Genomic DNA, 144,179 nt, shown 5'->3' with positions numbered 1-144,179 from the left:
GCATCAGGGATGCCCACTGGAAAGGATGCTGTAGTTCTGGGTCAGCTCTCAGAATAGACACTCACTCCTGTAGGATGCAGAGAGAGCAAGAAAAGCCACGAGACTAAGGCATGAATAGAAGGGAATCATTTTCAACACGGACCAATTTGAAGTAAGCTTTGTTTTTCATAGGAGGATTGTTAGTTCCTGAGAAACTGGAGTGTAACTGATATCAACTGAGTGGGCCTCCAGTTTGTATATAATTTCTCCTTTCCTGGTAACACAGTGAGCCTACAACACAGTGTCCAGATTTGTTCTTTTTAATTTTTTTGAAAACCAGTTATATATATATAGAGAGAGAGAGAGAAAGAGAGAGAGAGAGAGAGAGCGCTTTGTTAAAAATGTAGAACTAATGTAACTCACATACATTTGCAAAATTCAAGTACACAGTTAATTTGGTTAAGAAATACCATGAATAACAACAGGTGCAATGAGATCTAAGTATACATATATCACAAGTAAAGCTATTAATAAATTTAAGAGACATACATGTACTAATACCAGAGAACATCTGTTTTTTTTTCTACAATTACTGTGTAAATCTTGAAACCTGACATGTACAAATAAGCAATAGAGATGTAGAAACGTGCAATTAGCTAGAAAGAAGGTAGATAGGTGAGTCATCCATGTGGCATGGTTGACCAAGTTTTGTTTTTGTTCAGTCTCTTTAAGAAGAATGTACTACTGTTAATACTCTCTGAAAAAAAGTACAGTATAAGCAAAACACACAAGAAGAATAAAAATAAAGATGTAAAGAGAGAAAGCAGCTGTCACCTTTTTATCCTTTGTCACTGAAGTTTTTCAGCTAGATATGTTAAAGGAGAAAAGTCATTCTCTTATGTTTAATTACTAAAAAGAGGCAATAAATGACACATATTTTTACAAAAGACACATGTCTAAATTTTAGCTGACCTTGACATAATAACCACTGCCACCATGAATACGTACTTCTAATGACTATGTGCTGGGCAGTGTTTCAAATACCGTAACTATACTAACTTATTTAATTATCATAATAGCTGACTGTGATAGGTTTGATTATTCTCAATGGAAAAACTGAAATCCAGAGAGGTGAAAGTGACTTGTGAAGGTCACCTTGCCTATAGGTGATGGTGCTGGGATTTGAGTCTGGTCTCCAGAGTTTATGTTTCTAATCACTACACTATACTACATCTTTCAAACAAATACAATTTGAAAAATAGTGTGTACATTTTCTTTTTTTTTTAATTTTAAGTAGTTTTATTAAAGGAGGTGATTTATTAAATATGCTGGCTGCATATGACTAACACGGGGCATTTGCAGACCCAAATCGTGTGTAGTGTGTACATTTTCAATAATTTATATCAAGTACATTTTTAAAAAATTTACATATATTTATACTTCTGGAAAAAAGATTCAGTAAGTTGCCTTCTATTTAATCAGTTATTTTTCCTTTAGACATTAATAAGAATATAATAATATATCAGTTATTAATTGGTATACAAATATCTTCATAATAAATATTGAAAAAATTAATCATGTATTTAAAAAAAAAATACAATGCATAGTAGTACCTTGCACAAGACATGTGACTTTCATTCTTAAATAACTACTATAAAAATGTATATTACAATAAAATTTATGCATGCCTACAGAGCCATACTAATTTTTTTTTTTTAGTAAAGAAACTGTGGAGGCTTTCTTCTCTACATTGTATGTTTTTGACTTCTTTGTCAACACTTATTTGGCCATATACATTTGGGTTTCTTTCTGGGCTTTCAGTTCTGTCCCATTGGACTGTGTGTCTGCTTTTCTGCCAATACCATGCTGTTTTGATTATTGTCACTCTGTAGTATAATTTAAAGTAAGGGCATAGGATACCTTCAGCTTCATTTCCTTGCTCTCAAGATTGCTGTGGTTCATTTCCCTCAGTTCTGTCAAATCTCCACCACTATGGGAGAAGTTTCTGACTTACTATAATTATGTTTTATTTAAAATAACCATTGAACCATTATTTTAATAGCCGGAATTTTGGCCAATGTTTCACGAGAAAGTTCACCTGGAACTCAAAGCCTAGTTGTTTTTTTCTTCTAAAACCATCAGTTGATCAAAACTCCAACTTTGTTCCCCTGTAACTGTCTGGGTTCCACTTTGTCCTCCACCAACAATCCATGGTTTCCCAGGGTCAGGCTGAGGATGGAGCCTTCAGGCTAGCAGCTCTGAGAGCCAGGCTGCGTGCTGAGCTGGGAGCTGGGGTGGGGCAGGCTGCTGAGAAGGTCAGACTTGTTATTTCCCTGTGCCTTTGGTCATAGTTGACTTTAGGACCATCGTTCTCAAATTTGAGTGTGTATCTGAGTCTCCTTGTGAAAACACTGATGGCTGGGTCCCAACCTAGAGTTTCTGATCCAGCAGGTCTAAGGTGGGGCTTGAGAGTTTGTATTTCAGGAAGGTTCCTGGTGGTGCTGATGCTGCTGATCCAGGAGCACACATGGGGCAATGCCAATCTAGGTGTCAGCAACTGCACTATGTCAGTATTCTTCCTTCTGATTCACTCAGCTCCCCTCAACCTTTTTGTGTTTACTGGGTGTAATGAATAATGGAAGGGGCTTGTCTTTATCCAGAAAAAGAGAGGAACAATAGTGTAAGGGAGAAATTAAGGTATTCTCTAATATCTGAAGATCTGGTGTGTCAAAAAAAAAAAAGTGGGAGGTGAGTTGGATTTTACCAATTAGTCCATTTTGCCCCAAACTAAACAAGATATTTTTAACCATTTACATTACTTGAAAATGGGCAGCTTTTGGTTAAACATTTATCTGTGTTTTCTCCTACAATACCAAAAAGTGACAGTGACTGAACTTTTAGCTTCATGTGTGGCATAAACTCTCAAGGACAGAGCGACCAAAAGGGATAATAAGAATACTGAAAGCTGGAAAGCAGACGGGGAGTTGCTTTTAGCAGACCTCAGAAGCCAGATCCATGAGCTGACAGAAGCAGGGGAGCACAGAGACTTACTCCCTAGAGCCTCAGAAAGGTTGTGGATTCCGGAACTTCTGAACAGGGTGAGGTTGGACCAAAAGGAGGAGGACTGGTTTAAAATCTGTAAAAGCAAAGGGACCTCTTGATCACCCCAACCAACCACACCAGGTGACATCTTCCTCTACTTTCTGGCATGTAGCTGGAGGTTTGCTCTTCAGACAGTAAGTCAGAGGAGCTCTGGACTAATGGATGCCAGGTGCAGCTGGGAGAAGAGGTAACTCACAGAAAATGGGTAGGAGGAGTAAATGAAAGTCAACATAGAGAACTTTTATACCCCAGTCCTCTTTCTATATGAAGCTCCGGGAACCTTGACCTTCAAGTGTGTGCCTTCCAGACAGGAGCACAGTGTTGGGATTTAGAAGGTATTCAACTATGTGTAGCTATTACACACAAATATTGGGAGAGGATGACAGGGATTTGTGGTGCAGGGGTTCCAAACTGCAGAGGGGGTCCAAACTGAGTTTAAGCCAGCGATATTTACGGGACAGCTACTTGGCACCAAAGGGCAAGCTGTAAGCTCTGATGATTCAACAGTGAGTAAGATTTAGTGTACCCATCCCTCGGTGAACCAGACGAAAAGGTTAGGGGGAGGGACAGCACGTACAGAGGCAGACAGTAGTGAAACAGCATGCTGAGTTTGTGGAACTCTATGCAGTTCAGTATTTTTGGTGTGGAAAGTGTAGACGCACAGGGAGCGTGGGAGGAGGGGAGGCCAACGAGATGCTGTTATGTTTACTTGTACGAGTTCTCTCAAAATGCATTAGGATTTCACATGTATTTTGAATTTGCATAAAGTATCCATTCTGATTTTTCTTTCTTTTTTTCTATCAAAGGCAATGTTTTTAAGATCCTTCTATGTTGCTGTGACAATGAGCCATTCCTTTGCACTGCCTGGTATTTCATAGTATTGTATGGTTTGTACCCAACTATTTTTACCTACCCACTTTCTCAGGGATGGACACCAAGTTTTTTTCCATTCCCTCCTCCCACTTGCTCCAAAAAAGACATACAGCAATAAACATCCTCGGGCATGTCCTCTGATGAACCTGTGTGAGAATATCTTGTGCTTTATACTCTGGAGAGACTTGCTCTATGTGTATATGTAATGGGACTAAGTACTGATAGTTCACCCTTTAGGATGGCCCACCACTGGGACATGTTGACCACTATATTCCACTCTATATCCCTCCCCTAACCCCTGGCAATCAGCATTTTATTTCCTGTTTCAATAAGGTGACTATTTAGATACCTCATATAACTAGACTCATGCAATATTTGTCCTTCTGTGTGACTGGCTTATTGCACTTAGCATAATGTTCTTCAAGTTTATTCATGTTGTCACATATGTCAGCACTTCTTGCCTTTTTAAGGCTAAATATTTTGTTGTATGTACAAACTGCATTTTCTTTAAGCATTCATCCGATAACGGACACTTAAGTTGCTTCTTTGTGAATAATGCTGCATCAAACATTGAAGTCCAGCTATTTCTTCAGCATTCCGATACCCAGAAGTGGAATTGCTGTTTCAGTTGGTAGTTCTGTTTTCAATGCTTTGAGCAACTTCCATACTGTTTTCCACAGCAGTTGCACCATTTTACACCCCTACCAGCAGTATACAGAGGTTCTGAGATCTTAACATCCTTGCCAACAAAAGTGTTTTGATACAGGTTCATAGTCTGGCTAGTGCGAAATGCTTATCATTTTTTCAGAGTCCAACATCTCATTTGCATTTCTCTAATTGCAGATAATTTTGACCATCTCTACATAAGCTTCTGAGGGTTCCCCAGATTGACTGCTTATATCCTGTTGCTGTATTACTAAAGGGGCAGCTGTCTGTTTCTTATTTATTTATATGACGTTATATTTTACCTCTTAACTCCTTTTGGGTGCTTATCTTAGAGGTGAGGAATGCCCTTCAAATGCAGGTCCTGTCTCAAGATGCAACCATAAAGTCTCAGAAACAGAAAAATGACCTTGAGACTTGAGGTAGTGGTGGCGGTCCTGCATGTGACATATCGATGACCCTGAGGACCACTGGGATTATATTGTCTTTCCCCTTTGTCGCTTCATTTACCTGCCTAGTCTTCAGTTCTAGACACGGCATCTCACCATCATTCTCACTTTTCTTTCATTGTACATGGAAAATATTTTGCTGTTGAAACATTGGGAAATACTCAAACTGACAACAAAATTATTAAAAACTGCCCACATCTCTGCCACCTAGAGATGACTGCAGTGAATCTCTTAAGATGTATTCCACTCCCTGAAAACAAATGGCTAAGAAGATATAGGTATCATTATAGCATATGGGCCTCCCTTTATACCCCCATGCTCTATATTAATCCCTCTTGTAGAACTTTCTATATTTACTATAGTTATTTGTTCTATGACTATTTGTAAATAACTATTTACTGTGGTTATTTCTTTAAGAATGAGTAGAACAGGAGTCAATGGACTTACCTTGTAGTTGCTTCTTTGATTTGCCAAATTTTTTCTTTTTTTCTTTTTAAAGAAAAGACTTTGAAAATCTTGCAAAGTCATCCTGACTTTCTTCTATGAAAGACTGGGAGCCACTGAAGAATTTGGAGTGATTAAATCATCCAAAATAATTTTGGGAGAGGAAGCTTACTCTGGAAGCAATGATCTGTGAATGTAAATGAATGAAAATAACATTGTGCTAAAGGTATTATCTCTGATATTTCCATGGGTCTTTTTAGTATTCTAGCAGAGAGATACCCACCTTCAAGTTAGAACTAAGAAATTAAAAACCCATTGGGATTAAGTGATGTGGTCAAGGACGCACAGCTAGGAAGTGAAGTGTTGGAGTAGGGAGTTAGAGCCAGCATGTTCAGCTAACGAATTTCTTATTAGGCACAGAGAGAGGCTGGTTCGAAAGACATTTCAGCAGTCTAGATGGGATCAGTTCCTATTTAATGGTGAAAAGTTCAAGTGCTTAGCAAACTGCCTGACAGCAGCAGCTGGCTGCCCCCAGGGGTTTTTCCCTGTGAGTCATACACAGCAGGGGAATCCTGAGGAAAGCTCTGCTTTTATTTCTTGAATTTCAGAGTCCTGGTAGACTCTGTAGTGATGGCAGATAGAGATCTGCATCCTTGCTAACAGAGAGATTGAAGGAGGGACCTTGGGTAAGTCCCTTTCTCTCTGGACCTCGGCTTACTTAACCACAAAGGATTAAATGATCTCTGAAGTTTTCTTTCACTCTAATACTCAAGGGATCCCTCATCTGGCCTACTGTGATGTCAAGTGCTCAGTGGGACTTAATAATGGTATTAGGGATTTGTAAGAATTGAACCAACAGAATATCATTACACAAACATGGTTGAAAATAGCGTGTAGGTAGGCAAAGAACCTTAACACACACTTCTCCAAAGAGGGAACACATGACCAATAGACCTATGAAAAGATGCTCAATGTCACTAATCATCAGAGAAATGCAAATTAAAACCACAGTGAGATATCACCTCCCACCTGTCAGAATGGCTACCATCAATAAATCAACAAACAACAAGTGCTGGCGAGGATGTAGAGAAAAAAGAACCCTCATGCACTGTTGGTGGGAATGCAGATTGGTATAGCCACTGTGGAAAACAGTATGGAGGTTTCTCAAAAATTTAAGAATAGACTGCCTTATGACCAGTGATTCCATTTCTGGGAATATATCTGAAGAAACCCGAAACACTAACTTGAAAAACATGTTCCCTATATTCATTGCAGCATTATTTCCAATAGCCAAGATTTGGAAGCAGCTCAAATGCCTATCACTAGATGAGTAGATAAAAAAGTGTTGGTACATTTACACAATGGAATACTACTCAGCCATGAAAAAGAAAACTCTTACCTTTTGCAACGGTATGGATGAAACTGCAGAGTATTATGATAAGTTAAGTAAGCCAGTAAGAGAAAGAGAAATACCATCTGATTTCACTTATATGTGGAATCTAATGAGTAAAATAAAAAAACAAAGACAGGGCCCTGGCCGGTTGGCTCAGCGGTAGAGCGTCGGCCTGGCGTGCGGGGGACCCAGGTTCGATTCCTGGCCAGGGCACATAGGAGAAGCGCCCATTTGCTTCTCCACCCCCAACCCCTCCTTCCTCTCTGTCTCTTTCTTCCCCTCCCGCAGCCAAGGCTCCATTGGAGCAAAGATGGCCCGGGCGCTGGGGATGGCTCTGTGGCCTCTGCCCCAGGCGCTAGAGTGGCTCTGGTCGCGGCAGAGTGACGCCCCGGAGGGGCAGAGCATCGCCCCCTGGTGGGCAGAGCGTCGCCCCTGGTGGGCGTGCCGGGTGGATCCTGGTCGGGCGCATGCGGGAGTCTGTCTGACTGTCTCTCCCCGTTTCCAGCTTCAGAAAAATACAAAAAAAAAAAAAAAAAAAAAAAAAAAGACAATAGAAACAGAGTGATAGACACAGAGAACAGATTGACAGCTGTCAGAGGGAAGGAGTGGGGGGCTAGGTGAAAAGGTGAAAGAAGCAAAAAAACACAAAAAAACAAAACAAAAAACACTCATAACCAGAGACAGCAGATAGTGAGTAGCAGAGGAAAAGGAGAGTGAAGGAGGCTGAGGAGGGTAAAGGAAGAATAAGTGGTGATGGAAGGACACTTTCAGAATTATACACCTGAAACCCCTTTGATTTTATTAACCCATGTCACTCTAATAAATTCAATAAAAAAATTTTTTAAATGCCAAAAAGAAAAAGAAACTAGGCTGTAGGAAAGGTATAGGAGATATATATTCTTAGTTACTCAACTTTTATATTTTCACTAGAATGTAAGATTCACGTAGGAGAGACTATATGTTCATCCTGCTTCTTAGAGTCTATCACTAGTTCCTTATATAGAGGTGGCCAAACAGTTTTGTTGAAGGGAAGGATGAGCAATACCGAAAACCTACTTGTTCCCTAATATCTGTCTTCCCTCTCCCCTCAATAGTGCAGCACCTGAAAGTTACCTGGAAACCGTAGCCCAGCGCAAAACCTCATTCCCCAAACTTCCTTATAGGTGGTATGGCCATATAATTAAATTCAGACCAATGGAACATAATGAAATTTGAATATACATGTTTTTAGAAAATATTCTTTGTTTTTTATTTTTCCGAAGTGAGAAGTGGGGAGGCAGACAGACAGACTCCCGCATGCACCCAACCACCCGGCATGCCCACCAGGGGATGATGCTCTGCCCATCTGGGGCATTGCTCCATTGCAGCCGGAGTCATCATTCTAGCACCTGAGGTGGAGGCCATGGAGCCATCCTCAGTGCCCGGGCCAACTTTGCCCCAATGGAGCCTTGGCTGCAGGAGGGGAAGAGAGAGTCAGAGAGAAAGGAGAGGGGAAGGGTGAAGAAGCAGATGGGTGCTTCTAGGAAATATTCTTAAAAGAAGGGACATGATTTTCTCCTTATTTCTCATTTGAGTGGCTAAGATAAATAGATAAATGGGTAAGATGTTTGGAGCTTGGATCACATGTTGAGAAGAGCAGAACAGAAGAGGGATGGAGTCTGGGTATCTGATGATAGTCAAATCTCTTTATCATCCTTGAATACTATGTTATCATAAACTTGAGAGAGAAATAAATTTCTGTTTTGTTTAAAACATTATTGTTTTTAGTTTTCCGTTTGTTTTAGTTGAACTGAATACAGGAAACTTTTTTTTTTTTTTTACTGAGACAGAGAGAGAGTCAGAGAGAGGGATAGATAGGGACAGACAGACAGGAATGAAGAGAGATGAGAAGCATCAATTATTAGTTTTTTGTTGTGGCACCTTAGTTGTTCATTGATTGCTTTCTCATATGTGCTTTGACTGTGGGGCCACAGCAGACTGAGTAACCCCTTGCTCAAGCCAGCGACCTTGGGTCCAAGCTGGTGAGCTTTTTGCTCAAACCAGATGAGCCTGCACTCAAGCTGGCGAGCTCAGATTCTCGAACCTGGGTCCTCCACATCCCAGTCTGATGCTCTATCCACTGTGCCACTTCCTGGTCAGGCAGGAAACATTTTCACGATGTTCACAAACAGTAATTTTTAGCAAGACCAGTAATTTTAAAAAATTCATACAAGGTTTTCTAGGACAATTACTTGAATATTTTACACTAAGTTTCTAAATTAATCCTTTTATTTTCACTGAGATGTTTACATTTTTATTCTACGCATGAGGTTGTTAATATAAAAACAGTTTATTTTTGCTAATTGAGGTACAAAACAAAAATGACATGTTAACCAGTTACTCCACATAATTTATTTTAGAGGACATATTTATGCCACTAATTTAAAAAACACCTTTGTTATGTAGTAATCCCTATATATGCATAAACACTTGAAGAATAATGGCTAGAACTTTTAGGAATTTAAATCCTGAGATTCAAGATGCTTAAAAAGTGTGAAGCTGGAAACACACACACACACACACACACACACAAAAAAACAACAACAACAAACCAAATAAAATATTAATTTAATTGATAAAAATAAGAGAAAAATCTTAAAAGCAACTAGAAAGATTATGGCAGAGAAAAAACTATATAAATCCCATCTCTCTTCAGAAACTAGACATGCCAGAAGAATGGAGAAAGAGCTTTAAAATGCGGAGAGAAATAAAGAAACAGTAAACTTAGATTTTTATAACTGACAAAAATATCCTTCAAAACGGAGGCAAAATAAAGATGTTTTCCAAAAACTGAGAGAATTTTGGGCTAGTAGACATGAGTTACAAGAAATGTTAAAACAAATTCTTTAGATGGAAGGAAAATGACAATTGATGAAAATTAGGACTGACAGAAAGAGATAGAAATCTCCAGAAATGGTAAATATGAATAATAATATAATGGTAAATATAGGTGATGTAAAAACAAATAATTTTTATTTGCAAGCTTACTAAATTTCTGTAAAAATAATTAATTAATGAAAGCAAAAATTTTAATACATTGTGGATTTCAACCTTGGGTAAGAATAAATTGTATGATAAATAGTAGAAAGTACACAAGGGCATGAACGACTGTACACTATGGCAAGGCTTTAATTTCTGTGTGAAATGGTGTAAAATTCAAGGTAGATTGTGATAAGTTAGAGATGCATATTGTGAACCCTAGTGAACTAATAAACAAAGAAACAATAACATAGAGCTTATGAGCCACTAGTGGAATTAAAATAGAATAATATAGTCAGTCTAAAAGGAGACAGGGTAAGAGAAAAGGGGAACAGAACACATTTGGGAGAAATTCAAAACAGATTACAAGAAGGTAAATTTAAACCCAATCATATTATTAATTACGTTGAACATAAATGATAAGTGTTTCTATTCAATAGCAGAAATTTTCAGACTGGATAAAAATACAAGACCAACTATGTGCTGCCTGTGTGGAAACCACTTCAAACATCAAGACACGGGTTAAAATTAAAAGGATTGGAAAAAGATATAATGTGCATGTACCAAACATAAGAAAAAAAATCCTAGAGATATATTGATATCAGGCAAAGTAGAATTCAAAGCAAGGAACAATCCCAGGACTAAAAAGGGATGTTCTGTAACTAAGAAGTCGCAACGCGCAACGAGAAACTAATTATTGATGCTTCTCATCTATCTCCGTTCTTGTCTGTCTGTCCCTGTCTATCTCTGCCTCTGTAGAATTAAAAATAAATAAATAAAAAATAAATAAAAAGGGATGTTCTGTAAGAAAATTAGGGTAATTCATTAGGAAGACATAACAATCTTAAACTGTACCCACTTAACAGAGGTTTAAATTATATAACTCAAAAATGGACAGAGCCTGACCAGGCAGTGGTGCAGTGGATAGAATGTAGGCCTGGGATGCTGAGAACCCAGGTTTGAAACCCCGAGGCTGCCGGCTTGAGCGTGGGCTCACCAGCTTGAGTGCGGGGTCACTGGCTTGAGTATGAGATCATAGGCATGATCGCATGGTCGCTTGAGTAAGCCCAAAGGTCACTGACTTGAATCCCAAGGTCGCTGGCTTGAGCAAGGGGTCACTGGCTCTCCTGGAGCCCTCTGGTCAAAGCATGTATGAGAAAGAAATCAATGAACAACTAAGGTGCCACAACTATGAGTTGATGCTTCTCTTCTCTTTCCTTTCTTGTCTGTCTGTCCCTCACTCTCTCATTAAAATAAAAAAGGCTAGAACTAAAAGAATTAGACAAATTCACAATGATATTTGGAGAATTTAACTTTCCTCTTCTAGTAACTGACATTAAAGCACTAAAGATATAGAAGAATCAAATAACATCATTTAAATGGACCTAAATGGCATTTATAGAACACTTCCCATAAAGGCAGAATTGAGAGTCTTCTCAAGATCTCATAGACCCTTTACCAAGATAGACTGTATGCTGAGCCATTAAACAACTTTCAATACACTTAAAAAGGACTGAAACATGTAGAATATATTATTTGACAATTGGAAAACTAAATTAAAATTCAATAATACAGTGTTAATTCCTGAATATTTGAAAATTAAATGACACACTTATAGTTTTTGAAAAATACAAAGAGAACTCAAAAACATTTTAAACTGTAACTTAGAAGTGTGTATTACTTCCAAGTCAAGCACTATGGAAGAGAAGGCATGCCACCTCCATTTTTTTACTCCCTGGTAACCAGAATGCAGATGTGATAGTGGGAACTAAAGCAGCCATATTGGCTACGAGAGGAAAATTTGTTAAGAATGAAAGAGCAACAGGGTAGAATCTGAATCTACCTTGAAGATTATGGAGGTACCATGCCAGCCCTGGAAAGAGAAATAACATGTGACTTTGTTTGAACCATTACTAATTTGGATCTGTGTTACATCAGTCAAGCCTATAGTCTATCTACTGCAGTAATATGTGTAACAAGAATTGCTTATAGTAGACCAGGCTGTGAGGCTAGAGCTTTGCCACTGAGTGACGCTATGTCCAGAGAGTCATAACTTCTGTATTCCCAATTACATATCTCAGCAGATGCATTCCTGTGGCTCAGTGCTCATGTCCTGGATTTTGCCTGGTGCTTTGGCAGATATAACTCATTGTGGAGAAAAGGAAGAAAAAGAGCACGGAAATTTTTCTGTAGAGATTTCAGTTTGAAAACTATTAGGCTTCTTGTATGTGTGTGTATGTGTGTAAGTTTGATTGGTCTCTCAACCAATAAATTCAGATTTGAAAAGCATTGTGGGGGTGTGACTCACTCGAACATCTCACACCAGTAAATGCATCTTTGGAAATTTGGAGCTTTTATTATCCCTCTGGTGGATAGCAGGAAAATGGCAAGGCAATTAACAAGGAAATTGTAGGAGATGCCTCTGTCCTCACCTGTCTCCTTAGGGCTCTGGGTGAAGAGAAGGTCATTTTCTAAGTAAGTTACACTGATTCAGGCTCAGACTCTTCAGTTGTAAAGTAGAACACGTATACATACTTAGGTAGGGCAAGGATGATCCCTCCCAGCCCAAAGAATGGCTCAGCCTTCAGCTCTTGAGGGAGGTGCGTTTATGTATGTCTTTTTGTGAACGCAACTGCCTGGACGTTCTATTTATTTTTTGCTTTCTAACTTAGCTTTATTATTATCTTAATAGCTGGTACCAGAATTCATGTATAAAAAGATCCTTCTGGTTTGGAGAGATCGCATGTCAAGTCATTCTGAGTGGCAGATAAAACCAGGCTTTTTGAAGGAGCTCAAGGAAAAGAAGACATTGGAGGTTGCAGTTGTGGTCGAGCCTGTGACTCTCAGAGGCATTCAGGAATGTCTCTATCACTCTGTCAATAAGGAAGAGGAGAGGTCAGGTGAATACCAGGGAGTAGAGGGTGGGGAAGCACTAGGGCAATGGTCTGTGACTGCGGAGTACTCCTGATCAAGCCAGAGCCCGGTCTGCAGGCTCTGCAGGCTGTCCTTGCTCAAGCTGGCTGGCTGAGGGGGCAGGCTGGGGCTGCAAGCACACCGGGGCTCTGCTCTCCAGCGCATGCCCCAAGAAGGGAGTGCCTCTGTGGCCTGATGGGGACTCTGGGGAAATCATCCCGTGGGAAGTCCCTTGAAGCAGGGCGAACAAAGGAAAGTTTCACAAGGGAGAGACAGCTACCATTCAGTTTGAAGTTCCTATCTGCTGTGTAAATCTTCAAGTAAGTGTATGTATTATACTTACTAGTTTTTTGAGTGAGATGCCACACGTATGTATATGTATTTGTAGACATTCAGGAAGGGTTGGATTTCTTGTCTGGTTTGTAGCAATGTAGAATAAACAGCACCTGCAGATTCGGGTACCTAGGTTTGGCCCCCCACCCCCAAAATCTGCAGAAATCTTACAGACCATGCTTTTCTATAGAGCATGGAGTTAATGAATTGAGCCAACGGTATCTGGATTTTATAGGGCAGGGAGAAAGCAAGTAACACCAGGATTACATTTCACTGTTTTGGTGCCTTCAGCAATATGTCATCGATAAGTTTATTTTATGGCTGTGTCTTACTCAAGCTGCCGCTGTATCATGGGTAGTTTACACAAATCATTCAGGTTTTAAGAAAACAGTTTAAAATGCCAGTCATATGAGCAGTGGAGATTCTTATCTCTGGGCTACAAAGGAGAATAGTTCATTTACCCGCCTCCATGCTTTTGGAATGTATTTTTTTACACTCTGTAATTAAATGAGCTAGCTGAGTGAGATGCATGCTATGGAAGGGTAATAAACAGAAGCCCTGGGCTGAAGACCCAGCTCTCAGGCTAAGTTGCTGTGTGAATTTGGGTACTCTCTAGCCCTCTTTGATATATAATTGTCCTGTGATACAGGGGTGTTAAACAAAAATGATCTTTAGCCTTTGTGTTAAGACTAAATTAGTTGTATGAAACAGTGACTTAAATAGGACGTAAACAGTTTTCTTTCCTCATGTAGAGGTCTCAAGATGGGCTATAGGTATCTGTTGGTCAAATAAGTTTGTAAAGTATGATATGTATATTTGCTCTCTTATAGTTTGCATTGAATGTGGGGGACAGGCTGTAAGCAGGCAGGGTCGTTATAGCCTATGACTTAGTTTTAAGACTAAGCTTTTCCCCACACCCTTGACTGTTGCATGATAGGGGATGATGCACTCTTATGAGGAATCCCATTATGCCTCAGATAAGTGACTTTGTATCAGAGACTTCCTTGTTTGTATGTTGGATTAAAGGTTTTAATTTCTACACTATAAAATGGGGCAGACTGGGAGCTTGCTCTCTCTCAGTTCCTCAGATTAGCATTAGAGAGGAGAGCAGAGAAAGGCCATGTTGAGAGAAGAGGCAGCCAAGATGGCAGAGTGCTGGAGGAGAAGCCAGTTTGTGCAGAGTGTGTGCAGGGAGAAGGAAGGAGATGGGAACAGAGGTGAATAAGGCTGGTAAGGTAGAACCTTTGATTCTAGAAAACTCGGGTAATTCAGTGGCTTTGGGAGCCTTGAATGGAAAGGGAAGTGTTTTCCCACTGTGTGTATTTCTTGCCCACCGGGTACAAGCTAAGATTAAAGCTAATGGCCCACCAGTTCTTGGCTCCATTGTTTCATTACCTTCTGTCTGAATCAAATGCTAACCTGCATGGGCCAGGCAGCTGTGATGGTGGCCATGGCTACTGGTCCTTCAATATCACTACTCTAAGAAATTCTCAAAACCCAGAATCATTTTGTTTTGTCAGGAGGTATAAAGAACCAAACCCTGCCACCTCTAATGAGGAATCTATAACCTGGGAGCTGGATATAGCATTTCAACTCACATCCCATTGGCTACAACTTTATTATTTTATTTATTTTTTCTTCTTTTTTCAAGTGAGAGGAGGATAGATAGTGAGACAGACTACCACATGTGCCCCAACTGGTATCCATCTGGCAACCTCCATCTTGGGCTAATGCTCTGCCCATCTGGGGCCATGCTCACAACCAAACTATCTTTAGTGCCTGAGGCTGAGGCTCCATGGAGCCATCCTTAGCAGCCAAGGTCAATGTACTTGAATCAATTGAGCCATGTCTGCTGGATGACAAGAGCAAGCAAGAGACAGAGAGAGAGAGAGAGGCAGAGAGAGAGAGAGAGAGAGAGAGAGAAAGAGAAAGAAAGGGAGGAGGGGGGAGAAGCAGATGGTCACTTCTCCTATGTGCCTTGACCAGGAATCAAACCTGGGACATACACATGTTGGGCTGACATTCTACCACTGAGTCAACTGACCATGGCCTTCAACTTTGTCATATGACCTCACCTAGCTGCAAAGTGGACTGGGGAATATGGTTTTTATTATTAGCTTCAGCGTCAGCAAACAGCTGGAGTTCTGTCACTGGGAGGAGAGAATGAGTATCACAGAATGATCAGAAGTTTCTGCCAAGGGTTTCTTCCAGACCCAACCATCTAGGGTTCTAGATCTTATCTATAGTTTGGATGATCATCCTCCATTAATAGGGCCTATTCACTGTACGATAGTCAAGATGCCTTGATCACAGAATCAGCAAGTAGCAGTACAGACCAAACCTGTCCCATAGAAAAATAATGTGAGCCATATAGACATTTAAATATTTTTGGTAGCAACAGTAAAGAAAGCAAAAGAAACAGTGACATTAATTTTATTTAATAATATCTTTATTTTAATAATATATATATTTAATGGTATATTGCATTTAACACAATTATGCAATCAGTGTCCACAGATATTAATGAGATATTTTACATTTCTGTTTCAATACCAATTCTTCAAGATGCAGTTTGTAGTTTGCCCATATATCTCATCTCAGTCTGAACAAGCCACATTTCTAGCGTTCAGTAACCACCTGTGGGTACTGCCCATGACAATGCAGTTTTAGATGGTGTCTACTAGAACAATAGCATCATTGTATGTGTGCATAAATTGCATAAATTACTTTGTTATAAAGGGGCTCTGCTAATCAGTGAATACAGATTTAACTCAGTAGTATGGTCTACATGAATAAGAAAGAGAAAATTATCTTTCCCCTCAGCTTTTCCTACAGAGAAATGACCACTTGCTGGGTCATCAGCTGCTTATACCAACCAGCCAACTCAGGCAGAACTGGTTGGAATCCAGCCCCGCCACTTACCAGCTGTGTCACCAAGAATAAGATGCTTAATTCCTCTGAGCCCAAGTTCCTTAGCTGTAAAATAGTCACATGTTCGGGTACCATTAAAAATAATTATCTTTTGGAAGCGGAACTCAGCAGAAAAGGCATGGGGCCAAGAATACAGGATTTGGGTTGTATGTCTCCTGACTCTGTGAGACGAACAATCTTGTCTGCTCTCTGGATCCGTCTTCTCCCATTTTGAAAGCAGGAGGTGGGGGTGGTATAGTAAATGCTTACCAATGTGTCCTTTTTTCTTTTCTTTTCAGATGGAATCATTGGACATGCAAGTAAAACTAAAATATTTACATTTCTGGGATATGATTAGGAGGCAAGTACTTTCTCAACTTCCATCTACTTCCCATAATCTTATAAAAAGTAGAGTCAGGGCCACAAGTTTCACAAGCATAGAGAGAAAGAAGATAGACATGCACTCACACACTAATAAACATATTGGGTTGCAAAAAATAAAGACACAGCGAAGTCATGGGTTATTTCATTTTTATACATTTCTATATTTACATTTTTTTCTTAATGAAGATATCTTCCTATTTATCAAAATAATGACTGTTATAATTTTAGATGAAACAATATATTAACATGCTTCTCTTCAGTTTATACACGAGATCTGGGATACTAGCTTCAAGGAAGTGCTGAAGGAGGCAGAGGCTTAGTTAGACACTGGGCCCCTCCTTCTGCACAGTCCAGGCAGACTAGCATAACCTAGCATAGCGTAGGTGTGTGCCATTTGTACCAAGTATTAATCTGAAGTATGAATGAAAAGGATTGTGATTACATTTCCCCCCCTCACATTTCTTGAATAATCTTATGGCTACTAGTAATGCACTGGGTAGTGAGGTGGGATGGGTTGACTGTGGGGCATATGACAGGATGTAATGACTAGGCACTATAGTTATCCCCAGGGCCATGGGAACATGTCAAAGTGGAGTTGCCCTTGATCCAATAGGTCACTGTAAAGAACCCTCTGGATTTTGAGCAACCATGAGTAAAATGCTTTGCTTTTTTTTTTTTTAATTTCCATTGTTTTGAGAGAGAGACAGATTGGAAGGGGGAGAGAGAGAGAGAGAGAGAGAGAGAGAGAGAGAGAGAGAGAGAAAAGCATCAATTCATTGTTCCACTTACTTGTTCCATTTAGTTGTGCACTCACTGGTTGCTTCTCAGATGTGTCTTGTCCAGAGATCGAATCTGTGATCTCTGCATGCCGAGACCATGCCTGATCCACTGAGCCACCCAGCCAGGGCCACAAAGGGACTCGCTTTTGACCACAAAGGTGGTCAAAAGGTGAGATACTTGAATCTGCCTAATGAACCCCATGAGTTTCTTGTAAAGACCAAAGGCTATAATGGAAATATACATGTTTAAGAAAGAGATCAAATGCATAATATCAAGAGAATCCCTCTCAAGTTTTCAAGTGGCTCTTTGATACATATTAACACGGATGAAGATGATCAGCTCACACCCTATTTAAATGCTGTGATTATTTAGCTCTATGGGATTATTTGAGCCTGTATGTTGGAGCACCCAAGCCTGGCACAGCACAAGGGACCTGGCTGGAAGCCCCCAAATTGGGAGCTTGTGCCCCCAGGGCTGTGTGGGTGCTGGCTATGCCCAGCGAGAGCATTCCTAGGAGGGATGGTTAGGGAAGCTTGCCGCAGCTGCCCACTATCCCTCATTAACATTTCATGCTTAACATGCAAAACACAAGTTGAATTTTCCAGGGTGAGTCAGAGGAACGAGAGGAATGGGGAGCAGCAGATGGATAAGCACACATCTCATGCATTTGCTATTTATTTATTCTGTGCCCACCATGTTCTGGTAAGTGTGATCTCATATAATGCCCAGAGAGACACAGTATAGTATCCACACGATTGCACCCATTTACAAGCTCCAAGAGTTTAAAAAATTTGCTCCAGATCACGCAGTTCATCAACAGCGCTGCATAAATTCCATTGTACCCACTCTGTCTTAGTAAGGGAAGACATTTGGGATTTGGGGATTCACCACAGCAGGGCAGGGCAACATCTGTGCTAGATTTCCTGCCCTACATTTTTTATACCAAATGCAGGTGGTAAGAGGGAAGATGGTAGACAAGGCAAGAAGAAACGAGAAGACTTTATGCCTAACTCAAACACTTAACTATAGAAATCATTATAGACGTGAGTTACATTTAACATCAGATAGCTCCTAGGGCTAAACACTTTCCTTTTTCTCTCTCACATTTTGGTTTTAAGGATCAAATAATCCAGGAATGTCATAATCCGATGTTAACGGAGTGACACATGCATGATATGTCACAAAAACAGCCAAACATCCTTGTATCTTTTTTGAAAACTATTTTTGGATGGTGGGCAGGGATGACTTTAGGCAATGATGTCTCACTATTTTTGACATTTTGAAATACAAACTGAGGAAAGTATGTGAAAACAGAGTTGGACAGGGAGAGAAAAAGAGTTTTCTAAAATCCCCCTGACCTGCTCAGAATATGACTCAGGTCACACATTCTTGCTAGCGAACCCGCATGCCCCTTAGAAGGAAATGCCCTCTTTCCTTTTTTCAGACTCTTCTCATTTTTTCAGATTTCCCACAAGCCTTAGAGGCCTACTCGGTTCAGTGGGGGATCATCAGTCCTTTCCTAAAATTCAAGCCTGGAGAGAAAGCTAGCTTCTGAGCACCTGCTGCTCCGTGCTCCACGGTGGCACGCCTGCCATTCAGTCCTGCAGAGCCCTGCGGTGGTTCTCCCCACGTGCAGTGATATACTGGCTGCTCAGGTCCTTGTCTGGGCTGAAAAGCACACTTGGCCTCCGGAGTAATCGCTCTCTTCAATTACAGCCAAGAGCCTGGGCATTTCTGCCCACATGATTCCTGCAAATTTCTTTCTCTCAAGATGCCCCAGTTCTTTGATCTCTTTATCGTCTGGAAGAATTCACTGTAAGCCCTTTTATAAAGCCAGCAGGTGAGAGATGGGTTACGTTGTCCACCTGTTCTTTGACTCATGTCTTAGCGTAGAATTTCTATGCTTCGGACTACGGGGAATCCAATAGGGATTTCTGCACAAACTCTCAGGTCGTAAGAGAAGATGTTGGTAGCATCTGGTACACTTTGCTAAGGCTCCAAGGTTTCAGAATCAGGCCCCACTGCCATCCTCTTGGTATCTGGCTCTTCTGCACCCAGCCCTGTGCTGGCTACTCAGACACGAGCAAGGCCAGGCTCCCGGCTTCGGGGTTTTCAGAGCTGGTTGGCATGGCCTTCCTTGTCAGCTCTATGCAACTTTCCCCTCCAAACAGGCGAAGCCTCAGCCACGGGGTGACTCACCAGGATTACACCATGGACTTCCCCACCTCGAGACCTTCACTATGCTGCTGACCTTCCTCCCTCCAGTGCACGCACGCTCACCCCGAAGCCGGAAAACCTTTGCGGATTCACATCCTGACCCTCGGATCCTCCCTTGGGGCAGCGCTGACCCTTCTCCCGCCAGCCTGGGTTGGACTGAGCTGCCTCCCCTCCTTCCTGAGAGTCTCCCGAGTTCGGGAGGCCTGGGTTCTAGAAGGGGTCTCGGGGAATGGTGTCCGGATGTGTGGAAGAAGCCCTGGGCAGAACATCACGACACGTGGGGTTCTGTCCCTGCCCTCGTGGCTTCTTGGACACGGGCACTTTCTGGACCACTTTCCCTCCCTGGGCCTTGGTCTCTGCCTCTCTCATGGGGGCTGGTCCCTTACAGCTCTGACTGGGTAAGAATCTGTTGCTGTTTTCTCTGCCTCTTTTGGATCAAACCTCCCCTCTGTCTGTCTCAGTCTCTTTTTCCTTCCCCTCTGTCTTTCCTCTTAAGTGCGTAATAAACTGAGAGTTTACAGTAAAAGCACAGGAAGAGCTGAGTGATGTGTTCTCTTCAGGAAAGTACCTGTCCACCAGGGAGCCAGCAGCGGCCTCGGGAGCCCCGTGCCGCCCAGCTGCGGCTCCTGAGGACTTTCAGCATAGACCCGACAGCCCAGCTCGAGCTTTTGATGTGGCTTTGACACACACGGCACACAAGCGGCCCTGATTCAGGGCTGTGGGAAGGGACCAAACAGTGGTGCTGGGGGACAGTCAGACAGGCCGCTGGGGAAACGGCAGAGAACATGAACCTCTATAATCACACCACTCAGGAGGCCCAGACGTCAGGTGAGGCCAACCTGGTCTCTGCCGGAGCTCGGCTGAAGAGGAACCCAGACAGGCCCTAGAATCTGTGTGCATCCTGAGAAGTCAGGTGATGCTCAGAAGAAATCCCTGGAGTGACAACACACCGTCAGCCCCCAGATCTTCAGAGGTGTCTGCCCTCTTATCAAGTATTCAGGAACCCTCCATTTGTTTATTCACGTCTTGCTTTTCTCAGTAGAAATACGGGTGATGGAGAAACTTGAAGGTACCATCAACTAATGGCTTTCATTCAAGTCATCCATTTATGCACTCATGTATTCACTTACTTAGCAAAGATTTGAAAACCTATGTATACAAGGCACTGTACTGGATTTAGATAGATCAATAGATAGATAGATAGACAGACAGACAGACAGATAGATAGACAGATGATAGATAAATATGAGGATACAGCTATAAAGATATAAAGATATAGACACAGACACAGACATAGACATAAGGTCTATTGGACTCTTGAAAAGCTCAGAGTTGGGTAATGGACACAGGCATTATATACACAGGAATACAAACAACTGTGGTCACTGCCCAGAGGGAAAAGTCTGGTGAACCACAAATCTATCAAATGGGGAAATCCTGATTTAGTCGGGGAGTCAGGAGAGGCTTCCTGCATAGAGTCATTTGAGAGCTAAACTCCAATGCATGGACCTTCCTTCCCCAAACTCCTACCACAAATACTTGTTAAACTGATTGCCATGTGGGTTTGACTGTTGGAGTTTCAATCTGTATCCCTGTGAAGTAAAAGTCATTAGGACCCGGGTTCCTTCCTTCTACCCTCCTGTCTCCAGTCCTAGAAGGCTGCTTTCAGTTTCAGGTTGTAGAGAGGCTGCGGCTCCTGCAAGCATCACAACTATCATCAGGTGCAAAGAAAGAGGACCAACTGCCAAAGGGGCATTTCCTTTCACAGGGGTTACCCGGAGCTCCACCCATTGGCTCCTGCCGGCATCTCATTGGCCAGACCTGGGTCTTGGTCCAGGATCTACTTCTAGCTGCAATGATGGTTGGGTGGAGGAGGAAGAGGATTTTTAACTGGGCTCTCTCTTTGAACCAAAGCAGAGGAGACTGAGTGGTAAACTAGCTGTGTCTGCTCAAGCTATAGTCGATAACTCACTTCTTTCCGATAATCTATGTCGTTCTCCCAAGTTTGGAGACACGGACTGAGTTTTCTCTCTGGAGATGAACCTGTTCCTATGATGGAAGATTTCTGATCTTCCGCCGCCATGAAACAGAAGGATGGAAGGATGGGCCTTCAGACCTTGGAATCCTGAGCAGGTGAGGCAAAGCTGGAAAAAGAGTTGGAGTGCATTCATTCCAAGGCATGGACAAAACTATTGGTTATTTCCTATTACCTAGAACTCTGGAACCGCCCAGTTCTTTGCAGACTTGATTTTCTAGTCTTCACTCAGGATCAATGAGTCAGAGCCTCTGGGCTCTCTTCATGGATTCCTCTGGTTAGAAGTGCAGTCACCCCAACCCCCACCTCCAGCTCACCCCCAATCCCATCCAAACCCCCAACATCCAGCTCTTCACTTGAAGCTCAGCCTAGCACTCAGGTTGGTGGGCTTTTCTGCTGCAGGTCATTGCTTATATGACTGAGCCTCTCCTTGCCCCCACCTGGTGGACTATACACATTTTGAGGGCAGGATTGAGTCTAATACATTTTAGGGCCTCTAGCACATAGCATGATGTTTAGCACATGGGTTTTTTTGATACCTTTTGGTATTATTTTATAGACCCAGCAAGGTACCAGGATGATTAGAGAGTAGACAAGCAGAAGATAGAGTTTTGGCTCTGGAGCGATTCCTGACCATGTCTCCAGACCTCTTCTCCGAATCCGACTGGCTGGACAGGCTTAGTGACGCTTTATTCTCCAGTAAGTCCTGACTCATGAAGCCACTTCCATTTCCACATTGCCACAACTCCTCCTCCTCCTGCTTATTCCTCCTCCCCCTCCTCCTGCTTATCCCTCCTCCTCCTCCTCCTCCTCTACCTTCCCCTCCCCTCCCCATGGTCAATGTTGTCATCATTATCTTCCTCACCATCATCAGTAACTCACACTGAGCATTTCCTATGTGCCAGGCATGTTCTGAGTGAGTGTCATGTACGAAGATGAGCCTCTTGCCCAAGATCACAGCTAACTCACGGCAGGGTTAGGACACAAATTCAAGGCAGTGTGGTCCCAAACCTGTGTTCTTTACCCTTCCCTCCCTCGCTCCCTGAGACACGGAGACCCTGGGGAGCATGGGGAAGCTCTTTGGTCATGCCCCACCTTAAAATCTTTCCATGAACTTTGCAGCAGCCTCTGTGGTGCCTGCAGATCCTTCCACCTGATGAGCGGCTCTTCCGTCTGTCTGTACAAAGCTGTCCGTCCCCCTGACCTGTCTGTGTTCCCCTCGACGTGAGGTTCCCACTCAGCCACCGGCGTGGCGCACTGAGCATGCGCTGTACTTTCTTAGCTGGATGCCTTCGCTATAGATACGTCCTCCCCACTTGAACCACCCACTTCTATGCACCTGTGGGAATCGTGTTCTTCAATTTAAGACCATGTCAAGTGATAGAGGCACATGAATCCCACTGGATTTGTGCCCCCTTCAACGCTTGCACCTCTCTTCCTTAAACCTTATTTTCTTGGCGTACAAGGAAGCCCTTGGGGACTAAGGCGTTGGGGACAGATGGGCTCTGTTGAAACACTGCTTTAGCCCCTTCCTAGCTTTATGAATTTGGGCAAGTTACTTAGCCTTTCTGAGCGTCTCAGTATCTGTAGAAAGCAAATACTGGTTTCTGCACTTTGGGAATAGGAGACAGGGCTCACAAAATGTTTCATTCCCCCTCCATGCTCTGCCTACTGCTTCTTGTTAACATCTGCCACCCACACTCCCTGGGGCAGAGATGCTAACAGCCCGCAGGCCTATCATTTATCTTCCAGAGAATAGATCATCTTTAGTGATTATGGCATTAAGTAATGACACCATTAATAAAAAAAAAAAAAAAAAAAGATACCATTGGCTGTTATCACTTCTGTCTTATCTGCTAAGGGTATTGATTGCCTTCCTGGTAATTTTCTGACCTCTTAATGTCTCCCTGGGGTTGGTGGGTGAGCAGCAGCCCAGACACAAATATCAGCCCCTTCAAAGATGGAAACTCTCTTTCAGAGGCCTTGCCGCTGGTTTATGTATCGGTAAGTGAGGTAAAGGGCACTGCCCACCCTGCGGCAGGAGGGGAGGATGCATGCCCACGTGAAGGGAAGGCAGCCTGCGTCTAGGTACGGAACCACCTCTTACTCATCGTGGGGTTCCGTCTAGTTTCTGCCTGTCCGTGCCCTCAGTTGCCTCTCGGTACAATGGAATGGTGGGACTCAGTCCCTAGGCAACATCCACTCAGATACACTCTCAGGGTCTGTAAGCCTTGTTTCAGGGCAGTCGGCTTGGCTTTAGATGCGTTGTAGGGTTGGGGAATCTGTGGCTATCAGCGGTGGGCCATCCTAAACTAGAGTAGAGTAGTCTGAGGTGTGTATATAGATGGGAGAGGGACCAGGACCAATCTGGAGACTGCTAAGGGATGGGGGAAATCTATAGGGCAGTCCCTGGGAATTCAGTACCACTTGGAATTCTTGAAGATACGCTAGATATAGCCTTTGTAGATCACTCTAAAGGCAAGTATATAATTGATAGTCATTGAGTACTTACTGTATACCTATGTGACACTGATAGGAACTTTACATTTAGATTCATATTTTTTTAATAGCGGTAGTTGAGTTTCTCAAATACTTTATCTCAGGATATAGTATCATCATTGGTCCAAACACCCTCTATTGTTTTAGTTTTAGTTTATGCATATTATTTTTATGTGGTCCCTTCTCCCACTCTCCATCAATAGGTTATGTATCTATATTTGAAAATGTATAGTGTTTATGGTGACTGTGTATACTTTTAATTTACATATATGATGCTGTGGTAGAGATCTTATTGTTTCTTTTTCCTTCACTCAACATTTTATTTTAGACTCTATCCACATGAGCGGAGGTGCTTCTAGCTCAGGCGTGTCACAGCTACATAATATCTCAATGTGAAAGCAGTACACCGTACTCCTCCGGTTTCCTAGGAATGGCCAGTGAATCACCTCTGATCCCCAGAAGCAGGGATGCCGGGTTTGACTGCTGGGGTCATTGCTTTTCCACAGTGCTTTGTAAAGGCAGATATTGGCTGCTCATGGAGATAGTTTTAGGTGCTACACAGTGTGGCTGTTACTAACATGGAATGATATGCTATATTGCATCATGAAGATACGATCAGTTTGGTGCGAGGAAGTCATTGCTAACCCTCTTTGCTTGCTAAATTTCCCTTTTTTAATAGATTAGGAGCAGGCTTTAGACTAACATACTGGGAAGTGGCACAGTAACTGAAATTCAATTATGTTGGAAATATAAATCAAAATATGACTTTAATAAAATATGTGTATTTAAATGGTTTCTTCTATATTTGATAAGCAACCTCGATTTTCTTCTCAAAGAGGTGACATTCCATATGTAATAGAATCTGAAATGTTACTGATTATAAACCACTATTATTATATATTCTACTAAGACAGAAAAGTAATTTGCTAATCAATCCCTCATACATCACTGGTTGTAAGAGGCTTGCTGCTTTCAAAGATGTAACATGTAAGCAAATGTACATCTGCTTTTGTTTCCTTTAACAATTAAGCTTATTTGAGCAGAGAAGAGAGTTGATTTAATGAAAAAAATAGTAAATAAGTGACAATTTTGGTGTTAAGTGAATTTGGTAGAAATGAGGATGCTGATGTAGGAATGACTGGAGTCTGAGACACTGGATTCTCTCACGTGGGTGGTCCTCTCACGTGGGTGGTCCTCAGACTGGCTCTGTAAAGGAGCTATGCTTATCTCTGCTTAGCAGGCGGGAGAAGGGGCCCTCCCAGGGCCACAAGGTTAAGGGTAAAGTTATCATCAGGCAGGTAGGTCAAAAGTCCCCACTTCCAGGTACCAAAAGTTCATCAAACTTGTGACCTGATTCCAGCATGGCCTGTCCCATGCCCCTTGTGTCTGAGAGACTTTGAGGAGTGCCCAGGTCTTGTCCTGTTTCCTTCCAACCTTGGGCCTTTTAAAACTTTCCTGTCAGCAACCACTGACCGCTCCTGCCTGAGTAGGAATTAGTGTATTCTGGTACCTTCCTCACAGTGACTACACTAGCAGTGGAAAGATTATATTTTTGACATTGTGGCATCCACAGAGGGACGTAAACTAAGGGCAGAGACTGCACTATTAATCGCTGTAGTAGTAACAGTAATTGCTTTGTTACTTACAGGCACTTTCACTTTTCTTTTCATTTGACCCTTACTATGATCATGGGCATAGATATGATGCCCCTTTTACAGGTGGAGAGCTGACAATGTTAACTTGTCCCGAATCACACAATCAATTGAGCTATAGAGCTGTAAGTAGATCCCTAAAGGCACTGCCCTTTTTTAAATTAAGCTTTTATTTCAAGATAATTGTGGGTTCACTATTTTGAGAAATACTATAGGGAGATGCAAGAGAGCTGGTGTATTCTTCCACTGGTAACATCTTGCAAAAACGGTAGTGACAAACACAACGAGGATGCTGACATCGATGCAGTCCAGATACAGAATTTCTGTAGCTCCGTCCCTGGGGGTGCCATTTTATCATCATACCCATCTCCCTGTCCTGCGCCCCATCCTATCCCTGACTCCTGGAAACCACTAATCTGTTCTCCATTCCTATAATTTTGTCATTTTAAAATGATACATAAATGGAATCATACAGTGTTTTACTTTTTGATGTATATATATTTTTGTGTGTATGTTAACTCAGCTTAATTCTCTGGACTCTTGTGCAAGTTGTTCAGTATAGCAATAGTTTGTCCCCTTGTATTGCTGAGTAGGATTCCACGGTGTGGAGATGTGACCGTTTGTTTACTCATTCAGCTGGGTTGTTCCACTTTGGGGCTCTTACCAATAAGGCTTCTGAGAACAAGCAAGTACAGGCTTTTAAGTGAATGTAAGTCTTCATTTATCTGGGATCCATGACCCAAAGTGTAATTGCTGGACTGTGTGGTAGTTGTATGTTTATTTTTGTAAGAATCTGCCAGGCTGGTTTCCTGAGTAGCTGTACTATTTTACTACCCGCCCTGGGAATATTTGAGTGACCCTGTTTTTCCACCTCCTCACCATCTGGTTTTGTTAATAATTTCTGTTTTAGCCATTTTGATATGTGTGCAGTTATAGCTCATTGTGGTGTTAATTCGCTTTTCCTTAGTGGCCAATGTTATTGAACATCACACATGGTTAGTTGTCCTATGTACACCCTCTTTAATAAAATATTACTTGGTTTTCCTGAATTTTCCTTTAGTTTTCCCTAAAGTCATTATTTTTAAAGTTGAAATTTACACTGAGATCATTGTAGATTCATGTGCAATTGTAAGATGTAATATAGAGATCAATAATCAAATGGTGAATGACCCAATTAAAAAGTGGGTAAAGGATTTGAATGGGCATTTATTTCTCCAGAGAAAATATACCAACAGCCAGGGAACATATTAAAAGATGTTCAGCCTCAACAGCCATCATGGAAATGCAAGTTAAAACCACAGTGAAGTACCACTTGACATTCACTAGACTGGTTATAATTTAAAAACAGAGATAATAGTAAGTGTCAATGAGGATATGGAAAAATTGGAACCCTCAGACACTGCTGGTAGAAACATGATATACTTGCTTTGAAAATCAGTCTGGTAGTTTGTCAAAAACATAAATGTAGAGTTACCATATGGTTCAACAAGTTCATTCCTAGGTATACACTCAAGAGAGTTGAAAACGAATGTCCACACAAAAACTTGTAATTGAACATTCATAGTTGCATTATCCCTAATAGCCAAAAAATGGAAATAATGTGAATGTTCATCAAGTGACGAATAGATAATTAAAATGTGGTATATCCATACAATAGAATATTGTTCATCAATTGAAAGTAATGAAATATTGATCTATGATAGAATAAATGCCAAACGAAAGAAGCCAGTCACTAAAGACCAGCTATTGTATGATCTCATTTATATAAAATATCCAAAACAGGTAAATCTATAGAGACAGAAAGTAGATTAGTAATTACCTAGGGCTCGGGGGATGGGGAAAATTGGGAGTGATAGGTAAAAGATGTGGGGTTTCTTTTATGGGATAATTAATATATTCTAAAATCTTGGTGATGGATACACAATTCTGTAAATATACTAACCACCACTGAATTGCACACACAAGTGAATTATATTGTGTGTGAATCATGTCACAATCAGCTTGTATGTTTTTTTAAACAAGTAACACAAAGAGATTCAGCATACCCTTTACCCAGTTTCTCCCAATGGTACCATTTTGTAAAACTATAGCATCATAGACTATTGAGACCACACTTTTAAGATTGATAGAATGCACTGATATTTATTTTCTCAATTTTACTCATTCTCATTTGGCTGTGTGTATTTATGTATTTTGCTCTATAAGTTTTATCACATGTGCAGGTTTGTGTATTCACTACCATGGTAAAGATACTGAATGAAATATTGCCTCTTCTTCTTTTTTTTTTTTTTAAAGAGACAGAGAGAGAGTCAGAGAGAGGGATAGATAGGGACAGACAGACAGGAACGGAGAGAGATGAGCATCAATCATCAGTTTTTCGTTGCGACTCCTTAGTTGTTCATTGATTGCTTTCTCATATGTGCCTTGACCGTGGGCCTTCAGCAGATAGAGTAACCCCTTGCTCGAACCAGCGACCTTGGGCTCAAACTGGCAAGCCTTGCTCAAACCAGATGAGCCTGTGCTCAAGCTGGCGACCTCGGGGTCTCAAACCTGGGTCCTCAGCATCCCAGTCCGATGCTCTATCCACTGCGCCACCACCTGGTCAGGCAGAATATTGCCTCTTAAAGCTCTGCTCACCTTAGATTCTTTCTACGGCAGTGCTCCGGACAGTTCATCCTCACTGTCAATAACCAAAGGCAAGGCAGCTGCCCTCCTTGCCCTCTGAAGCTTCCCAATAGGTAGAGCATCTTACTCCTTGCTCTCAAGGGCAGAAGTCAAAGAGGGACACTAATTCCCACCCACACAGGATGCGTGGAAGGTCAGGATTGCGGGCCCCACTCATCTAGATTCTAGAATCACCCACACTTCAGAAAGAGTTGGAAATGATCTTACCCAGAGAAGGAAGGAACATGCATTCTGGAAAGGGGATACGCCCCCGCGTCTCCACTCCCTGCTTTCTCCTCCCACCACGTTCGGAAGCCATCTCTCTGACTCCCAGGCCCGGTGGGGTGACTTGTCAGCGTTTTCAGAGAGCTGGTACGCATCGGGTTGCCACTGGCCAGGGCTCTCAGGGAGAGGACCGACAATGATTCATCTGTACTGATCCCTGTGTTTTCATCAGCCGTGCTCTGTGCAGGGGGACAGCCCCACTGGCTCTTCCACAGCATCATCACTTTGGTTTCTCTCAAAATGTTTGCTCAGAAAAAGCCCAGAGTTTGGCCTCAGTTTGTTCTGGGCTTCCAGGGGAATTTCCCATCCTCTTCGGACGCTATGGGTGAAGCTGCTAGAACATTCGCTCCTCACCTGGCAGGGCAGAAGGTAAATCTGGTTTCAGCACAGCTGTTTGTTTTTTTTTTGTTGTTGTTGTTATTGTTTTTGGATCAAAGTCAAACTGACTAGGAGCACATCAATTGGGACAGGAGATATGGGAAGAAGTAGCTGTCATTATTCTCTGTCTTTCAACTGTCATCCCACTGCCCCCAAATCTCTGGTCTTGTCATAGCTGACCACACACACTAGTCCCAACTCTACCTTCAACGTGGGTCTGATAACCTAGCCAGGATTTGGTATCTCAAACTTGTCTGTGCACATCCACTTCATACAACGCCAGCTGTGGGCCCTGAACTCTGACTTGTCATCCAAACCCTACCTCCACAAAACCTCCGCCACTCACAGTCCCATTGAACTTTGTACTGTGACCACTGCATGGTAGAATTTCCTAAAATCAGTGCTACTATTAATAATAATGATGATATCTTGATTAGATGTGCAATTTTGTGAGGCAAATAGAAGCTCAGAGATGTGAAAAGACTTGTCCAAGATCACATAGTATAATGGTGATAAACGATTTTAATAACAGGCTTAAATGTCTCCCCTTTAGCCATGCTCTCTTTGAAGCCTCTTACCACCTTCAGGTTTGTCATCCCTGAGGACAGCTACTTGACTTCCTAAGTAAGACCATAAAAACTGTATAAGGCCTTGAAAACTGGGCCTTATAGAGAAGGAAAGGATGACCAGAAGGCTATAGGCCAAGGAAGAGGCAATGTAGCTTGAGCCTGAAGGCAGTCTTCTGGCAGTTTTCTCTTCTTTGAAGAGAGGCCAGTCTTTTCCATCAAGCATTCAACTGATTGGGTGAGGCCCACCCACATTATGTAGGGCAATCTGCTTTACTCAAAGTTTACTGATTTAAATGTTATTTTCATCTAAAAAAATAGCTTCATAGCAACACCCAGACAGACATGTTTGATCTAATATCTGGGTATGATGGCATAGCCAAATTGACACATAAATTTAACTCTTTCACCAGCCTAGGGTTTCATGGAAAGGAGAAGACTGGGAGAGAAGGAGGAGGAGGGGGATTTGACCTATTCTGTAGAACAGTTGACCAAGAAAAGGGAAGTGCTTTAGATAAATGAAAGAAACATCCAGAACAGAAGGTGGTATTGCTTTTACTCTCTGCTTAGAGAATGGACAGGCAAGAGCTACCTCACAGGATGTCACATTAATTTCAGGACAGCTATCTCAAAAGAATGTGGCAGTGTAGCATCTATGAGGCTGCAGGAGGCGTAGAGGGTTAGCCCTCTGAAGCTGCCCTCTGTTTCTGTGTGCTCGGACAGTTGGGGTGGGGTGCTGGTTAGAAGGTCCATCATAGAAGGTGGTTCTGCGGAGAAGGCTGCAGAAATAATAAATCATTTGGGCTTAGGCTGAGTGCATTCACAACAGACCTCAGAAAGATCTGGAGGTGGCATGGCTGAGGTAGCCAGAGAGCACCTGGACTTTGCCCAAGTAGAGCGAGAAAGAGAGAGAGAAACTCAGTAAATCTCAAGTTTCACCTGGTGCAGACTTTACTTGAAGGACTAGCCGGTCAGTCTGTATTTAGGTAGATTCAGGTGTTACTTCTGATACCAACATCCCCTGGCTTTGTGTCTCAGGGCCCCAGTGTTATAAGGTTGCCTAAACCACTCCCAGGCGCCATCTTGGATTACCAGGGTTGGGGAGGGCAGGCGGGAAACCATCTTTTCAGAGGTTGGACCTTTTCTCTTAGAGCGACTGAGATATTCCTAAAGGGTCTGTTTAAATGATTGGTTCACACTAAATATGGATCATATAGAATTTAAAGTCCACATTTTATCTACTAACTGGCATGGAGAACTGGATTCAGGAGAGAAAGCAATATGTTTCAGGGCTGATATATGATTACATTTGTGACTGTCCACTCCTACTAGTAAGTGGAGAACCCAGGAGGAGAAACTAAGTCTTCATTTCTTCAAACAAAGTCTCATGCTGACTCCCAGATAGTGTCAGTATGATTGATTGACATGTTTCATGATCCTCCAGCATCACGGGTTGGCTCCCACCAGCCTCGGTCCCACCCTCTGACTATGTGGCCTTTGAAACTTTTCTCCAAAGTCAACTCAGGCTGAGGGAAGGGCACTTTATTCATTCTTTGTACAACACATTGATATACTTTTATTTTGAGAACCTTAAAAATGCAGAAAGGGATTAAGAATAGCATCACATATAATACCACTATCCAAATTAATTTGTCACATTTTTTATAGTCTTTTTAAACATGAGTAAAATGTTACAGATGAAATTGTTGTCCCTTCTGCTCATTATCTCTAGGCTCATTTTCTTCCTATCTTCCTCAGAAGCCACCAAGTTCATGAGTTTGAGGTGGATTCTTCTAGTCCATTAAAAATAAAATACACTTCTATACACACAAATGCACACCTCCATGATAAATACAAATTATTTTGCATGTGTTATGAAATCTAATCAAATGTACCTAATTGTTTATATATCATTTGATAACTATATTTTCACTCAATTTAATGAGACTATATGTCAATCATTCTAGTTACTTATCTGCTCCCATTTATTTGCTCTGCTACTGATGGACATTTAATTGTTTTCCTAATTTTAACTGTATAACCAGAATATCGGTGGTCATTTCTGTACAGGTGTCTCTGGAAGAGGTAGTGCCGGCTTTCTTGTGCTTATAGTGGTCACAGGAGGGAATGTTTCCACCTAGATGCTGAAGTCCCGGAGGTCAGGGCTTGTGTTTTATTCGTTTCTATAATGTCAGTGTCTGACAGATAATGTTGAGATAAATGAATAATACATCAATGAATGTAATGTCTTCCTCCCTCCCCCTGCTTTCCCAAGCTAGCTCTCTCCATTAGCCTAGCATGACGAGAATCAAGGGAATTTCCTGACAAAACTTACCGTGTGTATTACCCACATTATCTTGTGTAATTACCACAGCTCTCTGAGATTTACCATTTCACAAGTGATAAAGTGAGGCTGAGGAAGGTGAAGTGAATTCTTGTCATCACTCAGTCAGTTAGGAGTGAAGGTGGGATTTGAACCCATGTCAGAGCCAATCCAGAGCCTGTGGCCATTCCACTTTCTTCTGTTACATCTCCAACAGTAGGATTTGCTAACATGGGAACAGCCCCATCTTTGCCTTCATAAACACGACATCAGCTTTGATAATTCTCTCCCCTTCCTTTTTTCCCCTTACAGTCTGGGGAAATCACCTTCATGAATTATCCCACAGCTTTGATTAACGGACATCTTTCTCTCTCTGGCCCGGAGTCTACATGTTAGAATCCCAAAGTGTTAGCAAGAGGCTTTGTATCAGTGAGGCTAGCCCCGCAATTCTAGAGACGGGAGAGCCAGACCATGGAGCCCCAGGCACGTGCTCAGGATGCCACAGTGGTGTAGCGGCCACGCTCAGCTCAGCACCGGGTCTCCAGGGACCACGTCTGGTGCCCTCCGATCTTGCTTTTGGATCATCTGACGAGGCTGGTTCTTCTCTAGCAGGGAGGGAAGCTGAGCGGTGGATGGGTTTGCCTCTCACTGACTTCAGGGATAATGAAGAAGGGCCCTGGCAAGAGTTGGACCAGGAGTGGACATCCCAGGACCCAAGTGCACTCAGTGAAGTCCAGTTTGGAAAGCACTGGAAGGAAGCTCCCAGAGAGGCCGACTGTGCTGGACGGAGGCTGGAGGACATAGCTGCCTTGACCTCAGAGGGACATTCGGACCAGTGCTGGCTGACTGCCGGAACAGACAGCTCCATGTGCTTGGGGCAACAGAACACTAGAAATGATCTGCCTGCCCGGAGCTACCAGTGGCTGGTCTCTGTTCTATGCTGTTGTTCAGGGAGACAGTTTCCTTTCATCTTCCACCTCTTCCCTCTCCAACATGTAGTCTGCAAAGGCGGTATCCAGGGAGGCTAGGGAGTCCATGAGAGTCGAGGTCAGCCAGGGAAGACCTTGGGCTAGACAGGGCATTCCTGGCTCCATGGCAGGTGGCTGGGATTACTACCACACTGTCCTCCATGCCTCTCATCATCTGTGTCCCTGTTGGCTCCTCTGTGAAAGGGGAGTCACACAGCCTGCTCTGCCTGTCCTCGGCATCGTGGCTTCAAACCCTGGAATATGTTTTGTAAGTGGGCGCGTGCCCTCCAGACCGGCCACCCCAACCTGAAATCAGTTCTTCCCCTTTGGGCCCTGAATGTAGATGACAAATCTGAGACACGTTCTTCAGGGATGGAAGGACAGCTGCAGTGTGACTGCACGGGACATGGTCACCGCTGCCGTGAGGCTGAGCGGCCGAGGCACAGGCAAGCATCTCCCTCAGATGATGCTGGTGAACTCGGGCTGCGGGCGCACTCTGACACCGAGGATCAGTTTCTGTCTCTCTCAGCCCCCCCCACAGCCAGCAAGCTACATCCGCAGGGTCAGTTGTTGACCTTGAATATGGGCTGCAGCACCACTGACCCTCGCAGGGCAGTATGCTGGCCAGAGCATGGAATTTGGAATCCAATCACTCTGGATTCCAGTCTAGGTCCTAAGTGCTTAGTGGGCTCACTTTCTTCCTCTGGAAAATGGGGAGAATGACTTACATGGTTGTTTTGACAACTAAATGAGCTCATTACAAAAACTGCTTAGCAGATTGAAAATAAGCAGCACTCAGGAAAGCTGCGGTTGTTTTCATGCCGTATCCAATGCGCTAGCGATGACTTCTGGGCACTTACATAAGGGTTGAGTCAGAACTTCCCCTGTGGCTTCCCTGGCGGCCCCATTTCAATGAGCAGTCTTTTGTCTCAGTGTCCCTTTTCTGCCCATTCCAATCCCTGCCCTGAATCTTACTAGGCCAGCTTAGCAGAGGTTCAAAGACCCTCCCTAGCTCCGGTGAGGCCAGACCCCCGACCGCCTCTGCCTCCGGAAGGTGTTAGCTGGACTCCCGGACTGCACTCTACCATCCCGGGCACCTCGGCAGTGCAGTCTGAAACCTAGAGCTTTTCCATGACCAGCCACCGTCTGGCTGGTATTGATCTCATGGACTTGATCTGATGCAGCAGTCCTGACTCTCACTGTAACCACAATGAGCTTCCTCCGCAGCTTATCAGGCCTAAAGCAGAGCCTGGGACCAGGGCTTGGGAGGTGACCCCAGGATGCAGGGGGGAGACAAGGAGGAAGGAACAGCCAGTATGTGCTATATGTGCCAGGCTCCCACGGGGCTCCTGGGACAAAGCATGGCCAATGCGCTTCAAGAGCATCCTGAGGATGGAGAGGAGCCTGGGACATTCACCCAGAGCTCCCGTCCCTGGGTTGGATCTCAGTGGGCTTCCCAGGCTCGGAAGAAAGCTCCGAGGCAGAGAAGCGGAGAGACTTAGAGGCACGTGCTTGAAGGACAGTGTGTCCACTGCAGCTGCACCAGCGTCAGGGGGGATGTGTGTCTGCTGAAGCCGTTTTACTTAGCAAGCTGGTTCCCACTATAGCTTGTGCCCCGGACACACTAAAAATCTAGGGTCAAATGTCACCATCTTAGAGAGGGCTTTCCCAGTGTCTTATCTGAAGGACCTGACCTGTGGTTATATCATTCCATGATATTTTTTCTCCCCGTGACCCTCCTCTGGCGGTCCGGCCAGAGTGGCTTAAGACCTACAAGTCCATGAGTGTTGGGATCTGTTCAGATTAGACCTTCACCGGACTTGGACTGGGGTCATCACAGAAAAAGAGGGTCTAATTCCAGTGCCAGCCCAGGACACGGGTGCCGAAGACGTGCCAAAGGTTTGGTTGGTTAGCAGGTGTTGGAGTGGAAGATACCAGAGTCGGGCACAGCAGGCAAGGTAAGGCACCAGCAGAAATCAACCGAGCGGCAAGAAGAGGGGACCTGGGAGGAGGAGACCAGAGGTCCCGTGTGATTTCCACAGACAGACAATGCTGGGCGGGCAGGAGCCTCTCTTGGGAATGGGCACGACGCACCTCCTGGTCCCGTCTTGGCATTTCAGGGCACTTCTCTGTATCCAGTTTCCATTCCCTCACCATGGCCATGCTGATGTCATTTAAGGTTGGGAGAGGACTTGGCTGGTTGGCTCAGCAGTAGAGTGTCGGCCCGGCGTGTGGAAGTCCTGGGTTCAATTCCCGGCCAGGGCACACAGGAGAAGGGCCCATCTGCTTCTCCACCGTTCCCCCTCTCCTTTCTCTCTCTCTCTCTTCCTTTCCCACAGCCAAGGCTCCATTGGAGCAAAGTTGGCCCGGGTGCTGAGAACGGCTCCATGGCCTCCACCTCAGGAGCTAGAATGGCTCCAGTTGCAATGAAACAGTGCCCCAGATGGGCAGAGCGTCACTCCCCAGAGGGCATGCCGGGTGGATCCTGGTTGGGCACACGCGGGAGTCTGTCTCTCTGCCTCCCTGTTTCTCACTTCAGAAAAATAAAAAAAAATACAAAAGAAAAGAAAAGAAAAAGGTTGGGAGAAGTGGCTATTTTAGCATATATCTCAATAAAGACACATTTTTTTCTGGCTGCAACTCATTCCAAAAGTGACAGCAAAGGGATGTTAGGACCCGAAAGAGCCTCTGTTTGAGTCTTGGTCTGCAGGGGAAGCAGCCTGCAGGGGTCCCAGCAGTTCTGGGGAGACTGCCATGAAGAACAGAGCTGGGCAGTACCGTCCAAGTACCCCCAGTTTCCAGGCGCCAGGTGAGAGCAGCTGCTTCTCCATCAGACCAGCTCAGCAGGACCGGCTTGCTGAGTGCACACAGCGTGAGCTACCTTGCAGGCTGTCGTCAGGAGTGGGGGGGCTGCAGGTTTTCCCTTCGCGATGAGCCCACAGTCCGTCTCACTTCTCCACCCTGAGGAAGGGCTTTAGGAGAGGCAGAGCTGGCGGAGCGGAGTATCCGCCTTGGAGTCAGAGAAAACGGTAGTGTGTGCGCCCCTCTGCCTTACGGAGCTCGTCTCCAGCAGCCTGGCTACAACAGTAAACAGGCTCCTGGCTGCCGTCGTTCCCAGCGTCAGGCTCTGTAGTTCCTGACAGGGGAACTTTAATGGTGGAAGCAAAACCAGAGGTGTTGCTTACCATCGTAATCAGCGTCTGTGCAGGGCGGGCTGGCTCCACTGTCATCATCTGCAGTGTCTTGATTATATTTACAGCTGTCTGTCTGTGTGGCTCCCATGCGACAGGGATCTAAATAAAGCATTTCATGTTAATCCTAATCGCATGAAATAAAGCACCTCCTTAATAGTGTGCTTTGAAGTCACCCAGTCTTCCTATGCTTCAGTCCCTCCTCCGTTTAATGGACATAAGATATTACTTATGACATCACGTTTTGGTGAAGCTTAAATGAGTTTCTACACGGGAACCACTTATCACCATGCCCGGCATCTATCTGGAGCTATTTTTTACAAGGGCTTCATGTCATTATCGGCATCATCACTCATTTAAAGATGGTGAGCCAGAGGGAGGGAAGTCAGGTGTTGCTTTCAAACCAGGGGAGTCCTCACTGGGAATCTGTGTGCGATGCTGTGTTTTTTGTGTTCTCTTCTCTTACCTTGCCGCAGAAAGGTTCGCAGTGGTTGATGGATTTAAACGCAAAGTAAAATCAGGCCAGTGGGTTGAAAAAGAGAGCAGAGAGCAGTGGAAGGAACCAGAAGGATTAGATTGCACCACAGACCTGAGCCGTGATGATTAGAGAAATGGGTGATAAATTGGTCCTTACGCTCCCTGCATTGAAGGCAGAGAGGGAACGTTCCGGTGACATATATTGCACTTCCGGATCACAGCACCAAGTACAGGTTCACTGGCCGCCATGGGTGCAGGGCGGGGCTCTGGACACCATAGGAATGCCACATGGGGCTCCTTGGGGGCACAAATCACTGGGAGTGCATTTTACTGTGTATGTATGTCCAGTTCTACTAATGAAAAGCTCTTAAACATGTGGCTTCTGTGACTATATTAGAGGATATTGGGACTTTGCTCTTTGGAGCTAAAATGCCAAAGTAGAAATCACAGGATGAAGCACAAGAGACAAATACACGAGGGTTAGCTGCCTCTCGCAGTGCGCAGAGATATATATACCTCAGTTTCAGCTTTCCTTTCCTCCCCGTGCCCCAGACTCTTCCACGGAGCGAGGCTCACCTGAACGCAAGGCTCAGGAGCTCACCTGTCCGTGCTTCTTCCTAAATTAACTGAGAACGTTCATTTTCCTGCCACCTTTGGGTCATCCAGGCAAATGTTCGCTGATCCCCTTCTTTGTGTGAAGTACGGACACACGTGGTCGCATTTATTGCGATCATACGAGGTAGGTCTGAGCATTTCTGACTTACAGGTGAAACCCGCTGAAGGGCAGAGAAGTTGTGGAAGGCGACCAAGGCGGTCCCACTGGTCCTGAAGCAGAGCCGGAGCGCGAACCCATCAAGTGAAGGACTCTGCCGCTGACTTAGCCCAGCGCCGCCTTCCTAGCCAGGCGCTGCCGTCGCAGGGTTGGCTAAGAAACGATTCCTGCTGACACACACAGTCTGTTCCGGGGGGCGATTTCCTGACTCCAGGTCTAGCGGTCTCGTTATAATTAACCTCAGACCGTAGCATTAAAACCTCTATTTCATGCGGTCCGTCAAGCTATTTAAATTTCATTTGAACGCTCATGGGACTTAGATGAAGTGGGAGAAAGAATGGAGTCGGGATTGCTATTGGAGCTGAATGATAACCGCTCATCTCCTTTGACACGAGAGAGACTCCTGCCACTTGACTTCCCAGGTGGAGGTTAGATGGTGAGAGCTGGTTCACGGAGCCCAGGGAGGCCGTGGGAGTCTCCGGCAGGAAGTCCCGGCCCGGGCTGCACATTTCCTTTTCTACAAGGAGCTCGCTTCGCTTCAGACCAACGGGTGAAGCCTGTAGTTGTTCGGAGGTGTAGGGTTTCGCCACCTCGGCAGCGTGGCTCCTTCCCAGCCTGGCCCCTGGAGGAAGGGCTCTGTCTGGGCGGAGGGACCGTCGGCACTTGCATTTCGTCCCGTCTCCTCCAGGGGCCACGTTCTTCTTAAGAAGAACGTCTGTGTTTCGTGGTGTCTTAACTTTTATCTACCATTTCCTTTCCTTTTGTTGCATCTGAGACTCAGGCTGGAGGCTGAAGAGCTGGAGCAGAAACATTTTGGACACCCCGTGGGAAATAACCAACTGAACCAGAGGGGCAGAGAAAGTCCATGTTAAGGTCGCAAGGGCCATTACAACGCCACTTTGAATTGCTGGGAACTGGGGTGCCTTTAATATCAGGTGCTCACTGCTTCTAGGCAACCTGCTTGTCCTTTGGATGGTTGTGGTCACTGGACATTCTTTTCTTACTTGAGTGCAATTTGTTCCCGGGTAGATTTCACCATTGAATCCCAGTTCTCTCTGTCACTCAATCTTCTCTCTCCCTTTCACGACAGACCTTCAGAGATTATGTCCCTGCTTATTATCTACTATCTAGAGAGGTGGTGTTTCTAGCCTTCTCACTGTCCTGATTATCTAAATATGTGCCATTCTCAGAGTGATAAATATATTAATGCCATCTATTAATTGACTGTAACTCTTTTTTTTTTCTTTTTTAAACCGGGCTTGGCTGTAACCTCAGAATCTTTCCCCAGAACTTGCAGGCAGTTATTATAAATTGCTTTATCCCTCCTCCCTTCTTTTCCAAGTGAAAGGAGGGAAGATAGAAGGACAGACTCACATATGCATTCTGACTGGGATTCACTCAGCAACCCCAATTTGGGGCCGATGGTCTGTCCATCTGAGGCCATGCTCGCAATGGAACTAATTTTAGTGCCTGAGGTGGAGGTTCCATGGAGCCATCCTCAGCATCTGGGGCCAATGTGGTTGAGCCATGGCTGCAGGGAGAGAGAGAGAGAGAGAGAGAGAGAGAGAGATGGTCAGTTTTCCTGTGTGCCTTGACTGGAAATCAAACCTGGGACTTCCATGTGCTGGGCCAACGCTCTACCACTGAGCCAAATGGTCAGGGGCAAATTGGTTTCTTAATAAAGGAATCCTAACTGTGCAGCTATTGTGTCCAAATGCTAGCTCCGTGGGTGCAGCCCTGGAGAAGCGGTGTGAACACATAGACCATCTGAATCTTTGTAGAATTGGCAGGCTGCTCTGGAGCTAGCCCCATGCTGCGCTGATTTAGAAGCTCTGTGCTACCTTGGAGCTGGGCTTTTGGGTGGAGACAGATGCCTTTCCAAACCTGACTCAGAGGCTTACCTGAAGGGTGTCCCGGTGGAGTGTGGTCCTCTGATACAGAGAGAAGCCTAATGCTTCTGGAGGCAATCCAGCCTCATTTTGCATTGGGAGGCGGAGGCACTCTTTGGAGAAGCCCTTGAACCCACAACTAGGTGAATCCAGCTTAGTCATGCTCCTACTGTATCTGGAAAATGCTCTCCGAGTCTCTCTCTCTCTCATCATCTCAGTAGCCCTTTTTTTAAAAAAAAGTTAGTGCCTGTAACTAAAAGGTCTGGGAGGTCAGCTGATTTCTCTCACTTCCCATCAATCCTTGATAAATGGCGGTTCTTGGTCTAGTGGGGTGGTAGGGCCTCTGTCCAAAATGAGGATGCTTATCTCCAAGGCGCCACGTGTGTGGAAAGTCCCCGGAGAAGTGATTTTGGTTGGACGTATACCACATTCTGTCTTTCCAATGACGTGTTTATGGTGTTTTATTCCTCTAAATGTCCTGCTGATTTCTCCCTCCTTGACTGTAAGACAGTCTCAGCCCATGCGCTATCCTAGCAGGGGCTGCTGCCTGGGGCTCCTGAGAGAGAGCCATTCCTTTGATGTTTCTTTAAATCACACTGTTAGGTTCTGGCCTGTTGTAACGTCTGGATGAAGGGGAGCTGAATTGGAATCCACACTGACTGCGTGGCAGCTTTGGGAAAACCACATCCTCTCTGTGTTTGTTTCTGCTTAAAAATGATGATCTGGGAACAGAGTCAACGCTCAACCAGTTACCGTATTGCCCCATGTATAAGATGCACCCTTTCCCAAAAAATTTGGGGTCTAAAAACTGGGTGCGTTTTATGCAGTGATTGTAGCTTTTTTAAAATTTGCATTCCTTGCTTTTTTGTGCTTGTTTTTGCACTCACAGTTGAAGAGAGTGATTCGTCATCAGACACAGGTGAGGATAAACTAATGGATGGGAGTTTTGACAGTGATGAGGAGTTGTAGGAATATTATGATGCATAAAACTTGAGTTCAATAACTTTATGTAATACATTTTTCCCCCAAATTTTGAGCCTCAAACTTTAGGTATGTCTTATATATGGGGTGTCTTATACACGGGGAAATACGGTATAATACAGGTGAGGCAAATAAGGACCGCTGGCCTCTCCTCCTGGTCTGCCCTGCAGTCAGTCAGTTACCATGGCATGGCTGAGAAACCACGGAACAGGCCCTGTTCTGGGTGCTGCAGAGATGGCAGGGAGAAAACGCGCAGGAAGTTCCTGTTCTCACAGAGCCTGAGCTCTAGAAAACGTGCACTTAAACAAGTAAACCAGTGCCGCACTTGGTGGAGATACATATGTGCCATGGAGAAAAATGGAGGCAAGTACTGGGCACAGGACCGTGTGCGTGCATGCGTGCGTGCGTGTGTGTGCACGTGTGTGTTTATGTAGGGAGGTGAGGGAATGTCTCCTTGAGGAGGTGACATTGGGAGGGTGCCGGAAGGAAGTGACAGGGAGCCACGCACGTGTTGGGGGAGGAGCATTCCTAGTGATGGGTCTGAAGAGCCCTTGACTTTGTCTTCAGTGCTGCCCACGCTGCTCAGGATAGTTGGAGGGCTAGCCATCTAAACCGGGCTTCCGAGGTGAAGTAAAAGTAGACTATACAGTGTGTCCGTAAAGTCATGGTGCACTTTTGACCGGTCACAGGAAAGCAACAAAAGACGATGGAAATGTGAAATCTGCACCAAATAAAAGGAAAACCCTCCCAGTTTCTGTAGGATGATGTGGCAGCATGTGCGCATGAGCGGATGATGACGTAACACCGTGTATACAGTGGAGCAGCCCACGGCCATGCAGTTGAGATGTGGACGGTACAGAGGAAAGTTCAGTGTGTTCTGTGGCTCGCTAAATTTGAATCCGTGACCAAAGTGCAACGTGAATATCGGCGCATTTATAACGAAGCACCACCACATAGGAATAACATTACTTGGTGGGATAAGCAGTTGAAGGAAACCGGCATTTTGGTGGAGAAACCCCGTTCTGGTAGGCCATCAGTCAGTGACGAGTCTGTAGAGGCTATACGGGATAGCTACCTAAGGAGCCCTAAAAAATCTGTGCGTGAGCCCATATCGAACTGCACTGAATAGGTGTGAAACTGGGAGAGTTTTCCTTTTATTTGGTGCAGATTTCACATTTCTATTGTCTTTTGTTCCTTTCCTGTGACCGGTCAAAAGTGCACCATGGCTTTACGGACACACTGTGTTAAGGGCAACAGGAACCCGCCCCCATCTCTAGGTGTGCCTCACTCTGCGCTGGACAGTTGAGCCGTAGGAAAGGAGACTGGAAGTCTCTTCTCTCAGCGGCCGGGACAAGCCACAGGAACAAGCACGGGATAGCAGGAAAGTGTGAGCTTGGCCTTCACAACCAACAGGTAGGGAGTAGAAAGCAAAAGTGAATCAGTGGTGGGACATGAATACAATGGAGCCCGTTAAACATAGCAGAGAAGGGTGGTTGATGGTCCTTGCCAGGAGTTCCTTGCAGAATCTGAGTGTCCCAGTCCCCACATCCCCTCCCCCACCCCAGTGTAGATTTGCAAGAGGTGACAAACCAGAGGGTTTGCAGTTTTTGACAGGAGGTTTTGTGCAACAGCAGGGGAGACAAGAACAGAGGAAGTGGCCTGGCATGCCCTGGGCAGAGTGTGAGCCCCTTATAGAGAGAGAGATGAAAGAGGAGGTGAAAGTGTTTTCTCAAAAGTGCCTGTGAGTTGGGGTACCCAATAGGCATCCCACATCCACATCAACACTTTCGCAAGGAGCGCGCATTTAAGAGCCCTCCTAAAGCCGGGGGAGACTGCCATCTGCTGGACACCTTCAGTATTGTACCCAAATGCTCCGCTTTGCATGAAGGTCTTTCAACTTTAGAAAGACACACCTGGGTTGGCCTTTTCTCCCGGCCTGGCATTTCTTCTGTTCTTTTAAATGGTCACGGATTCTCTTCAGGGTGGGTCCTCTTCTCCATTCTCCGTTTTAAGGATACTCAGGAAAGTTAAGTGAGGGGACCAAGTTCATTTGGCAATTGGAAAACTTGAGATTCAAGCTCAGGTCGGACTACAAAGAGGATTACTTTGCAGAAGTTGTTAGGATCACACCTGTTTTGCAAACTGTCGAGTGTTCTCTGTGTGCTGAGTGAGAGAATGGATGGCGGGATAAGCATGCAGACAGTGCTCCTCAAGGCTCTGTGGCCGACGGGCTCACAGACCAAGGTTTTGGTCCAAGCTCTGACACCTCAAAGCCCAGTGAACTTGGAAGTCATTTTACTGCTCTGAGATACATTTCTTAACCTATAACTACAAATATATGTGCCACTGTGGCAGCTACTTAGTTTCACTGTGTGTTTGTTTCCTATAATATATTTAAATCTATTTTCCATTCTTGGGATTGGAGCGATTGTCAAGGATAGATCCTTTTGCTGCTTCCTTTCTGCTGCTTCCTTTCTGCATTTTTAACTCATTCTGGAGGCTCAGGGAGGGAGGAGGGTGAGGCGAGTGCGCCCTCTGCTGGCCACTGATAAACCACACCTGCTCACATTCCCGCAGGGTACACACAGGAGGATCCCAGCACCCGCTGAGAACAGGGGACACAGGTAGGAGGGGTGGGTGGGGGTGGGGTAGGTTGCCTTTCTAGTGCTCTAGAGTGAGCTGTCTAAAAAGCAACGCTGATTATGTCACTTCTGCCCTAAATACCCTCAGCAGTTCGCAGCTGCCCTCAGAGGATATAAAGCCTTCAAGGCAAGGCCTGCAACGAACCTCTCATCCCCCCAGGCCTCGTCTTGACATCACCGCTGTCCTCATTCTAACCTCAGCAACCACACGGGATCCTCCCCTGAGTCCCCGTCCCACCTCACCCCGCTTCCGAGGAGTGAGGCCCCAGTGCTCCCGGGCCCTGCAGCCCTCCCCATTCCTGGACCCTTGACCTTGGCTCTCCACTTTCCTGAAGAGGCAGATCTAACTGCAGTGACCCCCATGTCTAGGAAAGAGGCCCTGTAGGAGCTCCCGGCAGCTCAGGAGTGGAGGCGTGGCTGTGGAGAAGCTCTCTGGGACCCCCAAGTCCTGTGGTTCTTACCTTCCGAACCTCTCTTGGAATCACATGCTCCGTCTCCAGGACAAACTCCACCACCTTCAGCCGGACTCCCTCACGGCCTCCCCATCGGCCTCTCCCATCTGGCTCCTCCTAGCCCAACCCAATCTGCCACAAAGAGAGGGTTGTAGCAAAGCAGACAGGATCATAATACTCTCCTTCTTAAGTCCTAAGTAGCTTCCCACTGACTTAAGGAAAAGATCAAAATCCTTATTTGGAACCAAGAGCAACGCAGGACCGGGCAGTGCCGTTCCTCCTGGACCCCTGGCTTGCTTTCTGCACAGCCTGGCAGCCTCCAGGCCCGCAGAGACACTGTCCTCCGCCTCTCTGGCCTCCTGCCCTGGGGAATTCTACTGACCGGGTCGGTCACAACTCAAATGTCCTCCTCAGGGCAGCCTCCCGGTCAGCCCCAGATAGACCTTCGTATTGTGTCTCGCACCTGCTTCCATAACACACCCCTGCTCCCCATTCGCCCACGGGCTTGCCTGCTGCTGAGGCTGCCGCCGGCCTGTCCCTGGTATGGAGGCCACGCGGGGATGGGGACCTGGTTATTTTGTTCCCTTTGTGCTAGGCGTCGTGGGGGAGCTCATTCCTGACCCTGACATGGGAAGGGAGATAAGAACCCCGGGAGGAGAGAGCCAGCCAGCCAGCCCAGCCCACTGGGAGCTCTGGGCACTCTGGGGCTGGCACGGCATGGTGCTGAGGACAGCGGCCGAGCGGTGGAGAAGCTGGGCTGCTCCTTGCTTTGCTTTCCTGCTCAAGGTGAAATAAAAGTCCCGCTGCGGGTATCTGCTGGGCAACGCCTAATTTATATGCCCGCGGCCTGTCTGCCGTGGGGAGGAGAAAAGAGTATTTTTCTTTATGGTTCCTGTGGAAATGCTTCAAAACCAGAAAGGGGTTTGGACGTCGGGAAGACATTAAGTGATCAATGTCCTCAACGGGGAGAGGGACGTCCGGAGGCATCGTGAGTAAGGCAGGTGGCAGCTCTGTGAGTGGCACTGAGTGTGAGGGACCTGCAGGCCTCGCTGTGTCTTGGGAAGAGTTTAAGTAAGGGGGGGAGGATATATTTCCAAGGTGTGCATTGTGGTGGCGGTGGGTGTGTGTGTGTGTGGAGAAGGACACAGCTCCCCAGGTCTAGCAGCCGCTGAGATCAGAGACCGCCCTGGGCCTAAAGGGACAAGTGCAGGAGCAGCTATCTGAAGCCTGAGAGACTGAGTCGGGATGGCCAGGTGACAGGCCCTGGGTCTCTGTTCTGAGGGGAACTGTCAGCCCACCACCATGCTACAGAACTGGAGCTAGAAGATAAGTACCCCACTCCCCTGCCCTCACACCAGGCATGGAAGTCCGCTGATGCAATTCACACAGGTGGCCTCGCAGGATACAGAGCAGGGAGAAGGGAGGGCGAGCTGATGGGGAGGGCCGAAGGGAAAGACCAGACACCCCAGAAACGAATCCTCAGTGCAGAACGACTGAGTGCTTCCTGAGGAGTGGATGTGGGCTTGACCTTCGAGGGTGGAGTGGAATTTCAGGAGACCTTTCAAGATGGCGGAGGTTGCTTGCACAACGCCACGGAGTCAGCGACTGGACTGAAATGCGTTTGAGAAATGGTGACCTCGCACTATTTGACCGGAATGTTTCAATCAGAGCTTGGCGTGTGTAGACAGTTTGAAACCCGCTCTGAAGCACTGAATGTCACGGCCTTGGGCTCTTCTGGAGCCTTCCCAAGGCCATGATCAAAGCCTCCTGTTTGATGCAACTTCTTCACCGAATTAGAATTTGATTCTATGTGACTTCTGGGGGGAACACCATACCAGCATAGCTATAGCTGTCTTTCTTGGTGGGAGAGGCTGGGACCAGAGCTCGGAGACCTCCAAGGCAGCAGCCGGCAGGGGGTTAACCCTTCCACTAAGGTCTGATTGTTGCAGGGCACCAGTTTGTTTGGGTTTATGGAGCAAGGCGGGTGTTGCTATGGCTGAGTTGCAGGCAGCAAGTCTTATGATCTGGAGCAGCAAATTGTGTATATAACATGACAGCGCTTACTAAAGCAGGATAAACTCAGCAGCAGAGGGTCTGGCCAGAGTCATCAATTTCTCTGATCCCCACTCCGGAGCCATCAGATTCCATTTGAATGAGGCCGATCAGCCCCAACATTTTCATTAAATAAGTCAATTTGCTGAAAGTTCTTAAGGGAACGAACCGGGAAATGCTTTCCCCAAACTCCCAACACCCTCGTTTTAAAAGAGCAATGGATAGTGGGTGGTTCTGACTCACATTCATGGAGTACAAACAGAGCTGCTGCCTGGGCAGGGAGCTGCCCCCTTTACCAGGGGCTGAGGCTGGGGACACTGGGCTCTCCTTCTTCTTAGGGGGCTTGGAGTAGGGGAGAAGGAGATATTCCTAGCAGACACTCTTTTCATTTCTAAGATTTGGGGATCACAGGATCCTGGTGAAGGATCCAGGTGGCCTTCCTCATTCTGCAATCTGTACGTTGTCAAGCACAGGCTTACCTGGGGAGGGAGAGATTTTCATTAGGGGACTGGGGGAGAGCAGAGACATTGGGACCAGAGAGCCAGAGTTTAAATCCTAGTTCTATTATTAATTGGGTAAGTAGCCACAGACAAGCCATTGCACTTCCAGGAACCACAATCCGTCATCTGCAGAATACTAGCGCTATTAGCACTTAATATACGCTGGGCACCATGCCGAGGGCCTCCTCTGCATGAGACATCATTTACTATACACCGAAGTGCTTTGGAAGAAAGAAGTGTGAGCATCCCCACTTCACTGATGAGGAGACTGAGGCACGGAGAGATTAGAGAACAGGGGAAGGGTCGAGCCAAGATTTGAGCTCAGGCAGCTCTGCCTCTGGGAATTTTAACTCTTGCATGATGACAATTCTCACCTCTTCTGGGTCATAATACTGTTAGGAGGTAACCTTAGACCATGGGTGTAAAATGACCTCTTAAGCCGTAAACTATTAGCCTTGGAAATATTGAGCAAGAAGTTGAATCTTAAGTTGTAAGCTTTTTCTGACCTTGTTCGATTTTGTCCAAAAAAAGTGTTTGCCCCACTCTGGCCTCTGTCTCCTGTTCCTTCTTTGCCCCCCGCCCCCCACTTGACCACACCCCTCCTCACCTTCCTTTCCACCTTTCCCCCTTTGTTCAAATGCATCATCTTTGGTGGCATTCAAGTTCGACAAGGAAAGGCAAAACAGCACCCCAAGTTCAAAGTACTTGTGCTTTTATTAAAAAAAAATACAATCAGGTACTGTCCACGTTTTGAAAAGGAAGATCTTTTTAAAAATCCTTAGTTCTCATCACCATCATTATTATATTAATAATATTAATTATGTCCTTAAAGTTGGAACAGGATCGCTTTTCGGGGTTGTGTTGTATGAAACGCACAAAAACGGGGACGGCTCCCATCGACACACACTGGATCATTGCGAACACAAAGGATGCTAATTAATTATACAGCGTTGTGTAAAATACAGCTGGTTCTATAACAAACTACCACTGTACAGCCTACCCCTCTCCCATTCCCAGAGTCCCCCACGAGAAGGAAAACAGTTGCGACACTGTCTCTGGAAGTGTTTTTGCCGATTCGTACAACAAAGCAGAAACCTGATGGAGACTGGTCTTTGGTGCGAAGGAAGGACTCGCAGAGCGGGGAGGCCAGTGCTCCCCGGCCATCGGCCCCGATGCTGCATGGTCAATGTGAGCTCCGGCCAAGTGCCCAGGTGTGGCCTGACGGTTGGATGGGTTGTGCTGATACTTTGGTAAAATTCTTTTCTTCCTCCGGGCCTTATGCCTCTCTCACCCAGTTGTCCCCGAACTTACGCCCGTTTGCGCCTGCCTTCGAGATTTCGGAAGCTGCTGGGTCTCACCTTCATCTCAGCAAACTGGATTGAGTATTCGTGGCCCTTCCAGTGGAACCAGTTAACACCCTGTGGGAGAGAGAAGACCTCCAGATTGGTTTCCACTAGGCAAGGCTTTCGTTGACCACTGCTATTTCGTTGCCGGAGCGCATTCTGTTTTGCCGTGACTAGTTGGTAGTTCACGGCTGTCTCTTGCCTATCTGCCTGCTGATCTGCGCAGTGAAAAGCGTCAGAGGGGCCGGTAGAATCTGACTCAATTGTTTGACTTTAGTCACAAGCCAGACTTCCTGAGAATTAGATGCTTTCACCTCGCTTCACTTGGGTGGCCTCTCTCCTTTTGGAGTTCAGAGAAAGGTTTTGTCTGAGGAAAGCTTTGGGATCTATTTGACCAGCGGTTTCCCTTGGGATCTGCAAGAGCTAAAGTGCCATTTCTATGATTTTTTTGTGACCTGCAGTTGTCACTGGGAAAAAAACATGTCATCTCTCTGAGGTCCCTCCCTCTAGTCTCACCCTCAACAGGCTTCCCAAGCCCAGTCCTGGGCCCTCAGGGTCCGCTCACCTGACTGTGGTTATTGTCCCCATATCTGCCCATCAGGTTGACACGGTGACAGTTCTTGTACCAGAAGGCCCCCTTGTAGGACAGAGCACAGTTGGTGATGGCCGAGTCCGTGTCCTTGTCGAAGGTGGAGAAGGACCTGCCATTGTGGTAGGCCATGGAGTCACCTGGGAGAGAGAAGGGATATATGTGAGATATCCCAGCTGGAGTGTCCTGTGTGCTATGAAGGGCAGAACTGGGGTGACAATGGAGAGGTCCTGGGGTGGGCTGGCCTTCAACACTGGACCCAGATTGAGGATCACACACAGGACTGGTGGGAAATGAAATGAATGTCACCCAAGGACGTATTTCTGGTAGGAGCAGCATAGTGGTAGAAAGTGGGCTGCAGGTGGCTTTGGGGGGTTTAGCTTCAAGTCCCATCTCTTTTACTCCCTGGCCGTGACCTTGCAAAAGTCAAGCCTCCTGCTGAACTAACCCGTTGATTCTAATTACCTCCGAGTGCTGTTGGGATCATATATGAAGGTGTATGCTTAAAAGGTAGAGTGTTGAGCAAATAGTTAGGATTGTTGTTATTTTTATGATTTTTTTGTATTCCCTTTCCATAAAAGGAGCTCACTGAGTAATGTGAGAAATCTCTACGTTTAAGAATGCTTTCCTCCAAATACAAATATTTAGAGCCATCCTTAGAATCAAACCCTTCAGCTGTTAGATGCCACCAAATCTTCTGTGTCATAGAGGTATTTTTTTCAAAGTGTTTTTGGGACCACAGTTCCCTGATTCTTAGGCAAGAAGCCCCTTGATAGACAGTGGCTTTTTGGACTCTAGTTTGTAACCTGACACTTTGAATTTTAGGAACATTTAAGTACCCTTTCTTTCTGTGGACCTCACTCCCCACCCGGCTAATGCCGCGCGTGAAAATATCAGGATGTCACGGAGTTCTACCCTGACACTTTGGAGCCCGTTGTCAGATGGGTCAGATGCCTTTTTTAAGCTGCCAGGAGCATGCACATGGCAGGGAGACGTCCTGTCAGGCTTGTCTTTGTGAGGGGACGTCACGGCTCGTCTCTGTTGGAACCCAGAGAGCGGGAGCAGGCGCACTCCTTCCTGCTGCCCAGTCAGTCTTTGGTTGCCATGGAACTATATCCTCCTTGCCTGAAGCCATCTCAGCCAAAGAAGTATTTATTGCCAGGTAATGAAGTGTCAGAGTTTTTTGGGGAGGATGAAAGAACAACAACAATTTTTGCCTCTGGGTCTCTCTCTTCTCTAAAGAGCTCCGTCTCTCTTTTGACTGAACCTGGCTTTTGGTAAAGCTTTCTCTGGAGACTTGTTTTTTTCCATTACAGATGTGTTCTGTCAGGGCTCAGGGAGGCAGGAAATACACTCAGCATCTCTCCCTTCTGCTTGATACTCACAACTGAGAGCCACCAAAGTGGGCACGGGCGGCATGGAGTGGTCACACTCTCAGACCTGATCCCCCAGGAACACCTTCTGCAGCCTGAGGGGGTCCCATGTACTTATTAAATTAAATTGAGAAGCAGGGCATTACCTGAGTATTAAGGCCCCGAGAGACTGTTTGGCTACCCATCTGAAACCGATATCTAAAAATGGATACGTTGACATATTTTTAAGTGATGGCAGCTACAGATTGGTCCTGACTGTCCTGCTTCCCAACCTACTCTGTGTCAGTGACCAAAATCTCTGCCCAGGTCTGTTCCGTATTGGCACCTGTAGGGACTCAGATATCTGTTGAACCAATAACTGGATGGATTAGTGAAGGAAGGGCTGGTGAGCGGAGGAACCAGCTGCAAACACCAGAAGGCTCCGTGGTCCGCGGGCCCCGCGCGGCCGCCCATACCTGCTGTCCCGCTGTAGCCCTCCACCTTCAGCTTGTAGCGCGTCTTGGCATCCCCCACGCTGAACCTGTCGTAGACGGCGTAGGCTGTCTTCCCGTGGTCCTGCAGGTCCACCCGGAGCTCGTACTGCCCCTGGGACGTGATTTTGCTCAGGCTGTCCAGCCCTGTGGATGACAGGCAGGGGCTGATGCGGAAGCACAAGGGGCCGAGGCTGTCACTGCTGCTCCACCGTGTCAGAGCATCGGATGGCGCATGCTAAGGAGGGTTGTGCACACAGACCCGGGCTTGCAGCTTGGTCTGCCCCTTGCGGGTGTCGCACCAGGCAACACAGAAGGTGTTTCTGAGCCTCAAACAAAATCGGGTTGACAGCTTTGTCCCACCAACCTCCCAGGGTATTTTGAAGATCAAAGGAGACAAGGAAAAGATGGCCCCTTTTAAACTCTAATGTTCCTTACAAGTGAAAGGCAGCGGGTGGTGGCCAGACAAACACTGCCCTACCAGGCTCCTGAGCACAGCACAGCCCTGTGCAGGCAGGTTGTTGCAAAGTGTGCATCGTGTGGATGGACGGATGGATGGATGATAGCATTGTAGTGTTGGCCTGGGAGATTTCAAATTACAGCTCAAATGTATAGAGGATTGGCTACATTCCTCTCTGATGCTCTGGTTTCTCATGTGCAAGATGGGAATTTTGCACCTTGCCGGGGTGCTTAGAGGTTAGGGCTATAACGAACCCGCCTCAGCACCGGGAGCCCAAGGCAGAAGCTAATGGTATCAGAGAAAACGAATCTGTAAATGGTCCAGTGAATGACCTAAGGCTGGGCTCACTGGCTGTTGGCTCTCCCTTGACCAGACTTTTATTTTTAACGACCCAGAGAATGTAAAGTATTTTCCACTGGGAAGCTGACATTCTGTGTCTACTACCAGAGCTGTTTCCTCCTCATCCATTTCTCTCCCATAGGTCCCTATGGGGAGGGACAAGTGGCCAGGAGGGCAGAAGTGGACACTGGGCACACACACAAACATGCAGGGCTGCGTTACCAAGCCAGAATTCTTCTCTGCGGTCCCCAAACCCAGCGGCGTAGGCTTTCCAGTTTCGATAGAAATCTTCACGTCCATTTTTGCGTCTTAGGAACACCTATGAACAGAACCAGTGAATCTGGGTCTACTTAAGCGAATGGAAGGAAAGAGAAGGCAGCTTTCTGAGAGGAGTAACATCAGACTGTGGGAAAAGCACCAGTCCCAGGCTCTGTCCATCACTACTTTGCCAGGTAACTCTGGGCAGGTCACCAGTCACCTCCCTTCTCTGAGCCTGAAGAACAGGGACTAAGCACACCAGCTCGGAGCCACAATGATGCGTCAACGTGGGCTCATTGGCTGGAACAAGTGCGCCGTCCTGGGGCAGGATGGTGACGGTGGGAGAGGCTGTGCGCATGGGAACGAGGGTCCATGGGCACTCACCGTACCCTACGCTCGGTTTTGTGGCACACCTAAAACTGCTCTAAAAATAAAGCTTATTAATTAGAAAATACTGCCTAGATCATAGGGTAGAAGATGAAATAATCCACATGAAACTCTTAGCACAGTGCCTAATAGATAGCAAATGCTAATCTACAGAGTGGGTTTATGACCACTCTCATTTTTTATGCATTTCAAACTAAGGATCAGATGAGATAAATTATGAGAAAGATTATTTTCTTCTTCTTCTTTTTTTCAACCCCAGCTTCGATTCTTTTGTTTAGGAGGTAATTCCCGAATGTCTCCATGTAATGGACACTATCTTGCAATACCTCGTGCACCTTGTGGTCAGAGTGCAGAGAGAGGACCTCCCGCCACCTGCCTCCATGTGCCCGCTACCCCCGTCCCCAGTGCCTGAGGTTTTGGTGATACTCACGATCCATCCACCCCCGTCAGAAGTCATGTCACAGAAGACTTCCAGAGCCTGGGCCTTGTCGCCATTCAGATAGATGGTGTAGAGGCCAGAGGTTGTGTCTCCGTTCAGCATTGCCTGGGAGCAGTCCCTGGGGAATGGGTACAGGAGTCCAACTGGGGGATAAGGAGACAGAGGGACTGTCAGAGCAGGAAGACTGGGGCAGAAGCTTGCACGTTTCAACCCTGCAGTGTATTGACTAGATGACGATCGTCTCTGAGACTCTGTTCCCTCATAGGCCAGATGGGGACAAAACCTCTTTTATGGGGATGCAAGAAGGCTTGGAGGTGATGGATAAAAGGGATCATCCATCTCAGTTCCTTTTACTGATGGAAGCCCTCAACAATATCAGTGGGAGGAGGACCAGCTCACTGTGATGGGCACGGGTGAGGTTGGCCTTGATCTGCCCAGAGCAGCCAGGCAGTGCCTGATGAACACCCAGGTACTACTGGCCAGGATGGCTAGGTCCCTAGCACCCTGTGGGTGGCTCACTGTGGATCAGGGTGCTCTATAAGGCTGGAAGCATCTCAGTGTCATCAGACAATTCAGAAGCCAAAGACAAGGGTTCCAGTCCCGAACTTGCCACTTCCTGGCCTTGCGATGCTGGAGAAGACATTTAACTACCCTGAGCCTGAGAATCTTAGACGGGGGAAAGCAAGAATGCCGGGGAACTTCCGAGTGCAATCGTGTGATGCAAAGCACTACAAACATGACAGAGACAGACCGCCTTGTGTCTGTGCTTAGCAGTCGGCGTGGAGTGCTGGTGGCCATAGCAGTTCTTGTTTTCTGATCTGCTTCCTCACTCCCCTTTACCTGCACCCGAGGTGGCATCATTGGCTGTTTTCTGATCTGTTTCATAGCCCCCATCTGAGATCATTAGTGCACACCCCTAGTTTTGTGTTCCCAGCACCTGGCATAGGTTCTGGCAAAGAGGCCTGTTTGTCTGTGTACCTCCCTCGGCAGGTGTGCTGAGGGACGGGAGGGAAGTGTGCAGGGAAGGAAGGAGAGGCTCGAGATGTGTATCTCTTGGTCACCAGTGGAACACCTGCACGTTTACCATCTGCAGAAGATGCCAATGGCAGGGTGCAGGGTGGTTCCCTGGTCCTGGAGTGTGTGAGCCCAGATCTGACTCTAATTGATGGTGTAGCCTTGAGCCGATCATTGAGTCTCTCTGGGAGCCTCTGTTTTCCCACCAAAAACTGGGTACGGTATTCCTGGCCCACCACACCAGGTTGATGGGAGGACTGTGTGTGATTTTGAATATGGACAGGCTTTGTGAATGCTGATATGCTGAGGGAGAGAGGAACCCTAAGCTTAAATGGGCCCTGAGAATGGACCACATAATGGGCTAGGAGTTCAATACAATATGATGCAATGCAGTACAATACAATACAATACAATACAATACAATACAATACAATGACCCTCACAAAGTTCTTCTATTAGTCCCATTGCATAGATGAAAAAACTGAGGCTTGTAGGATGGCAGTGATGTTCCTTAGTCACAGAGAGCAAGTGGTGGAGATGAGGACTGAGTCTAGATGTTCTCACTACTGACCTTCCTTCCCTTTCACCTGTTCTCTCTTGTACCCACATTCCTGAGCCTTCAGATAGGGGCAGAGAATTGATCCTTTTCAGAGATTTGATGGAAAAATTTCATGAAACAGTCAGAGGAGGAGGGTTGGCTCAGCCTCACAAAGTCGGACCCCTGAGCTCCTTACTTGTGGTAAAGATAGTCTGGATCAACTTGCTTCTCAGGGGCCCGTTCAATGCCTGGATCTTTGCTGTGTAGTGAGTAGACGGGCTCAGCTCTGCCAGGCTGTAGGAGGTGGTGTCTGGACCCACAATAACTTCCTAAGGGAAGAAGAAAGAGTATAATAGCTTTCAGCCACATACCTCCTTAGGATACAGATGATGCATTTATTCATTCACCCATCCATTTATTTATTTTTCACTTATTACTTTATTCAATGAGAATCTACTGAGTCTCACTCTATGCTAGGCTCTATGCTCACTCCTGAGATGTCAGAGAGGGGGAGAATGCAGCATGAGCAAAGGTCCTGGGGCCAGAAGAGGTAGAACTAATTAAAATAATATGAAAAAGCAGTGACCTACCTCAGCCATACATGGGTTTTGGTGAAGGGGTGATGGAAGAGGCGGGCAAAGACCAGATGACAAAGGGCCTTAACTGCCACACTATGAAATTTAAAGTTTGTCATAATAAGAAATGAAGATTCCTGAAAGGTTTTGAATAGGTGAATGGCAGTAATGAGTCAGTGTGGAAGCCCCTGGAAGGTTCTCTTCCATTCTCACAACCAGGCAGGTGACGTGATCCTGAGTTTTTCAATGGGGGTAGAGTTTCAGAGAGGCTAAGAGACTGACTCCCACTCCATAATTTATTGGTGGCAGACGGTGGTCTTGCACCTGGTCTCCCAATATTCTGTCTGGGACTCTTTCTTCTTATACGAGGCAGATTTTTTTCTTTTTTGTGTGAAACATATAAGCTGGGGTTGGACGTGCAGGAAAGTAAACTAGGGTAAGTGTTCATTTGACACCAGTGACCCAGTGACCTTTGTGTGGCCCCAGGTCTGGTCCTTGGCAGAGGATCAGGTACAAAGCTGGGGTTATTGAATTACTCAGGGATACAATTACCTATCAGCTCTCTAGATTGCCATGCAAAGTCATTTTCTAGGCAATTAGGGTAGATTGAGATGAGACTCATGAACTCTAGAACGCCTGACCAGGAAGGGACCGTAGAGATTGGTGGGTCCAAGACTCTCATTTTATAGGTGTGAACACAGCCACCCAGAGACAGTCATGGACTTGCCTCTGTTCACACAGGGAGTTAATTCATTGGTTTTTTTGTTTGTTTTTTTGTATTTTTCCAAAGCTGGAAATGAGGAGGCAGTCAGAAAGACTCCTGCATCCACCCGACTGGGATCCACCCGGCATGCCCACCAGGGGGCGATGCTCTGCCCATCTGGGGTGTCGCTCTACCGCAATCAAAGCCATTCTAGCGCCTGAGGCAGAGGCCACAGAGCCATCCTCAGCGCCCGGGCAAACTTTGCTCCAATGGAGCCTTGGCTGCGGGAGGGGAAGAGAGAGACAGAGAGGAAGGAGGGGGGGGTGGAGAAGCAGATGGATGCTTCTCCTGTGTGCCCCGGCCAGGAATCGAACCCGGGACCCCTGCATGCCAGGCTGATGCTCTACCACTGAGCCAACCAGCCAGGGCCTAATTCATTGTTATAGCAACCCCAAGAGAGGCCACGAGAGTCTGTAGAAATGTGTGTCCACTCCTGATCAAGACTGGCAGACTAGACTCGCTGGTGTATCTCTACCTGCTTCTGATGCCCATGAGAACGAGGGTAAAGGGATAGAGAGCGTCAACCCACACAGGGAGGGAGATGGCGGAGGAGAGAGCCGCAGGCATGCGGTGGATGGAAATCGTGATGGATGGAAAGTGTGCGGTGCAGTGACAGCTGAGGGACAGAGGGAGAGAGCTGGGGGCTGAGGGAGTGGACAGAGCCAGCCGGAGGCTCGATAATGAGTGCCCCAGAGCCCAGCCAGTGCGGCAACGGAATGTATACACAGCGAAGATGCCTTTGAAGGTCAGTGTGGGGCGTGGCTGAATGAAGGTTTGTTTAAGAGCTGTGTATGAGAAACAGATTCCCAGCTCAAACCGTCCACATGACTGTCCTTTCCAGTCCAGATGGAAGGCTGAGGTTTAATTTCTGGAAAGGCTGAGGCAGAGAAGAGACTCTGGAATTAACTGCAACAGGACCAGCTGTAGGGGAGGCCAAGGCATCAGACTGCAAATAGAAGGTTTGTGCCCTGTGGGAACCCATGCTCTTCCTCCAGCTGGGCTCCCGGCAGCCTGGTTGGAGGATCCTCTGGGGGACCGAGTAGCTCAGGAGAAAAAACCTACAGTACTGATACTTGGGGTCCCCCATAAAAATGGCTACGGTGAGCCCCGGAGTTGACAAGCCCTGCCTGTGCAATTGCAACTGAATTCCCAACAGCTGTCCCATCCTTGGTTCCCATTCTTGGTTCCCAGTGCAAAAGGACCAACAGATATTGGATAGAATTCTCCAGCATAAAAGATAGAGATCTAAACCCAACCAACAGCAATGAAACAGAAGAAAGAACTTGGAAGAAACACCGTGCACTTTGTAGAATAAACAACAATATGTATCCATAGACAGAGAGAAGATGGCGCACTCCCCACAAACACTATGCTAGAGACAGGCGCATGTGCAGAGAATAAGGGAAAGACCCTGGAAAGAGAAAGTACAATGACTAAAATTAAAATTCAATAACAAGTTGAGAAGATTACATTCGGAAAAATCTCACTTGGATGAAGGTCTAAAGTTATTTCAAATTAAAAAGTAAAAGAAAAAAACGTTTGCGGAGATAGAAAATAAATCATATGAACCATTTCCGCAAACAGTATTAACAGAACGTGGCGATCTATATTTCAACACATTCTGGAGTGATGCCCGCTGGCAGATAACATATGTATAGATGGCAAGCACGCAGGAAGAGCCTTGGGCCTTGGCTCAACAGAACATTAAAGGACCAGGAATCCAGCTCCTAAAATGTCCTCAAGTCTTACGAGCAGCGTTCCTGACCTTGGCTGGCCACCCAGACTGGAGTCGGGTAAAAATGAGGGAGGCTGGAGCACATGATTCAGAAGGTCTGGCATAGCATCCACTCCCTGTGAATTTCACTTTATTTTATTTTTCGGTTTCCCAGTTGCCCTGGGGTAGAGAAACACACCCAGATCATTCTTCCCTACTTTGAGGACAACGTAAAAAAGTTTCAACGAGTGGTGGGGAGTTGTTTATATGCTTCAAAATACCTTGATGGTACCATCCACGGATTCATACACCAGTAGGTAGCCGGTGACAGACGCCCGGGGGGCTCGCCAGGTGAGGAGGGCAGTTTCCGACTGAACCTCAGTGGCAGTTAAGTCTCTAGGAGAATCCAGGTCTGGAGGAGACAGGCACGCAGTAGCGGATAGGTCAGCAAGTGTAGACTAAAGTCCTGGCGGGGTATCGGGAGGTCTAGGTCCCAGTTCTTTCCTGACCATTGCCCTATGTGGCCTTGGATGGAACCTTCCCCATCTGTCAATGCGGAGGTTGAGCTGTAGAATCTCCAAAGACAGACACTCTCTGAGGTCATCCCATCCCAGGGGCCACGCTTTCCTGAGCCCAACATGGCCTTGATTGGCCGTGGCTGCACTGGGGGAGAAGGTCACAGCTGCGAATATATTTACCGATGTCCCTTGTTCCTAAACAAGAGGACAGATGGATGCTGATATCGGTGCTCACCCCCGCTGAGAGGACGCTTCCTCCACTTCCCTGCCGGCTACAGTTTGTAAAAAGATCTCAATGTGTAAAAACCCAATGGGACATCTAGAAAAACCTGCCTGAAAAAAAATCTTTCTCTTGCAATATTTGCCTGCCTAGAACATGGACCATTAAATACTGGATTTAGGGCCAGTGGGAACTGGCTTTCCATTTAAAAACTTTTCTTTCAAAACTGTTTTCTAGTCCGTGGGGAGAACATTGATCATTTCCGTGCAAAAGGAAACGGGGTGTTTCTTCAGGTCCTGACTGAGTGGGCACTGGGGGATTTCACTGATGCTGACATCATCACATTGCAGGGTCTGACTTGGGAAAGATGTGGGAGAGGGTGACTGTTTCAGATGGGGGCTGTGGGTGGGCATCTCTCAGCTCTCGGTGGCTCTGTACCTGTTGTGAACTTGGTACTGATGGTTGAGCTCTTCTGGGGCCCTTTCTCTGCAAAGATCCTCAGCACGTATTCCGTGGCAGGCTCGAGGTTGGTCAGCACATACTCCACTGTGTTCCCGGACACTGTTCGTGTGATTTCTGGCACTAAATGTAAAATACACACACCGAGGCTGTCACCTCTCCCCGTCTGAGCCATCCTCAGACTCGGCCAACGATGCACACACCCCTTTCTGACACAGACCTTCCCAGGGACCCTGCAGAAAAGCAGCTTGGGTTTTTGGAATGATTCTCAGCCCCTTTCTCGCTCTTGAGCATTCACCTCAGATACAAAAGATTTATCATCTGGAGACTGAATGTTTCCAGGCACCAAACCAGAAGAAAGGGGAACCGGGGGTCAGGAGGACTTCCAGATGGTGCAGGCTGCAACGGCTTTGCAGCCGAGGCACCGGAACCAGCTGGACAGGAGGTGACAGGTGACATCTTCAAGCCTCGGGCTACTCACATTTAATTTGCCCCATGGATTATTGTCCCTCTCCCTTTTTACTTACTTACATGTCCAGTTATTAGGCTGGGGGATCACAAAAATCGGGGGGCACACACACCAGAGCCTGGTTGCCGCCTCTGAGACCCATTGGGTCAGTGTTAATAATGGGAACTGAACACTGGTGACCAGCCATCCTGGCTTGTCAGGGACTGAGGGGTCTACCAGGGTGTGAGACTTTTAGTGCTAAAAGTGGGAAAGTTCTGGGCAAATTGGGATGAGTCGGTGACCCTACCACAGCACCTATGAGCCACCCCCCACTCCCCAGGGTCCCCACCCCCCTCTGAGACCTTTCCTAGGCATCCAAAATTTCCATGATTCCCATGAACTTCAGAAGCTCTGATATATTTTAGGCGAGACAACACCATCTTCTCAGACTTGGAAGTCTGTGCATAGAGAATATTTACGAATTGTAGAATAAAAAGAATGAATGCCAACGCCTCTCCTCTTCCCCAACCCCTCCGCCAGGCTCTGTCCTCACAAGGAACCCTCTTAGGGGGTTGCCAGGTCTGAGTTAGAATGTTCACGAGGCCCCAGACACAGATTACGATGGCTTTCCCGTATTGCCACAAAAGTAAAACAATACTGAACTGTCAAACATAAAACTTGCACGTGGCTTTGAGATGAAAATAGTAACATTGTCTTTTCTGGAGTAGCTCATTACGAAAGCATGGCTCCTTCAGTGGAAGGGAATCACTCCTCCCCTCTCTTATTTGTATTTGAGTTTAATGTTTCGGTGGCTGTTGTTTGCTGGTGCCCCAAACAAGCATTTAATTTGCCAACTGAGTGAATTAGCAAAGATGCCTGCAAAGATGAGGAACAGTAACTTCTGATTTCTCAGTCAGATTTGCTACAACTGGCCTCCTCCGTGGCCTTTGAGAAGCCCAGGCTCCTCAGTGTCACCTGAAGTAGCCTATTTAAAATGTGAGGTCCCGGACTCCTTCTCTGCAGGAGAGGAGAGCTACTTGCTCCAGAGGGTGGCCTGTGCCGACAGGTGGCGGCCCTGTTGCAGGAGAGGAGGAACAGGCTGGGGAAGCATGGACGTGGGGGGGGGGCGGGGTTCCCTTTCATCTTTCTCTAATGGCCAGCTGGGCTCCCTGGACATCACCACCATCTGGAAGCTCTTTCACTTGACCACAAGCACAGGAATATGAGCAGGGCCTCCTTGCTACCCCTGACCAGGTTCCTTTACACCACACCACAGCCCGCTCCAGCTCCAGCCCCCGTTCTAAGGTGGCGATATCAAGGGGCACACGACATTGAGGGCCTCTCCAGCCTCCCCATGCGTCTCTGTCATCCTGCCCCCGATGTGGCCGGAGAAGGAGAACGGGGAAAATTCACAGCAGAACAGACACGTCTCAGAACGGGGAAGGTCTTGCACACAACCTCACCTCTCTCCCCTGTGTAGGAGACGACATAGCTGTCCACGGGGGCGATGGCCGGCTGCCACATGGCCAAGGCTTCTGAGTCGGTGATGTTGGCTGTCACCAGGCCAGATGGGCTGTCCAGAGCTGCAAGGAAGGATGGTAACGTGTTGGAGATACAGGAAATCATGGGGTAGGTCTCAGAGCACAGCAGCTCTGCTGTCTGCACTGCTCCTGGGCTCCCGGTTGGGGGCAGAGTATCAGCCGCGTGGAATGTTTAAAGTCCTGCCCTGGAGCCAGATGACTTGGGTCTGAGTCGTGACTTCTTCCTTTGCTGGTCAGTTTACCTTGAGTCTCTATTTCCCCTTCTGTAAAATGGGAATAGTAATTCTGTCTGGCTGTCTCTTCAGTGTTAAATTCCTATTGCTACATGATGTCACAGGCCAAAAGGTGCTATCTAATGTGGAAAGGGATGAGCCCATGACAAGGGTTATCATTATAGTTCGTATCCCTTCTCCAAGGGGAACAACTTCCAAAAACAGAGGAAACTTTTGGTGTGAAGGCTGCTGGAGGCTTTTCTAGGCTTTGAGTGATAGCTCTGGTTGGGCGGCTTGTTGATGATATTGACCCGGGCTCTGGAGGCCGGGGGTCCGGGTTCTATCTCAGCTTCCCTGTCTAGGGTCTGTGTGGCCTGTGTCATTTCCCTTCTCCAAACCTCACTTGCTTCAGTTGTCACAGGGCGGCTGCTGTGGGAAAGGCTGGACGATGTGTGTGACGGGTGCTGGAGCAGCGCCCAGTGATTGCAGGTGTTATCGACAGACTATTAAATCCTATCTGGAGTCATAGAAATGCTTTCTGAATGACTTGTTCTGAGAAAGGACGGATAGTCACAGGGCCCTGGCTACCCAACGGCTCTTTCTTAGAAACCATGCTCAACACGACTCCTTCCCCCTTGCGTTTCCATTTACTACTCAGTGATTCCGGGCCGGCAGCCCCGGGCGGACGGAGGGCAGCTGTCATCAGCTCGTTTGGCAGAAGAGGTGCCTGAGCCCTAAGAGATGCAATGGATGGCCTGGCCATCAGGAGTGGCAGAGTAATTCCGGGGGCCCATGTCACCGGCTCCAGGTCCCCCCCTGCTCCATTGGGTCCGTACAGAGGACCCTTTAACTGATGCGGACAGCGGGGCCTTGGGAAGAAACTTTTGCCATGTGTTGCCATGGAGAATCCAAGAATGGAAGACTTCTATGGGGGGTTGAGGGCCTGTGTAGCGGGATGCACAGGACTCTGGGTTCAGATGCGATGTTTTAATTGCGTATTACTAACTCTTTGAGACTATGAGGATATATTTATATTTAAGAATTTCTCTGAGGCCCATTCTTTGCATCTTTGAATGGATTCGACTGGATACTCAGACATCAAAGGGTAAATTGTTTAGGGACATGGCTGCCTGAAGAGCAATTTGCTACTTCATTCTCCTTCAATGTCATTCATTGCTCCCCCTCCTTACAGCGTGCTGTCCGTATCAGGTTATAATAGGAGAATAATCCTTTATTCTAGAGGGACATAGTGTTTGGAGTGAGGCTGACCTCAGTTCAAATTTACTGCCAGCGTTGCCTAGTTATAGGGCCCTGGGTCTCAGTTGTTTCCTCTGTGAAATAGGAACGATAACAGCCATTTTAATGGCGTAAGTGCGAAGGGATTATTTAGTAACAAGGCCTGGAATACAGTAGCTGCTCAGCTGAGAGTGCTTATTTGTCACTGTCACCATTACATGTCTGTGTGAAGCACCTTCTTGAAAGGACCTTCGTGACTTCCCGGGACTGGGCAGGGGAAGGGAGGAGGCTGACTGTGCAGTCACCATAGGTACAGAAGCTTTACATATATTATTCCATGTGATTCTTATAGCAAAGGAAGCAGAAATTGTACCCATTTCACAGGGAAGGAAAGTAGAGCCGAAAGAAATGAACTGACCGTTCCTGGGTCTAGAAGTGGTAGACTTGGAATTTTAACCCAGGTCAGTATGACTCCCAAACTTGGGCTTCTTCTTCCCAGGAATGGAGGCCCAGGGAGGTGCAGGATGAAGTCCAGGTTCCCCCAGCCCATAAGAGGCTGGGGGCAGACCAGAAATGAGGCATGTACTGCTCTAAATCAGATCCACTTCCCACTGAAATTTCCTGAATAGACCTTTCCCCAGCTGCTGAGTCATGGCCAGTAGCGCAGAAGGTGAGACAGCACCTGTGGTGAATGTGCCGGAGACGGGCTCGCTCTCCTCGAAGCCCTTCATGGCGACGATGCTGACCAGGTACTCGACGCCAGGGAAGAGCCCCGCCAGCTTGGTCTGGGTGCTGGTTCCGCCCACAGTGACCGCTGAGGGTGTACCTGGAACACAGGAGAAGCCACATGGGGACCGGTGAGCTTCACGAATACGTACTCACTCTCGCCCCCGGAATGGGTGTATCTGACTCGGAAATGACACTCCATCTTCATCCAGTGCCATTTTCTTGACTTCTCATTTGCTCCTACCCTCTGGCATAAGAGAAGAGGCCTTACTTTTTGTATAATGTGTTTTTCCATCCAGGCAGATGCCAAAAACCAAAGCCAGGAGAGGAAAAAAACATGAAGTCACAATGTGCTAAAAACGGCAAATTTCCGTTCAGTAGAGAGCTGTCATGTTGTGTGAATTTTACTTATTTTTCTCACAGAAAATATGGAGAGCTCACTACGTGATATGTGTCTGATATATTTAACCCATTGTCTTAGGCTAAGAATATATAGCCTCCCTTCCTAGCTGGCAGTCTACTCTTGAAGAAGACGGTCAGAGTTAAGTTTGTACTCTAATAGTTATTTAAAAATTCCAAATTTATATTTTTAAGAATTTCAGGGCTGGTGAGGAGCTTGGACATCGGCTAATCAAACTCCCTGTGGAGATGCCATGGCATTCCTCTGAAGCGGTTGAAAAGCATTCTCTCTGTACATACTTCCTCTAACAGGGAGCTCACTACCTGTAGGAATGCTTTTGGACAGATATGACTTTGCTTCCTCTCTGGTCTCTATTCCAGCCCATGTGCTCTCAACTAGAACCCCCAATTTGTGCCAACTCACAACTTCCCGTCCTATCCTGAGATAGGCTTCGGGACCCAAAGTCAGAACCTCACATATATCTAGGTCAAGACCAGCCTTTCAGATGGGTGTGCTCACGGGGAAAAGGAGGCCGTTGTGTGAAAACAATACCGGGGATCTATCTCTCACAGACGTTTAGAATTTCAGGGCTACAAAGGGTCTTCACAAAGTGACCTCACAAACTTGTTTCTTCTAAGGACCTCGTAGCACTTTACAAATGAAGTCTATCTAGATGTTCTCTAACCTGAGGTTGGCCGTGATGTTTGGGAGGACTGGAATTGTCAGCGTCTCTTCACTATCCGACTCAAACGATTCAGGCTCCTCCTCCCCATCCCCACCCCTGGTCCCCTACCTCCTGTAACGGGCACGTAGGTAATCCGGAACCTCTCCACCTGGGCAGTGGGCGCCGTCCAGCTGACAGTGGCTGAGTTTTCACTGATGTCTGAGAAAGTGATTTCCTTCGGGGAGCCCATGGCTGTCAAGGAGAAAACACAGGAGAAGCCCAGCAACAGTTAACTGTCTTGCTCATCAAAGATTCTTCTCAGATTCTGGATTCCTTATCCAGAAAAATTTTGCCCCTAGTCTTTGTCTGGTCCAAGCCTTTAGGAAGGAGAATGTGGTGATGTTTGGGCAAGTTATGATCTGATAGAAACAATCATTTTTTCATTCAGGTTCAGGGCGCAGGGGTGGAGAGCTACCATTTGGTTTCATTGAAGGAGAATGTTAGCACTGCCGCTGACGTCTGAGAAAGGGTGGGTAAGTGGATTCTCAGCTTGAAGTACACCCTCCTTTAATTCCAGCTTTTTAGCATTTTTTTCAAATGTTGGATTTCTAGTTGCTTTTATTAAATGATACCAAGACTTGAGAGTTGTATAATTCTTTGCCATTCATAAGGATTAATGCTCACTTAGCAAACCCCGAGAAGAAGGTATGGTTAGCCTTCGACAGAGGAGTAAACCAAGGCTGTTTTCCAATGAACATTCTTGTGCTGGAACCTTTCTAGGTCCTAGGACTGGGCAGTAGAACTGAGCACAACCCCAGGATCCTGGAAATAATGTTCACACAGAAATTGACCTGGGCAAGCCCATTCCCAGAACTGGAAGGAGTTCCGGAACCAGGGGAGTGACCTTGGGCCCGTCACCAAAGCTCACACCCATGGACATTGGGTCTACCTGCGGGGAAACCATGCCCGGAGGTCAGTGTCCGCTACATAAATACCTCCCCCTGCGAACCCAGTGTCCTTTGGCTTTCCTCTGTGTGGTTTTTGGCTTGTCTCCCACCCTCTCTAGCTGACCATCCCTAACCAGAGAATCCAGGAAACAATTTTCAGGCCTCCAGGGATCTCACTTCATCTTTTCCCCCCTCGCCAGCCCACTACATTGATCATTAAGTTCTGAAACCCACAGACCACTGTGGAGAGGGTGTTTTTTCCCCCTCTCCATGTCTATCTTTTTCTCTCCTCCTACGCCTTTCTCTTGCAACCTGGTAGCTACTCCCAGACCTTCTGGCTGGCTGGGGGTTTGTCCTCTCCTGGGAGAGCTTTGGAAACCACAAGGGCTCGGGGGCCTACAAGATTTTGATTGCCCAAATATCACGGGAGCCTTGGCAACCCGGGGCGGGTCCCTTCACTTCTGTGAGCCCCCTCAATTGATCCATCTTTCTGATGATAAACGGTGCCCCCCCTTCAGGAGCGTTTTGAGGATTAGCAGAGAAAAACGCATAGAATCTTGCATACAAAAAGAATTCAGTAAACAGGATTGCCCTCTATTTTCTTTCCCGTGTGACTCTTCCCACCACGGGCCACCCTGGATGTTCAAGCAGCCCCCAAGAAAGATCCAGATGAGGCCAGCTAAAAAACTCCAGGGAGGTGTGTACACTCAGGCTCTCCTGCAAACTTCACTGATGCAGGTCCTAGCCCATTTGAGAAGGTGTTATCTTGAGGCCACGGCTTTCTTCTCTAAATCCCAGCGTTCCCATCTGCAAAATGGCAAGATTATCTGCCCTCTCCTAGAAACCATCGCAATCCAGTCACCTCATCCTCCATGCGCTCCTGAACGGCACAGTAGTGGTGGAATTTCGGGGTCAACGTGTATGATGTTTATGGACCCCAGACCTACCGAAGTGTGGAAGACTGCTTGTTATTTTAGCAGGAAGAGCCTGGCTCACTTAGAAGGGAGGATTGCTGAGCAAGTGTGGCAGACTCACTGACCCGGGCCCCAGACGCAGTCACTGCAACACTGTGGTGTGTGGCTTCAAGGGCATCTGAGCTGGGACTGAGCAGAGGAGTTGAAGAGGCTCTTAGGCTGGGAGAGACGGGGCGGGTTGGGAGGCGGCCTGCTTTGGGAGTTGGGAAAGGTACACTGACCACCCCCACTGGCCTTGGGGACACATGTCTGCGTCCCCCAATGGGGACAGGTTAAGGAGACTGCAGAAGAGAATGACAGAGTCAGTGTACTCTGCTGCTGGATTTGGAGCCATTTTCTGTCTAGTCTGGGGCCCTTCCGGATGGCACTCAGAGGCACGTTGGCATTGAGCTCCCCAGAGGATAAAGAAGCCCTTGGCAACTCTATAGACTTCCCACGGGGGGGGGGGCAAGGCTATTGTGAAGGAGTAGCTCAAACTGCAGAAGGGAAGCGGTGCCAGTGTAAATGCAGAGGACAGATGGAAGGAGCAAGACAGTTATAATCAAAGCATCCACCCGTAGGGAAATGGCTAAATAAGGTGTATGCAGTTGTCTCTGAGATCTATTAACAAGCAAGGCATGCACACACACCGCCACCACCAACAACAATGTGGGGAACAGTGGGTACGTTAACCACGGTGCCGAAAAAGGGTAGATTTCTATCTAATTGTGTCTGTTTGCATAGACTATTTCTGGAACGTACAGAAGAAAGTGGGGATATTGGCTGCCTCTCGGTAGAGACGGGGTAGAAGGGCCATAGCAGAATAGAAACTTCACTCTGCAGCCTTTTTTTAACTTTTTAACTTTTGAAACAAATGGCCCATTAAAAGTAAAATTTATATTAAATCACCCAACATTATGTTATGTTATATTGTGTTATGTTATTTTATGTTAATAACATATGGATAGATAATTTTGTTACAATGGTAAAGGGAATATGTGAACTACTCTACATTTATAAACTTAATTTAAACCTCATGGTTGACCTTTCAGGTAAATTTTATTTGCCAGGTGAGGGGACTGAGGCTCAGAGAGGGAAGGAGACTTGCCCAAGGTCACACAGCTGCTAAGACATAGAGCCAGGATTAGACTCCAAGGAATCCAGCCAGAGGCTGCATGCTTAACCACTAGGATACACCATCTCTAACTACACTCTCTGCCATCAGGTCACCCAGGCCTGGCAGCTGGCTCAGGGGGGTTAGAGGAAAACCCGTGGCAGCATTATGAGGGAAACAGAGAACAGAGCATTGCAGAGACGGTTTTTAAGAGTGCAAGGGATGAAAGGGCAGAGGATGGATAAAACAACAAAAGGAAAACTTCATATAGTTGATGACAAGAGTCACCTCTCCTGTCCTCTCCAAGTACCAGAGCACGGGCATGCAGACACACACACACACACACACACACACACACACACACACACACACGAGCACTTTGTAAATTACAAGGCCTAAGAGAAAGAAATCAAAGAAAGGGTTTCTGAAAAAACAGGGTCTGCCTTTTCTTTTCTTTTGTTCTTAAAAAAAAAGTCATGATTATTCATTCTCCTTTTGGCTTTAGAATGGCAGTGCCTCTAGAAAAAGAAGAAGGAAAAAAAAAAAGACCAACAAAACAAAATCAGTCATCAGAAGTAAACTTTGAAAACCAGTGTTTATAAACCAAGGTCAAAATCAGGCTCTGCCTCTGATCTGCAGTTGTTTTATGGGAAGCCACAGGGGGAGGGGACAAGGACCTGCAGCCGGGGACCGGGGATAGGGCACCCTCGGTAATGAGAAACAGGGTTCTTCCCCCCACTGGATTTCTGCCTGGGTCTCACGGTCTCCTCCACTTCTGCACGTATTGGTTATGATTTCTATGGGTGGCTTCCTAGAGCTCGTTAGGTCCTAAAATTTGACATCATGAAACACCCATCTCTGGGCAAAGAGAAGGTTTTGGCTATTGTTATACTCTATGCCCGTCAGAGATGGCAGTGCAGGGAGGGGTGAATGAAAGTAACTTTACAGTTGTTTATATGGTAAATAATATGATAATTAATAACAATGCAAGAATACACTGTGTTTTGCCTACTCACAATGGTGAAGCTACTTTGCCCGCCCCTATATATCCATTGTTTGTCTGTCGTCCAGCCTGCTTATATTTAAGGGTATTAAAATAAGTTGGCATTTAGGTTCAACCTGAACTCTGGCTGTGTGACCTTAAGCCATTCACTTGACCTTTCTGGGCCTCAGACTCTTCATGCACAAACAGACGAGGCTGGGCTACATCATGTCTCTGGTCCCTTTACCTCTTCCTGTGATTTTGTGATTCTTTCCTGTGGTTCTTCTTTGAAGCAGCCCTCTCTAGCTAAGGCTAAGTTTCCCCCAATTTTGTGAAGGAATTGCATCCCACCTGTTGTAGGTCTTTCCTTTTCCTTGTAAAGAGTCATGTTAGTTTTCATATTATTATGATAAAGAGTCACGTTATTAACCATCTTCTTTTATTCTCTTTGAATCAACCCATGTGGAAAAGGGTTTTCATTTCCCTCTCTAGTGCCTTTCAGAGTTGCTCTAAGTATCGAATAAAATTAGAGAGCGTTGTGAAGAGCAGCCCTTCACCTTGCCAGCTTCCTCTGGTCCCTTCCTGATCACAGTGCTGATTAGTCACACACAGCATTTTATAAATATTAATTTTTATAGGCAGAGGCTCTACATCCCCATTATCCCTGCATAGTGTAGTTTGAACATTTGACCAAAGAACAAGGAAGTATATCTCTGGATAAAAAAATGATGAGATAATAAGTAGAAGGACAAGTGTTTGGAATGAAAAAAAAAATGGGATAATTGCAATGATGACATATAAAGGATGATAATGAATAGGTAAATATATCTCATCTGCCAAGCCCTTGCTATGTACCATGCCAGTCCTTCTGTGTGAGCTTTCGACACATTATCTCATTGAATCCTCACAACGCTATTAGTAAAATAGCATCATGCTCTTTTTTGTGTAAAGACGTCAGCCAAATTGTTCATGTCACCTCGTCTATAATTGAAGGAGCCCGGATCTGAACATGGGCTCGTCTGCGTCCAAAGCTCCTGGCATTTCCAAGCCCTGTGAGAAGAAGACCCCCAAGTGCTGCTTTTTCTCTGTTCTCTCCGGTTTCTGTACGGTACCTGTTGTTGCTATGGCACTGACTGGCTGGGATCGCCGTCCATTGCTTATTCCACAGAGCTCAATTTCGTATTCAGTGGCCTCTCTGAGACCCGTTATGTCCCTGGTACGTTCGGGGGCAAGGAGAGTTATTTCCAGTGGCTCAGACTGCTTTTTGGTATCTCTGATTTTGAGAACAAAACTGTCGAAGACCCCTTCATCAGCTGTCCAGGACAGACGGAAACCATCTGGGGTGGCATCTGAAACCAGAAGGTTGTCAACTTCTGGCTCGGCTTCTAGAAGGGGAGAAATGATGGAAGGAGGAAAGAAAACATCATTTATCAGCGTGTGCCTTCTGCTCTCCCGTGGGGATATCGGTATGCAGTGATGCCCCAGCTCTCAGAAATAGTAGTGTCCTGAGATACTGTAAGGAGAATTATGCAACATGAACAAGTCTAGCAGGCCTAGGAGAAGGGAAAGACGGGGTCGACACGTTGAACACAAACCGAGCGGACACTTGCCTATGTGAGTTTTGTCTAAAAGCAAGTCTATAAATCCACATCTGGACTCAGCACTGGCCCCTCCCCTGCATTATTAAATAAGTTCAAAGCCAGTAACTTGTTTACATTTGCTCTCCGTCTTCCAGTGGCTGAGTGCCCATCGTCTGTGAGATCTTTTTCTTTTCTTTTCGAAAAGACAAATAAACCAGCATTAACGATCAGTAGGGCTGCCCATGATGATACCGCTGATTATATTTCCCTTGATCATGAGCAAAATGGCTTTTAAAACGATATAAATGTTATGATCTTTTTTGCTTTTTTTTCTCTTGGAGCTGTTTCACTAAAGAAGGCTCCTGCTTTTGACTGGCTTGCTTTTCTTAACCTTTAGATAAGTGTTAAGATGGTAGAACGGAGGCCTGGAGGAACCCCTTGTGCTAACTACTTTGGACTCAAGTTATTATCTTGGATCGCCTGAACTAGACAAAACTCAAATGTCAAGAGAAATTTACAGCTGAGTTTCCCAAAGTGTACTCACAGCAAACTATTCCTGTTTGCTCTTCTTCCTTAAAAGGTAGCCATTGTCAAATAAGTTTGGGAAATACTGCCTGGGTAAGCCCCTCTCGGAGAGATACTGCACAGTAGGATATTCCATAAAGTCTTGCGGTCAAGGGTCCTGTTAAACTACGTCTAAGACAGTGTTTCCAAAACTTATTTCAACAGGGAACTTCTGCACCCTGTAGGACCATTGAATATTCTGTGGAAGCAGTAATCTCTAGAAAGACTTTGGGAAACACAGATTTTTGAATGTTAACATTGTTAATGCTCAATTTCTCTAGGAATTACTAGTCTTGAGGAAAATATGGGTTTAGTGTGTGTTGAAGAATATCTATGATATTAGTGATTTATCAATATAATAGGTTGATCATTGGTTTTCTAATGACAAGCCCAGCTGGTAAGTTTGTCAAGAGTACAGTGGAAACTTTGAGATGGAGAATTTGTAAGTTTTTGAAATATACTCATTGGTATATTTCTCCTGAGAAGGCTGAAATGTAGAATGGATCAGCCAGGAAGAACATGGGAGAAGGTGATGGGGAATGAATAGACAAGAACTATGGATAAGACATGGTCTAGAGCAGTGGCCCCCAACCTTTTTTGGGCTACGGACCGGTTTAATGTCAGAAAATATTTTCATGGTCCAGCCTTTAGGGTGGGACAGATAAATGTATCATGTGACTGAGACAAGCGTCAAGAGTGAGTCTTAGATGGATGTAACAGAGGGAATCTGGTCATTTTTAAAAAATAAAACATCGTTCAGACTTAAATATAAATAAAACAGAAATAATGTAAGTTATTTATTCTTTCTCTGCGGACTGGTACCAAATGGCCCATGGACCGCTACCGGTCCGTGGCCCGGGGGTTGGGGACCACTGGTCTAGAGGATTTGGAACACCTAGTGGAAACATTTCGACCTTCTCATTTCTGGGGTGAGAGAAGGGGGGGTGCTCATTAGAGACATAGACAAGGGAGATTGTGTGATGGTGGGGGGGGATGGGATGAAAAAGAATAAGCCACACCTATGGATTGAGTAGAGAACATGTACAGGATGTTAAAACCATGGTGATCTGGTAAATGGATTACATGGTAGAAAACCAAGAAGAGAGGAAAACGGCTCACTAGAATCAAAATACCTGTAACAATCTCAGCCCTCAAGGGTTTGGTTTGGTGCCCTTGGATGAAGCCAGAGACCATAACCTCATAGCCAATGCCAGTTATGAGGCCTCTAAGCTCCAGCTTCCTCTGGGTTCCTGAAAGTGTGAATTCCTGGGGATCCAGCAGCTTCCCTGAATCCACCACCGTTACTAGGAAGCTGTCAAAGGCATTCTCCGATGCCATCCAGGAAACTGTGAACCCGTAGGGATTAATGTCGGAAATGGTTAGGTTTTCCAGAAGGGGCAGAGCCTCTGAAAGAAGGGAGGAGTGAAAACAACTCAGGTTAGCAGCACTGACTCTGCTGGGACAGCACAAGTCTCCACAAACACCGATAGATATCCGCTCAACCATTATACGTGTCATACGCTCAGCAAATGAATATTAGTAAGAGTGCACTAGGTGCCAGATGATGGTATCTTGTGTAAATCTTATAATGAGCCTAGAAGATAGATATTACTTGCGTTATACAAGTAATAAAATTAAGCTTCAAGGAGATGATTGTGTTGCCCAAAGTCACCTAGGTAGTCTAGTTCCTGATAGAACAAGGGTTTTCGGCAGAGTCGATGCCCTTGGCCGTGACCTTCTTCTTCTACAATTGGTTATTTTGTGTCGGGTTCGGATCCTTTCTCTATTTCCCACTGTCTCCTGGTCTTGAACTAAATCAGCTTTTTTTTTTTCAAGTACCTCCTTTTTGGCATACTTCATGTTTCTTTTCGACCTCTAGTTCACACTTTGAATCAAGTCAATTTGGCTAGGCTAGTTTGTGACACATGTTCACAAGGTGAGATAAATGGAGGAAGTAAGATTTTTCATGTGTCAAAATTAACAAATTATGGTGATGGCCAGTAAAGAACACTAAGATATGCTAAGTCTTTTCATGTTTATTTTTCTGAATACAATGAGGAGTTAAGGACATGTCTCAATCATCAGCAGATTCTGTCATCATTTTTGCTCATTCACTCACCAAACATCTGTGACTCAGGCACGCTTACTCTTGAGGTGCCAGTGGTTCCTTTCCCTCATTGGAATTCCCAAGAGGAGTGAGCCTATAACAGCTGAATTTCTGTCAATACTTCCCTCCCTCATCTAGAGAAACAGAGAGGTCCATGACTTATCCAAGATCACATATCTGCTAGGTGGCTAAGGTAAGATCCATCTCAGGGCATCAAACTCCAAGTTCAATGTTCTTTCCATACCCTTAGCTGACATCTAATTCAGTGGTAGTCAGCCTGGTCCCTACCGCCCACTAGGGGGCGTTCCAGCTTTCATGGTGGGTGGTAGTGGAGCAACCCAAGTATAAATACAAAGATAGATTTAACTATAGTAAGTTGTTTCATAAAGATTTATTCTGCCAAACTTAGTGAAAATCCAACATAAAGTACTTGGTAAGTAATTATTATTATATGCTTTAACTTGCTGTAACTCGGTTTTATAAATTTTATAAAGTAAAGTTACTTCCCTACTTTATAAATCACCATTACTGTGGAACTGGTGGGCGGTTAGAAAATTTTACTACTAACAGAGATACAAAAGTGGGTGGTAGGTATAAAAAGGTTGACTACCCCTGATCTAATTAGTCAACCCTATCAGTGCTGGCAGTTCCCAAGGCATAAGCAGGATTAGCGAAGGTCTGAAGCCTCCCCTTTAGCAAAACAAAATGCAGTAATGAAGAATGTATTTATTTTTTTATCAGAGGAGGCGTGGGGATGGAAATTCTATAGCCAAGTCTGCTTTAGCTGCGTCTAGTTCAGAGCCTTCTTTCTCATTGCCGCTAAATGGAAACTTTCAAAGAGATAAATGACTGTACCCTAATGCCCACAGTCTAATCCACAGGATGTAAAGAAAAATGTTTTAAAAAGAAGTGTTTGGTGACTGAATGAACAAGTAAATAAATGCCCTCATCCCTGAAACAGGGATTTAAATTTTAGTGTAGCTGGGACTTTCTGTACTTATGTTGAAACACTTGGTGTTTATTTTGAGGCATTTTTTTTAAACCACATAAAGATCTCTCCAGAATCCTAACTCTGTTAAAGGCAAAGATGAAATCACATGTCCTGTGCAAACAGGCTTCTTTGCCCGAAAGCCAAGGGTCTCCAATTCTGATGCTGAGCATTGTTTGGACAAATGGCGCCTGGCCCCCGCTAGCTAGCTGGCTTCTCTGCCCCGCCATGTCATCAAAGCAGCACGTTCTAATGAAAAGGAGGGTGTTCAGGCTAATTAATCAGTTGAGGGTCTGTTATATATAGTTTCTCATGTTCATCCCCCACCCCGTTTTTAAAAATATGCTTCTTTTAAAATGCAATCTTTTCTCTTTAAAGATTAACTGAGACAATGCTGTAACTAGATCTCGGATTCCCAAAGCCAGCTCTCCCAACCCCCTTTTCTTCTCTCTTCTGTGGGAGGTCCTGCAAGAGGCTACACGTCAGGGCCTGATGGGCTCTGTGTCTGGCCATTCTCCTCTGCTTCTGGGCAGTGGCATTCTCATGTCATACATGGCTAACCCCTGTCCCCCAACTGTGGGGTCACCATGATCTGCATTTACAGACTGTCTGAATGATTGAATGTATATTACATAATGGGACAGAACATCTAACATACTTTTTGATCTCACAATTAAACATATTCAGTATTCTCTTAAAAACTAATAAGAACACCATGATTGCACAGAGCTGTTGTTTCTACCTGTGCTTACTGCTTAATTTTAAGAATGCCACTTCCCTCATAATGTTGAGAGAAATCAGGAAGAATCCAGCATTTGTAAAATGCCAACTGGGTGCCGGGCACTTAAGTTTCATCATATCTACTTAGTTCCTGTGATGAGGCTACCAGAGGGAGCTGTGGTGTCCTCTCTTCATGCACAAGGAAATTGGGGTTCAGTGCAGCTAAGAACCAGCCAAAGTTATGCACTAAAAAGATGTGGGAGAGGATCACTCAGGCCTGATCTCAAAATCCTCCCTCTTGTAAGACACTGTGTTGTCTCCAATTAAATACTTACTTGGACTTATTAACAGATCTTACTCATAGCAACCTAGATTTCAGGAGGGTCCTGTTTTAATGTGAAAACCAGATGGCAAAGTAGGTTCTCCTGTTTTTCAGACTAGTGATTGGGTAAATCAACACGTATTTGCAGCCTTTGCCATTGATTGAGGATGACCTCAGGAAAGGAAATAGAAAAACCACTTCTTTACGTAATTCAAAGAGAAGTTAGAAGTCAAGTTTAATGAATGGGTAAGGCTTGATTAGGCTTGGGATTTATCTGCCATCCTAAATTGGGTCTTCATTAATATGTTATAAAATCAATTTGAGAGAAGTCTTTTTTTAAATTAGAAAAAGATAGTTATTATATTTCTAGGGCAGGTGGTTTATGGACTGACTGCCTTACATAGCAGCATGATTTATGGACAAAATTCCTGCCCTTGGCCTGTATTAACTTAGAACTCACTCTTTAGCCAGACTCTCCAAACGGTGCCGCAGACAGCCTGTAACACTGAGCGTGGAAATCTGGGGAAGCTTTACTTGACTGTTGACTTCTTTGTCCCCATTTCCTAAGAGTGGCTGCAAAAGATTCCTCTCTGCAACAGTATCTGCTCTCTCTTCACTTAGAAGTCTAGATATGGAGTGAAGACTATATTTTAGGTTCAGTTTCTCTGTAGAATATCTATCACCTTTCCCCCTTTTTCCCATCTCAGAATTCTAAGTAGACAAGTGAGAACCTTTGAAATGAGTACCTGTCATGACAAAGGCAGTGAGGGGTCTGGTGGGGTCCCCAGCCCAGGTGGTCCCTGTTACACTAACGTCATAGCCAGTGTTCTCCACCAAGCCGGTGACGTGAACATGCCGTGCATCTCCTGAGACTGTAAACATCTGGAGCTCATGCAGCGCATGAGAATCACTAACATTGATAACAATCTTTGCAAAAGGGCCAGCTCGAGTGGTCCATGACACGTTGAAGCTGTCAGAAGTAATATTGCTAAGAATTAGCATGCCCAACTGTGGCTCTGGCTCTGAAGGGGAAGGAACACGGGCAGAGAGAAAGAGAGAGACATTATTAAAGGAAGCGGTGGATCTCTGCAGAATGTAGTCATAGAACATGACAGTATCAATCCCTTCAAATGCTTGATAAAAGGTTCCATTGCTTTAGCTATAGGCATGGATTTGTGTTCTTTTTTAAGAGTAGACATGACCATTTGCTAGTCATGTATGAAGGAAAGTAAACAAGCCATAAGAGCAGTAGATAGGATTAATGCAAAGGGTATTAAGCGGACATTCTCCAAGGTTTGTAATGGGGCTCTAGCTCTGTAAGATATTCCAGGGAAAGACAGCTTCCCGGTGAAGCATGTCTAGTAAACACCCAAAACTATCACTCAGATTTGCAAAACATGCTAGCATTTGAAAGCCTGGAAATGCTCGGTCTGTAAAGAAACCTACTTAATTTTGTTTAGCCTAGCATTTCATAAACTTACTGATCAGTGGATAGCCTTTAAAATGAGGAATATTCTTTGAACATCTCAAGGAGCTGGCGTGCCACTGAGAATGCCTTAGAAAATCTACTTTGAAGTTTCCTTTTTAAAAAACTTATTCAGGCAACACTGGTTTACTTTGAAGTTTTCTTATTTAGTATTGTGTATATCTACTTGGATTGTACAAATTAAAGGTTAATATGCATATGAGAGAAATTCTTGATAGCATTTTAGACACCCAAATGTATACACCATAGGAAAACCATCACCTCACCCCAAATACTATACATGGGGAAATGGCTTTCATTTAAAAAGAAAACCTTGAAGTTGGGTGTTGCATTTTTCCAATTAGGAAATTCACTTATTAAATAATTTGGAAAGATGGATGGTCCCACGGAGGTTATTATGTTTCCTTTGTCTCTTAAATTCTAGACAATCAGTGATGAGAGTAACTCATTTTTAAAGTAAGGGGGCCTGTTTTGTTACTTTTAACTGGGATGTATATGGTCTGATCTCCTAAATGCACCTTTATCAAATAATACTAACACTAAAGTAAGTTCAACCCAGGCTGTACTTTAGAGAGGGGCTGTAGTCCCGGAAGGCTGAGATATGAGAATGAGGATTCAGGGTTGGGAGGGAGCAGATCAGTCCTCCTAAGGACTTGGAGTTGTTTTGCTGCAGCTACTGCATTTGCAGGAAGGAAGGGACTCATTGGGATAAACTTTATCTGGACAATTGCACAGCACAACTGGATGCCAGTAGGTCTCCTGGAACAAAAAGGATCTGGCTCAGAAGCAGGCTACAGCCCTATGTAGCGAATTTCCTACTTAGCAGTCAGTCTGAGAAGCTAATGATGGTATAATTTTCAGCCACAGCACTGGCAAATTACCTCAACCCCACAAAAGGTAAAAATCCTCCAAGGGGGACTGTGTTTGTCCTAGATTTGGCTGTGGAAGCAATCTCCCGAATTAAGGATGCATGTTAGGACTGTTCTCGTGCTACCGGACAGAGACCAGCAGTGCCAATGCATTCACCATGCTGAATAAGACCTGGCTTGTCAAGGTTAGGTTTATGGCCAGCTGTCTCCCAAAGGGTGCACCAAAGCCGAAAAGTGAGACGCAAGGAAAAAACCCAGGAAGAGAATGGTGGTTAGTGTTCCATGCAAGCTGTGGACATTTTTCTCCCACTACTTCTAAGCCCTTGAAAAAGCCTTCACATGCTGCCTGCTTCTGGGAAAGACAGACATTTTTGAGAAAGTTAAGGTGCTGAATATTCACCACACGCACCAAGATTTGGACAAGATGATGGATGAAAGGAAGACTCTGACCCTTTTGTGATGGATTTCAGTGGATGACAAAACATGCTTGATAGAGTAAAAATGTCAAAAAAGAGCAGTCTGCTTGTAGGGAATGCAGGCAAATGAAAGTCTCAAGGACAAGATGAAACCATTGGGTCCCCTCACGTGGTCCCTGGGGTGCATTTTAGGGTCTTCCCTCTGAATGTTAGTGGCACCACTTTTAAAATCTTCATAAAGAGAAAGAGAATGTTGAGCATTCTGCCCGAGGAGCCCAAACCGGCATGCGTACACCTCTTTGAATATGACACAGGCAAACTTTGATTAGGAAAACCACAGGCAGATGGTCATGGGAGGAACTGGAAGTGATTATTCAAGATCAGATGAAAGAATGGTTTAGAAATTCAACCAGAGCAAGTCAGGTTAACGCTATACAAACAGAGCTACTCCAGATGTGAATGGGTTATTTAGGAAAAAGAGGTTGACATTGAAGGTCCTTAATTTGGGGTGAGAGTATTTTTTTTAAAAATGGAGAGTGAATGATTTCTCTTTTTTTCGGAATGCTCCTCAAAGGAAGTTCAATGGAGAGTGAAGAATGCATCATGGGAAATACCTGTGTTGTTTGGACCATCAGGGTGTGAGCGTGCTGCCCGCCAATCAGCCCGTGAAGGTGGACCGTGTAATTAGAAAAGGCTTTGAGGTTGGCGAGGACAGAACTACGAGTGGCTGAAGGCACAGAATGCACTACTGTCTCCCAAAGGTGGTCAGAGTCCCTAACTTCTATAAAAAAGCTACCAAAGGCAGACTTCCGAGCTTTCCATGAGAGGGACACACTGCCCCAGGTCACATTTGAGATAGGGAGGTGGCTAAGGAGATGTATGGCTACTGAAGCTGGAGAAAACACAATAGGAAGGCATGCCAATTCAAAACACTCTTACAGGGTCCAAATCCATACACATATGACTAAATCCATAACGTTTTAGACTTTACCCTCTAGTAAGGGAACTAACTGTTCCTTTGTTGGAAACCAGTCTGTGCAATCAGAAATAAATATATATGACTGGCTAGTTTTCTTCCCTAGGTTTTGTTATCCTTTGACCTGACTGGCCCTCTGACTCTTCTGTGGACCTCCTGACAACAGCTGGGAGTCTTACTCAGAATGAAGACCGGCCTGCCCTCAACCACGGGGGACTTATATGATAGGTCATTTTGGTGCTATGATGTCTACACTTTTCTTGAATTCCCCAGGATATGAGGTTGTGAACTACAAGAAAAAAAAATTCTCCTGTGTTTATTCCACAAATAACCTTTTTCCCCCAGTTTAGTCTTACTTTTTATCTGTCAAGAGACAGTGTTGTCCCAAATGTGCTAAGAACGCTATTTTGAATGGGAAAGGCTCTCCTTTCTAAATCCCTATAGGGTACTTACTCCCTTCTGCACGCCACAGAACGTGTGCTCTAGTCCGGATGTCATGGGCACCACAGCTCTAAAGTGAGAGCCAGGAACCCTTTTGCGAACCAAGCTCCTTGATTAAACACGACTATTTTCTACCATTCGCTGTTCTGGGGACAAAACAGCACATTCTGATCTTTCCTCTCATAGGTGGCATTGGAATTGCGGTGTTCTGAATGGCACGATTTTCTTCTTCATTAACCAGATGAGGGATCTGCTCTTTCTCATTGCTTTCCCAATTAAAAAAACAAAACAAAACACAATTTCATGAAATCATTAGAATATTTGGGTATTTGGAGGTCAAGGGCACTAGGAAGACAAAGATACCAGGATAAGAAAAGTATGATTTCTAAGACCTCTTTGATTGATGTAGATTTCTTTCCAACTCAGGGGCAATATTCATTATGGCTTTTTTTGTTATTGAAGAGGAGAATGCTTTTGTTTTGTTTTGTTTTTTCCAGATACTCTGTGGCGATCTGGATCAAACTACATGTTATGCTGCAAATGTCCCAGTCAGTGATAAGTCAGGCAAGGGACTCAGTGGAAATCCACCCCTTGGGCCGCTGTTGGGAGAGAGTTATGTGAGGTAGTGCTGCGGCCGGGCACCGCGGACGAATTACCGCGCTGTGTCTTGCACCTGAGTGGGCGAGAAGGAGCGGCTTCACTCTGCAAGCCAGAGCCTGGAGAGAGAGAGCGTTAGGCATGGGAGGGGGCGCGTGTACCTGTGGTGGCTGTGACATTGATGGTTTTGTTCCGGATGCTGGGAGCGAGTCCAGAGAGGTAGATAATAAAGTCATTACTAGGGCGCAGCCCTGAGATGTGGGCCGTTCGCTCAGCGCCAGAGACTGTGTATAGCATCGTCTCCATTAACCTATTGGAATCAATAATTTCAATGGTAAAGGTCTCGAAGGCTTCCTCGGTAGCTGTCCAGGAGAGATTGAAGCTCTCAGGGGTTATGTTGGAAACATTTAAGTTTCCAATCTCAGGTTCTTCAGCTGGAAAAAAGAAAAAGAAAAAGAAAAAGAAAGTAGGAGAGAAGAAATAAATAAATTTGAGTTAATCATTCGGCTGAATTTTAAGGTTGAGGTTGTTAATAAGAGCTGCAGCCGGGTAGAAAAATTTGCCACCTCAGGGTGATGGCATAGGAAGCAGTGTTACCCATCCATGCCAATGAGGGAGGAAAAGGGGGTTTATTAAAAGACAAATACAGAAAGAAAGGTATGACAATTAGATCTCCTTGCTCTGGAGCTGCCGCACGGGACGGGGCTGGCCGAGACATGGAATGTGAGAAGACATGCTGAATTATGAGGCTGGCCCTGCTGTGCCTAAGCCCAGAGGCTTCTGGGAGCCCCACCTCGGAGGCACTGGCTGTCAGTCAAAAGATTCAAGTGCCGGCAGCTTCCAGTCTCCCGGACAGCACGCAGGAGACCCCACCCCCGCGGGCATCCTTTGCTCTGAGCAAGCTCCCATCTAGTCAAATGAAGACCAGATGATTCTGATGCCAGTCCCCTCCCGAGATGGTACCTGGAGGCTTCTGACTATGTGACTTGAAGGAAACCAGCAACTTGTCTGTGTAATTCTTGGTCATATTTTTTTATACATCAGACAAGGGCCAGCTGTTCCCATATTCTGTTAAAATAGCTTGTCCTCTCTTAACTGCTTTCTATGTGGTCCCAGAAGGCTAGTATTGCCTTGCCAACCAGGAGCGCTGAGCCAAGGCAAGGCAGTCAGCAACCCTGTTCAGCCAAGAAATAACATTTTGTCTTGGAGATGGTCCGAACCGAGTTTTTCCGAGCCACGGGCATAATACATGCAGAGGGCAAGCAGAGGCAGGGTTTGAAAAGCTAACAGCGTCTCTCTGGCCAGGAGGGCGAAGGCCTTCCATCCCAACAGATCGGACGGGATTAGGGCCCTTGCTCTCCTCATACTGACTCATCAGAAGCAAGAATGTTGCTACCACTAAAAAAGAAAACGAAAACATAAAAATACTAAGACACCCAACCACAAGACCTGCAGGAAAGTTCAGAAGTGGAGGGTGACCTCTCTGCCTTCTGCAGAGCGAGGGCTTGTGGATGTGAGCTGACACGAGCCCCAAGTGTCTCCAGGGCAGCCCCAGCCCATGGTTAGGCATCTCGGGGTCCCTATTTACTCAGCGGTGCCTGCGCTGCACAATACTAAAATGCATGCGTCACTTAAATGATTGAGGCTGAAATGCGGAGCTGTGGTTTCGGTAGGGCCACCCAGGACAGGTAGGTTTGCAGGCAAGTTTAGCTGCAATCATTATCTAAAAACGGGGCAGGCATCTGCAAAACCAGACAACATAACCTCTGCCGAGCTTCAGACCAAGGGTGACCCAGATGAACACTGGAAAACATTGCTGGAAGGCTCCGCTCTCTACCAGGCTCCCAGGGAGACACTGAACACCTCGTCACTCAACAGAGTGATGAGTAAGCTAGAAGGCACCCTCCTGGGTCTGAGCTGGGACGGTGCCATCCAAAGCCAACACACCAGGGAGCAATTCTTGATTAAAAGAGCAAAAAGGGCATCAGGGCTCTGACATTCATAGCCTGGGACATTCCTTGCTTCGAAGGTTGCTGCGTTTACTTCTGTTAATGAATGCCTTTTTCTTTGCTACAGTCTCCAGTCATAATTATGTGATTTTTCTCCCTCCCTTTTTGGTCTAGCTATTTGCTAATTTGGTGTTCTAACAATGACTCAGTATTCGAGAGAATTGCCCAGAGGAGGGTAATTCAGTTCTCTTATTATACTCAGTGTATTTTAAAGAAATATTTAAATTAAAATGCTTTTTAAAAATGCAAGAACAACAGTGCTCATACCCTGGAGGGCTTTGGGATTGTAAAGAACTGTTTCCCACCATTTCCAACTAGCAACAAGACTCTCTAAAGTAAATAACCTGTTTCCACCAGAACTCACAGGCGGGAAGGGTCAGCTCTCTATTATATACAAGCACTCGGGAGGAGAAGGAAAACTTTCAGGCTGTCTTCTGAAACAGCAAGCCATCGTTCAGCAGAGATGAGAGGCGGAGTTGTAAAATTGGACACAGCCTGGGAGAGGCTGGAAGCGGAAGGTCAGGAAAGGCAGCATCTGCATTGTTCATTCTCAAGATGGCAAAGGCATCTGGACCCAGGCACAGCCTGTAGGGAGGTCTCTGACCATGCACAGACAGCAGCAGTGGGGCGCGCGGCCGGGACTCAGACGCGGAGAGATGCCCACTCCCTGACCTCCCGGAGAGAAAGCAGGGAACCTTGGGAGAGAGCATGGGCGCGGAGGGAGAGGTACCTGTGGAGGCCTCAGCAGAGAGCACCTGTGTTCTATAGCCCCGGATCACTCCGTAGATGGTAACTCTATAAGGGGTGGTGGCCTTGAGGCCCGGGATGTCCACAGCCCGCAGGCTGCCGGGCACCGTGAGGTTCTGAGCCGCCTCCACCTTGTTGGCCTCCTGCACCTGAATGACAAAGTGCTCATAGGCCTGGTCGGCTGCGGTCCAGTTGAGTTGGAGGCCATTCCAGCCAACCTCAGTCACTGCTAAGTCTCCCAGTTGGGGGAGCTCCTCTGAAGAAGGACAGAGAGGCATTTGTCAGTTCTGTAAATGAAAAATGAGGAAACCAAAGGTCCCATAGCCCAGGGAAGAGAGAAAGCGGTGAGAGAATTGTGTGTGTGTGAGTATGTGTGGTCATTCCTGGTCTCTGGATACTTCCAATTTGAACTATAGTAACCTGACCACAGCTTCCCCCCCCCCTCCCGCCCCAGGAGTTGAAAATGGTCACACAGGGGAATGTCTGCATGGTTTGTCCCTGAGACAGCCATGCCGTCTGGACCACTGCACAGCCCACCCAGGAAGTCACTGAGCGGGCACAGCCAGAACTTACAGGAGAATTGGAAAAGGTGGGATTGAGGGTCGGGGTAGGGGAAGTAGGAACGGTTAAAAGTGCAGGGTTTGAAGGCAGCGGGCCAGGTTGAAACTCCACAGTGATGTTTGCTAGCTGCGTAATGTTGGCATGTCACCCACGCATCTCTGAGCCTCTCCCCCTCACCTTCAGAAGGAGCTAACAGTACCCTTTCACCGGACCGTGTGATGATAAAGGGATCCGGTTTATAAACCTCCGCGTATCCTACCTGACACATGGAGAGTGCTTGGTAAGTGGCAGCCTAACAAATACCTCATTGTTTTGATGTTGTAACTGCACAGGAACTTCGTTTCTTTCATAGGACTTTTTTTTCCCTAATTCAAGCCAGCTTTGCCCTAATAGAACCATGACTCACTCGCCTCCCTTCGGCCAGACCCTTCTAGCTTCGCACGTACACACGCACTGCCGACCACTCCCTTCTCGGTAAGTCCCCAGGACAACTAGGATCTGGTTGGCACCGGACTTCCCCTAAAGAACAAACCTTCAGGTGTTGTTGATCAAGGAACCAGGGTTTCCGTCAAACTAAAGATAACCCCTTGACCTCAGTTATGTTTCAGCCCCAGACCTCTGAGGGTGGAAGGACTGTACTGACCACATCCTTTGAAGATCACACAGAACGATGCCACGGCTGACCTCAGGACCAAATGCAACCAATGATCAACTACCCCCTACCCTGGTCCCGACCAGCCAGTAGAGCTCATGACCCTTACTCCCTTAGTCACCATAACTAATGTTACCCATCTCTATAACCTGTCCCCTAGAAGCCATCAGGGAGCCAGGTCTTAGAGCATTAGTTGACCTGAGGATTCTTGGTGATCTTGGCAAGAATTCCTTGCTTCGTGTCATTACTTGACCCTGGAGAGAGTGTGTCTCATTGCTGGCCTCATGCTGTCTCAACAGGTTTATAAAGCCTCAGGTTTGGACAAGTCTGATGTTGTATCTCTGGACTTTTCTCAGCTTGCAGGGATCGAAGATTCTGTGCTGGATTCTTGGCCTGGTTCCTTCCCTCCTACGGTCTCCAGCTAGTACTTGGTGCCTGAATGAAGAATGCCTACATCACGAAGTCAGGTCCTTGGGGTGCAGGAGGGCCCCCTGTTAACTAAAAGTGATTACCGCTTGGCAAATGGTGCAGAGCAGGGCCCACTATTTATTTTTATACAGTGTAGGAAGGAAATGTAATGTAGTTGTTATTGCTGATTTAGAAAATTTGGATTCAAATATAAAAAACAAAACAAAAACAAAAGCCCTGCTTCCCAGGGTTAAATGAAATCTCAGCCTCTCTTTTTGTGGCTGAAGTAGCCGTGGATTTGAAGTTAGAAGGAAAATAACTGCAGTTTTACCGTGAGAGTCTGAGCAAACACGACCATTGCGAGGCGCCGTTTGCAAACTGGCGCCACAGAGATTTGGTGTTTTTTGGAAGAACTGGGTTGGGGCTATAGTTTTAGGCAGCCCCTTTGTCCTCCTTCCCAGCTCACCAAGATCAGCTGTTCGTTCAGCTAACTGTCGTAAATGGGGTTCCTTGTAAGATTTCCTGTGCAAAGTTCGCAAACTACAGACATAGACCGTTAGCATACTGCACCCAGGTTTCATATGTCTCAGAGGTCCCTTTTGCTCATTTGGTTTCAAGCCACACAGGACAATGACAATGCAGCCAGCTGAGGCGGATGGCAATGTGACCTTTCTTATTTTTGGTATTGTGGGTAGTTTCTAGTAAGGACTAAATTTAGTTGTTATATATGAGCAAGAAGAACAATTTCTTGAATCAGATTATTTGGACGGTGCTATCAAAACAGAATATGTAGGAAATGTCATGGGCTTACGACTCATAAAAACCCTTCTAGCAAAATATCTGGCCCATTTTCCCATAGCCCCTTTTAAAGACATTTCTAGAAACCTCACAAGGAGTGTGGAGTTTTCTCTAATAGATGGACCGGCATATTTTCCGGGGACAAATTGAGAGGAATTGTTTCCTCCCCAAATTGAATAAAAAACATCAACGTCAAATGTGACTGTCCCTTCTTGGCAATGTTCCTGCCTTGAGTATCTGCTGAGAAGAGAGAGACCTGATCATTTCAAAGGTCATTCTGCAGAGCTCTGACTACGAGCTGGATGGCAGTTAGTGACTCTGAGGCCACTAACGATAAGATTTCTCTAGAAAGGCCTGACCCTGCTCTCGTGCCACCGCCCTAGCTACGTGCCTGAGGCTTTTTGTTCTGATATGTTGCTATCTACTAAGTGCAGCTATTTGCTATTGAGTATTTATTACATGATGGGCACTGTGCTAGGCACTTCCATGATCTCATTCACTGATCACGACAGTGTTTGGAGGTAGGGGTGTTAGCTTGGATCTGAAGGTGAGAAAAGAAGGCTCAGAGATGTAAGATGATATCCCAAGAATATTCAGCCAGGAAGGTGGAATTCCAACCCAAACCTCCCTGAGTTACAGCTTGTTTGCTTGCTGCCTCTCAATAACTCTGAGATGGGTTCCCACCCCATGGGAATTCTCTTGGTTCCAAACACAGGCGGGCTCAGTCACGTCCCCGGCCTGCGAGGAGGGTCATATACCTGTGATGACCTCCACTGCCAGGGGTTGAGTGTTGCGGCCCCTGACCTCGCCGTTCAGGGTGACTGTGTAAGGGGTCCCAGCACGGAGGCCTGGGATCTCCACGGAGCGCTGGCTGCCAGGGATGGTGAGATTGTAAACGTCTTCGGCCTGGCCCACCTCCTGGACCTCAATGACAAACTGCTCATAGATCCCATCTGGGGCGATCCAGTGCAGTCTGAGTGCATCCCAACTAACCTCGGTCACCGTGAGGTTTCCCAGATCTGGAACCTCTTCTGCACAAGGACACAGAGTAGCTGAGTTACTGAAAAAGGCAGTTGCACTTCGGAGTTCAGGTAAGATGGCACTTTGGCCAGAGTTGGGATGAGTTGCCCCGTGAGCGTGGATTACAGATGTGCAATTTATTTACGGCAGCTGTGAGCTCACTCAAATGGTTGGCACGAAAGCCAGGGGTTTTTCTATTTGGCCTTTGGGAATGAAAGATAGTTGGAGGAACTGTTCACAACTTCCATTTTTGACACACAAATGGGGCTTTGGGGAGTTCTTTGGTATGTTCTTAAAATGAGCTCAGCCCAATTTTTTTTTCCACTTGCTTTCCAACTTCTTAAACATTATGAAAGAAGAGTCACCTCTCACTTTTGTGAAGGAAGGGTAGGTGGAATTTTCCGTGGAACTGGCTACTGTGTTACCATGAAGACCTGGCCATATAAGGGATATGACATTTGGACAGAAGCATGGTGATTCACCGATTTTCTCCAAGGTGGTAGGGGCCGGACTCAGTTTAGAGCAGGGAAGAGCTTTGGTCCCTCGTGAGCACAGACAACAAGAGGAAGTGAGTGAATGAATTAGTTTAGAATACCTGTCAAGCCTTCAACAGAGAGAGAGGTTGTGCTGAAGTCCCGAATGACCCCGTGGATGGTGACATTATAACGAGTGGCTGCTTTGAGCCCAGGCAGGTCCACGGACCTCAGTCCTCCGGGGACTGTGAGGTTCTGGGCTACCTCTACCATGCCAGTCTCCTGCACCTGAATAAAAAACTGCTCATAGGCTCCTTCCGGAGCAGTCCAGTTGAGCGTGAGGGTGCTCCAGCTCACCTCAGACACGGTGACCTCTCCCAAACTGGGAGTTTCCCCTGGAGAAGGACAAAGAACCAGTTTAATTATCAAATCACACGAGATCCAGGGACTCTTCAACACAAGAGGAAGCCATATATGACTTGGGAAAAAAAAAAGTGACTTTCTTTAGAGACATGCATACCATGAAGCTTCCTAAATTTAGAAAATAGAGCAAAATGGGTAAGGTGTAGGAAAAGATTTGTTATCGTATTTCATTAAGAATTGCTCTAACCTCCAGTAGAGAAGGAGATTACTGTTTTCTTATTAAATAAAATGCTTTTACTTCCCTTACCAGGAGGAAGCCTGTTTGTAAAGCTAAAGATCCCTGCCACTGGGGCTGTGTGCCTAGTCCCCAGGCTGGGCTCTGCAGAACTCCAAAGGGTGTTGTCCACGTGGGGTGCAGTGTGACAGCTGCCCCTGGAGGCGTACAGCCTGATGGCGCTCCATCCCTACACACCATAGCACTATCGCTAGGGACACAACAAGTCCATTCAAAAGCAGGTGGAGTCTGATTATCCCTGGGCAGTCTCTCCTGTTGGGAAAAAACCCCAAAGATATAGATAGGAAGGGGAGGTACCTGTGGAGGCCTCAGCAGAGAGCACCTGTGTTCTATAGCCCCGAATCACTCCGTAGATGGTAACTCTATAAGGGGTGGCGGCCTTGAGGCCCGGGATGTCCACAGCCCGCAGGCTGCCGGGCACCGTGAGGTTCTGAGCCGCCTCCACCTTGTTGGCCTCCTGCACCTGAATGACAAAGTGCTCATAGGCCTGGTCGGCTGCGGTCCAGTTGAGTTGGAGGCCATTCCAGCCAACCTCGGTCAAGGTGAGGTTTTCCAGTTCAGGGGTGTGGTCTGAATAATGACAGAGATAGGGTCAGTCAAACCATTCCTCCAAATGCTTTCCTTCTGGGAACCTAGAAATGGCAACTGGTCACTGATGCTGACAGGCCGTGGGGGCCGGAGGGCTGGGTGTGGCTGACTGCACCCCCGGACAGTGCTGTCACTATAAAGACCCCAACAGAAAAATCAATGTAATGCTTATTTTGCCTTGTTGCGTATTTATGTTTTTCATTTGGAAATGGTATTTTCCTACTGACCTGTGTATTTAGAAAACCCTAGGCATCTGTCAGTACTGCTCTGGGCTTCAGTTTTCATTTTGGAAAATTTCTATCATCATAAGGATGAGATCAGAAGGAATGGCCTTTGGCTATTCCTTGGACCCTTGGTCTGGGCTGCCCAGCCTTCTACATTTTGAGAAAATCGACTCCTCTTAGATTTCCTTCCTTTTCATGCTTCCTTCCTCTCCTCTATATTACCATCTCTTTGTGCTGGAATTGTTTTCAGTATCCAAGGCTCAGACCAGTTGACATGAACCACTTCAGAAAGCTGAGGGCTACATGAACACAGTACAGGTAACACTGAACTGAGCGGGAGGTGAGTCTGCAAAACCGTCCCTCACCGGATAGAAACAAAGACTGAAGCCCTGGGAGAAATGGCCACTGTGGAATGTGCCATCACCTCTCATCCCCTGAGCGTGAAGTACAGTAAACACCCTCCCATCTGTGCCTTCAGGGTGAGTATATGCCCAGAACTGAGCTTAAATGGACGTGGCATGACCTAGGAAGAAAAGGCTTTCTCTGGAAATGGATCCTGCAAACAACAGAGTAAGACCTGCTTTGAGATCATGAAAATAAAATTTCTTTTTCTCTCTATTTATGTTTCTACTGGTTGCTAACTTCAAGTGAGCTCTGCATGTCCATTAAAGTAGGCATTCAACTTGCTAATCTTAGTTTGCAATTGGATTGAAGATATCTTTTCAGAAGGGAAAACATTCCTTTTCAAGAATCTATTTAATTCAGACTTACCCAAATTCTGGGGAATGTTCTAATTGTCGAATATTGGCAAAGATTACACTTCTTCACATCTTGTTTGATCTAGAACCGGGGCCCGCTTTGTGCTTCAAAGGCACAGTTGAGTAGTGTGACAGAAACTTTACAGTCTGAAATACTCTCTGGCCCATTTCAGAAAGTATTTGGGATACCTGACCTTGAACTACATTTTATGGACTCTTCATTGAACCCGAATTTGCATCCTGAAGTGCACACCAAAGGCCTCATAGCGGTTGGGAAAGAGAGGACCCCAAACTCAAAGTGATGTACAGGGTTCAGGTTATGACAGTCTCTACATATGACGCTTCGAGTTTATGAAGCTCAGTATCATAAAAACTTTTAAAAATTGAGACTGGAGTGTTTCAGCTTATGCTGTTAGTGTCGTGCTTATGGAATACGTGGCTGAACTAATTTGGCTGGGCGTGGCAGAAGAATACGCCGTAATGTGCGTAGGAGTGAGGGTGTTGGCGTCCACCAGAAGGCTTACCTATGCCATTTTGGACTGTTCAAAGTGCAAGTGTTCTGTTTGTGTTGCTTTGTTTGGTGATTTTGGGCCCTTATCATGGCTCCTAAATGAAAGTCAGGGTCTTCAAATGGTAGTGCTTCAAAGAACAGGAAAGCCATCACTATGGAAGTGAAATTAGACATCATAAAGAGATCAGAAAAAGGAGAATCAGTGATGAACATTGGCCATGTCCTGGGCCCTAGTTGCTTTACAGGGACAATTATCCAGGATAAATACCACATCCTAGAGCAGGTAAAAGAATCAACCCCTATGAAGTTGACTGTGATTACTAAACAGTGAAGTGGCATAATGATTGAGATGGAAAGTTTGATAGTTTTGTGGCTGGAAGACCAGCATCAGCGGCATAGACCAGTCAGTCTAGTGTTGATTCAGGAGAAGGCTAAATGATAGTTTGAGGCAATAAAAAGTGAAAAGGAGGAAGAGAGCAAAGAGTTTGTGGCTAGTAGGGGTTGGTTCATGCATTTCAAAGCTCGTGCCAACTTGCATACCCTTAAGGTGCAGGGTGAAGCTGCTAGGGGGATGAGACAGCTGCAAGCCAATATCCTAGTAGGCTGGCTGAATTATTTAATGAGGGGGGCTACTGTGCTGAACAGTGTTTAATGTGGACAAGACAGGCCTTTTTCAGAAGTGTATGCCTAATAGAACCTATATTGCCTAGGAGGAGAAAACAGCACTAGGCCATAAAGCTGGCAACAGATTTACTAACAAGGGTTTGGCAGAAGGTTTTTCTATGGTAGATGATGGGTTGGAAAAATTTCAGGCTGAGGACTCTGGTGATGACACCTTCAGTGAGGTCTACAGAGCTGTTATGGATGTCTTGCAATGCTATAGGCAGGTTTTGGAAGAGAAGAAGTCCTCAACCTTCCAGACTAGCCTGGAACAGTTCTTTAAGAGGCAGAGAGGCCTGTAAGAGACCTGTACCCTCTGTATCAGCTGCTTCTCGAGATGCAACACCTGTAGTCCAGGTAGAATCCTCTCCAGCGTCTCCTGCATGTTCCTTAGGCGATCCTGATTCACCTGACCCAGTGTCTCCAGCACCTTCTGCGGGTTCTCCCGCCTCTGCAGCTTCTACCTCCCAACAGGTCCCTCTCTCTCACCTTGCAATGCTCCTTATAGTGCATAAGCCAGCCACAGGAATAAAGGTAAGAAACTTTCCTTTACACTCATTTTTTTTGTCACTTTTTCTCTGTTACTAAAGTATAGTGTACAGCACAGTATATTTATGTCTTTTTTCTTTTTCTGTGGCTTAGTAGTGTTTTTATGTTCTAGATTATGATTTTATAACTGTGTTAGGATAGGTAAGTGACTTAGGCTAGGGTGTGTTTCGACTTACACCATAATTAGGGTTATATCACTGTCGTAGGAATGGAACTGTGTCATAACCCAAGGACCCCCTGTGTGTAGTTTGGGTGAAAGAAAGGGAGAATCAGCCACCCTTAAAACCACTGGCCCTTGTGAGCCCAGGAGCAGTGGTCCAGATATAACAATTGTCTCCTTGACCTTGAGGTTTAAGCACAACTACTGTCAGGATCACATGCTTGAAAAGTATTCCAGCAGGCTCTTGTATAAAGACATTGGACAAATCCAGTCTAAGCAAACGGTAAGGATAAGGAAATTAATCTTATGGCTCATAACAGCACCACCTCCTTCTTATCCCATTTCCCTCTTTTTTTCTCCTCCTGCTTTTAAAACTTCTGGTCAGCAACTTAGCTGACATTGACAATTTCCCCTTTTATGTGAATTAAGTCACTGTCTTTTGTCTCTACCTTCTAAAGCTATCTCTTTAATTCTGACATAATCCCCCTCCCCCACTTTTTTTTTCCATAATTCCATAAAAGAAATTTCAGGTACCAGGTATCGGGATGTAAGAGATACAAGAGTGACCTAACTGGGATTTCAACTAACAGGGCAGGGAGGAGGTGTTTACGGATTGTCTATTAAACTGACAAAAAAGATGGATGGAGAGAGGAGAGAAGGTCCACAATGGAAAAAGTCTCTTCCTGATAAGACCCAGCTTTTCTCTTTGAATCAGTTTTTTTATATGCCACTGACACTACCCGACAGAACCCCCACACCCTGCTTCATCTGAAATTGTTACCTAGTGTTAGGTTGCTCGGGAAACCATAATAATCATGGTAACGCTACTTCCGTGAACATTTTTGGCTATTCTTCCATTTTGGCTAGGTAAGTCATAAAAGAGCATCAGTGTATACTTAGTGAGCAACACTGTCTTTCTGTAGTGGCTGCTCCTGGTGTCCTACCCACACCCTTCTCTGAACAAATGCCAGTCAGATAAGGTGTAACTTCAATGAATGCCATCCATAGCTAAATTAAAGGAAGACAGATAAGAATGATAAAACTAGAGAGGATGATATTAATAAAAAATCAGCAGACAATAGCTGAGGTGGGGACCGAGAGGCTTCCCGTAATAAATGCTGACTCTAAGTTTCAGTGGCGAATGCCATGCTGTGCGCTTACTGCCCAGGGGGGACCAGTACTGCCCTCGTCTAGTTCCACCCTCACTGTCTTGGCATTTCCTTATGAAAAGGCTGTTGTCCTTCTCTGACAGCTGTGCACTGGCATCTACCCTCTGAACAATGTCAGTGGGCCTGGGAAATCTGTGCTGATGGTGGGTTGACCAGCTGGCCTGCAGGAATTTCTGGCTGTGCCAGCTTTAAATTGGTAGATTCCCAACATCTTGTAGATGGTAAAGGGGAACTGTTTGCCACCTTAAAATATGCCTCTTTGGGAAATTTATTAGTTTAAGCTGGTTATTTTTAAGAAACAAAAGGCTCAAGAACCTTTGACCTTTTCCCTAGCTGCCTAAAAATATTTCGATAGAGGATCTGTTCTAAGAAGTTAGTGATCACCATAAATAACCAGTTATTCGAACTAGGTGTGATAGACAAGGAGGCACAGAGCAAGGTCCCTTGGATCAAAGTCCTGTGGGTCCAATTGTTTGTGGCCCAGCAAACATCCATTTTCCAGATGTTTGCTTCTGCATCTCCACGTGAACTTCCTCCCCTCTGAGGTCCTAAATCACTACCCCTCCTTTCTTCTCAGCTGAAGATGGCATACAAGCCTCCACGCCAGTTTGTCCTTGGGCCCAATATCCTTGTGGAACCCTGGTCCATACGTAATTAAATTTGGTTATTGTCTCTTGTTAACCTGCCTTACGCCATTTTAATAATTTGGCCAGCCAGAAGAACTAACTAATGGGAAAAGGGAAATTTTCCCTTCCCCACACTGGGTGTGGCAAGATGCTCATTGGTTTCGTGCCTCTACCTATCCTCCCGGCTTCCGGTCCTTACCATCCATGGCAAAGTCACAGCCGCCACTTTAGGCAGGCTTTTCCTGAGGTCATCAGAGTGCAAATGCAGAGAGGAGGGTGGGGAGAAATATGCCTGACACACGAATTTTTCTCAGTGCTAACAGGAATAGTTCCTTCCTTCTTTCCCTTCTCCTTTCCCTTCTCCTTTTCTTTCTCCTTTTCCCTTTCCCTTTCCCTTTCCCTTTTCCTTTCCTTTCCTTTCCTTTCCTTTCCTTTCCTTTCCTTTCCTTTCCTTTCTCCTTCCTTCCCTCCCTCCTACCCTCCCACAAGCTTACCAAAGCCAAGCGCCCAGACTCCTATTTCTTTATATCGTATATATTCCATGGCACAGTCCTGTTTGCCTCTGGATGTCTGTCCAAAAGCTTCCTCTCGTTTTAAGCCTGATGCTCAGAGGCTTACATTTAATTCTGTGCTCCTGCTGAGCACTTTGCACACCCAGTTACAGCGAGTGGGGTGTCAGGTTTTCTGTTTACTTGATGGCGAGTTCCTTGGAGCAAGGACGTGTCTTAATGGCTCCAGCATCCCCAGAATTCAGCACAGAGCACACGTGTAGTATATCATTGACTGTAGTAAATGAGAGAGACTTGGGAAGACAGAATTCAGGAGAAGGAAAGAACTGTCCACCTCCCTTTTAAAAAAATAAAGTAGTTCTATGGAGAAAGCTCTAGAGAGAAATGTTATGGAGACAATGTGTGTCAAGAACCACTAAAGGGGGCTTTGCACATTTTTCTTCTAATGAACAATGTCTTTGAATATATACAACATGATTTCTTTGAAACAGTGTTAGGGAGGCATGCCTGGGGGATGAAATCATGAGCCTCTGGGATGCCAGAGCAGGGCTCTCAGTCAGGGAGAAAGTGATCCCAGCCTGTGGTTCACTTGAACTTTCCATCTCTCTGAGCTGCTGAGGCCTGGGCTTCCCCACTGGTGATTGGAGATAACATGGCTGTAGCCAGAGGGTGATATGATTGAATGGGGCTAGGAAGCATTTGTCAAACTCAGGAAAAAGCAAAGAGAGAAAGAAGAGGAGGAGGAGGAGGAGGAGGAGGAATTCCCCCGTTTTTGTTTTTCTGATTCTTTGTCATCCCTTGATACCTTATAACCAGCTGAAACATTCAGATGTCTACCAGACACTTATTCCTCCCCGATTCTCTTCTGCCCCGCCCTCACCTGTGATGACGCCTCCTCTCCAGAGCATCCTTGATGCTCAGCTCATAATTGGGTGGGAAGCAGTCCATGCACAGTAGTCACAGAATTGACCACCGGAGCTCACTTTAGACTCTTGGAAGAGGCTGCTTTATGTCTACCAAATATCTCTTTTCTCTCTCTTTCTTATGAATAACCAAATTTTCATATGGGCAGCAACTTTCTCGGCCAGAAAACTACCTTCCCTGGACTTATCGCTAGGAGTGGCCAACGAATTGTGACTAGAAGTCGTGAGGTTCCCAGAAAGAGTCATCTAGTAGGTACTCCTTTTTTTATTTTATTCCCCCCCCCCCCCGTTATGTCTCCTGGAACACAGATGTGAGGGCTGTATGGCGGCAGCCATACAGGGACACAGAGGTGACTCTGAGAAGGGAGGCCAGCAACGGTGGGACAGAGAGCGAGAAGGAGCCTGCGTCGCTGATCCTTTGGAAATGCTGCGTTACCCCTGAATCACCCAACCTCGGGTTTACTTTATGGGGGAGGAAGCCAACTTCTCTCCTGTGTAAGTGACTGTTATTTGGGATGTATGTTGTATGTTGGTGAAGGTGTTCATCAGTGACAAAGACTCAAAGGGCATTCCAAATCGACCCATCACTATGACCTCTTTCCTGTTTATGGTGGGAGTAACATCTCTGCCATGACACTTCCTCTGGCTGCCCCTGATTCTCCCAATCCTTCCCCGTCCTTGTCCGAGTTCCGACTAACATACTGAATGTCCAGTCCTCCCCATGGGCTGTGAGCAGGAGCGCAGGAGCCCAAAGGACAGTGTTGAGTTACGCGACCCTCCTGTGCCCCAAGGACTGGCACACTACAATGTATTCCATGGGGTCTCAGTAAGTACTTTCTAATTAACTTAAAACTAAAGGCAATTACTTGTCAAACCCTGAAGAATCACCATTTATATTTTGAAGCCAAAAATTGTATGTGCATATTTTTCAGGTGGGAAGAACGGATTCATTTTTTTCCCATTCATTTTAGCCTCTGAGAAAATGCGGCCGCTGGTACAGGGAACAGAAACACTGAATGAGAAGGGAAGGCGGAGGTCAGGATTAGCTGCCATGGGAACAGAGTTTGCTCTTGATGGCTAAGAGAGAAAAGGAAATGAGAAGGGCACTCTGGAAGGTTCCAGGAACCACGTGCAACTCATCAGGTGACTTGAGAGAGGAGAGCAGAAGACCTGGAATAAACATATTTCATGGGAATTAACCAAAGAATTATTACCAACATCCTAGTCACCTTGCAAGAAATAAAATGAAAAATAAATTTGTTGTTAGGCTAAAGGGGAGCAGGACAAAAAAATAATTTGAAAGACTCTGTAAAACGCATAAAATGGAAAAAAAAAAAAAAAGAAGCAAGGACAAACACTGGTCCTGACGCTCTAAGCTCTCCTAGGAAGAACTAGCTGCAAACCACTCTCGACCCCCCAGCAGGGGAGCTCTGCTGAATCAGTGGACAGGAGGGAAAAGTAGGTTAAGCGGCTTTTTCAAAGTGACATTTAGAGGCTTCATGAGTAGAGAAAGTGGCAGGACTTCCCGTCTGGTGTTCTCGCGTGAAGACAGCCAGGCTGCTGGGTCTGCAAACCTCACAATCCACAGAGCGTCTGCAGGGAGCTCAGGGGCTGACCTCACCTGTGGACGCCTTCACCCGTGCCGGCCGGCTCTTCTGCCTGCCCTTCTCAGCTCTCAGGAGGATGGCGTATTCCTGGCCAGGTTCCAGGCCTCTCAGGACGTGGGAGGTGGCGTCCCTGGGGAGCTGCACCTCCACCGGCTGGCCCGCGGGGAAGCTGTAGTTGAGGCGGTAATGGTCGAACTTGGCCAATGGTGACCTCCAGAGCAGGGTCAGGGTGGTCTCCCCAGTTTCAGAGACCCGAAGGTCCTTGGGTGCGTCCAAATCTGGGAGGAAAACACAGAGACAGCACTCTTCAGGCTAGGAGGCAGGCTGCTGGCTCTGAGCTGTGGCCCCAGGTCGGCTGTGGAGGGGCCCGTGGCTTCAGGACATGCACCTAAATGGTCTCAGTGTTCACCTTTGCACAGGCCGTTGTATATTACCTCGTCGGAATTGGGAAGACTGAAAAGAATATAGTGGTATGCCCATACCACAGAATGCTACTCAATTAAAGGCATTTAAAAGGAACTGGCTGTTGATCCAAGAAACAATGTGGATGGTCTTCAAGAGAATTATACTGAGTGCAAAAGCCAATCTCTCTAGATTGCAACTATGTGATTCTTTTTATGTAGTCTTGAAATGAGAGAATTACAGAGATGAAGAACAGATTAGTGATTGACAAGGGTTAAGGACAGGGGATGAAGGAGGTGTCGTGACTATAAACAAGGAAGAGAGAGATCCCAGGGAGGGAACTATTCTGTGTCTTGGCCGCAGGGAGGGACTCAGGAATCCACACATGATAAAATCGCATAGAACTAAATCTGCACTCACGATGAGTGCATGGAAAACTGGGGACATCTGAGTCAAGTTGACAGATTGTATCAATGTGTTTCTTGGTTGTGAGACTGTTCTATGATTAAACAATTGTTACTATTGGGGGAAACTGGGCGAAGGGTCTTGGGGGGGTCTCTCTGTATTATTTCAACAGCGTGTGAATCTACAATTATCTTAAAATAAAACAATGAAGAAAATCATGCAAGGGCTCAGCATTGGCTCCTGCTTAATGAGGAAGCTCAGTGGGGCACGGTGGTGTCCCCTCTGCACTCCAGCCTCCCTTTCCTTCGAAGTGTCTGGGGGAGGTAAGGAGGGAGGCTGCAGGAGAGATAGAGGACAGCGTTTCCTTTTTTACAAGTTTTTCGGGAAAAAAAACAACTTGAAGAAAAAGTCAGGAATCCCCTCACCAACCTCACTCAGAGGCTGGGCTTCAGGATGCAGTGGGTAAGAGTAAAGTCGGACTTTAAGCTATGTTCCTACCCCTTAGACTTTGTGTGACCAAGGCATACAATATAAGTTAGGTGTGTTCTAAGAGAACACCCCTCCGCCAGAAGCATTTCAATTAGTCAATGGTATTAAAAAGAAAAAAACCAAAAAACATAGACTTGGTTACAAGCTTTAAAAAGTTTTAGATTTCATATGTCTGGCTCCAATTCTTCCTGAAAGAAATGCGCTGTTCTCCTGCCGGACTGAGAGAACGGGGTCGGCATCATCCAGATGTGGTGTGCTCATGTTACTTTTGAATTAGACATCTGGGCTAGAGGATCCTAGGGGCCCCTTTCTTCTTGGGGTGTCTCCTGTTTCTCTCAATGCAGGGTTCCTGCCTCCTGAGCCCTGTCTGTTAGTGCCAGCCAAGGGGTGGAGGGACTCCAGGTGTGCCTCACCTGTGGCTGCGTTGATGGTGGCAGGATAGCTCTCCATGTCCCCCTTCACAGCAGACACTCCAATCCCATATTCAGTCCCTGGCCTCAGACCTACGAGAGAACGTGCAGGTTGATGTTGAGCTTCAAATTGTAAAGGCTTCCAGAGGCTCATCAAAATGGCCCTGAGCTGTCCCCAGAGGCTATGATTTTTCAGTGTCTGGAATGTCCTACAGATTGACTCACTGACATCCAGAGGGATTGCTGGGAACATCTCAGTTTTCTTTCTCTGGAGGGTTGCAAAATGGGGCCAGGTCCTTGGGGGGCTGGCTGGGTCTGGGATGCGAAGCCTCACCTGTGAGTGTGGTCTTGGTTGTGGCTTGCTGGCCCCTGGGGACTTCAACCTCGGCATGAGCACCTCCGGAGATGGGTGCGTACTTAATTCTGTAACCGTCCACGGCCGCCTTGCCATTTCTCCACTCCAGGGTGATGCTGCTGTCGGTCTGGGAGACGCGGCGAAGGTTCCGGGGAGCATCCAGCCCTGTTTGGGAGAGGAAGGGACATTTGCACTGCAAGCACCGGGCCCCAGGAGAGTGTGAGTCTGACAACTCAGGCTGAGATGTGAACAGTTTCTACCACTGGAGAAAGATAATGAGAAAATCACCCCGACTCCTGTCTCAATAGCTGATGCACGAATCTAAACAAATACTTCATCGTTGGGACCTTTCTCCATTACTACTGTGTGTGATACTTTAGTCATCCATTTGTGCTTTAAAAGCAGATACAGAAACTTACAAATAAGCTCTATGAGTGTAAGAACTGGTCTGTTTTGTTCATCACTTTATTTCTAACAAGTCATGATAACTTATATGGTGTTTACTGAGCTCTGAAAAAAATATATTTCGGATGTGTGGTTGACACTTTGGTATTTGCAAAAAAAAAAAAAAAACTACCATTGGCTAAGAGGTTAGAAGGCATCTCTGTCATTCATGTTGTTCGTATACTATAGTCTATTATTAAAAAACTTTTACTACAACTTTTGTCTGAGAATGTCAGACCAGCACCTTCTATGTGTGCAAATATAGGTATATATATAATACTTTTTGCTACAGAAGGTTATTTTGGGTATTTTTCATTCTTTGAAAAATTAAACAACTAGTATAATATTTGAACATAAAATAAAGGAATGAAAATTTCCTTTCTATTTTTCTTCCATAAAAGAAGCCGGGGAGACACCCCCACGGGGAGGGGGACGGAAGTCTCCTCATCCCTCCTTTGCTGGCGCTGATGCCCAGGGAAGGCCCAGTACCTGTTGTGAAGGTCTCTTTGGCAGGGTTGCTGGCCATGTCGCCCCTGCGGGAGATGAGGGACACCTCGTACTCGGTGTCCGGCTTCAGGTTCCCGATGGAGTACTGGTTCTCATCATGTGTGAGGTCGATGGTGGTGCGGTCACCTGGCACATCTTTGATCCCGTAGGAGAGTTCGATGCTGTCGATCTCGGCCAGGGGCTTGACCCAGGTGACCAGAGCAGTGGTGTCCGTGACATCTTTCACCTCGATCTGGCTGGGAGAGTCCAGGCCTGTGGCGGGTAGAGGACAGAGCTGTTTCAGAGATCGGGGGGCAGTGCCAGGGCTGAGCAGAGAGAGAGAGAGCCACCCCGATCCATCTGTGTACAGGCAGGTGTGATATTGACCATTCGACCTTATTTTATCTCTCTGAGCCTCAATTTCCTGTTCAATAGGCTATAAGGAGGGTTGATGACTGCCACCTTGAAGGTTTATTGTTTTTTCAAAGTAAAGGAGAGAATGCTTGCTTCCAGGCAGGGAGCCTGGAACATGGAGGCTACCTCATAGGAGGTTGTTACTCTGTTACTATTATTTTCAGTACTATTTTCATCCACTGAAGAAGCAAGCTGAGGGGCTACTTCATTTAAAAAATATCAGTTTAGTCTCTCTCTCTTTTTTTAATTAGACAAAACTCTCTGGATGGTTGATAACTTCTCCATCAGAATTATGGCACTGGAAAGTGGGGCGAGGGCCATCTTGAAAGCGGGGGAGGGGGAGTTATTCTTGATGAAAAGGATTCAGGAAGGAAAGTCACGGTGGCGTGTCTCTGTGTCCTCATCTCGGCCTTCCTCCTGCCCAGCTGCTCACCTCCCGCCTCACCATTGGTTCCGGAGCGCCGAAGGCAGGATGCCCGGGGCTCGGAGAGCAACCTGTGCTGTCCCTCCCCTCCCGGCCTCTGCACGGGCTGCTCTTCTGTTTCTTTCTCCCAAGATTGCCCCTCCTTCATCTAAAAACCTATTAACCCTTCAAAACCTCATTTACCAGCCACTGCCTAACAAGAAGCCTTCTCTGTTGCTGCTGTAGCAGGTAAACACACATTTCTTCCCCAACTGGTATAAAGTTTCAGTTAATCAAGGCAATTAAGTCCTAGTGATCTGCTGTATAATATTGTACCTATAGTTAAAATTATCATATTATACACTTAAAAAACTTGCGAAGAGGGCAAATCTCATGCTAAGTGTTATAACACAATTAAAAAGAGGAAATTCTAGCCCTGGCCGGGTAGCTCAGTTGGATAGAGCATCATCCTTATATACCAAGGTTGTGGGTTCATACAAGAAACAATCTGTGAATGCAGAGAAAAGTGGAACAACAAATTGATGTTTCTCTCCTCTCTCTCACCCCTTTCCTCTCTCTCTCTCTCTCTCCCTCAAATAAATCAATAAAAATAAAAATAAATGAGGAAAAGAATATTCTAATACTGTAATTTTCTCACAGTTCTGTAACAGATTTCTATACAGTTTATTCACAGTGTATTATTCACTTTAAGTAGATTACTCATTCATTCACACAAAGGGTTTTTGACATTTCTTAATCCCCAGCATAGAGTCAGACTCTGTCATTTATGTCTTAACTCTATTTTTTAAATTACATAAGTAATTTTAACACAAACACTAAAACATTTCAGGCATTCAATAAATGCCTAAATACCTCAAGTGAAGACTGACTTGCTAGGCGTTCAGTCAGTGTTTCCTTCTTATAACATTTTTAAAAATAGTTAAGTTTGTGTTTTCCAGGACTGGTTGAGGAAACAACATCCAAGGAAAGGAGCTTGGTTTTATAGAGAGAATAAGAGGGGACAATTCCTCGCTGACTGTGCGACACCTACACAGTTTTGAATTCAAGGTATGGATACATTTGTCTCAGTCCACAGAGAGTACACCCAGAAAATGCACAAAGTGCACAATGGAAACGATGCTGTAATTCGGCAGAGAAGCTGCCTGTCCGGTGCTCTCACGGGGCCTAGCAAGCACCCGAACGCCTACCACCTTCCTTAGCAGCCCTTCACCAGAGGAGCTGGGATTCAGTCAAGGACACTGGTCTCTGCCTGGATCTGGACCCTCGAAGAGGGGAGACTAGCATGGCCCTGTGCTTACGATGCGGCAACCACAGTGCTCTGTCGTTTCTGTCTTAACTCCCATCACAACTCCAAAAGTAGGGTATTAGAAACCCATTTTCCAGATGGTGGCTCAGAGGTTTTAAAGAAGTGAACCTGCTCAAGGTAACGGTGAGTGGAGAAGATCGAATTCAAACTCAGAACTGTTTGGGTCCAAAGCCCATGCTATTTCTCCACTATACGCAAAGGCCTCTCAAAAACATTCTTGTGCCAAAAATGGTTTGTAAATACAACCTCGATCAAGATCAGAGGGAAGAGTCAAAACTGTTTTGGCAGCAAAACTTTGAGGTTCTTTCAACACGAAGAAAGTTCAGGTAGCAGCAAAGTGAACAGGTAAAATATCTGCCTCTCAGGGTTGACATCAATATTTATGCGATCACAGAACCTCAAATATTGGGGTGTTTGTCCTGCAGTGTAAAGAAAATAAAGCAGCCACTCCCACCTTTAGCTTGCAGAGCAAAGGGCCGATGAAAGAATGATCTTTTGTTGTCTCAGTGTGCCTGCTCTATAGCAAATAAACATGTGCTTGATCTTTTTTATGCCTCTCTGATGCTCTAATGATTTTGTCCTGTTGGGACCTGCTTTCTACCTACCATGGAGCCATAGTGTCAGGGTGGTGGAAAACCCTTGCCTATAAAGGAGAGAATCCTACGAATTGACTCTGAGCTAGGCAAAGTGTGCAAATATTTTAATGCAAGATACTATTTCTTATCATTAGTCAACAGATTTAACTTTGCAACACCCCATGCCAAGAAGAGTCAATTCTTTGAGCAGTCGGCACACGCGTTCTCTTGAAAAAGGTAAAGAGGTTTCTGCAAATGGCAATGAAAAGTAATTTTATTTGCCTGTTAAAACTTTGCTTTCTGGTAGAACAACTCCAAATTCAGATTTTTTTTTTACCCCACCAAATGATTTAACAGTGCCAAATCCGACTCTACCCCCAAGAAGTTCTGACATCACTGGTCCTGATGACACTGTAGTTATATTTGTGTTGAAGACGTGGAGTCAGCATGCTACATGCACCAGAGCCTCGTCGATGCTAGTGGTAACGGGACTCAAGTTATAAAACAAGACCCCGGCTTAACATTGTAGCCCTGATGCTATCAAACATGTAGTATTGGTTCAACAGACTCAGCTTCTCTAAGCCTCAGTCTCTACCCTTGAAAAATAATAACACGCACATTTGCTCTACTTCCTTCCCGGGACTGGTGGTAATATTAAATTAGATGGCCTGGCAGATCGTCTGCACTGGCCTCAATTATCCTGCATCCATGCCACTTTGAAACGTCATGTTGAAGCTACACTCCTCAAGAGACGGATCTGTTTCCCTACCCCTTAAATCTGGACTGGGCTTGACATATGCTCTGGCAGGAGTAATATTTGTGCCAGTTTGCGAACCTGGTTAGCTACTCTCAGAGCAGGGCCAGGAAAACGTCCTGGAGCCTGGGAGACCAGCAGAGCAGGAAGGCATCGTCCTAGCTGAGGCCATCCTAGATCAACCAGCCCCCAGCCCACACAGATGAATAAGTGACCCCAGTCAAAAACAGAAAGATTGTCCAGGTGAGCCTAACCCCAAATCACCAATGTGAGTAATTACTGTTTTAAGCCACTAAACTGTGGGCTTGTTTTTCTTATGTGGCAAAAGCTAATTGATACAGGTGCTATATAAGAAGGCATGCTATTACCCAGAAATGCTATGAGTTACAATCAGCTCTATCGCTGTGTCGGCCATATTAAAGGGGATACTCACGGGTGGTTGTTACCCTCGTCAGGCCTGGGCCTCGCGTGTTGTTTTTCACGATGTGCAGAGATATCTCATATTCCTGTCCAGGAGCCAGGCCAGTTTGCCGGTACGAGGTCTCCGGCCTCCTCAGGCTTTTAGTGATCTTCTCATCATCGTCTTTGTTCTGAAAGATAGAAGCACTTTGGTAAGACCTAAAGGAGGGTCCAGTTTCTCCATTTATGCGATTCATTCATTTCCTACTCACTCATTCCTCTCTTATTCTTTCCTCCCTTCGCTAAGCCCTTATTAGGCATCTGATGGGCTTGCTAGGTGCTGAGGATGCAGAAACGATAAAGAGGTTGCTCAGGCATGTTTCTCTCTCTCACACACTTCTCCACTCACCCCTGACACTCAAGTTGAGGGACAGAACATGAGCGCCAAAGCCATTCGGGAGCCACAGTCTTAATCTCTCCTCTGACAGAATAAGAAGCCAGCATCAGAGAAGTCGGGTGATTGTCCCATGGTCACATAGCCAGTGAGGGGCAGAGCCTGGGCTTGAACTCCAGAACCCACATCCCTGCCTCGCAGACACTGTAGGCCCAGAGGCACTCTGAGACAGAGGCCACTTCTCTTTTTTTACTTCTGAGTGGAAATTTTTGTGAGAAATCATTGAAACCTAGGAATGACTTAATTTCCATTTGTTCAGGTTCTCGTCCCTAAGCACTAGGCCTATTGACTTATTAAAATCACTTAAAATGTATATATGTGAACACACGAGGGCCAATTACAGCCTTGTACCCCAACCAAAGCCGAGGACCTAGAGCTGATATAAAAGTCTGCAGAGGCCGTGGCCAGCTTCAGACTCTCGCATGCCCGCTGTGCCGGGCTCCCTACCATATTCCGGAAGATGATTTCCCATGTTTCGAAAGCAATGTCCAGAGGATCCCACTCCACTTCCACAGATGTCTCCTTGATGGACTTGAATTTGAGGCCTTCAGGTGCAGGCAAGTCTGTGAGGAAGAGCACAGAGAAGAGGTGACGATGGCGGTATGTGTGGTGGGGGTGACAAAGCCCTGTCCCACTGAAGCCAAGCGTGGGTGTCTGTCGCAGTCAGGGGCTGATAATCTGAGCTGGGGTTGATTTGAGGGTTCTTCTGGGATGTCATCTACTGCGAGGCAGTATGAAAATTAAGTTTAGGACCAACTATATGATTAAATCTTGGAAATTTTATATGGGTAAACCTAGTATGTGCACAGGCTTTGGAATCAGAAAGACCTGGGCTAGAATTTAAGCCCTATAATTACAAATTTTGTGTCCTTGGTTGGGCAAGTTACACAAAATGCCCCAAGCTTCAGTTTCTTTACTCAGGAGAAGGAGGTAAGTATGCCTGCCCCTTGGGAATATTTTCAAGGCTGAGCAGTATGTTGCATGTAGACTGAGGGGCTTGGTTCTGGCAGGGAGCCCAAGTTCAACATGGTGGCAATGTTATTAGGGCTAAGCAAAGAAAGACCACTTTCTAGCTCAACTCACTTTTCAGTTATGGAGAAAATTACACTGGTATTGGACTCTTAAAGAAATAATTTGAACCCTAGAGGTCCACTTTTAAAAATATATATAGACAGTGAGCTCCATAGGAATGTAGCAGTAGAATAGAGTGGTTAAAGGTAAATCTGCAACCGGACTGTCAGGGTTCAAATCCCATTCCCGCCATTTATTAACTGTGTGATTTGGGATGAGATGCTCAGCCATTAAGAGTCTCAGTTTCCTCATCTGTAAAATGGGTGAGCAATAGCTCCTATCATACAGGGTTATTGTGAGTTAAATGAGTTGGTATATAAGATTTTTCTTTAAGAAAATATGTAGTGGGCTTCACTGGATTCCAGGGTCTCAATTGTTGTAGCCCTGAAAGAACAGCTAGGAGCTACGGGGGCCCAGGCAAGGCGAGGACCCACGGGGACCGCTGAGGATGCCGAGGACGGTGCTGCTCACTCACACGTGGCCACCCTGGCGCTGACGGGGATGCTCCTCTTGTTCTCCAGGATGGCAAACACTCGGATAAAGTACTCCACGCCCGGCTCCAGCTCCCGGATGGTGGTGGATGTCTGGTCCCCGGGCACCCGGAACTGCATCTCCAGGCCATCCTCGTGCGTGGGTGTGTACACAATGAGGTACTCCGTGACCCGCATCTCATTCTCCCAGGCCAGGTTTACAGTCTCTTCTGTCACTTCTGTCACAACAAGGTCTTTGGGAGGGGACACTGGTGGGCATAGGAAAGGATAACGAGGGTCAGCGATGTCCCCGATAAATTCTCCCTTCCACAAGCAGTTACAGAGGCCCGAGATCCAGCATCCATTTTCTAAAATGCAGAACTCATGAAGGAACCCTTGCCGTGACCCCTCTATAAAAGCTTTGGTGGCCCTCCATTGCCTTCAGGCTGAAGTTCCAGGTCTGCAGTGTGGCTTGGAGGGTTCTTTGTGACCTGGAGTCTCCAACTTCTCCATTCCCTGGACCCTAGTTCAGATTCAGGCCACCTGCCTGGGGAGAGCCACCTGCACTTAGCTCCCTGCTCTGCACTTGAACTCACACATCCTTGGCACTGGGAAGGTATTTTGAGCTCACCTGGTCTAACGTATGGATGGGAGTGAGGTAGAGGGACTTGCCCAGCTTAGCCCAACACATCAAATTTGGGATTCACACCTCTCTGCCAGCCTGGCGTTCTTCCCACTCAGCTTCTCTGCCTTGGCCACATCAAACACATAGCCATTTATTTATTCTTATCTGCCAATAGTAGATAAGATAAAGATTTCTACCTTTAATCAAAGTAGAAATTCTCCATTATGACAACTGTAACATGGGGGGGGGTAAGAGAAGTACAAAGAAGAAACTCATTAAACATGAGCATTATCACTCTGTTGTATTTTCACTTAACCGGTGTTTACTTTGCACTAACTGAATACCATGCCTTGTGCTAACTGTAGTGACAGTGCTCCTTTAAGGAGCTCACAATCCTTGGGATCAAAGACAGCGGAGAAAAGATGATTCAAGAGACGGGCCTGATAAGTCATCAGCATTTAGTCTTTAGCTGAGTGAGCATTTAAAATAGTTTGTTTCATATCATCTCACTGCCCATTCGATTTATCTGCATTTTTACTTCCATCCAAATAGAGGGATCTAGTTCTAGTTTATTAGTGGTTCGATGTCAGTGAGGAGTAGGAAAGAAGGTTGATGCTTAGCAAAAGGGAAGTTATCACTCCAGCTACTCCATACCAGGTGCTGGCTGTTAAATGCAGTGTGGATGAGTTAGGCAGACTCAAATATCAGCTCTGTGACGTATTAGCTGTGTGTCCTTGGGACAATTCCATAACCTCTCTGAGCCTTTGAGACTTTAACTAGGTATCCCTGAAACAGGTGAATAATCAGCAGGGCCCCTTCAAAGAGTGAATGTATGTGTATGTGCGTGTGTTTAATAGAACACTTAGTTCTCCAGCACACATGAAGCGTACACTCAGCCACAGCCATGGTCTTGCTGGTCTGAGCTCCGACACTCACCCTCAGAGCAGTCTTCCCCAATGTGGCCCTCATTGCAGATACAGCGGCCGGCGACGCACTGCCCCCAGTCACTGCAGTCATTGGGGCAGGAGAGCAGCCCACAGTCCAGGCCCGTGAAGCCCTCCTGACAGACGCACTGGCCGTCCACGCAGCGGCCCCGGCCATTACAGTCGCTGGGACACCTGCGGTCGCGGCAGTCTTTGCCCGTGAAGCCCTCGTGGCACACGCACTGCCCGTTGAGGCAGCGGCCCCGGCCGTGGCAGTCGCTGGGACAGGAGAGCTGGGCACAGTCGCGGCCGGTGAAGCCGTCCTCACACACGCACTGCCCGTCCACACAGCGGCCCCGGTGGCTGCAGTCCTGGGGGCAGCGCAGGTCCCGGCAGTCTTCGCCGGTGTAGCCGTCGTGGCAGACACACATGCCGTTCACGCAGCGGCCGTGCCGGTGACAGTCGTTGGGACAGCTCATCTCGCTGCAGTCGTAGCCCTGGAAGCCTTGCTCGCACACACACTTGCCCTTGATGCAGCGGCCCCGGCTGTGGCAGTCGTTGGGACACCGCAGCTGGCCGCAGTCCTCGCCGGTGTAGCCCTCGTCGCACACGCACTGCCCGTTGACGCAGTGGCCGCGGCCGCTGCAGCCCTTGGGGCACCGGAGCTCGCCGCAGTCGGCGCCCGTGAAGCCGTCGTCACACTCGCACAGCCCCTCGAGGCAGCGGCCGTGGTTGTGACAGTCGGCGGGACACCGCTTCTCGCCGCAGTCCACGCCAGCGAAGCCCTCGTCGCACACGCACTGGCCCTCCTCGCAGCGGCCCCGGCCGCGGCAGGCGTTCGGGCAGGTGAGCTGGCCGCAGTCCTCCCCCGTGAAGCCCTCCTCGCAGTAGCAGGTGCCGTTGTCGCAGCGGCCCCGGTCGAAACAGTCGTTGGGGCAGATGAGCTCGCTGCAGTCGTCGCCTGTGAAGCCCTCGTCGCACACGCACTCGTTCTCCACGCACCGCCCGCGGCTGTAGCAGTTGTTGAGGCACAGGGGCTCCTTGCAGTCGTCGCCGGCAAAGCCATCCTGGCACACGCACCGGCCGTCCACACACCGGCCGTGCTCCTCGCTGCAGGGCACCGGGCAGATCTCCTGGCTGCAGTCGGCCCCCCTGTAGCCTTCAAAACAGACGCAGACCCCATTCACACACTTGCCCTGGTCATTGCAGTCGCTGGGACAGGCCAGCTGGCTGCAGTCCTCCCCGGTGAAGCCCTCATTGCAGACGCACTGCCCATCGATGCACTGGCCTTGCAGGTGACAGTTGCCTGGACATTCGGGCTCAGAGCAGTTGGGGCCTTTCCAGCCAGGTTCACAAACACAGCCGCATCCCTCGGTGCTGAAGTTCCCCCGGCCGCTGCAGAAGGGCCTGGTGTCCAGCCGGCCTGGAACCACAGAGAACAGAATACTCTCAGCTGAGCACAGCAGCCCAATTTCTCTGTGTCTACCCACAAAATCCAGATTCGAATTCAGCCAGAGCATGGCTGCACGCTTGGGCCCCATCTGGCTTGAAAACTCTAGTTGGTTAGTGTGGGACTCGTATCTAATTACATTGAGGAGGACTCTTAACTTGAACTCTCTGAAATTTGCAGACTTGTAGGCAAAGACAGTGTGGGTTTAGATTTGTAAGCATGTTGTATGTTCGTGCGCGTTTCTACCCCTGGGCAGAAGACTCATAGTTTTCATCAAATCTTCACATAGTCCCATGACCCCGATGGTTATGGATCCCTGCCTTGTAAAATGTGTTATGTTGCTACTTCAGTTTCTAAGCCAAGATCAGGCCCATGAGAGATGTCCAAGAAATAATTGCTGTACTGAACCCAATTCTGATTCTTTGCGTCAGTAGCTGTTCTGCATTTGAAACCAGCTTTTTAGACTCTTTCTTGACCTTGGTCAAGTGGGACCCACAGACCACTTTCCTGGGGTTTATCAGGGTTAAATGGGGACAATAAGAGCTGCTGTTGTGCTCATCATGATGTACTCTTTCAGAGTATTTTTTTTGGGGGGGAGGGGTTGACTCAAGGTGGCGTATGGGTTTACGTGACCCAAACTTTCTAGTTTTCCATAACTGAAACAAGGCAGACAAGGAGTGGCTTTCTAATTCTGTTAGGACAATGTGCAATCTGGCTCTGCCCCCACAAAACTCATGAGCCTCTAATTGTTTTCCTTCTCTTTCCCGGAGGCTTGCTCAGTGGTGAGCGAGTCTGAGGAACACGGGTCAGTGCTGGCATGACTTCAGCTCCTGAAAGTTTATATGGTGTCTTGGCTCCACTCCTGGGAGTAACCGGCGTGATCTCTGTGAAACCCAAGGAGAAGCAACGGACACCCACTCCATGTCTCAACATCTACACAAATATAGTTGCATTCATATATTTTATCCCTTGCCTGACAGCAGGAAGGACGCAATTTTTTTTTTTTTAAAAAATAGTTGGTTTGAAAAGTAAGAATCCATGCCTGTGCTGTGTAGTACTGTGACCACTGGACACCTGTGGTTACTAAACAATTGCTCCATGGCAGGTCTGGCTTGAGGTGTGCTGTCAGTGTTAAATAGACATGGGGTTTCTAAGGCTTAGTGCAAAAAGAGTGCAAAACAGCCTGTAATCCTTTCATATTGATTACAGGCTGAAGCACAGATATCTTAGTTCTGTGGGGTTAAATAAAATAGATGATAATAGATGAATCAAACTATTCTTACCTGTTTCTTTTTGTTTCTTCAATGTGATGACTGAAAAATCTAAAGTTACATTTTATTTCTACGGGACGGCACTGCCTTAGGCAATTATTTCAGCCCGCTTTCTGGAATTAATCTTATTATTGTATAACTCCCATCTGTTTTGTCAGGGAGTTGAGGGGTAGAAGATAAACTAATTTATGCACAAAGAATAATTTTTTTTTTTTTTTTGGCCTTAGAATCCTTGAGCATGTCTTTAGTACTCTCCACTTATGATGATTAGGTCTACTCTTAAAAAATAATTTGTCTAACTACTTTATAGTAATTTTCTCCCCGAGTGGATGTTTATCTCTAATTTAAAGCTGTTGAAACTCCTGCAGTTCTATCAACTTTAGGGGACGGGGATGAAGACATAATTTCAAAGTGGCGACATTTCTTTAAAAGGGATGCAGACAGGTATTACTGGGAGACTGTGAGTTCTGGAGACACAGAGACTTGTTCTAAGCGCCAATCCCTTACTACCCTTTGTGTAGGTTGGTTAACTTCTTTAAGTCTCAGTTCTGAGATCTTAGATCAACTTGATCTTAAAGGGTTGGTGGGAGGGTTCAATTAGACAATGAATTATAGTGTCATGTACACAAAAGGGGCTCAAACCAGAGTTGTGATCACGATCATTGTTGTCATACAACTGGAACATTTGTTCCAGTTCTCAGACCTTGTGCCTCCATCGGCAGCATCGTACCACCAGGGGGTGGAATAGTGTGGCTGAAGTCCTAAACTGGCCTCTTTCTGCAGGACCTTGAAGAATCCCATCCTCCCTCTGGGCCTTAGTTTACCCATTTGTACAATGGAGTAAATGAAGCTATATCTGTATGTTCAGAGTCTGATCTTTGGGTCAGGAATTTCACAATGTGTTCATAGGTTTTGAGGTAGAGAATGTGTATATTTCATGGTCAAATAAGTTTTAGAAACTAGTTATTAAAGTGAAATCGCTTTTTGGTTGTTTTTTTTTAAGCAAGACTTCAGAGGCCTGCAAATTTCTCTAAGAAACATTTGCCACCAAGAGCAGAACAGAGATGGTTCCAGTTTCCACATGTACTTGACCATCAAATCTCTTTTTAATGAACACCTTGTGAGGCTACTTCCCCAGGGAACCCACTTTGGGAACAACGGATAGATTCTGACATGCTCAGCATTTCTCCCATTTGTACCGTGCCGGGCTGGGCCAGTCACCAGCTCGTACCTTCTGCGGGCTGGAGACAGCAGCCTGCTCCCAGGGTGCACTGCTCCCGCAGGGAAGACACCAGGTTTTCCAGCTCCTCTAGTCTGCTCAGAAGCTCTTTCACATCAGGGGCAGCGGCGCAGCCACAGGCCCGGCGGGGGATGTTGATGCGGTGCGTGAAGATGATCTGGTTTTCCCCGTCCACCGTGTGCTCCTGGAAGCTCTTGCTGGGCTCCGATGATGGGGCCAGGTCTTTCTCCCCGCTGCCTGAGTCCAGATCCACGGAGCACTGGGACCCCACAGGCAGCCTGATGTTGTAGACATGGTTAAACACCACTGGCTGGGTTTCTTCCGGCAGAGTGACATTCACCCCGCTCTGTCGCTTGTGCCGAATGACTTTCTTCAGGACCCCACCCTCAGTAGGAAGGGTAAGCAAAGCTAGGCAAATGCCCGCCCACAGCCGAGTCACGGCCCCCATGGTGGAGGTGGGTTTGGCAGGACGTTTCCGGGGGTCCTAGGATCCTCGGGTGTCTTACTCTTCCGCAGAAGTTGGGGACTTGGAAGCACAGAGTTGAATCTAAGATCAGTTGTTCCTGATCTTCTTAAAGGAATTCTCTTCTATGGGTAAATAAAGAAAAACAACAAGCTTATTAGTATTTGCTGCTCATGGAGTCTATTGACTATCTGCGATTGTAAGTGAATTTTTATTTTATGTCCCCTATATTTGAAGTTCTCCTGGTATTCAGTCAATATTCACTGTAGTGTTGAAATACAGTGGTTGCTAAAAGAGTAAAGAGGATTAGATACAAACAGAAATTCGAGGAGACTTGCTACCGTGTGGCAGTTCTTACTCTGCTACGTTGTCTAATTTGTCTGTGTTATGGCTATTCCCGTGTATGGACAATCATAGCAGAAGAAGCGGGTAATCAAAGGCAGATGAGAAACTAGCAAGTGAAGAAAAAAGACAGGATGACAAGGTTAAAGTTTAGGTGGTTATAATATTGATTAAAATATGCATATCAGAATGATCTATGCATAGTATGATGCAATTTACAGTCCTCCCTTTTTAGGAAATATACCTGTGTATACTTTAAGAAAACACTTGAGAGATATCGGTTTTTCACAAATTGACATTTTCCTATGCCCATGCTATTCTTCAACTTGCACATTCTCAGGTCATCAATGTCAATTAGATGTGGTATTTGGATCGCTTATCCTATAAAAGGTTTCCCATTTTATTCCCAGGACTATCTTATCCCAATGATGATCCCAAGTCATCACCTCTTCCATGAAGGCATGAAGTCTTTGCAGAACCTGCAGAGGGACTATGACATGGAAAATTGACCAAGAAGCACTTCTGTATGATTAAGCAAGGGTCTGGGGTTTAGAAAACACCAGCTGAGCATTGAATCAAGACCTTCCTAACCATACCTCATTCTAATTAGATTGCTACTAGATATTTCACCAACGATCATGTGACATCTTCTTAGGGCTTCTACTCCCCTGGTTAGAACAATAACAACAAAAAAACCCCAAAAAGACAAAAAAACAAACAAAAAAACCTTCTAAATATGCTTATTATTCAAATTAGCTTCTTAAATTAGAATTGGTGGATCTGTGATACAGGCAAGCCCACTGAATAAAAATTATCATGAAGAGGAGAACTTGGCAATATCTCTTTTCTCCAACCAGCATAGCCCATCTTATTTGTTGACTGGACAAATATTTATATATTGCCTACTCTATTCCAACTGCTTTAACTCTCTTTGCCTTCTACAAAGTCCTTCCTTTCTTTCCATCCTCTTCCCATCAATTCTTAACTCTCTCTCTCTCTCTCTTTTTTTTTTTTAATGAGAAAGGGCCATGGACCAGTTTGAAATGCTTTTGGACTTCTACCCAACACTTTTGTGTGTGTTGCTGACTTAAATTTCCATCTAAAAAGCTGTTAGAGTTGCTGGTTGGGACTCTAAAGCAATGAGTCTAGGGTAATAATGACCAGAGTGTGGGTTGAATGAGGATTCCTTCACTGTGCATGGAAGAGATGTGCACTGGCACAGCCAAAGGCTGCATTGTTGGGAGGAAGGAAACGGGATGCTGGAGCTGTGTATTTCCCATCGGCTTCTGGTGGTCTGAGGGCAAGTGGATGTTTTTGTACTTGGGGAAAGGCCCATTATATCTTCAGTGTGGTAGAAAATGCTTCAGCTTTCGAATTAGACACCCCTGGGTTCAAATGCCACTCACTAGCTCTATGACTTAGGGCAGACTATTTATCCCCTCCTCTAAAGCATGACTTCATTTGTAAAATGCGGCCAAAATTCTTTCTGAATTATAGATTAGCTCAGCACAGGGTCAGGCCCATAGCAGGTACATATTAAACTGTAGATGCTATTTTGTTACACAGAACCTAGCATGAATCTAAGCCTCCTTTTGCTTAAGCTTGACATCCTCATTGAATCTAGTCCTAAACTCTGTAGTAAGTTGAATCTAGATCACAGAGGACCTGCAGAAATCACTAATGGGTAAAGGGTAAATCTTATGCAGACAAATGTACTAGAACTGGACATATTTACACCAGAGAGGCCAAAAATAGGGAGTAAATAATAACCATTAAGAACGTCGCGTGCAGACAACTGGACGGTTAATGTCCCCTTTGAGGATAGACCCAGGGAAGATTACTATAGATTAAAATTTGTGATAGCTATGTTAGACATGAAGGATCATGTTCTGACAGTAGGGCTTTTAAAATTTGAAAATGAACAACTTATTGTGTAGAGACTCTTGAAAAAGCACCAGCAGATTCTTATCTTTATATGAAGCAATCAGGCAGTGCCAAGGCTGGAAGATGTCTTGTGGGAGGAAGGAGTGTGGACCTGTGCGTGATCATCCTGTGGTTGAAAGAGCCAAGACTGAGAGGAACAGGATCACCATGCTAAATCCTGCAGAGGCAGGGGCTACTTCGTCTCCTGTGGCCCCAAAAGACAGAACAACTGTCAATGTGTGTGTGTGTGTGTGTGTGTGTGTGTGTGTGTGTGTGTTGAGGGTGTGAAGAAGGATTGGTTACAAGAAGTCAAACTTCAGCACATCAGAAGAAATACTTTTCTAGTTAGAATTATCCAGTCAATTATCCAGGCTTTTTTTTTAGAATACAGTGAGCTCGAAGTTGCTGAAATCATAGTGAACAGATAGAATAGTGTTGAACACAGGTTTTTGTAGGCAAACTATCTTGGATTTGAATCACCATTTCACTACTTCTTCTTCCTGAAGCGAGGTATTATCTACTACCTGTAAGCCATAGTCGTGTCATCAATAAAATGTGATATGTGTCATCAATAAAATACGATACGAGTGTCCGCATAGGACTGTTGTGAAAAGTGCATGAGATTGTGTTTCCTTGGCAGCAGCAAGAACTCAATAAAGGGAAGCTTTGAAGTAAAAAATATGGACACCACTTAATATTTTTTCCAGAATTTTCTTTCTCCCAACTTTTAAAACTTCTTTGGCATATTCAGGTCTTTCTTTCTTTCTTTCTTTCTTTCTTTCTTTCTTTCTTTCTTTCTTTCTTTCTTTCTTTCTTTCTCTCTCTCTTTCTCTCTCTCTTTCTTTCTCTCTTTCTTTCTTTCTTTCTTTCTTTCTTTCTTTCTTTCTTTCTTTCTTTCCTTCTTTCTTTCCTTCTTTCCCTCTTTCCTTCTTTCCAGTCAGGATAAGAGTTCTGCAGTGAGGTAGAGACTTCTCTCTCTCTCTCTCAAAGTTCCCAGGCACATATATCCTGGGAGATACCTTTATCTGACTCTTTCTCTCTATCTATCTCTACCCATCTATCTATGTACATACCTACCTTTATGGTGAGCTTAAAGGATCTGCGGAGTCAGTGTTGGCAAAGGAAGGCAGCAGGAAGAAACACAGCCTTTGGGCAGGCTCAGTACAGAGACTGTTGGGGGTCACATGCCCAGGACAGAGTGGCTGTTTCCAAGCCACGTATGTTTCCCTATTCTGCACCCCGTCTCAGCATATATGCCAAATGCAGAAAAATACATGTATGGACCAGACTTTGCTTTCTATCTACACTAAAAAAAATTTTAGAGTCAAATGAACTGCTGCGAATTGTTTCTGTAAAACTCTTTAGGTGCCATCTTTCCCATTAACTACTCAAAACATAATTAATCTAGAGAAAAAAATTACCATAAAAATGTCCCCATGAGAGAGAAGGTTTAAGAAGAGGTAGAAATGATTGAATTAATTGGTTTTGAGCTGTGCTGTCCACTATGGTAGCTACTAGCTGCAAGTTGTAATTAAAATTATAATGAATTAAAATGAAATACAACGAAAAATTCCATCCTCACTTGTACTACCCACATTCGAAGGGCCTAATAGTGACATGGCTAGTGTCTATAATACCAGACAGTGTGGATAAAGTACATTTCCGTCACTGTAGGAGGTCCTACTGAGCAGTGCTGGTTTAGAAGCTGCTCAGCTGTATTAAAGCCCTCCATGCTACAAATAAGGAAACCGAGGCTCAGAGAGGTCAAAAGAGTCTATAAGAAAGTTATGATATTCCTAAGTCTCCTATCTAATGAAAATGGGTGAGTACCTCAGATAGAGGTACCAGGAGACGAGGGAGTTCTTTTGAATAACTCACCTAAACACAAGCACGTGTGGCTGTGCACTGTAATGTCCACACCTGACGTGTTCAAACATATCCAGGTACAAGTGAAAAATGGTCTTGATGGCTCCTGTCTCCAAAGCCGAAGGGACATCCACCTGGCTCCATGTCAGCAGCCTTTCCCCACATCCTATGCTAGGGATTGACACATTTTTCCTTCTTTCTCTCTCTGTAAACCTCAGAGCCCCAAGTTCTACAGGAGGTTCTTCTCCTCAAATCAAACACCCAGTAAACTGCTTCAGAAACCACTATGGCCACGCCTGACATTTTGTCCTACTTGACTTCACCTTTCTCTTAGGAGCTGTAAAAGAAAACTTATGGTTCTCTTTCTTCTGTTGACACTGCACTACTTTGCTCCAGAGTTTTTAAAGGAACCCAGCCCATAGGGTCTACAAGTCTAAACAGTTCTGTGGATAAGCAGCTGGATGTGGGAGAAACAGCCTCATCTGGGGAGAAGTAGACCTGTGTTAGAATCCAGTTCTTCCACTTTGCAGCTGCCAACTGTGGGCATCCTCTTTCCCCTCTGAGTCTCATCTCGTCCATGGTTATCCATATGTCTAGTTAATGGTTTTATGGGAGGAGGGCATAAAGTGAGAAGATGTATATCAAGTTACTAACACAGTGCCTGACACTCAGTAGGTGCTTAATATATGGTAGCTAATGATAAAAGCAATGATAATAACACTGGTCAATTAAAGAATAGATCAGAGAGGAAAGTTTTATATAGAAGGGATGGAAATATCAGGGAGATACCATAATGACTATGATAATAGTATAATAGGTAACAAAAGGGATTGACCAACCTAAGCCTACTAAAAGTTCAAAGTGGAGGGAGGCTACATTCTTTTGAGGTGCTAAAAAGAAAGACACCTTGAAAGAGATGGACCTGAAGGATGGGTGAGATGCTAAGACATAGATGGATACAGCTTTAGTAGGGGTTGTATGTGAAGCCTACAGAGGTGTAGAAAGAGGGAACAGTGTGAGAAAAGGCAAGGGACTGGGAATGCATGGGAAGAAGGTGAGAATAACAAGAGATTCTCCTTGTGGTTGCCTGAAATGGACAAAGGTCGGATAACCTTATAAAACACTACTGGGGCATAAAATAGATCCAGGAGAGAGGAAAGGCAAGAGCACATGAGTCAGCAGAGCCATAACGAGGAAGACGTGAAGGTCAGTGTGAAGAGTTGCTACTGAGCCCATGAGCACTGTGTGTCTCTCTAAGGCTGTGTGCCTAATTGCTCCCAGTGTCATCTGTTGAAAAAACACAGGCTTCTGTATTTAGTCTCTTGGTCTCCAAATACCTTGCATATTTATGGTGTTTATTCCCTGCAAAAAAAATAAGCACTATATAAAACCAATGATTCTAAAAGCTTTTCTTTTGTGAAGGGGAGGGGGCTTAAAGTATTAGGTCTTCATTACTGATGACAAATTAAAAATAATTACTGTTTCAGTTTCTTTGGTATTAGATGCTGCCAATGTAGAATGAGTTTCCAGATTTTGGCATTATAGATTTTTATTTGGAACATTACCCTGAGTTACTTCTCTGAACAGGGAAACCATGGTCAATATCATGGCAACCATATCCCAGGGGTTATTTGGTTAATAATTCTATACTTTCAGATGCCTTTTGGCTTCTTATCAAATTTTCCTTTTATCACCCCCCCCACCTGTTTTGGTAGCTAACCTTTCTTTGGAAGCAGCATGAAATAAACTAAGGGTTATTTTTAGGCACCTCCCCACAGGACAAAGATCACTGCTAGTTGAAGGAATCAACAATCTTTGGATTTTTCCTTAGTCACAGCTGGAGAATAAACAATTTCATTTTTAGATAAAGATAAAACTTCCAACAGGCTAGAATCGTATTTCAGAATTAGTTACTGGTGACTTCATCTTTAGTAGCTCAGAGTATATTTATCTTGTTGATTTAGGCAAGTATGTGAAATACCCTAGGTTTGGGGGAACAAGGATTCTCACTGTTTAGCAATTCAAATTAATTTCTTTCCAAATCATTTTGGCAATGCATGAGATAGCTCACACCAAGAGATTTTTTCTTCTTTTTTTTTTTTTTTTTTTTTTTGTCCACAGTCAGTTAAGCATGGAGTTGCTTACATGGACGTTCTTAAAGATTCTAGAAATTCCTCACTCTCTGTCCTTCCCAACATTCATAAATTCCTTCTTGGAATGTGTCAGGAGGAGAGAGGAGCCAGGAAAGAGCCATAAGGGTGGATTTTTTTTTTCCAAGGACATCTGATTTTTATAGTCAACTGAGTCTAGCACAACCAGTGTCTTAAAAGAATTGAGAAAACTAAGATTGCCAAACCCAAACGCTTCCAAGCCCTAAGCGTTTGAATTCCAGCACTGAAAAACATTTATCCATTAGGTAGCATGGTGGCTTAACTGATGCCCAGTTAGAATGCTAGTGAACAACCTTCCCAGAGGCTTGAGAATGACTATTTTAAATATCATTTATTCTTGATCTCACCTGAGATGAGTTGAATGAGTGCTAAGACCAGGCTGTGAGGTGTACTTGCTCTCAGTGAGTCCAGTAAAGGAAACAGACATGTGAACAGTCATTTAGAGGGAAGAATAATACATGATAGGATGGACAGATATCCGAGATATTCTGTGCAGTGTTTGGAAGTATCTGCTCTAGAGTTAGTTGAATACTATCAGATCCTGGCTCTGCCATTTGCTATTAGTTTGAACCATGTGGAATTGCCATTTTTGTAGGTAAAAATGGTTGGATGGGGGTAACTTCATATGGTTAAATCTAGAGGTGATGACCTTCGATATATATAGTATTGCCTCTCTGAAACTCAATTTTCTTATGTGTAAAATGGCAACACTAATATCAACCCCACAATGAAGTTCTTTCAACTGCAAGTGAGAGAAAATGAGATTGTGCATAGAAATACTCAGGACAGTGCCTAACGGGGGCGGGGGGGGGTGTCTTAGGAACTGCTGTGTGCTGCTATTGTGGGAGGAGCTTTGTCTTTTGTTTGGAGAAGGCATTCAGTGGAGGGCTAGTCTCTGAAGGATGAGGAATTCATAAGGGAATTCTGGGGTGGCTCTAACGACCAGGGATAACCTGAAATCCTTAGGAGAGAAAGGAGGCTATATAGCCATCATCCTGGTTTCCTCCTAGCCTCTCGACTCTAATTCAGTAGCAAGAAAATCAAGCCACGAGCCTGGGGCAGAGCTCTTTTCCAAGAGGTTAGTACCCTGGCCAAGAGGCAGTGCTGCTCCTGGGACGGTTGTCCATGCTGCTCAGCCAGAGTTTTCTCCAGAACAGGCTGCCTGTGGTTTAATCTTTCAAGACATTGCTCCTGACGGGAAACGTTTGGCTCAGATTTTCAGCACTTTCCATAGACACAGACAGACATCGGATTGTAGAATCAAAATCAGACTTGAGCAAGGCTTAGAAGCAACTGTAGACGATAACTGACTCCTGGAGTGGCAAATCTGTGGCACCCACCCACATGCTTCTAGTGTACGTGGCAGATATTCCTAATCAATACCGAGGCACTTCTGTGGAGCCCCACTTCAGAACTGTTAGGAGTATATCACTCCAGCAGCCACATTCAGTTCCATAGAGGAGGTACATAACATGAAAGAGAATAACAGAGTCACTGACCTGTGGTGGCACAGTGGACGGAGTATTGACCTGGAATGCCGAGGTCACCGGTTCAAAACCCTGGGCTTGCCTGGTCAAGGCACATATGGGAGTTGATGCTTCCTGCTCCTCCCCCCTTCTCTCTCTCTAAAATGAATAAATAAAATCTTTAAAAAATAAAAAGAAAGAGAATAACAGAATTGAAACACCTAGAGAAGGCTTTCAGCTAATCAGGGGTAAAGCTGATATTAAACCCATAGATCCTGTCTCTTGATCAAGAAATTGTGGCCCTGGTCAGTTGGCTCAGTGGTAGAGCACTGGCTTGGAGTGTGGGTGTCCCGGGTTGATTTCTGGTCAGGGCACACAGAAGAATCAGGTGCTTCTCCACCCCTCCCCCTCCCCTTCTCTCTTTCTCTCTTCCTTTCCCACAGCCATGGCTTGATTGGTTCAAGTGCATTGGCTCAGGAACTGAGGATGGCTTTGTGAAGCCTTCACCTCAGGAGCTAAAAATAGCTCAGTTGTGAGCATGGCCCCAGATGGGTAGAGCATCAGTCCCAGATGGGGGGTGGGGGGTGGGGGGGTTGTCAGGTGGATCCCGGTTGGGGCACATGTGGGAGTCGGTTTCTCTATCTCCCCTTCTCTCACTTGGAAAAGAAGGAAAGAAAATTCAATGAGATTTATATCTTTCCCCAGATCACTAAGAGAGCTTCAAAATTAAATGCATATGAAAGGTTTCTAGTACTTCTTAGTCTGAGGTCAATTTAATGGTCCCCAGAGAGAAATATAAGCAATGGGATTTCAGAGCACATCCGTGTGAAGAGATTTCCAGATTTCTTGGTCTTGTAACATTTCTTCAATTTTCCATCCATTATTCATCTATCCCTCCCTCCATCTCTTTATCCATTCATCTAACTATCCATCTTTTCAGTACACATTTATCAAATACCTACCATGTGCCAAGTCCCATGTGAACTATGAGGGATACAACAATAAAGATCACAGGCATGTTCCCTATAATCATAACGCTCTCCTCCTGAAAGCTCACAAAATGAAACTGATTTTAGATCCATGTACTGTGGGTTTAAGATTTGTGATATTCTTAAGAGTCACTGTGGATTGAGAACACGGTGCCTGCTCCCAAGCCTGCAGCAAGAGTAAAAAAATGTTAAGATCCTTTTAAAAGCTACTTGCTGTTTACTTACTACGTACTGTGCAATGTACTGGGTGCTGGGTGCTGGGGAGGCTAGACACGTAAGGAAGGACCTGTTCTCTGTTCCAGAAATCTCAGAAACTAGAACATACGCAAGCAAGTTTCAGCAGCACTGCTGGTCTTAATGGCCAGAGCCTGTGCTAAGCAAGCATTAAACCTCTCATTTCAAATTCTCACAAAACGATAGGAGGCAGTATCTTTATTCTCACTGTGCAGATGAGAAAACTGAAGCATAGAATAATTAAGTGGCTTGTGCACATTCAGAGACCTATTATGTAGTAGAGTTGGGGTTTGAATGCAGGTCCATCTGAGTCCAAAGTAAATGCTTTGAACCCTCATGTTATATATACCTGTAGTGCTGAAGAACCAACGAAAAGAACTGTGGTTCAACACCAGAGTCAAGCTCTGTCTATGAAATCTCTGAACACCCGGCTCATATCAGAATACCATCAGTGCCCTGGAGTTAGGGCCTTCGTGTCTGGATCTGTGGGAGCTGCAGAGAGAAAGCATGCTCACTGCCCACACCTCGGGGACACGTTTCAGTTATCACTGGGGTTCCAGATGCCTTGAAGGCTTCTAGAAAGCCCTTTTGCCATCTCTGAGTGGACAAATCTATCTGTCCTTCATGGTAACACTCAAAAATTAATCTGTTCTTAGAAGTTTTTTCTCATAACTTTTTCCCTCTTCGGAATTCTCTGAGTACTTGATCTGGTATTTCTAACAGATGTCCTTCGAAAAATGACTTGGGTAGCTTTCTTACAGATGCATATCTTCCTCTTTTAGAGCAAGAAGCCAATGCTATCTTGTATTTCTACTGGGCTGCAGGCAGTGGGGTGTGTACAGTTTGTCCTTGTACAGTGAGAATGCGCACGGGCGGACTGCTTGTAGACTGAAAACTCCCTGAAGGCAGGAACTCCCGCAGGCAGTGGGGTGTGTACAGTTTGTCCTTGTACAGTGAGAATGCGCACGGGTGGACTGCTTGTAGACTGAAAACTCCCTGAAGGCAGGAACTCCCGCAGGCAGTGGGGTGTGTACAGTTTGTCCTTGTACAGTGAGAATACACACGGGTGGACTGCTTGTAGACTGAAAACTCCCTGAAGGCAGGAACTCCCGCAGGCAGTGGGGTGTGTACAGTTTGTCCTTGTACAGTGAGAATGTGCACGGGCGGACTGCTTGTAGACTGAAAACTCCATGAAGGCAGGAACTCCATCTGAGTCATTTATCTCTTAATACCCAACACCAAGCGTTCTATCTCAAACATACTAAATGTACAATATATTGGTATTAAATAAAAGAAAGCTGACTATATCTCCTTTTTTTTTTTCCTTTAGAGAGAGGGAGAGGGAGGAAGAGAGAGACAGGGACAGACAGGAAGGGAGAGAGGTGAGAAGCATAAACTCATACTTGCTTCTCTTTTGTTCATTCTCATATGTGTTGTGATCAGGGGACTCCAGCTGAGCCAGGGACTCTTTGCTCAAACCAGTGACCCCTGGGCTCAAGCCAGTGACCGTGGGGGTCATGTCTATGATCCCATGTTCAAGCCAGCAGCCCTGTCCTCAAGATGGTAAGCCCAAGGTCAAGCTAGATGACCCTGTGCTCAAGCCGGCGACCTTGGTGTTTCAAACCTGGGTCCTCAGCATCCCAGGTCATCACTCTATCCCGCTGTGCCACCATCTCACCTACAGCAGGTGCTCATATTCATGAAATGAATGAACAAACACATACTCTTACTTTCCTGATGATACTAATACAATTCGTTCCTCTGTGATCTCTTCTAAGGCAAGATATATCCAGGAATTCCTCATAGCTGCACTCCTACAATTAGTTCATTTTTATTCCTTCAGCTACACGCAATGTGCCAGACACCACACTAAACACAGGGGTTATGAAAGTAGCCGACACAGACCAGGCTCCTTCCCGTGGGATTCTAGTCAGTATTCCAAGGGTTCTTGAGCTGTGGGCCGCAGTTCTATCACTTGGGTGACTTTGGATAAGTCACAACCACTTTCCTATAAACTAAGCAAGTGTGTGTGGCCCCAATTCTAGAATCCCTTTGGTTTCTAGAGTCACTTATGGGTCATTGGTAACTCAGCAGTATTTCTGCCCAATTTAATTTTGAATTTTACTTTAGACCCAAGTTCAATGGCCACTACTAAGTACCGAAAAACCCATCACATACTGAGTGTTTCTAGAATTGTCTGGCTTAAGCATTGGTGGCACTTTGTGGCTTCCTCTCTCTCCCATCCCCCAAACAGAAGTTTCATTACCAACCAAATTAAGCCCACAAATTTTAATCCATAAAATATTTTCATCCAGACACAATGCCAAGATTCATATTTGTGGTTTAGTACACCTAAGAAAAGTTCGGATAAAATATGACTAGATCCATTGATACATTCAGACCACAAACTGCCCTGGTATGGTCTGCTTCCAATTTTTGAAATAAAATTCTGCATAGTGCTTGCTTTTCCTATTCTATTTTTTGCCTAGCCAGAAAAGAAAATAAAAAGTGGTCTGACCAAGTGGCAACAAGATAGGTTCCTGAAAAATTCTGGAAAATCGTTTCAAAAATAGATTTGAATTCATTTCCTAAAGAAAAAAAAATGGCCTCCTCTGTTTTGGCCTTCTTCAAGAATTTTAAGAAATCCAGTTGACTCTGTCATAAGTATTGGAAAGTGGCTTCTTGAGCTCTTTAGCTATGGGTAAAAAATTATCTAGGTAGGACAGGCTATAGCTGCATGCACAACTCTAAACTAGATAGTTTCTGAAAATGGCCCTGTGACATGGTGGCCTTTGTGAAGCTGTCACCTCATGCCTAATATGTCATCTTGAAAAAACTTTGAAAAGCCTTAAGGAGGCAGTGTGATGGGAGAGAAGAATATAGCTCTCACAGTCAGGAACACCCGAGATCAAATTCTGTTTACCTGCTCGGGTGCCTTGGACAAAGCCCTTTAACTTTTCTGAACTGTGGCTTCTTCACTTGTAAAATAGAGATCTCTTCAGGGTTGTTGGAGACAGTGAATGGGATAATGGAATTAGAAAAGCCTGGAATATTAACAATAAATGCTAACTAAATGTTAGTATCTGTTCCCCTTTTCCCTCCTTTCTCTTCTTGTCCTCCCCCTGTTGCTGAGGAAGCTCCACAACCCTGAATATATTTTTAAAAATAGAAAATATTGTAGCGGTTCATGTGTTGGCAAAGAGGTTGAATTGGTTTGGGATGGCAAGTAAGTATTTGCTTAGATTTCCATTTCAGTTAGCTCACCTAGCTCCTGGAGCTGCACTGAGAAAGAGCCTGTGGCCATGTTTGGACTCGAGGGGGAAAAGGCTGTGATGGATTAGCAATGTCTGCCGTGGGTACAGAACGGGGTGAGTGTTTATATGTGTGCCAAATACTTGGCATAGCAAAACGAGATAGCTTGGGCGAGCTTTTCCAGCTCCATGTGCTGATGCTCGGATGAATGGAATGCGGCCTGACAGAGGCAGCCAGATGGAGCCATTGACAATTATGAAAGCCTGTAGGAATCAAGTTCAGTACAGTGTGATACATTTGGAGGAAATTGACACCTGAAATGAAAATATGCCTCTAAGTCTGAAAGCCAGGAACAGGACATTCAGGGAAAACAAAGTCTACTCCAGTAACTGATTTGTGTCAGCCCGGGCAAGGCAGACATGCTTTTATCTGAACGCTACAGAAGTAACATGGATTGATCACCCTTGTGCCAGAAGCTGCTTTCCGTGTCTTATGTGCATTACCTCATTGAATTCTCTCCAAGCCCCCTGAGGCAGCTAGCTACCTTCGTTTTTCTCAGCTTACAGATGAGGAAACTGAGACTCACACAGCTCAAGGCCATGCCTCTGGAAAGGAGGAGCAGGAATTTAATTCTGGTGGCCTGGCTCATGAGTCAGGGAGCCCATTCCTACCCACCAGCTTTGCCGCCATCCTCTAATATCATAATATCAAAGAAATGGTTTTTTTATGACTAAGTTTACATGAACTTCAAAGGGACCCGGGGCCCAGAATAAATATTAGCCACAAAAGAACTTTATGACTTACAGAGAGAGCAGGAAGAGCTGCACATATGCCTGAAATATAGAGATATTCCTAGCCCTTGACTTTGACTTAATTTAGCTGTTTAAGCGGCATTTTCTAGAGTGTAATCTACAACATGCTGACAGGTACTAATGCAAGGGAAACACATTTTCTAATTAAACATTCTTGGCAACTGCTCTTTTAAACCAAATGCTCTTTGAAGCCAAATAAATTACACAACTTTTGGGGCATTCCAGGGTCTTAAAGTGTTTGTCTTCTCAGAAATCTCCTAGAAGAGGAGAGTTTAGAGAGTGTTTCCTCAATTTATTGGATTATTCTGCGTTTGAAGTGTGTCACGGGATGAGGTTTGATGGCACACAATGAGTAACGGCTCCTAGACCCTTTCTCCTTTTATGTCCTTTCACAGGGCAAAAGTAGGTTTACAGCTGTTTGTATGGAAAAGAAGACAATAATTAATACATAATAACAAGAATAAACCCTGTGTTTCACATACTCACACTGTAACCTTTTTGCTCTACCCTGTATATTAGACAGGAGTAATGACAGAGCGACGAGTGGTCTGTGGCTCCATGGAAGCTTCAGAATGGAGTTTCTCTGGTCATTTAAGATTAAGGCAAACAGTCTCACGTTGACCCTGTGCCCGACACTACACAAATGCCATTCTGTTGGGGCACCAACCTTATGAAGCAAGACTAGACTTATTGTTCAGTTTAAAGAACTAATATTGAGATGATAAATATCAGCGGGAAATTCAACTTCATTGATGTAAGGAGAGTTGTTGGATTCCTCAAATGGGGCCTCCTGGAAGAATGGTATTGGGGAATGAGGGTGCACATGGCTATGTAGTTTACATTTTTAACTTGAGGGGAGGCACAAAGCCAAACGCACTATATACTATCTCTGGCTCGAGCAAATCTTTAAAGCCCCTGGAAATAGCTAACTCTCCTTGAGTCTGGCCTGGAGATAGAGATAGAGTGAGCAGTAGCAGACAGGGGAGCATTAAACATCTCTCCTTTCTGGAAAATTGGGCCTCATGCTATGTACTATCTGCAAGAAAAATGTATAAAAGTATAGCTTCCAAGAAATTCGTCAAGCCATGATAGCACTTCAGAGGGTCTAGACATTACAACTTTTATTTTTGAAAGAATGGATTTATATGAATGAACAAACAAACCAAAAAGTAAAGGAAGGGGGAAACCCCTTCTAGACGGGTCATTTAATTTAGCACATGGTAGAAATGTCAACATATTTGGTCTGAGAGAGATAGTAAGGGGCAAATGAGGTGAACCTTACATATGAATAACCATTCTAGCATTCTTCTAAGCTTCCTTCCGGTATAGTTTGGCATATGTTTTTGGAGGGGGGCTTACTAGATGATTATTTCTATTTCAGTCTCTTTATACGTATAAAGTATAACAATGCCCAACTTGCTAGGTTCTGGTGATTGAAAATTATATGTCTAAATTAAACACAGTAACTGGCAGGAGTTGATAAACCTTTTTTTTAAGTAAGCAAATAGTAAATGTAAGGCTTTCAGTTAGATGGTTTCTGTCATGATTCAATTTTCCTATTGTAGAGAAAAGTAACCATAGACATGACATAGATGAATGAGCAAGGCTGTGCTCCCATAAAAATTTCTTTACAAAAATCAGCTACTACTCAATGTACGGTGATGTTGGCTAGACAATCGTAGTTAGTTAATAAATGACAACGAGTATTATAAAACCAAATATAGATTGAACTAGAACAGAGAGGAAGCAGACATTTTTGTTGAGAAGCCTACCACATACCTATTTTGTGCCTGGCCTTATGCTCGAAGTGCACCTTTTTTATACATGCCATCATTTATCTTGTCATTTGCCAAGGCAACCTGGTGAGATAGGTATTATTATGCTTATTTGGAAGTTTAATTGATACTGAGGGAGGCTCAGCTACTGGCCTAAGAAGCAGAGCCAGTTTTTGGACTTTTAACTACCACATGGGGTTGACTCATCAAGCAACTTCCTGCAGTTCATACAAGGTGAAAACTTAAATCAGCACTGCTGAATAAAATGGGAGATCAGAGCCCCAGCAGACCCCCTCCACCTGCCACTGCCTAGACCTTCAGTAGCAATCTGGTGGCTGTCCACATGTATGCACTGAAATACTTAACCTCTTTCTCCCAGAGCCTCTGGTGGGAGCTCAAATTTTATACGCGTCCCCTTCGGAGAAAGCTTCAGCCAAGATGCACTGTTTGCAAATGCTCATTAGCTTCTAGGAAGATGCTGGCAAGTTTCTTTTGGCCTGAGATGGGGTTCCCGAGTCTGCTGAAATCTGGCTGTGCTCACTGATCATTTCAGCCAAAAAGAGTTGTGAATTAGGGTGATATCCTGCTTGTCTGTACCTCCACGGCTAGGCTTTCCTGCTCTGGGCATGCCTGTTTTGGTGCAAGTGGTTGGTTTGGCTTATTACTGCAGGTCTAGATGAGGGATAGCAAATTTGCAGTTCTTTTAAAATTTACAGAGTTCTGGTGCAGAATTTACCAGACTCTATTCCAAGATGTATTTAGGTAGATGTCCCATGGGGAAGGATATTTGTGGTCAAAAGCGTTTGGGGACACTGGGTTAAACAAAGCTGAAATGATTAACTGCTCCAGGGTTTCTCAGATTATGTCTTCTCCTACCCAAATCTCCCACCAGCTTCTCATCCCACTCAGAGTAAAACCCTAACTCCTAGCCACTGCCCACGGAGGCCATTTCCTCATTGCATTCAGATCTCTGCTCGAACATCACCTCCTGTCTAAAAGAGGACCCCTCCCACTGCCAGTCATCTCCTGGTCCCTTATTGCATTTTATATTGCTTCTTAGAAAATATCTACCTGAAATTGTACTATGAATTCATTTGATTCCTTTTTATTGTCTACCTTTTCCCAACATAATGTCAGCTCCCTGAATGAGAGATCTTCCCTATCTTGTTTTCTCCTGTATCTCCAGCTCTTAGAACTATGCATTGAATGTATACGTGAACTGGGAGTTTCCCAGAACAGGGTACAATGTCAAGTATTCCTCAAACTCTTTTGGTCACAGAACACTTCTTAAGGTGCATCTCACGAGAATACCCTTCAACAAGACACACTTCTGGGAACTGCTTGTCTAGTGGAGTCCTATTACTAAGAACTATTTCGACAACCAGTAACAATGACAATGACAATGAAACATTTATATTGAGTGCCGGTGTTTTTGCTAAGCAATACACTTGCAGTGAATTGTTTAATCATCACAATGACCTTGTGAAGTAGATGCTCCTATTTTTCCTTTAATACAGATAAGAAAAATGAGACTTAGAGAAGATAAGTCACTTGGCCAAGATCATGTAACAAGCTGATAGCAAGCTCTTGAACTAAGGACTTTTTGATGTTTAAGCCCTACTTTTAGTTATTACACAACCCTTCTGGGCTGTGAAATTCTCCATGTCCTGAGATAGAGATCTCTTTGTCTTCACTCCTTCGTAGAGCCCTTTCCTTCCTCCCTAGCTGTAGACTGACCCTTGTTATAACCTCCGGGTTTTCCTATCTCTAGTGACTCAGCCTCGAATCCCCAGACGGGCTTCCTCTGTCCTTGGTACTGGTTTTCCGAAATCCCGGACAGAGCACACTTTGATTCCGGGGCCACCTCTGAGAGCAAGAATATTCCTTGAAGTCTGCATCCTGAGATAGTTTCTTGTCCCCAGACTATGCTGGCTTCCTCCTGTCATGTATTATGACATCACCCTGCACAGTTGAGAGCTTAGAGGGCAAAGAAAGCATGAAAACAACTTTAAGTTCTGGGCTTTACAAATAAACTCGGGTGAGGAAGGGGAAGTCCAAATCTGGGAAACAGCAGGACTGCCGTCTGTTGTTGAAAATTAATTTTATTCCAGTTGTGTTCGAATACAGATCAAACAAATACAGGTCCTCATTTCAAGAATGTCATTGGTAGGAGGATCTGCCTTATGAATGAACAGGATGACATAGTACTGACAGGGAAGAACCCAGGGTACAACCGGATGGCAGCAAAGGGTCATCTAGTCTACCCGCAGGTGGTTCCTGAACTGAATTTTGAAAGGAGACTGTGGGTTGGTGAAGTACATGGGGCAAGGCCTTCTAGGAAAGAGGGAATAGCATTTGGGAGGATGCACAAAATATGAAACGGTTGGCTGGTGTGGACAGCATTATAGCTAAGTACAGGTCTGTTTGGAGACTAGGCGTCAGGTCATGGAAAACACTGAACATCGGCCTGGGAATTTGAATTTTTCCTGGTGGTTAGAAGAGAACCATTTGAAAATGTCTAGGCTTAGGAAGAATGTGGGATGGGGCCAATGGGAAAACTGTTGCAGTGGTCCATTTGTGAGATGCCATGGCCTGAACTGGAGGGGACAAGGAGACATTCATTTAGTTGTCAAGACAGAAAAGTCCACAAGATTTGGTGTATGGTAGGGGAAAAAAATGTGGCAAGGGAGATAGAATTAATCTTAGATTCTAGTTTTCATTAAATCTGCTAATAGAAGAATAGGTTGGGGAGAAGGGCAATGGACCAGTTTCAATTTTGGTCACTTTGAATGTCAAGCCTTTGAATGAAATGTATTTGAAATCCTTGAGTTGGAAGATTGTGCTCTTGGGTGATATTCAAGAGGACTCACAGCTCCCTAGTGAACTAGAACATTTAATGCAAAACATCTGGCTTCACCGTATAAATGGATGGGAAGCTTAGATAAGACACAGTCTTCCTAAGTGGCTGCCATCCTATTGATTGCTTACAACAGAAGTGAATGTGTGTTGGATGAATTTGTCATTGATAATAAGTTGTCAGAAATCAGTGACAGTGGAGTTTTGGAAGCACTGGTAGGCAAACTCTAAGATGGTTCCCAATAATACTGCCTCCTACTATTCATATCCTGTGTCATTCTCTCTCCTTGGGTGTGGGGTGGTCTAGTGGTTTGCTTGCAACCAATGTATTAACATGGCCAGGTGATGGGATGTCACTTGCACTATTAGGCTACACAAGACTGTGATGCCTGTCTTGCCTGCAGGCTCACTTATTCTCTTGCTAACTTTGATGGAGAAAATGTTAAAGTCAGTGAGGCCCAGGTGGAAGGAAGTGTGAGTGGTCTCGGGCCAACAGCCAGCATGGAACTGAGTTCCTCTATCCAAAAGCCCTGAAGGAACTGAATCTAGCCGACAGCCACAGGAGTGAGCTTGGAAGCTAACCATTCCCCAGTTGAACCTTCAGGTAAGACCCCAATCCTGGCCAACCCTGTGATTGTAGCCCCATGAGAGACCATGAGGTAGAAGAGACCTCTAAGCTCTGCTTGGAACTCTGCCTGACACAAACTGTAACACAATACATGTGTTTGTCACAGCCACCATGTTTCTGTGGTAATTTGTTATACAGCAACAGATAACAAATACAGAGGACTCCTAGGCTCCACACGTGCCAAAGCTATTCAACAAACAAAACTCTGTTCACTTTTCCTTTTTAAACCATGCATTAACGCTGACACTTCTTATATTGCCTCTGGCTTCCAAGAGCAAGAGTCAAAAGACCTAGGATTCAGTCCTGACCCTTTTGCCAACTGGCATGAAAGCTTCGAAAGGCTATTCCCTCCTGTAAATCTCATTTTCACCATCTGTAAAATGAAGGAAATCAAACTAGGCCAACAATTTACAAAACATTTTTGTTTGTCTTTGGTCACAGGACTCTTTTGTTAAATGCAATTTCACGAGGAAGCTCAGTATATGAAGTAGATGAAAGCAGAGGTGTTTTCGTTGAAATAAAGTTGAGCCTCGTCTCCCATCTCTCTATGTCAGCCCCCAAATCACTTTAGTGAGGCTTTTTAAACCCAGTTGCCAGACCCTAGCTTAGAGATTATTTTTTTATTGAATGTATTGGGGTGACACTGGTTAACAAAATTACATAGGTTTCTGTTGGACATGGCTTAAAGATTATCGATGAGTTTCAATAGTCTATGCATTTTAGGGATGTTATTTTTGTTTGTTTGTTTTGTTTTGTTTTTAACAATCTACCTGTAGGTTACATCACTGATCTGTGACATTTCTGTATCTAGCTACTTCTGTGTGACCATCACAGGGCCCAAGACATAAGGACCTCCGAGAGGAGGCCACTTCCTTTGGGAAAGCACTGAAGGCGCATCTGCCCAACCTGAGCCCGTCTGACTTCCGAGTGCCCCTTCGGGGAGGCTCCCTCTGTTGCATCAAAGCCCCTTGGGTACCTGCCCCTCCCCGACTCTCTTCCTTAGGTGGAAAGCCATGGCCTCCTGGCCTGGGGGGCACTCACAAGACTTATCACTAGTGTTGCCACTGCTACTCTGTACACTGGTGCCGACACTGGACGCAGTGTTCCTGAAGGTCTCTGGCTGGCAGGGCCTCCGCTGTTGCTCGGCTATCTTCCGGTTGGTGGTGTGCCACTCCCACAGTGAGGTTCCATGTGTCCAGGCGGTGGTGTGTCACTCCCACAGTGCGGTTCCATGTGTCCGTGCAGTGCTGCCTGCCCAGCGGAGTCCCCGGCACTGCTGTTAGCCGGGTTTCCCCATGCGGCCTTTGTAGGCTCAGAGTTTTGTACAGATATATGTTGGTTCGCACTCAAATTAAGTCTTCCATCTTTTTTTCTACCTACCAAGTACGGTTTTATCTCCGAACCCATCCCAGCGGGATGAAATTTGAGCTCCCCTATTTTTCCAGTCTTCCTTTCCCTAATGCCCACCACTGTCAATTCTCATATTTGTGTTTGGTATCTGCCCTGGGTACCGAACTACCCTTTAAAAATGTAAATATTGCCCTGGCCGGTTGGCTCAGTGGTAGAGCATCGGCCTGGCGTGCAGGAGTCCCGGGTTCGATTCCCGGTCAGGGCACACAGGAGAGGAGCCCATCTGCTTCTCTACCCCTCCCCCTCTCCTTCCTCTCTGTCTCTCTCTTCCCCTCCCGCAGCCAAGGCTCCATTGGAGCAAAGTTGGCCCGGGCGCTGAGGATGGCTCCATGGCCTCCGCCTCAGGCACTAGAATGGCTCTTGTTGCAACAGAGCAATGTCCAAGATGGGCAGAGCATTGCCTCCTGGTGGGCACGCCGGGTGGATCCCGGTCGGGCATATGCAGGAGTCTGTCTGACTGCCTCCCCATTTCCAACTTCAGAAAAAATAAAATAAAATAAAATAAAATAAAAAAGTAAAAAAAAATAAAAATGTAAATATTTTTGCTAGCCAGTTGCCCACTGTCTCCAACCTCCTTTCTAATCTAAAAACTGGGAATCTTGCCAGAGTGCTGAGCAGCACAGTCAAAAAAAGCACAATTTGGGGATTACACCTGGGGAGGAACCCAAGTCACCGCTTTCCGCTTTGTACAAGTGACAGTGTTTCTAGGCATCAGTTGACTTGTCTGTAAAATGACACATTGTTGCTGGGAGAATTAGAGAGCGGTGCACAGGAAAGTTGCTTTATACATTTATAAATTTATGAGCCTCCTACTTAGTTAACATTTACCTGGCACGTGAATATGCTTCGTAAATCATAGAACACCATTGAGAAGCAACGTAGTCTGTACTATTATTGCTCGATTCCTTTGGGAAGGCAGAGACACCTGCCAGCAGGTGGCAGGGCTCTGGGGGTAAACAGCTGCTCTAACAGACACAGTTCCTGCCTCATCAGTATAATTGACCTCAGTGGCATGCAGTCAGGTGGAGGGGGAGCCCCTCATCAATTATGAAGCATGATGGTATGTGGAGGAATCAGAGAAGTCTGCAGGAACCAGAAGGCAGGGTGTTTATACCAGCCTGCAGGGCGCATGCGGCTTCACTCGTGCAGCATCTGCCTAAGTGCGTCCCTGCTCCGAGTCTCAGGCTGGTAGAAGGGATGTGGTGGGTGCCCAGCTTCCCTCTCCTGCAGCTCAGAGCTCAGTAGGGAGACAAAGTGCACTAGAAATCTTACACTACTTATTTAATAGTTTCCTTAGGATGTGAAACCTGAAAGAGCAAGTTGGAGGTCGCAGCCACTCTGCCATAGACAACACAGGGGAGCGAATTTCAAGCTTTCATCGACTCTGCTGGGTCGAACGAGCCCTCTCTGGTGTCAGAAGATGACTAGAATTATGGTGCTGAGCATGACTTGCTTACCATAGTGACGATAACCACTTGCTCAGGATTTGGATCTGGCTCTGAGTTCTGGCACCAGCGATCACTACCTGCGTGGTTTTGGGGGAAGTTACTTAAAAGTTTACAGCCTCAGGTTCCCCATGTTTGAATTGGAAGGGGCAATTATACTTGCTGGAAACAACGGTGGATGATTAAATGGCATAACACCTGGTACTCAGTAAATCTTAGGTATTACGATTATCCTTGAGCACGCTCCTAGAATAACTTTTTGGACACATTCATGTAGTAGTTAGCAGCAGTCAATTCACCTCCTCCAGGGTAAGAGTTGATCAGTGGTTAATTCTTAAGTAAAACTGACTACTCAGAGCTTATGAAATAGCTCTGGCTCTTGACATAGGGTGTTTGGAGAGGACCAACCAATGCCATTTGAGTTGACTAAGGCTGCACAATTCTGGACCTGTGAGTTACAGGACATTTCAAAAAAAATCTGAGCTAACTTGGCACAGAATAATTGTTTATCATTTCCATTAACAAACAGACTAAAAATACCCATGGAAGGGATTTTCCATTCATGATCTACTTTCAACATGGGCGTTTTCTATTTATTCAATGTTGGAGGGTCGAAGGGAGTAATTCAGTGCTGAACCAGGTTGTTGCTAAAGTTAAAGAGAGGCTGGAAGTATGAGACTAGGGAGAAGGGAACAGAAAAAGGATTTCTAGCCCTGGCTGGGTCACTCAGTTGGTTAGAGCATTGTCCCAATAAGCCAAGATTGCGGGTTTGATCCTGGTCAGGGCACATACAAGAATCAACCAATGAGTGCAGAAACAAGTGGAACAACTAATTGATGTATCCCTCTTTCCCTTCCTTCCTCCCCCCCCCCCCCTCTCTCTTTCAAATCAATAAATAAGAATTAGAAAAATAAGAAAAAGAATTTATTTGTTTAAGGGCATAACTGGGGTAATAATGTCTGGTTGCCACGGTTACAATCAGATAGGATCATGGATTCTTCTCCTAGGTGAGGCCACTGCTGCTTTGGTCTTGGATGAAATTACTGCCTGGAGTTTGAGGAGGTTTTTCTCCCTGCAAAGGAGACTTCAGCTAATGTGTCTCACGTGTCGAAGGTGTTCCTACTGGACTGGGATGAGATTCAAGGGGATTCCCAGTAATCTTTTCAGAGCGAGAAGTGACTGAACCATACCCCTTATCTCTGAGGCTACAAGAGATTTTTGTGGCTGAGAGCCTACAAGCATTTCCTAATCGTGTTGAGGTTCACTGTGTCCCGGGGCTGCACACCAACTGGACTTTCCCAATTAGCTCTTGTAAAACCAGGTGTTCGGTTCACCTGGCTTTCAGAAAGGGTGCAGGTACAGGTACAGCCCTGCTTCCCCAATCAGAGCTCCCACCTGGCACCACGTGTGCAGATTTTCCTGTGATACAAATCATGAGTAATGACCTCATCGCTACCTCTAGTGTCATTCTTTTCTCTCCTGGGGCTGAAATTTGAACTTTTCTGTTTCTAGGCAGAGAAGTGCCCCACTGTGAGTTGACCTTTTCTGAGCACCATGAAAAATGATATATGCCAGGTCGTTCTGTAAAATCGATAGGCAGCAATGCTGGTCGGGGGCTTCCCTGCTGTCTTGGCCAATCACTGAGAGGCATTGTTCAGGGTTCTTTTCACGGTAAGCCTAGTCTGACTTCAAGAGTCAAGGCAGCAGAGTGGAAAAGAAGGGCAGGTTTTACTCAGAGGGTCTGGGTTCAAAGCCAACTCTGCCCCTCACTTATGGAAAACCCTGAGATGAGTCACTTAACTTCCTTGAGCCTGAATTTTTTTTTTTTTTTTTTTGGCCATAAAATGAAGCTAGTCATTCATAACTTGCAGTGTTTGAATGCAAATTATGAGAAACCATAGGCAAACCCTTCTATCACACATGCAATCTAAACCTTCAACATTAACTATTTTGAGTGTGTGTGTGCTTTACCATCACAAGAGGATTGTGTATTAAGAGTCAACTAAATGTTACCTACTTTCTGCTTTTCAAATCGACATGACTTCAGTGTAGAGGGATTTGTGCTTTAAGCGAGCTGGGTATGTTTTATAAGAACATATGGCTGTGTGTCTAACAGACATCCAGGGGTAGGAGAGACTCGGTGCGCGGAGATCTTCGTGAGCGTTAGAAAGGGGAGGATTAAGAGGGATGTGTTTTTCATTCTGTCAGCTTGAATTCCCTTTCCAGATTCCATTCTGGTTATATGATCACGCTGCTGCCGTATTTATAGGTGGCCACAGTCGGGCTGGAGGGGCAGATTTAATCGGAGAGGAAGTTCATTCTTTCTAAAGGGAGTTCAAGAAGCAGCAGCATTCGGCAGGTATGCTGTGGGAGGTGCTTCTGACTTGGGGAAGCTAGGGACCTGGGTCTGAAAACTGGCTCTATCCCTCTGAGTCCTAGATCTTGGGAAAATTCACTCATTCCCTTTGCTTTGCACACCATGTCCTTGCCTGATGGGTATTGTCCATGTTTCAGAGACATGTGGCTATTTAGCGAGACGATCTACACAAAGGACCTATAGGTCGGACAGTAGGTTCTCTATGTTAAGTTCATTAAAATAATTATTCTTCATTTTGCATTTTAAACTTCCCACATATATTCTTGTCTACTGTACTACTTGGGAAATTGCTCTGACTTCCATTAGAGGTGGGGACTGGGAGGGGCGCAGATCCTCGTCAAAGTGCAAAATTGCAGCCTGAATATACAGCATCTGGCTTCATGGTGAACTGTTTTGTGTGTTCAGGGTTCTGTGGTCATGTCCCAGAGGCTGAGAGCAATAAGACTTTCCAACCCCATTTCAACCTAATCAGCCCCATATTTACCTATCCTATTCATATTAGGGTTTTGCCCTCAATCTCATTGAATGACTCTTTCCACGGCTAACCATGCTTGAAAACCACTGTCTTAGAACATTAGTTAGTCTTGGACAAGCCCTTGTAAATCAATAAGCAGTGAAACCAAGAAAAGCCTCCCTTTATTGACCTTTTATAATGTGCCCAGTACTATGCCAAGAATGTGCTATATATTATCTTACCTGATGGCCACAAAGGCTCGATGAGATTAACACTGTCTACCTTCTTTATCTGGATGACAAAGCTGAGGGCCAAAAGGTCAGTAACTTTTGGGGGGTTGAGGAGACAGGTTGTGGAAGGTGATATAGGGAAACCAGGTTTTTCAAACAAAACATACAAAAAGCCCCAACTTTAACTTGGCAGCACCAGCACCCCTTTTCATCTTTACTCACTTTCGACTGTTCCAGCAAAGCAGAGAATTTTCATACTGTGCACCCTTTTCTTCCCCCAAACACTGTCACCTCGTTGTAACCCATGGGGTCAAAGCTCACTGACTCACACCTACTGCAAGGGGCTTGGATGCACCTGATGCCAGCACACTTTCCATGGGTCTCGTTAGCACTGAGCAAGCCCGCCCCCCCAGGCCTGAGCTGGGCTTTTCATATTGCAGGACAAGGCAACAAGCAGGTTGGGATGGGCACCAGGTTTGATTTCTAAAGCACACATGGGAAAGCGCCATTAAAAAAGGGGGGGAAAGGTCCACAGAACCTGAGAAAGAAGTATTCATTCTACGAGTGAGGCCCTCTCTCCTGCGCTCCCTCTGGATGGAAAGCCTTCTAAAGAGCCCCCAGCGGCAGCATCCTACTTTATAGCTAACAGCTTCAGAATCAGCCAATGCCCAAAGTCAAAACCTCATGCATTCTGGAATCGGCACCCGGCATTTACATCCAGCCCCAGGCGGCTCCCTTTCCTCCCAACCTGTGCCAACACACCTCCTGCTTGGGAAGTACAGTCAGGACTCAGACCTGCCAGCCAAGTGAGCCTCGAGATGGAAATACAGACCTCGCAAGATGAAATAACCGGGAGTGGGGACAGGAGGGTGAGGAGTGCACCAGAAACAATCCCAGTCTGGCAAGTTGCTTCTTTTAACTTCCAAGGTAATGGCAGTTTTGGGCAGTAACTTCTAGTTACTGAGCGACCGATCCTTTTCTCTTCATAACGACAACAGAAGTTATTGTGCCCATTTTAGAGATGTTGAAACTGAGGCTCAAAGAAGGTATGTATTTTCATTAGGGTCACATGCGTAGGCTGGTGTTGGGGATCCCCAGCTTCAAAACCTGAACTCTTAATGCCTTACGATGCCAGTGAAAGAGAGGAAACCCTGTGTTTTCTCCACAGTCAGCCAGGAGACATAGAGCTTCCACTCCCAGACAATGTGCTTCTTGGGATTTTTTTGTGATGAGAGGTGAGGAGGAAGAGATGATTCTAGAAAGGCATGGGGTACTGTGCTGAGCTCAAGGATCAGGAAATCGGGAGGCAGCCACAGGGAGTCCCCCATCCATCAGAACAGAAACTGGTGTTCAGCACTCTGGTCTCAGTCCCACCTGAGACCTATAGTTGTTCACCTGGCCCTAGGAGTCGCCTTCTGGCTCCTGTCCCCAGCCCTCATCCCTTTCCAGGTCTGACCTCACGGATGGCAATGAGGGTGGATATTCTAAAATGAGGCGATGGATACAACACTAAAAGCTGTAAGGTAAGGCTACTTAGATGTACATTTTTTGTTCTCTTCATAATCCTCTATCCATCTCCCCCAGCCCGTCCCAGAGTAAGGCCATGAGCAAACTCCACTTTCCTAACCCTCTCAAAAATATCCACAGGTGAATCAGCCAGACAGAGTTCAGTGAAAGTTCTTATTTTTCCTCCTTAGAACTGCACAGATAAAAAACTTTTCTTTTTAAATAAAAAGGCTCCTTCCACGTGTGACTCTTCATAGAACGAGAACAAATAGACAAAAGTCTACAAGACTGAAAGGGAGCGAATAGAAACCAGCCAAGGTGCACCGCAGATCCTAACACACACCCCGTTTCGCTAGCGGCGCAGATCAAGCAAAAATTTTGTTAATGAAGAAAATGCAACGCATTTGGTACCAGGAAGGCAAACAGTATGTCATAATGATCTTTGGCGGTGGGGGGTGAAACAGACTTACCTTTCCGAAGTTGGAATAGACCTAGATCCTTGAATGAACCCGCTCCATGGAATAAGGACCTGGAGGTGCGCAGCAGGCGCAGCCGGGACCCCCAGGTGCGCGGCTGTCCCCCACGAATCACACCACCCTGCGCTGTCTTTGTGCGGAGGAGGGGCGCTGTGTGTCTGCGCGGGAGAGTGTGGGACAGTAGGCAGGCTGTGGCCAGTGCAGCCAGCTTTGGCTGGCTTATATAGTGAGCTCCTTCCTCTGTAATGGGACGCCTCGCCTCCAGACATCCTTTCCCACTTTTTCAGTTGGCGAATTAAAGGAACAGCCCTCCCAGCGGCGGAACAGGGTTAGCTCATGAAAGACGCTCTCTCCCGCTGTCGGCTCTCTGCCAGAAAAGGACCTATTTGCATACAATTTATGGCGAAAGGAGGAATTCCCGCTTCCCTCCCTCCTGACTCCGGACTCGGAGCAGCTGTTCGTGATGTGTGTGATTTTTGCTTTGCTCCCCGCAGGGATTTTCTGATTGTGAGACAGAAGCCCAGGGAGGGAGAGAAGGCAGGATCCAGGGGGTCTGGCCCTGCGGCTCTTCGGCTGGAAACGCGACCCGGGGCTCTCCTGGGCTCTGGGCAGCAGCTGCTAGGTGGCACCTCTGAGAAAGCAAATGAGTTCCTGGAAAGAGGAGATAAAGCCCTTCAAAAGCCTGGGGAGTTTCGGGTTTCTCTGGGCCAGCCGAGAGATAGCCCAGGATTAGTTCTCAGCAGGTGGGGACAGCGCTGGGCACACAGATCGGTCCCTCTGCCCTTCTGTTGGAGACAGCCAAGCCCATCTGCCTGGAAGCGGCCCTCGCCCGGCTCCCCGGGCCCCTGTGCCTGGTCCTGACTTCTAGCAGCATCCCCATGTGGAAAGTTCTCTGAGGTTTATTCTCAATGCCGAAAGGTATCCTTCACACACACACACACACAAAGTAATGTCCGGGAAGAAAAAAACTTCTCTATACTATTCTAGGTTTTCTGGCCCGGTTTAAGACTTAAATTGACCTGAGATGGATTAACAAGAGAAAATAAAGTTTAATTTTGTAGGGGCTCCATAGGAGCTCGAGTCCCCCAGATGACCAGGCGTGGGGCTTACGTGCCATTCTGAACTAAGGAGCAGGGTGCAAGAGCATGGTGGCTTCAAATGCAAATGGGGAGGAAAGCAATTCACATGAAAAAAACTAGTGTTTGCTGGACCACCCAGAGACAAGGGCAGCGGAGAGGACTTTGGTCTCCAAGCCCTGCCCCCCAGGGTCTTTGAAGATTTCTCTGCTGATAAGGCTCATCCTGGACCGGTTCCTTTCCATTCTTCTTAGGCAGTTAAGAGAGAGGGGGTGAGGACGAAAATCAAAACAAACAAACTAAAAAAAAACCCCACAAAACCCTTCTGAGTGTTTTGTTTCTTAAAACACAATCACCCTAAAATATTCCCCGTGCCGAGGAGATACGCTTTGGGGTGGCAAACACCTGCGCCCCTCCAGGAACAACTTAGTCTGGGAGACAGGAGCTGCGCCTTCGCCCGCCAGCCTGCTGTGCGTTGCTTCCAAGCTCTGAGTCACCAGTCACCGTGAGCCTGAGCCGGGTGGCCAGTGTGCACGGAGTGTCCTCAGGGCACACGCAGCAGGCGTTGGAAGGAGTGGGGATGAAGCGAGGGCACGGCACCCACGCAGAGCTTGTCACAGCTCATCGTAGATATGGGACAGTGGACGGAGATGAGGCATCGCAGAGCCTGTACCTGTCGTTGGGCCCTCCTTTGGAAGGTCTGTGTTAGTGCAAAGTGCTTTATAAACATTATTTCGTATCATCCTCACAGCCACCACATGTGGTAGGCACGAGTGCTGTCTGACCCTTTTCTCAGACGAAGAAACTGAGGTTCAGAGAAGTAATGGAACTCCACTAAGGGAATACACCCAAGAAGCATTCACATGATAAAACTGGGCTCCATAATGCTTACGATTTCACATCAAAGCCCAGGAACACGGTAAGCCAATGTATAAATGTTTCCTCCCCATCTAATGTTCATTAGATTACAACACCGCGTATATAAAAATCACTGCTGTATTTGAATATGGAAGCTATGTTTCTTTGTTCCGAAGAGATAATTCAGAGAGCCTTGATTATTTTTTCATTAACTACTAATAACAGAAGTTTCAATTAGCCACCTACTTTAAATACTGAATGATATCATGTCAAACTTGTGATTTTTATTGCCATGGGCCTCAGTTTCCCCATCTAAAAAAAAGGGGGAGGGGACAAGATTATCCCTATGGTCACTCTGGCTCTGGTATTCTAGGATTCTTTGTTTAAGTGACCGTTCCAGACAGCAAGAAAGCCCATAAATAGTCATGTTGTAAAACAGCTCATTTGAACTTTTGAACCATTTTGGCTAATTCAAATGTTAGTTGTTTTGGAAGTTTTTAATTCTGTGTTTTAGCCAAAGCATATTGCAGTAGCACAAGGCTGTGTCTTTCAACCAGTAGTGAATGCTTCCCTGCCTCTTGGCTTTCCAATGTCTACCAAGGGAATAAAATATTACAATAGTATGTAAACCATGTCATGTAGCACATAGATTACGTTTACACATAATATACACTTAATATATTTCCAGTTATGTGTGTTTTAAATGAGATTAAAAAGCCTGCTAGAAAACTTGAGTAATAAATATGGCTTCTTCTGGAAATGTCCCAAACCTTATCCCCCCTACACACCCCCTTGTAGTATCCCATAATCATTGATTAGGGCCTATTACAAGTGCCTTAGCCAATCACAGAGCAAACAAGGGCAATTATGACCAGGCTGGCCCTCAAGGCAGGAACAGGCCAGTACAGCAAACAAACAAGCATTATGTTAACTATCACAGAAGTACATTTCAATAAACACAGAAGAGATGAGTAGCTTTATTTATGTATCTTTAAAAGAGGCTACTTGTAAAATGAGTTTGGTCCCAAGCCTCTGTGGAATCTTACTTCAGCTTGTGAGTAAGGGGGGCCCACACGGACTTGTTTTCATCCATCCCTAGACCTTTTGCAGCCTCTATCCTGGCCAGCGGGTATGCATCCACCTGTGTTCTATATCACCTGAGCCTTCGCTAATGCTGTATTCTACCCAGAATGCTCACCTCCACCTCCTCACATCCACTTATCCTCCAAGTCGGATCTGACTTCACCATGGGAGCTTCTTGGATTTCTTCCACAAGAAACACTTCCCTGTGCCATAGCATTCTGTAACTCCATTAGGACAGTCATTGGCTCTACATGATAGAATTATGTCTAGTTTTTTTTCTCCTCCACTCTAGGCTTCCAGAGGACAGTGACCACACCTGCTTTTTCTGTGCCTCGCACACAGCCTTGGGTGTTATCGAAGTTCAGCAAATGCTGATTGAATGAATGAAGTAATGGAGGAACAAGAGAATGTTTGACACGCTGTACTTTATAATTGAATCCTTTCTTCTCTACCCTTAGAACAAAAGAAGGAAATTGGGTTATTGTAGCCAACACATCCATTGCGCAGATGAGAACAGGAAGCCCGGAGAGGGGCTTACGCAAAGCCTCCATGGCTGCTTTCCACGCAGATGGTCACCACAGTCAGAACGGAGCAATCGCACCCTTCTAGACATTACAGCAGAGGCTGTTTCTGAGATTAACAACCGTTCACCCTCCTGCTTGGCAGAGGCCACGTGTCTTGGTTCCTGACTCGTACCCTTGCCTCCTTCTTAGTGCTGTAAGGACATTTCTTCCCACGTAAGAGGGCAAAGTAAAGGCTTGTCAACACCACCTCTGCGCAGAGTTCTTAGCCAAAGACTGACTCTGTTGTTGCTTGCTTGAGGTCCCCATGTGCACGTGAGGGTGGAGGCCAGAGGGAACATGGGGGTTCACCTCAGGTGAGGTCATTCTCGTTTCCTTGAAGGTCTGTTAAATGTCACACTCCCCCCCCCCCCAGATAGATCAGCCAGTGAGCGGAATATTGGACAGGACCAGCATTATCTGAGGAAGCTGAGTGTCCATTTCTTTGAGAAGTCTGTCATCCATTCATTTCTCATGGGACCCCTTGCTTCCCATCTCTGCTTACCCACCTCCCGCACTGTTCCTAACCTCCTCCTCTTCTTCCTCGAACTGATCTTGTGCTAATTCCCATCCAAAAGTCCCCTGTGACTTCCTGTTGGCCAGTGTCTCTCCCAAAGCAATGAAGGAGCTCTGGTCCAACAACAGGCTAGTCCTCCAATCAGACGCATTTGTTCAGTCACGGTTCCCCAACTGGCTGCCTGGAGCTCTTTCTTCACTGCTGCTTTTTCTCCATTCCTTTTCACTTCTTCTTGGATGAAAACAAATTTCAAAGATGACAATGGTCATTGAATGAGTGGCAAGACACAAGGGAGCTTCCCTGTTTGATGGACTAGAGCCAATCGGCTGTGTAATCAACCAATGATTGGATTTTCTGGTCAGCATGACAGAGTGGAACGAGCGTTGGTTTCGAGTGGGGTTAAGTCCCCTGATACTACATCAACATGCTGTGTGACTCTGATGAAATTCCTGTCTTCCCTGGCTCTTAGCGCCTAGCTACCAACTGAACCATCCGTAAGAGTCTCAGCAACTTAAATATATTAAGGAAAAAACTCAAAGAAAGAATTCAGAGACCTTTGAGCCTTTGTACATTTAATGCCTTGTCCTTAAAATAACCCTCTTCCCACTTCATCCACATGGCAAATCCGTATATCATTTTTCAAGGTTTACTTCAAAGTTACTCTAAGGAAGTTTCATGACCCTCCGTTCAGAGAGAAGGGCCCCTTCTCCATGCTTGTCCGCACTTTTGCGTTTAGCACAGCGCACAATTGCCCGTTCACATCATTAGAGCATGAGCAGTTTGAGGGAAAGCACCATTCCTTTTAATCTGTTAGTCACAGATCTGTTATAGCAGCATCTGTTCATGGTTGGGATCTATACCAGGGGTTCCCAACCCCCCGGGCCGCAGACTGGTACTGGTCCGTGGGCCATTTGGTACTGGTCCGCAGAGAAAGAATAAACAACTTACATTATTTCCGTTTTATTTATATTTAAGTCTTAACGATGTTTTATTTTTTAAAAATGACCAGATTCCCTCTGTTACATCCGTCTAAGTCTCACTCTTGACGCCTGTCTCGGTCACGTGATACATTTATCTGTCCCACCCTAAAGGCCGGTTCGTGAAAATATTTTCTGACATTAAACCGGTCCGTGGCCCAAAAAAGGTTGGGGATTGCTGATCCACACCATGCCACTTGTTAATTATTCTGAGTATGACTTCTGCATGTCATGAGTTTTTGAATGGCATAGATCTCTGGTAGAAGTAAACAATAAAACTGTCCTGAAATGATTTATGAGATGATTAGAGCATTTACTGTTCTCACTGATTTACTCGTCCATTTCCCCAACAGGACTGTGAGCTCCTTGAGAACAAGAACTGTGCTTTCTGTCCCACAGCTCTGGGATGTCAGTCTGCGTGCCCATGGATGACTGGCCAACTGTCTGGCTGAACGATGGAACAGTGGGAAAGCCATACGATAAGCACAGAATTGGCTTTGCCATTTCCAAAGTGAATGACCTTCAGAAAATCACGGCCCTTCACTGAAACTCAGGTTTCCCACTAGTGAGACATAAAAACCCCTACCTCCAGGAGTGCCCAGAGCTGGTGTGAACACCAAGTGAGAGAGTGGGAAAAAAGAAGTGCTCAGCAAACTGATGCGCTACGCAGATTTGTGAAGTCATGTAACGAATACTGACTTCGCCCTGCAAATCTCTGATGAAAGCTCGCGCTTTGCACAGCTGTACTGCACTTCTGAAAGCAGGAGCCCCGGCTTCGATGGAAAGTATTTCTGGACTCTGCAGGGACAGCAGGAGAGAGAAGGAAGTTGAAGCCACCTGGTGCTGTCTTATCTGCTAACACTTTCCAATGCCTGCTTCTTATCTGGGAGCCGAAGGGGAAGAAGAAGAGTTCAAAAGACCAGCAGTGGCCAACGCTGAGTGAGAAGGTCTGGGGTTGCGTATTCCCTACAGAGGGCTGGGGAAGTGATTGTGGTCATGTTTCCTGGTCTGCAGTGATGAATACAAGTGAGTAAGTCTAGCCACGCTGGGCCGAAGCAGGTCGGAGAGGGAATACACAGCTTGGAAGCCAACGCACGTTGAGTTTTTCTGACTGCTTTGCCACAGCTGAGTGAGATACTTCTGAGAAAGTATAATTTTCCCTCTTCCTTATTTCTCTCCTTGGTTCTTTTTAGATTTCTTTTGTGAACAATGACAGATAACAGTGGCTCACATGAAGTAGTTTTGCCTGTATTAAGTTCTGTGATCTTCCCAATGAGCCCATTGGGTAGACACTATCTATACGTCATATTATTCCCATTTTCCAGATGGGGGTTGTGGGGTGTAGAGAGGCTAAGTAAGTTGTCCAAGACACATGATTAACAAATGGTTAGCAAGAGGATTCAAACCCAGGTTGTAGACTCCAGTTGGGTGGGGTCAGTGCTTCCTTATGTATTTAATTCAACGGTTGCCCGAAGGCAACGATGGTATCTTGGACTCAGATGGAGCACTGAGTGATGATGGAATTTTTGCATAAATACCCAATGCGTCATGAAAGGCTTTGGTTTTGTTTCTCTGGGTAGTGCATCGACAGGTTTAGTGAAAGGCCGTGTCTGTCTGTGCCAATGTTGGAACTGTGAAGCTAGTTGGCATGGATTTAGTTTCCGTACTAATTCCACCCACAACTAGATATGAAAAGGAGTGGATCCACAACTAGATATGAAAAGGAGTGGACCCTTAGGCAAACTACTTAACCTCTCTGCTGTAGGTCCTCATTTATAAAACAGGTACAACAATGACTGACACTACGTGGAGTCATTTTGGGATTAAAGGAAATATGCTTCGTCAAATGTTTATGCCTGCTCCCTTCTAAGTAATCTCAAAGTGGTGGTCGTTTATTCTGCTCTGGGCATTTATTTTCTCATTTTAAATGATGGAAAAGAGATAAGCACAGATATGTTGCAAAAATAATCTTACTAAAATAAGAAGGGTTAATGAAGATGTATAAGCAAATAAAAAATACCTAACGCCTTTTGTTACTGGCTATGAGAGTCTCAGGTTGATGGAACTGAGTGTCAGTTACTCTACTTACTCAAATATTCTTCATAAATCTCCCCTCCATCCTGGGGTGCACATGATGCAACACACACACACACACACACACACACACACACACACACACCACACATACACACACTCATTGAAATGAGTATTTTCCTAAAGGGCTGTTTAGTGTTGAGAGATTATTTATCTGGGAGAAATTGTAACGACTTCTTTTGAAACAAGGAACTATTTTGCCTATCCTTTCACTAGTGGGCTTTAAGAGTCTGTTCTTCCACTATTTTCCAAGTTTGACATATTCTGTTTCTTTAGCTGAGGATGGAAAATTCTCCCCTATTCAAAGTCAGCTGGGTGGTATCACTTGCCACAGAGCTAGACGCTCCCAGCAGAGCCTAGAGATCGACTGGGATCACAGGGGCACGGGGGTCACCGTGCTCCTCAGGAAGAACCCTGGGGCTGGCCTTGGTCCTGACTGGGCAGGCCTACCTCTACTCTTTCCCTGCCCAAAGCCTTCCAAAAGCAGGGTGGAAATTATAACACTTATAATTGCTAATAACATTAGAAAGCATAAATAGTATTTAAGTCCTCACACCTTAGGTTATACCCATATTACAGGTGAGGAAACTGAGGTGAGGAGAGGTCCAGAGACTTGCTTAAAGTCACATAGCCTGTGCGTGGCTTGACAGAAAGTGTCCACATATCATAAACTGGGCTCTTTGGTTTCCACTGCAGAAACTATTGATAAGAAGTGTTATTATGTCAGTGTCATGGGGTACAGTGATATAAAAAAAAAAAGAAGCCCATGATTTGAAACTAGAAAGACTTGGGTTTAATTCCAGCAATGCCATTTATGAGTATGTGACATGTTTCAAATTCCTTCTGTATAATGGAGGTTAGAGGATTCACTTAAAAGACCTGACAGGACTGTGGTTGGCTGAATAACGATGCCCCCAAGATAGCTGTATCCCAATTCTCCAGAACCTATGAATACCTTATATGACAAAAGAGACTTTTCAGATGAGATAAGGACTCTGACATGAGGGGATTATCCTGGCTGAAATCACAAGTGACCTTATAAAAGGGAAGCAGAGGAAGATTTCACTACAGAGGAGGAAAAGGCACTGTGACTAGGGAACAGAGATTGAAGTGATGTGGCCACAAGCCAAGGAATGCTGGCAGTTACTCGGGTCAAAAGAACAAATTCTCCTCTGGAGTCTTCAAAAGAAACCGTCTCTGTGGACAGCTTGAATTGAGCCAAATAAAATTCATTTCAGACTCTGCCCTTTAGATCTGGAAGAGAATAAATTTTTAAGCCACTGCATTTGTGGTAATTTGTTGCAGGAAACGAATACAAGGGAGAAAAATGGGATGATGTCTGTCTTGTGTATCACAGAACATTAAAATGGTAATCTTATCTCATTAGATTTCCAAATACCTTCTTGTTGCAGCTTCTTTAGCATGGCTTTTAGGTATTGGCTGGAAGACAGGGAAGAAAGAGAAATTAGAGGAAGCTGCAACCCCGTCACTTCCCTGACAGTTTTGAAGTGGCCTCTTGATGTGGGAGCTCTGCGGTGTTGAGTGATATAGCCCAGAGAGAGGAGTTAAACTGGACTTAAACATTCCATCCCTGTCATTCCAGAGTCAGCCTGACCCCAATAAGTGTCAGGCTTATCTGGGTAGCTGCTCATCTATAACTCCAAGGATTCATCCACCGCACTTTGTCAAGTGAAAAGAGCGAATTGATCATTGTGCTCAAGTGAGAGATAAGAAAAGGAGGCTCAGAGCATTTGTCTGCTTTGCCCACACACCGAAAATCATGGTCAGCCAAGGCTAAAACCCAGCTCTGTTTATTCCTGGGACAACGTTTACACGGAAGAAGCAACTTGTCTAGATATCTGTAAGACCCACAAAATCGGAGGAGTTTGTTGCTTAGATAATCCTTCACGCAGATCGAATTTCTTAGATAGAACAGACATAAAAAGGTGACGGGGGAAAAGTAAGCGGACACGCGCCAGACTCCCCACTCCCTCCTTGCTTCTGTGCGAAATCCGCAAGTCCTGTCTGTCTTTGCCGCTCTGCTTTGATTTCCTTTCTGCTCTGTGATCTCATCAGATGGAGCCGTGCTATCTGGGGACCGGAGGAGCCCCGGAGTGAGCCGCCAGGCAAGTTTTTCGGACACTGTCTCAGAGAATGGCCTCTGCAGGAGAAGTTCAAAAGCTTTTCAAAATCTTTGGAACATCTGCCCAGGCCAGAATTGGACTCAACTTTCTGATGAATAGTATATGGAGAGTGCTCTCAGTATAGATACATGACTCATTGTTCAAGGCACATGATAGATCATTTCCACCCCCCCTCCACCCCCCCCATGGAAATGCTTTATAAGGAAATGATGGTGAAGCCCTGATAATCTCTGTGGACAGGAGGGAGGTGGGGGCCAGGATGAATCAGTGAGACAGCTGCATTGTGGAAGACCAGCTGAGGGGCGCTCACTGTGAAGAATATTCTGCCAGTAACTCCTGTAAGCTAGTATAGCGTCGCCAACAAGAGGTCTTCTGGGAGCCTGGTTTAATGAGCGGAAATCAGCAGGAAATGGTTGCCTTCAAAGGAAGTGGAAGTACTTCAGCTCTTTAGCAAGTTGCAATTTCGCTTGCCCAGTTAATCTAATAGGTGATATATATGAAATTGCTGGTATGTAACTACACTTGAATTACAAAACTTAACCTATTGAGTTCTACTTAGTACATTTTCAGCACTATCACCAAAGCTGTGACAAAGATAAACCCCAGACCAAACCTTGGCAAACTATAAAGTGGCTTTGCCCACTGTCCCTCTTGCAGTGGAAGGACTGGCCAGGTTGGTGTGGGGA

At 45.6% G+C, this 144,179-nt stretch overlaps 1 protein-coding gene across 4 annotated transcripts; it reads right to left on the bottom strand.

The window, feature by feature from the left end:
• Positions 1-46,497: 46,497 nt before the first annotated feature.
• Positions 46,498-134,407, bottom strand: TNC (tenascin C). 4 transcript variants are annotated; one of them, XM_066256399.1, is made up of 27 exons: positions 107,501-107,992; positions 103,562-104,971; positions 102,006-102,269; positions 100,907-101,022; positions 100,040-100,196; positions 96,137-96,406; positions 95,183-95,368; positions 94,852-94,941; positions 93,157-93,420; positions 85,156-85,428; positions 84,323-84,595; positions 83,466-83,738; positions 80,272-80,544; positions 77,694-77,966; positions 69,744-70,016; positions 67,579-67,851; positions 62,600-62,722; positions 61,363-61,506; positions 59,155-59,274; positions 57,223-57,366; positions 56,328-56,458; positions 53,191-53,323; positions 51,434-51,585; positions 50,581-50,677; positions 49,545-49,706; positions 47,693-47,856; positions 46,498-47,202 (listed from the first exon to the last, which is right to left on the bottom strand). In XM_066256399.1, the coding sequence occupies exons 1-27, from the start codon at positions 107,955-107,957 to the stop codon at positions 47,092-47,094; spliced, it is 6,606 nt and encodes a 2,201-aa protein (XP_066112496.1). In that variant the 5' UTR covers positions 107,958-107,992; the 3' UTR covers positions 46,498-47,091. The 4 variants fall into 4 exon arrangements, with proteins under 4 accessions (XP_066112496.1, XP_066112493.1, XP_066112492.1 ...); XM_066256396.1 differs by lacking the exons at positions 69,744-70,016; positions 77,694-77,966; positions 80,272-80,544; ... (1 more) ...; positions 84,323-84,595; positions 85,156-85,428 and adding exons at positions 115,774-115,899; positions 134,179-134,407 and having other exon boundaries at positions 107,501-108,097; XM_066256395.1 differs by lacking the exons at positions 69,744-70,016; positions 77,694-77,966; positions 80,272-80,544; ... (1 more) ...; positions 84,323-84,595; positions 85,156-85,428 and adding an exon at positions 134,179-134,407 and having other exon boundaries at positions 107,501-108,097.
• Between the last annotated feature and the right edge of the window lie 9,772 nt (positions 134,408-144,179).

Source organism: Saccopteryx bilineata, chromosome 2 (assembly GCF_036850765.1).
Source record: "Saccopteryx bilineata isolate mSacBil1 chromosome 2, mSacBil1_pri_phased_curated, whole genome shotgun sequence".
NCBI classification, from domain to species: domain Eukaryota; kingdom Metazoa; phylum Chordata; class Mammalia; order Chiroptera; family Emballonuridae; genus Saccopteryx; species Saccopteryx bilineata.
Note: the sequence above shows the minus strand (reverse complement) of the source record. Positions and strands in the feature narration are given on the sequence as shown.

What these genes read in the sequence shown, in the direction of transcription:
- TNC (XM_066256399.1), bottom strand. Translation starts at nt 107,957, where the DNA reads ATGGGGGCCGTGACTCGGCTGTGGGCGGGCATTTGCCTAGCTTTGCTT. An exon ending in GGCAGTGGAGGTCATCACAG is followed by an intron (nt 80,545 to 83,465) that starts GTATATGACCCT and finishes GTCCTTCTTCAG; the next exon opens with AGGAGCTCCCCCAACTGGGA. An exon ending in CTCTGCTGAGGCCTCCACAG is followed by an intron (nt 77,967 to 80,271) that starts GTACCTCTCCCT and finishes TCTTTTTTCCAG; the next exon opens with CTGAAGAACCTGAGATTGGA.